A 143,432-nucleotide genomic window follows, 5' to 3' on the forward strand; every position below is an offset into this window, starting at 1 on the left:
GATTAGCTGTTGTTAGCAATGTTGGAAGTGGATTTGTGCCCTCAAAAGCTGCTCTCATTATTATTTCTATATTAACTATGACTCAAGGGCTCTTTGCAATCTGTCGCTTATCTCGCGAATCTACAGCTCATGTTTTGACCCACAGATCTGCTGTTTTTGTTCATATTGGTTTCATCAGTTCTGCGTTCAGACGCAGTGGGAAGCTGCTCTCAGTGTAAAGTTTTCATAATACATTTCCTGTGAATTTTAAGTCCTGAGCAATAGTTTAAGACCAGTTGAAAAATGGCAGAAAATCATATTTTGCATTGTTGGATCTTAACAATGTTAGTAGACAATGTTAGTGGGGGTTTTTTGCCCTTTATCCCCGTCCCTCTTCTCCACTGTTTTTCCCCCCTCTTCCTTTCTCCCTTTTCTTTTCCTCATTCAGGTCTGTCCCGTATCCAGCAAGTGAAAATAAAATAAATAAATAAATAAATAAAATAAACAATAAAAGATGAATCAAATAGACCATTATGGCAAGGCTGGGATGGTCAATTTGGTAAAGTAAATCCGTTGGGCATCTTTCCTCGCCTTTAGACAATAATTCCGATGGCAAAAGAACCAAACGGGACAGGCAAAAAAAAACCCCAAAAAAAACAATGTTAGTAGAGCTTCAACATGCAACAAGAAGAAACTGGAGTGAGACAAAACATTTTTTTGAGCATGCAATTTATTGAAAACAATGCTTAAACTGAAACAGGCTGTTTTACAGCGGATCAAAAGTTTAGGACCACATGCTTTTAAAAGGCAAAATAAAAAAAGTCAAAATAACTTTCCCCTTTTGAACGTAGTCGGGTTGGTGAACTGCATAAGCAGGGTCTCTTGTAGCGCGTCATCGTTGCTGAGACCCAGTAAGACAGTGATTTGGAATTTCTTACAACAAAAACGTCAAGTGGAAGACCCAAAAACATTTCACCAGCACTGAGCCAGAGGATCCAATTGGCCGTCCGTCAAGACACTGGACGATCCTCAATCCAAATTAAGGCCGTGATTGGTGCCGACTGCATCAGACGGCATCTGAGACTGAAGGCGTTCAAAAACAAAAATTGTCTTCAAAGGCCTCGTCTCCTTTAACAGAACTGACCGTTTGGACTTTGCAAGAGAGCACCAAACATGGGACATTGAAAGGTGGCAGAAGGTTTTATTCTCTGATGAGAAAAAATTTACCCTGGATGGTCCTGATGGTTTCCAGTGTTACCAGCATGACAAGCAGATCCCACCTGAGATGTTTTCTACGCGCCACAGTGGAGGGGGCGCCATAATGGTCTGGGGTGCTTTTTCCTTCAGTGGAACAATGGAGCTTCAAGAGATGCAGGGGCGTCAAACGGCCGCTGGCTATGTGTAGATGTTACAGAGAGCGTCTCTCATGACTGAGGGCCCTCGTTTGTGTGGTTACGACTGGGTTTTTCAACAGGAAAATGCTACAGTACACAATGCCCAGAGGACAAGGGTCTTCTTCCAGGAGAATAACATCACTCTTTTGGACCCTCCTGCATGTTCCCCTGATCTAAATTCAGCTGAGAACCTTTGGGGATTGATGGCAAAGGAAGTTTACAAAAATGGACAACAGTTCCAGACAACAACTTGTCTGGCCCCTTCGTGCGGCCGTCTTCACCACTTGGAGAAATATTCCCACTCACCTCATGGAAACACTTGTATCAAGAATGCCAACAAATTTTTGAAGTGATCAACAATAACAGTGGAGCTACTCATTACTGAGTTCATGTTTGGAACTCTGATTTCTGTTTTGGGGAAGTTTACAGGTTTTTTTGAGGCGTAGTCCTAAACTTTTGATCAGCTGTAAAACAGCCTGTTTGAGATTAACTCATTCACTGCCAATGGCTGGCAGTGAATGAGTTAATCTCAAACAGGCTGTTTTACAGCCCATTGACTCATTCACTGCCATTGACGGCTATAGACGTCAATGGCAGTGAATGAGTTAAGTGTTGTTTTCAATAAATTGCATCCTCAAAAAATGTTTTGTCTTACCCCCATTTCTTCTTTTTGCATGTTTAAGCTCTACCCGTAACCTTGTTAAGATCCAACAATACAAAATATGATTTTTTTTGCCATTTTTTCTTAGACGTTTGATCGGGACTGTATGTTCAGGTTTTCCAGGGAAAAAAATCATCAGATTAAGAATATTGGCTACAGTAACATATGCTCTGAAATTATCGCTGTACATAACTTGCTGCATGCAACTTAAGGTGCCACTGAAAAATCAGTAACGGCTCTGGTATATTTTCTTAAGCTGATACTTTTGTCAGGCTATAAAAATGCAGTGCTTATTATCAACCATACTACAGTGGGGGCCGGTACCACTGGATACTCAAGTTCTAAAACAAAACAAAACTATAGAAAGAAAACATAAATAAATAAAGGGAAAAAATGGTGATGGACTGTGGAAATAACATCCATGCATCAAATCATATTTCTGGTCAGCTATGAATTTCAGACTGGCTGTTCAATATAGCAGCTATGGAGCCAAACATGACCTTAACCCAGCCACGGTGTACAGCACCAGTCCCAAGGTTGCATCAAGAACGGCCTCTGGTATAAAATCTCTCCCAAAATCAAACATGCAGATTGTTAATAAGATTTCTTTGTGACAGATGGATAGCAGCGACAGTGAAAGAGATGGTTTTACAAGATATGTTGGCACTGTTAAAAAGACAGGAGGCCGAGCTGAAGATGAGTGTCCAGCAGAGACGAGATTAGATATTAGTACACCAGAGGGACAGCTCAGGTCAAGTGGTGTGGAGACAAAGTTAGGGAAGCAAGGCAGAGACTTTTCGGAGGAGGGATAAGGATATTTTGGACTAAGGATGCTGAAGATGGATCTGCCAGGCAGAAGGAAAAGAGGAAGACCACAAAGAAGATTCCTGGATGTAGTGAAGGAGGACATGGAGAGGGCTGCTAGTGATAGGATGAAACAGAGTCAGATGTCATCTTTAGAAAAGATTAAAAGGAACCAGATAGGTTGAAGGTTATCATGAGACCAAAAACAGAGCCAAAAAGAGAATAAATATCATATTCACCTTCATCAGGTGACCAAACGCACAACTCTATATGAACATTGCTGCATGCCCGACAAGCATTTAAGCCATATTACCTTCAACAGTACATGCTCGCAGTAACTGGATAAACTTTACAAATAGGTCATTTTAGCTTGCTGGTAGGTGGTTGCTAGACAACGTGTTTATATCTGGGCCACATCATTCCTAATTTGGAGGATTTTATTTTACAAAGCTATATCAGTCTGGTAATAGACAACTGTCAACAATCAGTTTTTCTTAGATGATTACATTTTTGGTTGTAGAAATACAAAGCAGTACCACACCTTAATTTGTCCTTCAGGTAACACTGTCACACTTAAATGTTACCTGAAAAATTACCAACAATAATCATTCTAATTTTTTAAAGTCTTAATTGATGTTACATAGAACATCATTAAATTGTTAGCTAAAATACTGCTACAGTGCTTATCGCTGCCTGCAACCGTCTACATTTACATACTGATGAAGTAAATTGGAACTAAACACTGCCACAGCGACTCACGTAACAATATACTCGACCTTGAGAATCCCAGGTGTTTGTTTGTTTGCATTTCAAACACGTCTCTCTCTCCCATGTAAACTGGTTAAGCGCTTAATCGCTAGTTCCAGGGGAAGGGAGAGAGGAGTGGGACGGTTAAAGTGGATTATTTTGCAAGAGGGAAAAAAATTGGGGAGGCTGAGCAGCAATCGATGGTTTTTCCCCCAGAGCTCCACAGGGATTTTCGTTGAGTGATCTGAAGTGGCACCCCGCTGTGCAAACCTGAGTGCTTTGACTCCACATAAAACCATTCAATCACAGAGCACCGTGTTCTACTAAAAAGCCCCTTATGAGATCATTACCAAGGATGAACAAACAGGCACTAATGAAAAGAGGCCGAGCACTTTCCTTGTGAGAAGGATACCGAAAACAAGGGGAAAGTTGGAATCCAGCTACAGTCACAGATTACAGTTTGACTTGTGTGCTTTTCTTTTACTGACCTGAGAAGTTAGAAAGTCGTTTGTTTGGTTTTTTGAAACTAATGTCCTCCTGGGAAATATTTGAGCTAGATTTTGGTTCTTTTTTCCCCCACTTTAAGGAGTATGTCACTAGTTTTACAGTTTGCTTGAGATGTGTAAACATTTGCACATCTCCTGTGGTTTTTAGGAGCTTCTAAGAAAATAACCCTAATGATCTCATAATGATCTCATCTGGGTTGTTACAGTGTGAGTTTGAAGACTAACAATTCATTAAAGGACGTCTGGAGAGTTTGACCGCATCTGGTCTAATTCTTTTTCCAAGTTATCTTTTGGAAAGCCCCAGAATTACAGTGATGAATCAGTGGAGTGCCCCTTAATTCAGCCTGTTGTTCACAGGATAAGATAAAATTAGAAGCTGTGGTGCATGTGGGTGTTTTCTTAATGTTATTTTTCTAGAAAATTTTCAAGCCTCTTCCAGTTTTTGTTCGGGGAGGGGGGATTTGATTAGATTAGAAAGTACATATAAGGTTGAAATGGTTTTCACATGTACAGAGGGGGAATAACACATATACTAGATAAAGGATGTTGAAGATGGAGCTGCCAAGAAGGAGAAAAAGAGGAAGGCCGCAGAGGGGATTCGTGGATGTATGGCTGGGACCTTCAGAGGATTGGTGTGACAGAAGAGGATGCTAGGGATAAGGTGAAATAGAGGCAGATATCCTTAAAGGGAGTTGCTGAAAGAAGGAGAAGAAGACTTAGAAATGAGTCTTAGTTCCACTAGATATCTTTACTATACAAAATAATTTGTTCTCTGTGCCCACCTAAAATCTGGTTCAACAGAGATGAAATCTGACATCACATCTAGTGATACTAGATTAATACTCCAGAAATACTTCTTACATATAAAACTCAGGTGTGTTGCAAGCATCACAGTTTACAGCGCATTTTGCTAAAAATATTACCTTAAAAAAGTTAAATTACTGAAATGAATGATACTCGTTATACAGTAAGACCTATTTAATTATAGATGCATGGATGTGTTCATCGGGTTAATGTTCTTATAAATCTTGGAAGACTTCCCCTGTTGACAGAGTATTATTGTTTTTAAATATATGTTCTAATTTTGTTAATAAAAATCTATGAAACTTGAAACTGAATCTGTCAGATAAATGTAGTGGAGAAAAAAATACAGTTTTGATGGAATATTAATGGATTGGATTTATATAGCGCTTTTCAAGGCACCCAAAGCACTTTACAATGCCACTATTCATTCACTCTCACATTCACACACTGGTGGAGGCAAGCTACGGTTGTAGCCACAGCTGCCCTGGGGCAGACTGACAGAAGCGAGGCTGCCATATCACGCCATCGGCCCCTCTGGCCAATACCAGTAGGGTAAAGTGTCTTGCCCAAGGACACAACGACCAGGACAGAGAGCCTGGGGATCGAACCGGCGACCTTCCGGTTACAGATACGCTTCCCAACCCCCTGAGCCACGGTCGCCCCTATTATATGAGTACCTTAAATTTGAAACTGACACTTTTTCTTTTCCAGTGACCTTTAGTTCTTTTCTTCCATACACATTTATATAGTGTGAGCTGCCCAGTGTTGGAGTTTTAAGTTGTGGAAATGCTGCCTTTTCTCAAATATAATAGAACTAAATGGCCCTCGCTTTGTGGTCCTCAAAGTGCCAGAGACAGATTTGTAAAACTCAGCAGCAATCACAGCCCAACTGCTTACAGAAACTTCTGTCTGAAGGTTTTTTTCTTTCTACTCTCCACATCTGCCAGCCGAAAGAAGTGTAAAGTAGTTAACATGAGAGCTCAGCTGACGGCAGGTGCCATTTACATTGTGCCATTTACCCTTGCCATCAAGGGTAAATGCAGTTTAGCCCATGTAGTTTGGTAGAAAGAAAATATATCCTACATGAAACTGCTTATAGTGGGGTCTTTGGATTTCTTAGAGTGATTCTGCAATGATTTCTGTGTTAGATGGCACTTACTTTTAGAGCGAAAGTGAGTGCTGTCTAATTCCATCATACTCAGTAAAAGGAAGACATCTCTGTTGTAAAAATGTTGCAAAAATTAAACATTTACTATTATTCAATCATCTGGAGCTTCTAGTTCACAACTTAATATTCACCCGGCTTGATTATTGCAATTCACTTTTCACGTGCATCACTCAGTCCTCCGTGCAGAAGGCAGCAGAATGGCTGCTAACAAGAACTGACGGTTGGTCACATATCACACTTATTTTTGTATTCCTTTACTGGCTTCCAGTGAAATTCTGAATTACCTTTAAAATTCTGTAACGAACACAAAAAGATCTACATGGACAGGCTTCTGTGTATAAAGCAGATTTGTGAGACCTTATCACAGCAGCCAGACTCTCTCTTTCTCTAACCAGGGTCTCGAGCTGTCCCTCGATCTGATTTTAAAACTAGAAGTGATTGTGCTTTTGAGGTGAGTCAGGTCGTCTGACTCTATTATTTGTTTTAAACATATACTAAAAACTCACTTTTATGGGTTAGCATTCCCTTTAACTCAGTCGTATAGTTTTCAACCATTTGCGTGTGTGTGTTTGTGTATTTTGGAATGAATGTCTGACCGTATGGTTGATTATATCCTTTTATGTGTCTGTATGTTTAAGAACGTATACTGATCTTCAAGGTGTGAAAACGATATTTAAGCGTCACGTTACTAAAAGCACCAGACTAATGAAATATTACAGTTTCACTCATCAGAGCTTAAACCCAACCTTCTTGGCCAAGCTCAGTCACACAGATATTTACCACAGCTACCTGCATCGGGACACGTGCCAATCAAAGCAGCCACACCGTTCACGCCAGAGTCCACATGAAGGAATAAGAAAAGATTCTCCCCTTATAGATGAAAGGCAAACCATCCTTACAAGCCAAAATGATTTTTGTGCCAGGCTGTAAACATGCTTTTTAATACTGGACATTTTGACATGGGAGTCTGTGGGGACTGACTAACTTTAAAAACCTGCCTCAAGTGGCCACAACAGGAAGTGCAATTTTTGGCTTCATCTTTTTTTCAGCCCTGAAGGCTGCCGCTCGGTACTCTTAGGCATTTGAACAGAAGTGATTCATTTGCTTTTGGGAACCTGCCACCATTGTCAAAGTCATCACTAACAGAGACCTTGCCAAGATCAAAGAAACCAGCAGACCAACTACAAAGGAGCCTCAACAACTTTCGACCAAAACAAAAAATTTTCTTTCTTTTTTTTGGCACTTTGGGATCCTGGGAACATGAAACCCAAAACGGTCGTATTGGCAGTTCATCCTGTTAGCACACACAGACAAACAATGTCAGGATAATGATGCAATCCATCAAGCAGAAACGGCAACAAGGGGCAGCCCCTATGCAAAGTGATACTAGTGCGCTTTAAGGGCCTCAGAAAGCACCTGCTTGTTTCCACAACACAGACGAAACTCCCATTTGTGAGCCATTTCCTTTAAACACTCATTTACTGGTTTCCAAATCGTCTGGAGCCAAACTTAAGTGGACAGGAAGTTTCGCATAAATCAGAAACTCAAACACGTTTAAACTCTGGAAACATCTTAACTATCAGATTGCTACTTTTATGTTTGTTGAAATGGCTTCTGATACCCGGGATTACATGAGCAGCGCTTCTCATCTTTACCAACAACATTTTCCAACATCCAAGAATAACCCAAGAACAAACGAGAGTAATTAAATTGTTATACGTCAGCTGCCAGTTGTCATTGACAGGTGACAAAGTTTCTAAATGCTTGAACAACATTACGTGTCAAGAACACCAAAAGCAATGCATTTGTCACTAGGGGATTAAGTAGCCTTGCCATGTACAAAGTCTTTCGAGCCACATGAAACAGCCAGCAGCAGAAGCAGAAACTATATCGTAGCACTGCCAGTAAAGAGTTCTCGGTCAGTGTACAGTGTGCCCTGGTTTAGAGCCACATGCACAGATTAAAAGCCTACAAACATTAAAGGGCTTGACCACCTGTCTCAGTCCTCTCTGTCAGGCCTGAATGAGACCACAGGGAGATCCTCTTCCTCCAGCACACCACCTGCTACCACTAGCCCCCTTTAATGGTGGGCAAATCTTTAAAGATCCCTCAATGGTACTTTGTAAGGGTGCCCAGCTTAACTTGCAAAACCGCGTCACACTGTGCTGTGACTCGCCTTAAACTTCAAAGTGCATTTCCCAATTTCTTATGTGTTTTATTCTCGAAATTAACCTCAGTGGGAAATTATACCTTGTTGAAACTGTTCCTGCAAATGACAAGAAAATTATCTGTTGCACAAATGAGCATGGATTTTGTAGTTTTTCACATCGCATATCAAAGTTGTAAGAAATATTCAACTTAAGTCATGCTGTGTTTAAATACAGATTTTAAATATTTAAACCTACAATAGATTTGCACTCATGAAGGTCTAAAAATTGGATACATTTAGCTTACACAGCACACGGGTTGAAGACTGGGAGGAGACACACACCCTGCCTCGAGAGGTCATAAGTTATTGTACTAGTGCCAGTCCCAAGCCCAGATAAAAGGGAGGGTTGCATCGGGAAGGGCATCCGGTTTAAAATCTGTGCCAAATCAAACATGCAGATCCATCCACTGTGGCAACCGCGTGGGAAATAAGCTAAAGTACCCAATCTCTACTTTAGTCAGTAGCAATCTCTCTAGGCAGATATCTTCATATCAATTTAAGGAATATGTAGCAAGAATTCTGTTTACAAAATTTTGTGTATTGTGATTGGTACTAGCAGACCAGATTTGAGCATGCAGGTAAACAGTACCTGGGGACCGCTACAGAGGGAAGATCCTATATATTTGCCAAAATACTTTTCTGAAACTGCTCAATATGGTTTAAGGAAGATTTAGAGTTTCATTAGCGTGTGCAGAACTGATATCCTCTGACTATACCGGACCTCCTGTACTGTTTTCAGAGACGTAGCCAAAGGGTTCTCACCTCACCTTAGCACTGTTGGAAATGTAAGCCAAATATTACCTGTTGCTTTGGGTAAATATAATGAGATAATTAAAATACTTCCATCATGCATTATTTTATAAAAGTAATTAAATTACATTACCTTACATACGTCACTAAAATAAGGAGAAAAAAAGAAGAATATTCATTTTAAATAATTATGGTTAATAAATGTGGTCTGTTATGGACTGGTGACCTCTCCAGGTTGTCGCCTCTATCTTAGGAGGCAGCACAAATCATCTACTAATCAGAAGGTTGATGGTTTGATCCCTGGCTACTGCAATCAACATGCCAAGTTGCTCTGCAATGGATGTGTGAATGTTAGATTGAAAACACTTCACATGAGTGAATGAGGCATGTCTTATAAAGCACTTTGAGTGCTTAGGGTGGATAAGATATATAAGAACCAGTCCATTTCCCACTTACTTGACCACTGACAGAAATAGTGAGTGTACTGGAAAGGATGTTGAAAATGAAGCTGCCAGGCAAGCGGAAGGCCAAAGAGGACTGTGGATATGGTGAGGGTGGACATGCAGGTGGCCAACATGACAGAGGAATACGCAGAGTGCCGGAAGAGATGGAAACAGATGATCTGCTGTGGTGCTGTGGTTACCCACAACGGGTTCAGCAGAAAGACAGAGAAGAACACATTACTGTAACTAGTTACTTCCCAACACTGCTCCTGGGAGAAAGATTGGTCTCTTACAGCGCATAATGCTCCATTATGTCCGCTTGCCAATCACTAACTTTGTCTGTGTGAAAGGTAGCATGAACTTTAACAGACAAGAATCCTCTGGCATAATATTTTTGATCTGCTCCAAATATAAAATCATTCACCATGATTGCACATGCACCTTTTTTTTGTATGTTTGACCTCTTTTAACAACATTAACAGTAAGCTAATATGTTATGAGATTTATTTTAGCTTATGGAGGCTAAAATGTGGGTTAAAATTTCAGTAGTGCACTCTTTAGAAGTCAGCTCTGTGCTAAAAGAAGAAAGAAAAGACAAAAACTGTACGAAGGGAGGAAGCCTGTTTCATACAATGATCAGCCACTCTCTCGCTGACTCGGTCTGCCTCTCGTTGCTCAAGGCAAACCTTTTCATCCTACCCAAACAGCAACTCATGACACTTAGGAGTCCATTTAACTGCAATGGAATAATAATGACCGTGAGCAGAAGCTGATCTCTCCAGTAGAAGTAAATTACAGTAATGATGAACAGCGTAGGTTATATAAGATGTCTGATGGATCAGCATATGCACTTTGATGGAAGTTTATCAAACTGAGCACAGCACAGCACCAAAGGGAAAGAGAGAGAGAAAAAAAGAGTTTAACTCAGTGTTAAATTTAATGGTACAAGTCAGAAAGGCTGGCTTACATCAAAGCCCACTTTAAACAGTGGCCTTTTTTTCTGCTCAAATAAAAGACAAACTATCATCATCGTTAAACTTGGCCACGGATTGTTTTTCTCTCCTTTGGATCGAGACAAAAAGGTTTATTTATCCTTCATTTCTCCCACTGCCATGTAGGTCAGTGTCAGTGAATCAGATGTAGCATACATTAGGGAGAGGAAGAAGAAAAAAAGGCAGAGCAAAAGCCAGACCCAGACTGGCCATCTGGCAAATTTGGCACAAGTCTGAAGAGAGAGTCCACTTTTTAGCCATTACTTACAGATATGGTTTAATGATGATATTTGTACCAGCGTGAATATGTCAGGGCATTTCAGAGTGGACCTTTATATCATTTGACTGTGAAATCAGACAAATTACAAAGTAATTTTATTTTTATTTAAGGGAAACCTCATATCGCTGTACAGAAAAAGCATCGATCTACACACGAGGCTCATCCTTGTGGCAGGATGCTCTTACAGGTACATGCTTCTTTTAGTTGGTTAATGTAGACAATAAAGAAAAATAAAGAAAACATTTCCTGCACTAAACTGCTCACAATAAGGCCTGTCAAGTAAGAAAGTCAGAACTTTTCAAATAGAGCAATAGAGCATGGCAAACTCACCCAGCAATCACAGCAGATCAGCTGGTCTCAGTGTCCACTCACATTAGCTGAGGCTCAGCTGCCCACTGTTGGAAAACCTAATATGGTATGTGCTATTAGGCTGCTTCAGCATGTTTACAGTTGCTATTGCATCTGCAAGCCGCTTTGCAGACCCACCTGCTCATCAGTGTCACATCCGTTGACACTGATATCTGCTCTGTTCTGTGACAGTCTTTCTGCTGTTCTCACCATCGTGGAACAAAAAACCAATTTTGATCGATTTTGAATCGTGGTTGCTTCACAACTAAGATAAGAGTCAATCAATCTAGAGGGTTTATTGGCAGGCTGAGCTTCATGTATAAACTTGGTTTTGGAATCAGCTGTCTCTTAATGTAATGAACCTGATAGTGAAGGGTGACAGAGTTATATGTGTCTTAAAAAAAACTGTTAAAACTATAGGAGAAAACTCTAAACTCTAAATCCAGTAACTCTGTGACAACTTGAAACATATTTCCCTACTTTGGGAAGCAAATGTTATTGTTTATTTACATGAAATACCCACAGATGAACACTAGCACTAGATTAGTACATCAACTGAGAGGAAATCAGAACATAACCAAAGCAAATGAGCTGAGAACATAAACTATTCATTTAAAGAAAATGTAAGAATTAAGTTAAGGTGTAGGTGTGTTCTTTCTAATGGCCAACAGGAGGCAAATCCTCTGGTTGCAAAATAACAGAGGTCTTTGAGATTTTCTGATAAATGTGTGGTCCCAGTAGTTAGTTTAAAGTCTGTTTCGCTACAGAACTGTGTTCATTTTGTTAATTATGTCCCAATTTCAGTCTAATATACATTAAAGCAGGCTATACTTTAGGATGTAGCTTTGTCCTGAGACTGAGAAGTTATGTACGTGCAGCATTCTCAACCCACACTTGTAAGGTTTAGTTTTTCTAAAAAAAAAAAAAAGATGGTGACTACCAGATGGCCAAAGTCAAGACTTCAAAACTCGAGTCCATAAACCAACTATCTGTCTATAGTATGGATTAAAAGGTGGAGCTTTAAAAGCTGTGTAGATTCTGGTGATAACTCTCAGTGAATTTGTCAGTACAAGCTCCATCTTTCACATTACATTTGAACCACTTTACCAGTTAAATAATAATTAGAGCTGCTTTTAGTTTTTAGAGTTGGATGACGGGATCAATGTGTCGCTCTCAGTGGCGAGTACACCACAACTGTAACTTTGGAGTAATTTGTTGGTGTAATTTTTACCATCTTATTGGTTTCATTTAATGGTCTACCTTCTTGAATTCACTTTAATGAAAAACATAATAATTAAATCATGCATGATTATGGAAGGTTGGGTGGTTCTAAAATTTGAGGTGTGTGTTTCGGTGTGAGTGTCCCCTTAGTCCTGTGTCAGCTGTATGATTTACACCATTAGTACATTGTTATGTTTCCTCTGCTGGAGGTGTGCATGTGAACCTGCAGCCATCAAAGGAGGTACAGCCCGTTCCCATGCTTGTTCCTTGGGTCTTGCTGTTAAATATAAGAAGATCAGGTTAAGTGATCAAAGACCCTTGGTTTCTTGGGCTTAAGTGTTGCTCCATTTCATCAAAGGCCATTAGTCTTTTTAACCTCCACTACCTCAAGGTAACATAAAACTCACAGGTAATGGAGCTTTGCCTTTCCTGTAAATACTGTCCGTGCCTTTTTCAGTGGGAACCAATATGAAAGAGGATATAATGACACAAAATGGCAGCTTCTTTTCTCACATTCCTTCAACCCTGCAACAACAAAGGCACCTGTCTCTTTTATCTGAAAAAAACAATACAAGCAGACTTCAAAAGCATATCCGGCTGACACTTGGTTTTTCCTCTGACCAAAGTGTTTATCAGACAGGCATATATCAGCCCGCTCTGGGGCATTGTGTTGCCAGTAACCCACTTCCTCCAGCCCCTGGTTAATTGTCACGACATGTGTCCTTCCAAACCACAACTTGGGAGCTATTAGTATCAGCTTCCTGTTGATGACTAATATATTCTCATGGCACTTGTTTCAACCAAACAGCAGTTAAACACATTTGCGGTATTCAGCTCAGCTGCTTAATAAATCAGATAGGAACAAACAACAATCACATCTTTGATGAAAAGGATCTTTTGTAACATGATCTTCTTCTCCACAGTTTTAATAAAAGCCGACAAAGTTTTCCACAGTAAAGGAGTTCGTTTCTTACTGAGGCCACCCATGCTGCCTTTGTGAACCTGCAAGGTACTTTGAGTGAAATCATCCACAAAATGGCAAATGTTTATCATTCGCTGATTTAAAAACCTCAGGTAAACGAATGCTCTTTTTTTTCTTTACCTTCGCCAAAGGCTGTTTAATGTAAAGAAACATTGTTTTTCAAAGTCTCTGGTTTTCCATAACCATCTGCATACCAGCTAGATCTGGACCAGATGGAAAGAGAGAATGGAGGTTTTTCTCTCTTTGTCTGCCTCTCTTTTTTTCCCTGCGTGTGTGAGAGAAAAGGTCTAACAATGTGCACTGAAGACAGACAGTCTCTGAAACATAAGGCCAGCATGTGTTGGCGCGCTGTTGATCTACAGACTGCTTTGTTTCCAACTCGAGCCTCGCAAGCGTGCACAACAGCCACATCATCAGTCTGATAATGCCACTCACTACTTCAGTAACATACTAATTCACTTCTGGTGTACTGAGAGGAAGTACAAGTATCTTCACAGCCGCTGTGCATAGCTAGCTTACTGTATATTGTATGAAGCATAATACATTAAATGCATTACCAAAGATCTTGTCTCTGTAGATTCTGTATGCACATATCTAGATATCCTCCTCATAAAGATGCAAGGAACTGTGCTGAGGAGGAGAAGACAGGAGTGGGTGGAGGAAATGCTCTTAACCATTAAGTTTACATAGGCTTCAGTTCCCACCACCAACCCTTTGATTCAGTCATGCTGGCGCTTTAAGTGCTGGTGTTCTATCCTCACAGAATATTCTTTCAAATATTCATTCCCTGATGAGAGAAAACACTTTGGCACTGTAACATCTTCATGTGGAAGTCTTTTCATCTTAATTTATAATAGTGATTTGGCTGTACATTAAGCACTACTGCCACAGTTCAACCATTCATTGTTGCCATCGTTAGATATGCAGCCAGCACATCCAGTTCGCGGCTTCTGTTTTTGTCGGCTGGTAATCGTTTATGAATGCAGATGCATTTAAGATACATATGGCTGATTTATTTTTCTGAATTCATTATTTAGATACATGGACCCAAATCATGTCTAATCAATAGAACGTGGACTTCAAGCAGTAACCAGAATGCCTGCAGTGCCCAGTCATAGTCATTAAAAAAGTTATCTTGACTTAATTAAACTACGCTGCCTTTTTATTCTCTTGTTTTTGGTTTCTAGTTACAAGTTTGTTAGGTTTATGCAACAATAATACTTGATCTGTTTATTGTGGAGGTTTGGCTGAAAATCCTGAAATCAAATCTGTGCTGTGTGCTCTGTTTCCTTGAGCTGCAAGCAATGACATCACAACAACATCACTGGTCAACTGCAATGAAGTTGCTGGACCAACTCCAATACAGTAATATCACATTGCAGTGTATTACCCATCCAGCAAGACTGCTACAACTGTAATGTGCAGAATCATGATATTACGCCACTCTTGTCTCATAGGGTGGGCGTACAACTGCATAAATGTTTGTCAAACAAAATTAGCTTCTCTATTCACTCTCTTCTCTTTCAGCAAAATTAGCACCATCACACCTTTGGCCTCCTGTCAGCGCTCGAGTGCCAGCGGACATGCTTGTGTGAGTCTGAATATTTGGGGGTGCGAGTTCAATTTAGCTGCACTTTTGCTACACAATCTGGAAGGAAAATCAAAGTTGTGCGTACTGTTACGGCTCAATTGTAGCTTGGCAGACCCACTCTCCATTGAAAATAATGGGCTCACTCTGGGCAACACTGCATTTGTGCACTTGGTATGAAACGACAGTAAAGTGAGCCAACGCACTTCAAACAAATGGCTTGTCAGACTCAGATGTGGTTGGATAATAGTTTGTACAAACTGATTCATTCCAAACATGCTCTCTTCTTTAGCAAAAAACTAAACATAGTCAAGCTGTAGTGGCAACTTCATTGACCCTGTTCTCAAGGAAACAAAACAAACTGCATATTATTTATGACGATGATTAAGTGATAGATTTAGCTTTTGACAAAACAGCCGGGTGACAAATAAGAACTTTACAAATGTTTCCTCAACACTAATGAGCACCTTATTTCCCTCTGAGCATTTCGAGGCTTTAACTTAAAACACACCTCTCCCTTTCTTTTAGCTGGATCATCGTTGCTGGCCTCCTTTACACTTTCCCTGTCTGTTTCTCAGTATCTGCTGCCAGCTGGCTAGAAATCCAAGCCATGCTCCGTGTATCACTAAATATCCCATATAGCTCTTTGGTCACACATTTTTGTCAGTTCTTGGTGACTTTACAGCATTAATCAGATGTCCTTTGAAGCTCCACTGATCTCACTTTTTAGCCGACAACAAATAACATGCACTTTTATTACTTGCTAGATATTTCGTATTTCTCCTGCTAATCCTTTCAAGTTTGTCCTCAGCAGCACTCTATGTGCAATGATCTGTCTCTTACTCCCTCCCTCCGTAGCCCTCATCCCTCTCTCTTTCTATCTAATCCCAGACGAAAGGGAGTTGGACACTCTTTCCAAAAGTTGGATTTGTAAATAGCTCGAACCACATCTAAGAGAGAGGCAGAATTAGCAAGAAAACACCAACTCGGGGCAAAGAAAAGAAGAAAGAAGGAAAAATGCAATATTGTTCAATTTCAGCCCAGAAATCCTTTAAAGCAAGTCCCATTCAGGAGGTTATGGAAGACCGACAAATGAATTTTCATTAGGGGTTAGTCCAAAGTAAACCTTTGAGCCATGCACAATTTCCATCCTCACTTAACATGAAAATGTTTTTGATGTCTGTTTTTCTGAAGAAATTATCAAAGGTAACTGGATCACTTTTGGTTCCATGATGACACTACAGTAATTTCTAAAAGGTCCAGAAGTATCGAGGAGGAACATCCACTGCGGACATGCTCTGAGGTGACCTATGCTGAGCATCGCTGCACTTTCAGACTCACGACTGTCCCACTCATGTTGGTGATGTGTCTTGCCTGTTTCTCCAGGAGACGCCTGCAAGGCACCGTGGTCTGATCAGGGAGCTGCTGGCAAACAATACCAGGGCCCAGTGCCATCTCCAGCTGCTTCCTCTCCACAAAGGCCTCACTGAAGTGGATTGTACTTATTTATTCCTCTTTTAAAAAGCCGACATGAAAGCCAGAGCTGTTTATGTGTGTTTATTATGACTTGCGTCCACAATAGGAACCTTGAGGAAGACTCCCCCAGAGAATCAAAGTACGGGTGAGCGTTTGATGCAGGATACAATTGGTCTCAAATGCCAGCATCAGCTGTTACTGTGAGTTCATTAATTCAGCTGGCATTTAGGCATGATGTGGCATGACCTCAGCCTCGGTACAGCACCACTCGTGCTCTCCTTCTTCTTTTCTGCCACTAAGACTGCAAGTGGGCGTGCTGAGTTCTCACTACCTGAAAGTGACAAATGTCTCTGCCGTTGTTGCGCAGAGCACCTCGGCACTCACTCTGAAAACTTGGCCATATCCCATGCAGAGCCCTGTGGGGAATGGCAAAGCCTCACGTCTGCAGCCGATTAGGGAGAGAGATTAAGGCCTGCCAGGAGAAACCGGGCCATGGTGGAGGTGTGGGTACTGGGAGAGATGGAATGAATAAAAGACGAGTTCAAACCAAATCAGGCCTGCTGGGCTTTATCCACCATCAGCAGCAGAGTGGTTGAAGCTTCCTGATAAAGATGCAAGGAACCATGTGGAGGAGGGGGAAAAACGCTGAACCATTAAGTTTACATAGGTTTCGGCTCCCACCACCAACTGTCCACATGCTATCCAAAATCTATTCGCCCTTTTCTTCTTTTCCCTTCATCTCAGCTCCCACCCGATGCGATGGCCCCTTTGATTCAGTCATGCTGGCGCTAAGCTTTTAAAGGGAGATTTTTTTTGGTCCTTACTGTAACTTACAGTAGGAACTTTGCTGCCTGTATTTACTCCCTGTTGAGAGGAAACCATGTCATCCATTTTTAATTCAGCACAGAAACATCTTCATTTGGAAATCTTTTTATCTTTACTCATAATGACAACGTGCTTATAAATAATGTTTTGCTGTATAAAATCATTGCCATCTTTAATGGATTTTTAATAGATATTGTTTAGCACTATCAACATGGCAAGTTTAAAATAGAGAGGGGGCACAGAGGCAACTTTAGACACTTTTAAACAACTTATTTTTTATAATAAAGAGCTCAGGTTTCATCCAAAAACCAATGAAATGTTCTGTATGGGCCACCTAAGCTAATAACTAAATGCCAGGCCAGACAAACACATTTTTATCCAGTGTTGAATTGGGTACTTTTGGCTACGTTATCCTTCCGTCTTTCGATTTAAGAATGCTTGAACTTTTACTGGCTGGTACTTTAAATATGTGATGAGTAAATCTACAAAGACTTTGTGAGGTGTGTTTACCCTGGTAGTGTTGGTTAATACCGGAATGAAACTGGCCAGTTTTAATTTGTTATTATGTGGTTAAAAAAAAAATCCCCAGTTCTCTAATGTGTTCCAGTAACTCACTTCTTTTCTTTCTTCCAGTTAGTCTCTTTTTTTTGTATCAGGAGTAGCTCCACCATCTAGTGGCTGGAACAGAAACATATCAGCTTTCTCAAACATGCACCCACTTCATATACAGTCTCCAGCATGGTACATAAAATAGTACTCATGTTGCTTCTGTGGTAACACAAATAACTCCGAGCCAATCATTTGAAGTTCATCCATACTCCACTAATGATGCTAATAAGGCTAATGACAAAGAGGCTCCTCTGTTCTTCTTTCATCTCAGCCACGAACAACATCTCCCTTCCTTAGGACAGTATTGAATGGATTTTGGCTTCAGAGGGTAGCTCAATTCGCTTTGAAAATCTAGGGTTTTCTTTTTTTGTTATCATGAGAGAGAAGGCGACTGGAGCAATTGAGAGAAAACGGGAAAAGGATTGTTTGGAGTCAGAAACACATTTCAAAGGCTTCCCCCAAAAACAGCCTGCAAAATCTGAGATGAAACCGGCTAATAAAGCACCACACAGCAATAAATAATGCAACAAGAGGAAACAACATGAAAGATCTTTTCATCTTCTTATGGAGAGAAAAGGGGAAAGGAAGCAATGAGAATATGTATACGCTTAGTTCTGTAGTCAAAGTTTGTTGGACTTTGCTTTGAAACTATGGAGCATTTGGTCAAGGGGAGAAATGTATTGTATTGTATATGCAAGAAAACCATACTGCTCTTACTCCATGTAGATAAAATACAATAATTTATCTAAATTTAATGGCAGAATATGCTTCAACCCTTACTGCATCCTCCATGTTTCTTTTCTAGTTGAAATTTTCTGTGACTCAGACAATGAACAGGCTAAAAATCCCCTTGCACCCACCCAAAATAGTTCTGTCCACCAGCTGATGGCCAAGGACAGAGATCAAACAGACCACAAAGCAGGGAGTGGGGGGGTCGGTGCAAGAGCAACAAAAGAGCTTCCTCTCCTAATCTCTGTTAAATTAGAGTAGACGTGCGTGGCAGTGTGGGCTTCCTGCAGAGGATGAAGGGGATTGAGCGGTGACTGGAAGTGGACTGTGTGGTTATGATATTATTAATAAAAGCAGCATGGAGGCTGTACAAGTGCTAAATCTGCATGTGAGACCTGTGAATGTGTGTGTTAGTGGGGCAAAGTGAGAGGGAGAGAGGGGAGGAAAAAAATAGACGGTGTGGAAGCAGCAGTGCAGTTGTGTAACACTGACATCTTGTGGCCAGATGTGTAAATTGATTGTAAGATAACTGTTTCATGTGATAGTTATTACATTTGTTACATTTTTTATCTACATTACCCCCTAAAAGTTAACAGAATTCACAAAGATTATGTTATAATGACAACTTCTACATTTTACTTATAGCAAAAAAATCAAGCAAGGTTATTTAAAAAGTTATAAACACCTTGTAAAAATTATTAAAACTACAAACAGAATGTGAAAAAAATAACTGCTGTTATCTTATGTTCAAGACATTTGTATGTTGTGCTGCAGAGATATCAACTGACTCTGAAATAGGGCTGTGCTGCACTCTCATGTAATACCACTTTAAATCACAAGGTGGTGCCACGGGTCGGTGTAAGCAGTGTTGCCAACTTAGCGACTTTGTCGCTATATTTAGCGAGTTTTCAGAAAAAAAGACAACAAGCAGCGGGTGCTGTAACGCAGTCAGTTCTTCTTTTACTCTTTTACTCTTATGCTGTTTTGTGGATCACAAGATTTAAAACTACTTATAAACACACACACACAAAGTAACTCCACCAGAGTGCCTATTTCGGGTCACTTTTGCCGGTCCAAGCCCGGGTAAAGGAGCAGGGTTGGAATTGTGACATTAAAAAAAAAACAATAATTGCTAAAAGAAATTTAATTTGTAGTTCTAAATAAACTCTAAATGCATTTAGGACGTTTTTACTCACTTTAAGTCTCTTCCACGATGTTATTTCTCTCTCCAACAACAGAGGTTACAATTAGATTAGCATGACCAATTATGCAAATTAGGCGATGACGTCATTTAGCGACTTCTAGCGACTTTTAGGACAACCAATAGCGATTTTCCTTACTGAGGAGTTGGCAACACTGGGTGTAAGATCAGCATAGCAAGGCAAAGCCACACATCTGCAGCCGATTAGGGAGCGAGATTTAGACCTGCCCAGAGATGGTGGAGGTGTGGGTGCTGGGAGAGATGGAATCAATAAAAGATGAGTTCAAACCAAATCAGGCCTGCTGGGCTTTATCCACCATCAGCAGCAGAGTTTCAGGAGCTTCCTGATGAAGATGCAAGGAACCATGTGGAGGAGGGGGAAAAACGCTGAACCATTAAGTTTACATATGGTTCAATTCCCACCACTAACTGTCCACATGCTATCCAAAATCTACTTGCCCTTTTCTCCTTCTTACTTTGTCTGATCTTGCACTCGATGGCGCCTTTGATTCAGTCATGCTGGTGCGCTGGACTTCTAAAAGAGCTTTTTCTTTCTGTTCTTACTGTAATTTAAAATAGCGGGTTCTCTGCTTGTGTTTAGTACCAGCTGATAGGAAATCAATTCATCTATTTTAATTCAACACGGAAACATCTTGATTTGGAAATGTTTTTATCTTTACAACATTAGATAATATTGAAGCTATTATTACCTTTTGTACATAATTTATGCTTACTGTCATACTAATGTGTGATTTAGACTCCTGTGGGGAATCTATGCTCATGACATACATGTTAACCCTTCGCGTAACCGAACGTGCACCCCTGAGAAATATAACTACACGACGGTTATTGTATGGATGGCCGTAGCCCATACATTGAGCGGGTAACCTACTAATCAGAAGGTTGGTGGTTCAATCTGCTCCAATCTGCATGCCAGATATTCTTAGGCAAGATTCTAACCCCAAGTTGGCCTAACCTGCATTTTAAATGAGGCACAAATCTTGGTTCTGCATTTGAATTTTAAATTTTCTGTAATGTCTTGAAGCACCTCTCCACTCTGTTTCAACATTGCTCCACTCCTGATGATGATATTGTTAATCCCTGTTTGCATATTTGCACCACTACAGGATCTTCTTCTTCCTCAGGCTGCTCCCTTTAAGGGTCGCCACAGTGGAACAGCTTGCTCCACTGCATCCGATCCTTAGATCCTCTGTCATATACGTCCTCTGCATATCTTTGTCCACTACATCCATGAACCTGGATGTAGTGGATAACAATTTTTTTTAATGAGCCCATATTTTCATATGTGAAAAAAATAAAGTTTGAAAAAAGGAAATCTGTGAGAAAAGTACAAAAAGCTTGGGCTGCTGGGAGATCTTCCATGTTCCTGAATTGTTTTCCTTGATGATGCTTACACATCATGGATCTTTGCATAATCTTGTGTAGTCTGTAGTCTGTTTTTTCTCCTGTTTATTATCTTACTATGCTTCTTTTTTTATCCCTCAGCCCCATGCTGAGGTTACCCCTAACTTACTATTAAAGGAAAATCTCTTTTCTCATCACTTCGATGTACTTGCTCATAGGGGATTGTCTGATTGTAGGGTCTCTACCTTACAGAATAAAGTACCATAAGTTGATTGTTGTTGTTGTAGCGATGCTGCTCAGCATCACTATGTGCATCATCTTTCACTCCATAAAGGTGTTTGTATGTTTGAGTTCAAAATGCTGGATTCATTATGAGTGAAGAACAAAAACTGAACGCATACTTGATGCACATTTAATTGCAGATGACAACAGTCATTGCTAATTGTTGGGACCCTTATGCGCTCAAGTTTCCATCAAATAGCATTTAAATTAGCACAAAGTGGTTCTGAGTCATTGCCATTATCCTGTGATGAAATATTTCTATTCCTTTATCCATAATGTGCCGAGTGACTGGTTTGATGAAAACAAATAAATACAATTCTATGGCTTTCAGATTCAACAAACGGGAGAATTTAGATGGATTTTTTTTAACCTGTACACTCCATGGGAACCATCAAAACACACAATTATCCCCACTGTAGAGGTATGGAGTCTTCAAGAATCTATACACAGCTATACATTCGTCTTACTAGTGTATCTGTTACCAGACTTGCCTGCTACATTAAAATGCACCATAACATATTAATATTTTTTATAACATATTGATATTTTTACTTAAAGTCCCTCTAGGTTGTCCAGCTGCGAATACTGTAATTTGTAATACTGTAATTTGGACACGTGACCCACAGAGGCTGTTTATTTTTGTGGTTTTATAGCAATAGAGCTACTGCTGTTTGGGGATACTTAACAAAACAGGTGGAAATGAAAAGATTAAGTACAACATGCAAACCTAGCCTTGGATATTTCAGGAGGTGAAACACAAACGTGCAACACAAACGCCAGTAGAGGGCGAAAGGGGACAATTTAGTTATCTCCACTACTTCTTTCTTATTTTAAGCCAGCTGGTCGTGTGTCGTGTGTGGCTTCCCAGTTTAAATAAAGCACAGGAAGGTTTTTTGTTTGAACCCAGTCCCCCCGCCCTGTTTGTATATCAGTATTCGGCATATTTGTATGGCAGCACTGGATGCGCGCAAGCGGACAAAAGATACAAAGAGATGCAGGTGTGCAAACAAGAGGGAGCTCGCGCCGTACGTTTCTTTGCTGTTTGTTTTCTCGTTAATGTCGGAGTCTGACATCACTGCTGAAAGTTCCTGTGAGTGTTTCAGAGAGAGAGAGAGAGAGAGACTGGGGAGGGTGAGGTGGGGGGAGAGAGAGACTGGGGTGGGTGAGGTGGGGGGGAAGAGAGACAGAGAGGATTACCGTCGCCTAAGCTGTGCGCGCCTCACCCCATCCGCATCACACGCGCTTACCTGCGCGGGGACTTTCGTCAAACGCAACTTTTGCTTTCTGTGGGGGATTTCGAGCCTCTCGTTGCCCACACCCAGGTGATATGGATTAACTGCACTTCTTCGAGGTGCGGCGGGGTTTTTTGCGGCGCTTTTCGAAGTTGTTCCACGTACAGGACGGTCGGGACGGCCCGCCCTGCGCTCAGGAGGGGATTAGAGAGCGGAAACCCGCTACTCGGTAAGGTCTTTACACCTACAACCAACCAGGATGAACACTGAGCACACATAGAGGTGCTAGAAACATTTTCTGTGCACCGATATTACCTTTATTTCCCTTACGTGCATGAGCGCAAGCTCTCGAAGCAAATTAGACGGTGCTTTGGCTCAGTTGGCTGGACATTTGTTTTAAAAATCAAATAAGAAAAAAAACTTGCTTATTGTTAGCCTGCTAGTTTCACAGTGCAAAGAAAAGTAAAGGTTTAATTTTCAATTCATGTTCTTAATTAAAAAAGTTAATCTGCCACATTTAGAAGTCTCATTAACTTCCTCCGATCTTTCCCCTTAAAACACACGCAGCTTAAAGAGTGCAGGTGAAAGATGGCACCCATTCACAGCTTCACCTGTTTAAATCCATCTCAGTCAGATTAATGGAGGGGCGGAGGCAGGTGGATGAGGGATTTTTTTTAAAGCTTCAGCAACAATCTGAGACGTAGACTGTGTAGAAAGGGCTGGAAGGCGTCCCTAATGTTCCACAAGTTCCACTCCATTCATTAAAGAGACATTCCCAGGCTGCTTTTAAAGCACTGGGAGTCGCTCAGTTTCTGTGTTCAACTGCTGCTAAAGAATTGATGAATAAACTAATAGTGCATAGTCTGTGTGAAATGAAAATGTGTTTTACTAATGCATCACTGCAACCAGAAACACACACACACACAGCTACATGCATTTTACAGTAAGATGTGTCTCCAGATATTTTGCTGCATCATGCTTCAGCCTTCACAGAGACTGGGCTGATGCCACTGTGTTTGGCTTATAGGTGGCACAGTCTGCTGCTGCTGCTGGACTGTGAGTCCCAAAATCGATTCGTTTCGTGCAGACACACTAATACAAAGCGTGCCCTGATGCTCAGGATTGAAACTGAAGAAGACTGTGGGGCCGACTGCGTTGTGATGGCTCTCCCGGGCTTTACTAATTTATGATGTTATTTTTAGGCTTGACTACATTTTTGATGCTGCCTATTTGTCAAGTTTAATAGCGAGTGAAAACTCGGGTGTGTCCGTCAACCTCTCTGTGTGCACACGTGCCTAAACTTGATCAGGCAAAAATGGTGTGTGGGGATACTTCAAAGGCCTTTCGGCACTTTTGTTCTGTCATTGAGGTTTGGTGTGTAGTACTGTTCAAACCATTAAAAAGTGCTTAAAATGACATTTCTCACCTATACTGAGAAGAAGCACACTCTTCAACTTTAGCTCCAAATGTAATCTCCCTCAGCTCCTCCTTCACAGTCAGAGCCTTAAATCTTTACAACCAGCTAAAAAATATGAGATGGATTTTCAGCCCGAGATGGGACTTTTTGAACCCTCATTCCCAAAACTCAGCTGTCTTTCTGACTTCACATTGTGCTGTAGTTAAGCTACTTGAAACGTTGAAAGAGATAAATCCTTTCAAAAGGCTTCTCCAAACATCTGAGAATATGAAGGCGTTGGAAAATTAGAAGCAAAGAAAGCGAAAAACTCCCCAGCTTCTTACTGCAGAGAGGTGAATCTCAACCTCGGGATGGCTGCTCTAATGAGGTCTAAAAGGTTTTAGGTCAACCCTAATCTCCTCTGCCATAAAGACGGCCCTTTTAGACACGTTGGCTTCAGTGTGAAACACCTGATTAAAGAGTTTTCCAGCAACAGCAGAAGTAGTTCTCTAAGCGCTTTTACTGTATCAGAGGCTTTCCATCATTTCATACTGGATAGGGAGGATCACATGCTGACAGCTGTCTGTCTGCTGAGTTAGTAGAAATTTTTCTTACTTCAGATCTGATCTTCATTTGAGTGTTGGTGGGATTCTGGTCAGTTTAGCATAATGGGATGTGGTGTTTCAGTTGTGGGATTACACTTGAGTATATTATTACTGCTGCAAAACAAAAGATATACAGAGCGTAACATGCCATTCATTTTAAAGCACATAAACATAAAATATATGTCTCATTGTCTATTATACCTGTGTTTATGTACCTCCAGCTGGTGTATGAACAAAAAACATTATCACCTTTAGTCATTAGTCCTTGAGATTTGCATACATTTGCCTCTGACAGATATTTAATATTGGATTTTCTTCTATAAATAAATAACCAAATCTAATATTTATGATTTCTTTGTTTAATTTGTTTTTTTAGTTCTTTTAGAAGAAGATCTGATGATGTTTTAGAACCCATGTATGGAAAAATGTATTTTCCTGCAGTAGTACAATTAAATATGACATGACATTATTAATCATAAAGAGTATTTTAAGCTTTTTCTTAGGACTCACTCCATTGTCTTGTTGCCTGGAGCCGTCATACAGCTGTAGAAAATTTACATTTCAGCACTTTGTGACAGTTTACAGCACAGGCAGAGCAAGCTGACAGACATGCATATGTTTGCATGTTTGAGCTTAGAGACATAAGGTCACTCAACTTTTGGCTGAATGTCACAGTTTTGTCCAGTATATTGACACTCACCATGTCTCACACGCATACTGTGACGCACTGAAAAGCCACCAAACATCTAACAGATAGGACGAGAGTTGGGTCAGAGCAGTTTGAAATGCAACCAGTCGATTAGGACAAATTAACTTTTGACATTAGTGATGCAATTGATTGTTTTTTTTAAGTAATTGGAATACTTTGGATTACTAAATTACTATATCTCATACCAGAAAAAGAGGGACGTTCTATAGATAATAGTTTTGTTTAAACCTCTCAAAACATTTTTAGTGAAGATAATTTTTTTTATTATTGTTGTACTTTTGTTTACTCATGAATAGTATGTCTGACATTTTTTGTCGAGTTCCTTGCTTTGTGGCAGTACAAAAAAACCCTGTTGGTTATAAGCAACAACTATCAAGATCTGTGGGGTATGCAGGTCATGGAAGCAAAACTTAAAATAGCACACAAGGAACACAAGCTAACCAAAATAAAACAAAGTTTAAACACAGATACAGACTTAGACACACAAACTTGACATACACAAAATGTAAGCAAACATGGAGACATGAGCTACTACATACATGGGATGCCAGGAAGGACACACAAGACTCAGATGAACAAGAGATAACTAAGATACGAGAGTAACTAGAAACATGAAAAACGAAACTAGGAAACACTGGAAATACTGAACTAGATGACGAAACAATGAGAAACTAGAATACACTCATAATAATAACTCAGACTTGGATAAAGAACACAGAAAGTCAGAACACAAGAAAAAACTGAGGAACCGTGACAGCAGTAGTTACTCCTAAATAGTCCTCCATTTCTGCAAAAATGTGCGGCGCAGGACACCATATTTTAAAGATGTAAAGAAAATGTTATCAACTAATCCTCAGTCATGCAATTCTAATTACTAATTATATATAAAAAAATACATAATATGGCATGGGTATTTTTTTGTAATGAAACTACATTTAAACACTACGCATACTATGCAATTCTATGTATGAATGACTTGAAGGTTGCAGCTGCTGACTTAAAGTCACATTCTCCCCAGAAATGAGTTTCTTAAACATTACTTCTCTTGCAAGTTGACTACGCAAAATAAGATCTGCAGTTTGACACTTTTGAGCTTGTCAGCACAACACAGGCTTTTCTTTATTCACATAAAATCTGGAACCTATGAGCTAGAAGTGGGATGTGATGTCACTCTTATCCAGTAAAGCGTAATAATAATCTGGTAACTTGAAGCCTGATTTGCACAGCCTGTGCTTTTAAAATTAACTTAGTTGTTAGTTAGCCCTGGGTAATTAATTCAGTTTTCTGTTATTTGGCTTCCAGCAATAAAGGAATAAAGAAAAAAAGATGATTGTGCAACACTTGAGTTTTTTTTTTTTTATCGTTTTGACTCTATTTTCTGTACAGCTGTGTGCTTTCACCCCTCCGAAAAACTGAAACTTGCTCAGTTTTTGCTTCAACTGTCCCCAAGATGACTGGAAAAGAGCCTTATATCATCAAGACGTTTCTTGAAGGAGGAAAAGTGAGAACTTTTACATGGATTGATCAGCAGTGGCTCATCAGTGGTAGCTGATGTTGCACAATATTCATCTACCAGATCTTTGAGGGTCTCTCCTGCAGTTCAGTCTTAATAGTGTGCTGTAGAAGTGTATTACCGCCTACTCCCTTCCTTGGCTAGACTACCATGTAGGCGCCTTCAAGGTCTGTTGTTGCCTCGTGGTAGTGGTGTTGTGGCTGGTGAGCATAAGCAAATGCTCTTTTGAGATAGGCTTCACAGTCCAACACAATCACAACATTACATAATTATGGGAATAGACTCATTAAAAACAAAATATTATTCAAAGTGGAGTGTTTTTATACATCTGAGCTGTCTACAGGGGTCGGCACAGCAACTGTAAAGAGTAAATATTTGTTTCAAATGGATGGACCCAACCAACAAAAGTAAATACTGACAAGATCAGGTGAGCCATTTTAAAAAGCATCATCCTCATTAAAGGACTTAAGTTACCCAATGCAGCCTGCTTAAGTGGATAATCAACATAAAGTGATGTCAGGAACAGGAAGTGATGTCACTATTTGTCTCTTTCTCACAGATAATTCCTCTCAGTTTGGTGTGTTTGTCTTCCTCAGAAATATCTCTAAAATTCCTCTAAAAGAACGGCTGGTCATCTGGCCAGTTATCTTTCAAGAAGTGCAGCAGAAACAATGCATTTATTTAAATATCACAGCAAAGGTCAACATGTTCTGCTGCACATATTGGCTGTCGCACACTGGCGTTCGCTCTATTTACTTTTATGTAAGGCTAGCTCAGCAAATAATACTAGTGCATTAAATAGATGGGGAGCATAGATACTGGCTTTGTGTATAAGCCATCAGATAGCTTGTTAGCACTGGCAGCTTCGAGGCTGTCAACCTGCTAGTACACCAGCTCTGAGGCAGAACAGCAGAGCTGTGTTGCCCCAGGTACATCTCTGCACACACAATAGGTGACAAAGAAGCTTATTTAACACTTTACACTCTGTACCAGCAAGAGACGATGTCCTTAAGAGAGAATTTAACTTACTAGAAATCCTAATTCAGATACATAAGTGAAACAACATCAGCTGAACAGGTTCATTGATAGTATAACATTATCCTGGTTCTTAATTATTTCAAATTTTTGACCTAATTTTATGACAACAGTAGGTAATAAGACACATTAGTTATTTTAGCAGTTGTATTTTTGTATGGAAAAAAGAATGGCTCAAACCCTGCAGTGATGGTAAAGATGCATTACCCTAGGTAGCCTTCTATGGTAACTTTTTTAAAAAAAACCTTCATTTAACCAGAAGAAGGAAGTCTTAAGATTAAAATTCTCTTTTGTCAGACTGCCCAGATGTAGATAGCATAAACCAGCATTCCTGGAGAAAATCCACACAAGCACAAGTGGACATGCGAACTCTACATCCAATGGCCCCACTTGGGTTTGAACTCAGGTTCAGCCTTTCTTGCTTTGAGCAAACTGTGCTAACTACTTAGTCACCATGTTGTGTGCATGTGCACCAACCTGAATGTAGAACAGACATTTATTTTAAACTGCATGTCTTGTTTATTATTGTGAGGAAAATGTGGTTTGCAACAAAGTGCACAGCAACTGGGAATAAGAATTAGCACCTGTAAGCACAAGGCTTTGTATCTCAGCTGGAAAAGGAAGGATTGCCCAAGTGGCAGAGTTTTAAGTACCTTGGAGAATTTCCTTTGAGGGAGGAAGACTGGAAATTGACAGACAGATTAGCAAAGCATCCGCATTACTGCAGGCAGCTGTAGCGAAGGAAGAGCTGAGCCCAAAGGAGCAGCTGTTGCTTTAGTCTTCGATCTGTGTTCCTACTTTTAACCCTGGGCATTAGCAGTTGGTGGCAATATTAAAATTGATCAGGAGTTAGGTTTCTGGGTAGATATGAGGAGATCTGCCATTTCAGAGGGGTGCAGGGTAGACTCTCTGCTGATGTGATTTGAACATCTCACTTGGATGCACTAGGCATACCCAGCTGGAAGGAGACCCGAAGCAGACCCATAAGCTGGAGTTCATCTTTCCAGGAAGAGTTAGAAGCGGTGGTGTATGACAGGGAGATCTGGGAACCGATGTTTCTTAGATTAGTGCTGTATCTACTCTGGATGAAAAGCAGAACAAGGACAGATGGTTGGAACGTTTTCTCATGCAGCGTATGAGACACACAACCACACCTGCATGCACAATAGGGGTGGGGGGAAAAATCGATACTGTCTAGTATCGTGATATTTTGTTCATTCATTCATTCATTCATTCATTCATTTGTTCATTTTCAGGCACAACAAATACCTATATTGAACATAAAATGCACAAAACAAAAAACAAAAATTGCCTGAAAAAGGAGTGGGACGAAGAAAACTTATTAAATCCCACCCCTATGCTCACTCATCAACAAAAAAAACAATAAACTTCCCGCAGCTACGCCCATCATTGCATACAGACCCATCAACAGCCCCGGGCACATACAAGCATCTCAACGGCAGCTCGCAAACAACAATTAGAGCCTTCATAACTGAATACAGAATATATAAATTATAAATTGCATTACCACAGGTAACAGGCAGTAATAATTACAAGTAACAAACACACATACATACATACATACATACATACATATATATCTACACACACATGCACGTATATATACATACATACGCACACTCTTCTTTCTTTATTTTTTTTTATTTTTTATTTTTTTTCTCTCTTGGAATCCATACCAGCAATGGTAAGAGGACAGACATTACAGAGCACACTAAAAACCATCATTGAGTATACTGTGACCAGACCAAATGTTTGTAGAGGAATTTAAATCTATGAATATTTTTGCATTGTTTCAATTGTAAACTCAGACTGTTCCAGATTTTCACACCACATACAGACACACAATTGTTTGCTAATAATGTATCGATACAGGGACAGCAGAAATCGATATTTTGACTTCAAAATGCTCTGACTTCAGAGCATGTTGATCAGCTCCCTTTTCTGAGCAAGAATCCTGACATTCCTTCACTGTCCAAATGTGTTTAACTTTTTTTTTGGCAGCAATAAACATGACAGTTTACTTATTTTAATTTAAGACATGTTTTATTTTAATTAAGTTTAAAACTTTTTTAATTAATGTAAAATTATATTTTGTTTTAATTTACTTTCAAATTCTTCAGTTGCTGAATGGGCTGCATAGTTTTCATAAATTGCATAGTTCAGAATAGCTATAATTGTACCAGATGGTTGCATTCAGTTAAGTTGGACTAGACTGTAATACAAACCGTCCAGTTTGTCACCAATATAACTGACTGAAATGAGAGAAAGACTGAGTGTGAGACTTTGATATTAGATAAAATGAATATTGATAAAGTTTACCTTTATGTACAGAATTTGAATATCGCAAAATATTTTTGCAATAAATTGCAATAATATCGTATCGTGCGTTAAGTATTGTGATAATATCGTATCGTGAGTTGTATGGTTAATGTTTTATTTGGGAACAGAATGGTGTGTATGTGTAAGTTTGGTGATGGAGTTTTTATTATGAATGAATGATGAATTTTTATGAATTATTATGTCTACTTTTTTATGTTTAAGGACAACAGATGAAATTAGCCTTTGGCTATAATCTGGCATGTTTACATTCATATATATATATATATATATATATATACATATATAATTTTTTTTTTTTTTTTATGTTCATTAACATGCACTGTCCTAAATAAAAAAATAAAAAAATAAAATGGTGATTCCCACCTCTAATGCACAATGCTACACAGTCACCCAAAGTGTCACTTAACAATCATGGGGTTCCACACAATCCTGGTAAGTGTGTGAACTCCTAATTGCATTCTGTCCCCACTGCTACCCTTCAAGCTGTGAACATAATTCAATAATGTCAAGAGGAGAAAGGAAAGAAACAAAATTAATGAGAAAACATAAACAGGGCACCAGCTCCCTGGGTCTAACAGGCCTCCCATATGCTGTAAAGCTAATGCAGAGGCCCACGTTTGTGTCCACCCTAAGGTCGTTTTCTGTGTGTCATGCCAAGGCTCTTTTTACTCAGCTTTCCATATTTGCTCCACCATCCTATCCCAGTAAAGGCTAAAAAGCACCCTAAAGTATTAAAGCATAAAGAGGCCAGTACACCTACCGTCTATAAGAAAATATTTTGTGTTTTAACGTAGGTTGTACACTGACCGTCAAATGTAAATGCTATTAATTAGAGATCTCTAAACTTGAGCGAATTTGTTTTTGCAGCCTCTGTGAGCCAATTCTACGGTTTTACTGTGGTGAGACAAAAAGTAAAAGTCAAACTGTAACTGTCTATATGCCTGAGCAGCCAGGCAAAGGAAAGGAACACTTGGATGCTTCTTGCATAAACCCCACCCACCCTTTCTCAGAGGGCTTGAGCCCATGTGTGACATCATGGTTATAATTATCATGAAGATGCCATTTTTGTTTGTTTTTCCCAAGCAGTCAGAAAAATATCACACCTTTGTTTAAGGATTTAAAAGTATTATCTAAAGCTGCACTGTTGCCCACCCACGTGAAGGTTCTTTTTAAAAACACTCTACATTTTCTCAGTAGGGTTAGAGAGAGCCCTCCTTGTGATTATTCCCATTGCAACTAAAGACAGGATTGTTTTCTGAAGCATGAGGTGGTGTACTTGCCTACACCATATAAAAATAATTTTAATAGGGTTTTCGGATGGAGCTTCACATATCAGAACAAAGTGACAGTGACACCCTCAGGAATTCTGCAAAGACCTACCATCTCACTTCCCATATTAAAAGCTAGATCATCATTCTGCCACATTCTTGCTGATGTTTGCAGTTTTGCTTAAATGTGGCTCCCATTCAACAGCCTTCCCCAGCCATATCCATCTGGACCAATTAGTGTACACAGCATTCATCAATGAATAAAACAATATGAAATTTAGTCTTCATCACAGAAATGAGCCTGCTGCAAGTCAGCTTTGGTTATGAAGGACCGAGATGAAACATACATATGGTTTTCCTGCCTCTTGCAGAACGTTGCACTGTTTCACCCTGTTCCTCTCCAGAAACATCTTTCCTCTTACCTGTGTTTCCTGAGAATTGTGACTTTCATAATGGTGTAAAACAACTTCTCTTCAATCAAGATCGCCTGACAAGCGAACCTAAAACCAGGTTTAGAAATTATGAAAAACATAATGAAATATTCAAAATGAAGTGTTTTGTGTTTCTGAGGTATCAATTACATAATCACTGGAGCACAGAGTAGGCAAACCGGATGTTCTCCATGCCCGTCAAACCCTAACCCTCTTGATCCCTTTTATTGCTCACATTTCTCTTTCTCATCTTTCTGTTCTTTGCAGCCTCATGCGTTTTCTCTCTCTCCTCATTCTGTCTTCCTTTGTGTGCGTCGGTATGCCTGTTAGTTGTTGGTAGAGTGAAGTGGCTGCATTATCTACATACATTATTGATGCTTGCAGCACTTTAACACACACATGCACAACCACACACACGCACACACAAAATCCAGCTTACCGCTCACATAACAAAAACTTACATACAGTTATACAATCACACACACATACAGTCACAAAGAGCACACGTAGCCTCACTTTTGAATGAAAAAGTGAGTGACAGCGCACACATGTTGTCGTTTTTTTAAAACAGCTGATTCCCTGTTTTAAGAAAAAATGAGGAAATTGTGACATTCTCAGACTAAAATTAATTCACAGTCACATGCTGGGCTAATAGGTTAAGACATGAATAGAAAGTGAGAGTTATGAAAGAGAAGAGACAGAAGGATTAGAATTTGAGTAGCAGGGAGTTGGAGATGGGAATAAGGGAGGGAGGGGACAGAAGAGTTCCCAGCATCTCTTTTCCCAGGGCTTTGTGAGGGCCTCATTAAATATGGATGGTGTTTGGATCAGAGCAGGGGTAAGTGGGACTCCACAAACAGCACATGCAGCCGATGCAGGCAGCCCCATCCTGCTGTGATGGAGCTCGGTGTGGTTTTTTGCTTCATCTGTCTCTCCGTACTCCTCCTCCCTTGATTCAGTTTACTGCCCTCAACCCTTTTGTCCAGCCCCTGTCGCTGCCATCATGTGGCACTGTCTGTCAAACTCTTCTTCTTTTTCTCTGCTTGTCTGTTTTTGTCTTTTTCTTAGACTCATTTTCTGTCTTCCGCCTCAGTGCCCCCCACTCTCATTCCATCTCCAGTTTGCTTGTTTTTCCCCATGATTCACCGATCTAAAAGGAAAGCTTTCCTCCATTATTCACACCCTAATCGTAGTTTTTCAGATGAGAAGATAAAAATCATGTTTCAAATTGTCAATAATATTACAATGCTGAGAGACTCAGGCTCCAACAACCCTAACTCTTAATTCTGATTCATGCCTGTCGTCAGGAGATGAAGACACGTCACCCTGGTCTTCTTCAGTGGAGTGATGGGCGAGCAGCGAGGGCAGCGGGACTGTAACTGGCACCTTCATGGAGCCCTGATACCCAGGGCAGAGAGCAGGTGTGTGAATGTCTGTCTCTCTAATACTGAAATGAAACAGATTGTGTTTGTGTATGTGATTTGTGTGTGCACACAACAAAAGATGGCAATATTAGAGGATTTAAAGACTGTGGAATAAACACAGTGAGACAGACGCACAGTGGAGAGGTAAGTGAGCAGTAAACTAGTGTCTGTCTAGTTTAGCCAGTGTGTTACTCCAAACAGACCTGTAAGGCTAAGGTGAAGCTCAGTCTAATCTGGCTCAGCAGGAGTGACGCACAAACTCCCTGTCACAGCCTGCAGACACACTCTGTAATCCCATTTGCCTACTCTGCGCGCCTGTGTGTCTCTGTGCGTGCAGTAAGAGTGTTAGGCAAAAGTTGTAAGTAATGCATGTTTCAGAATTTACTATACTCATCGTGTATGCATAGCTAATTTAGTTAACGTTCCAAAAATACAGAGAAGTCACAGGGAGGGTGCATGGGCGGATGGATTGTTCTGTGGAGTGCCAAGACTTGAGTTTGCAGCTTTTCTCTAGACCAGGGATGTTAAACTCATTTTATGTACACAGTAACCTGTAGGCCCACCTATAATCAAGTAACCTGTACACAGGTTACTTTGATTATAGGTGGGCCAGACTGGCGAAACTTCCCTTTCTGTCAGTGTAAAGTTTAACTATACATTTAATTCCTGAGATATTTTATTAAAGGAAAAAGAAGTGAAGGAAAGAAATGTGTCAGCACAACTATTTGGGCTTAAAATGTAATAAATAAATATGTAAAACTAAAGAAGAAAGTAATAGTAGCGCATTGGGCAGTGTCCTGTAATTTTAAAAGTCCCAGAACATGTCCTTTTGAAATTTCTTTAGCCCAAAGTAAAACAACAGGAGCCTTTCAGTTATTTAGTTACTTTGGTATAGTGTGAAAAGCTGTGGGGAAGGTCTTTATCAGTAGGAAAACCTATAAAACGTATTAAAATAGGTTTAAAAGTCAAAATATTTAAGCCCTACTTAACATTTTCTAAAGCAATTTAGGGGCTAGAGTTTTCCCGGACCAGTTCTGGTCCCTGGGCCTTATGTTTGACACCCCTGCTCTGGACATTTTGAGTGAATTGTGTTTTTGGATAATATTATTTATGTCATTATATTTCTTTAAGACTACAAGTGCCATCTGACTTTACAGACAAATTATTTTTTTTAGCTCAGTTCAGTTATATTAATGTAGCACCAATTCAGAACACAACAGTTGCTTCAAGGTGCTCGGTCTATTCCCAATGCTAACATGTTTGCTGTGTCAAAGCTACAAAATGTTTAGTGGTTATTACAGTGTTTCCCACACTTTAGTTGGCGAGGCCACCCAAGTATATTATCAGACGCCTGTGTATATTTTGTGACTTATTTTGGATTATTTGTATTTTCCACTGTATTTTGAGAGTTCAGTCTCTGCTCACAGCCTTTCCTGTCAACAGCAGCCACAGTCTTTTGAGAGACAAGAGACTGTCGTGTAGGGGTGGGTAATATAGCTTCAAAATGATATTGCAATGCTTCAGTAAATTTGCAATAAATACATTTTCAGTGATAAAAAAAACATCAAACAAAATAACAAAAAATACTGCGCAACAGTTGGGGAGTGCAGATTAAAGGTAGCAGGATTTAATAGTGCAAGTATAATCAAAGACATTTTCCATCCTTTTCCAATGAGTTTTTGCGTTGTTTTCCGATGTCTAAGGAGCTTAGAAAGAAAAGTATCTGTCTTCTTTAAGTTGCTTGAAGACGTTTCACCTCTCATCCGAGAAGCTTCTTCAGTTCTAAGATCAAATGGTGGAGAGTCCCATATTTAAGCCCTATGGGAGTGTCCTCCCAGGAGCACAATGGACCCCCTAACGATCCTCTACCTAATCGCACAAGCCAAGGTGTGAAAAGGTCACAATCAGCCAAGGTTTCAGGTGAACTCATCGGCTGTATCCCAATTCAAGGTCTGCAGCCTTAAAGTACGCAGCCTCAACGATCCTCAAGGGCCGCGTACTTAAAGACCGCTAAGGCCGGAAGTGCAAGGCTTGTGAAATGGGACGGTCTAGCCTCCGTTGCACTGCCCAGGTTGCCTAGCAACCATGATACTAACAGCTGGAAACGTTTCATACAGCTTTGTTTGACAGAAATGAAGGAGAAAATCTTTTGTTCATTTGTTTGTTTGTTTCTACATGAGCTTTGATCATTCTCTGTAGGATTAAGCTCAGCTATTGAACGGCGTATATTTTAAAGTAGAGGCTTTAAAACCAAGTTAGTACAAACGTCACTAATGTCACATAACTTTGCCGACATGTGGCCAACAGTAATATTTTAATGTTCTTCGTTATTAAACATTCGCACATAAATAAGTGACATAATAGTCAGTACTTACTTAAAGTTTACTCTTCGGGCACCCCTCATTCGCCGTTTTTTTTCGGCAAAATTATCCACACCCACCGCCGCGCTATGCATTCTGGGATACATTGGGCCACGAAGTCTACACTGCCACATCCTTAAAATTCAGGGAAATGAAGGACGCATTTCAGGGCCGCATTTCGAGCAACCTTTGAATTGGGACAGCCTTCGGCGCGCTGCTGTGACGTAATCGGCCTTGAAACGCGTACTTTAAGGCTGCAGACCCTGAATTGGGATACAGCCATCGTGAAACCTAGCCCCACCCTATCATGTGATTTCCTAAGGTCAGAAGGCCCAGGATGTGAGTGGGCGTTAAGGCGTCTGGAAAGGGATCTCAAAACTGGATTATAGATGGGAGACAGTTGGTGTCATAAACCACCGCCTCTGTTTTATGAGGATCATTCACAGTGGACATAGATGGCTTCTTTCACTCCTCTTTCAAACCATCTGTCTTCTCTGTCCAAAACATTGGTGTCCTTGAAGGAATGACCTTGGTCCTTTACGATGACCTGGATGATTGAGATGTTGTTTTCTGATAATCCTGAGGTCAGAGTGTGAAGTTGCTAAACTGGTTAACACTTTAGTTTAACAATAATTAAACTTATTTAACCTTATAACAATACAGGAGCTTCACAGTAATGTCCAGAATAAAATGTTTTCTACCTGGGATGTTGTATCTGGGGTTGACCTTTTTTGCTAACTGCTTTTAGGACTTTTACGACCATTTGGTTTGGAATCCTATCCTAGACCAATCAGTATGTAACCGCATCCATGCACAGTTTGCTTTGGCTCTCAACACAGCCCCAGAGCTATGATGATGCTTGGTGGTGTCATTTATTTACTTTTTTGTTGCACATCACTGGCTACCAGTGTCTCCACCTTTACGGTTGTACCTCAAGCAGTGAAACAATTTTGTTGTTTCCAGTTTTCCCAGAACCAGTTTTGTGGTGTATTGTGACGTATTGGAGGCTGTGGAAATGTTGCTCTCAGACATGTGTTAGCTTATCTCTTTGTTTTGCTCATAAATGCGGAGCTTTTCTATGCCATTGATGATTAATAGGACATTTTTATATAACAACTAAGAATGTAGTTTTATTGTCATGGACAGTATATACACACATACATTTTTACCATGATATACATGATATTCTTACATCTAGTATTGATTTAAGCGCAATTGCCACTGAGCATCATCCCCAGAGATTAATGTCACAACCCTCTTTCACATCATGGCTATACTACGATTCCCAGCATTCACCCTAACCATATTTGACTGTTTTTTTGTGGAGGCTTGAAATTTGTACACCACACTGCTTTAAGCTGCTAGTTTTTATGATGTCAAAAATTCTTTAGACAACTTCAATGTTTAACTTGTGTGAGAGGTTGACATGGTTCACATGGAGAAGAAGATGATAGAGGGAAATTCTAATAAGCATCTATTGTGTACAATTAAACGAGGCATCTAATGAAAATAAGCTTTTAATGGCCAAAAAACAAAACCAGGAAACAAAGAGACTGTAAGAATATAAACAAAATTACACATGAGAAAATAGAACTAAACAGAGTAGGTTTAAATTGCTAGCTATGACAAACATGTGGAACATCTTCACAGAGGAAAGATCACTATAGATACAAACTCTGCAAAGACTAAGCTGCAGGTAATTATAACAGGTGAAGGACGTTAGAAAAACAGGAAACAAAATCCAGAAAATTAAATGAGAAGATCAACTCAAATCAAAGTAAATAAGAAACAACCAAAAGATAGCTATCATGGCAAAGTGAATGAATAAATGTACATGAGAAAACACAAGTGTGGGGAAGGAGAAGTGCTGCTGTAGCCCCTTTAGTCAGCTTGTGTGTGTGTGTGTGTGTGTGTGTGTGTGTGTGTGTGTGTGTGTGTGTGTGTGTGTGTTTCTCTGCAGCATTTCTTACCCTGCCCAGCTTCAGCATTAGGTAAAACTATTCTGGCAGAGATTTTTGTTTACTTCTCTAATTTTATAGCAGACACAGCTATCTGAAAAAAAAACAACCTGAGCTAATATATATGTAATTTGATTACTGTGTTAATATTGTAATGATTATAGTGTGTATTGCATATCACAGTGTTGGGGGAAAAAACAACCTTGTAATAGATTTTTAAAAAACTAGGAAATGCAAACAGCACATTTATTCATAGTTTTCAGAGGATGTGTGAGGAAAAGCTCAGCACACCGGCAGTGGCATTTTACTCATTTACAGCCTGAATCATATTTTAGTTTCTAATTAAGCATTGACCGGCTAGCTCATGGTCTTATGGCAGGAGGCAGGACTCAACAAGTGGTAAGTCTGTTGTAGGGCCATGTTTAACTCACATTTTACTACACCAAACTGTAGACATTTTGTGGCATAAATGCATTCAGGGAGTCATACGGCATTAAAAAATGACTTGACTTTTCAACTAAATTTAACCGCAAAGGTTTTCTTCAGACAGATATAAAAAAAAATGCCACTAATGATCCTGATCAATAACAACGGCACAGAGCCAACCTTTTTTAACCTTTTTTGTCTGGATGAAAGCCCACTAACCAATTTCCAGTGGAAGCAAGAGTCAGATTACTGCACAGTCAAACATTTGACAAAAGTGATATCGTGTGCAAAAGGTAAATGTTTCTGAATCGCATCTTTTATCAGAACTAAAGTACATATTACACAAGATGAAGCCTCCATGTCATTGAAAAAATGCATTAAAAATGCATATTTTACTCTAATGTGACATCAAATTTGACCACACCCTATGGATCGCTTTTGAGCTCTTCTAACTCTGTGGAAACGGACAAAATAACAAAGGCAAAAACGTCATTCAACAGGAAAATAACACCATCATGCAGTGTTAATCTAAATAATGTTTTATAAATACATACACATTTTAGCATTGGATTAGAAAATAAGCTCCACTTTGAGCTGTTGCTAGTGTGTGTGTGTGTGTGTGTGTGTGTGTGTGTGTGTGTGTGTGTGTGTGTGTGTGTGTGTGTGTGTAAGCACACTGATGAGCATCATTGTATCACAAAATGAATTAAAAATTGTACTGGACTGGATGGTACTTATCAAAAATAACATAACAAAGCAATTGTATCAGGTGTAATAGACAATTTTCTGGTTTCTTCTTTCAGCTCCATTTTTCAGTATCGTTGAGACACAGAGAAAGCAAGAAACAGATGTGAGAAATCTGATTCCTCCCACATGAGCAATAATCTAATAGAACGAGATGGAAGGGGACACATGATTGAGTGATGACATGGTCAGTAGTTGGATGGCTGCAAGACATTCATGGGTGAAAAGGAGGGAGGAACAGAGTTACATGGACAGCACATCTTAGTTCCTGGTTATTTTGTTTATCATGCTTACTCACATTGATGTCATAAATATAATGTAATTAATTGTGGGCAAGTTTAGAGGTGATTCGGTAGACCTGAAGTTATTTTTTTGTACGACGAGTACCTCATAACACCTGTCCCAGCAGCAGGGTTGCCAGATTGGCCCTGCGTTGGAACTCTGCCAGAAACGACATGCAGGTCACTGGGTAGTGCTAATACTTGGCAGTGCATGCTGTTGCTGTCAGTACAGTAGAAGTATTTGTTGTGTTGTGGACAAACCACAAAATTATACAGTGTCTTTTCAGCTCAAATTCCAAACTCTGTTTAAATTTACATTGTACATACATTATTTATTAATGTAAAAACATTTTTTATTCATTGTCCTAAGGTCAGTTCCTGACTGTGTGCATAAGTTCCATTCATAAAAGATGATGGGAATGAAACAACATGTTAAAGCAGGTTCTGAGAGTCGCTTTTGCATCTTAAGCACCTGTTACCTGTAAATCTCCTAAGGCCAGTCTTAAAATCATGGACAAAAATGTCTTTGTGGTTTCTCAACACTCTCCATTATCTGGATCATCTAAAAGTATTGCTTTGGTAATGCAAAAAACCCAACACAGATTCTGGTTGTACTTCCTGGTTTTTGTATTAAGATGATGTTTCCTAAGTAGAGGCTATTACGTGAATCAAAACAAAAACAGCAAAGTCTATCAAAGATAAAGTCACTAGATGAGAGGTGGAATTATACTTTTTAACACTATCAAATTTTAGATCATGGTCCATTATCTTAGCATTATTACTGGCTATCATTAGGCACAGTGATTCAGGTACAAATAACCTCACAATGCAACATGTGATGGACAGACAGGAATAAAAATGGGATAGATGGACACAAATATATGATATAAACATATATGTTTATATTTTACTGTAAAGTAGAGCTCATTGTATCTGGCTGATTCCAACTACACTACTGGTCAAAAGTTTTAGAACACCCCAGTTTTTCCAGATTTGATTGAAAATCATACAGTTTAATCTCTCACTGCACTCTGAAATGAAAGCATGGTACAAATAAGCAATTGGAGTTGAAAAAGAAATCATAGAATGAATATATGGACCAAAATGTATTCTAAACTTTTGGCTCATCAAAGTAGCCACCTTTGGCAGATATAACAGCTGAACACCCGTGCCATTCTTTCTACAACAGAAATCAAATATTCTTTAGAAAGCTCTTCCCATATCTGTTGCAGAAGTCCCCATAAATGTGCAGCACTTGTAGATTGCTTTGATTTAATTCTTCTGTCCAGTTTATTCCAAACCAGCTTGATTGGATTTAAGTCTGGAGACTGTGCTGGCCATTAAATGTTTTCAAGCTTACCATCTTGTTTTTCTTTCCTGGGGTAGTTTTGGAATAGCTTGAACTTGTGTTTTGTGTCATTATCTTGCTGTAAGATGAACCCCTGACCAACTAGGTGCATACCAGATGGTATTTCATGGCGCTGTAGAAAGCTGTGGTAGCCATTTTGATTCAGGCTGCCTCCTACTCTGCACAAGTCACCGACCCTGGATCCATTAAAAACAGTCCAGACCATCACCCTTGATCTCCAAGTTTGACAGTTGATGCCACACACTGTGGAACCATCCTTTCCGACTCGATGGCGTACAAAGATCCTGCGTGATAAACTGAGGATTTCAAATTTTGATTCATCAGTCCATTATACCTTCATCCAGTCTTCAGTAGTCCATTGGCAGTGTTGCATGGCCCAGGCAAGCATCTTTGTCTTATTCTGATGTCTTAGTAATGGCCTTCTTGCTGCAACTTGTCCTGTCAAACCTGCAGCATAAAGTCTTCTCTTCACAGTTAAAACTGAGACTTACAGTAGCTTGCAAAAGTATTCCCCTTGAACTTTCCCACATTTTGTCACATTACAGCCGCAAACATGAATCAATTTTATTAATTTCCACGTTAAAGACCAACACAAAGTGGTGTACACGTGAGAAGTGGAACGAAAATCATACATGATTCCAAACATTTTTTACAAATAAATAACTGAAAAGTGGGGTGTGCGTAATTATTCAGCCCCCTTTGGTCTGAGTGCAGTCAGTTGCCCATAGACATTGCCTGATGAGTGTTAATGACTAAATAGAGTGCACCTGTGTGTAATCTAATGTCAGTACAAATACAGCTGCTCTGTGACGGCATCAGAGGTTGTCTAAGAGAATACTGGGCGCGACAACACCATGAAGTCCAAAAAAAAAAAAACACACCAGACAGGTCAGGGATAAAGTTATCGAGAAATTTAAAACAGGCTTAGGCTACAAAAAGATTTCCCAAGCCTTAAACATCCCGCGGAGCACTGTTCAAGCGATCATTCAGAAATGGAAGGAGTATGGTACAACTGTAAACCTACCAAGACAACGCCGTCCACCTAAACTCACAGGCCGAACAAGGAGAGCGCTGATCAGAAATGCAACCAAGAGGCCCATGGTGACTCTGGACGAGCTGCAGAGATCTATAGCTCAGGTGGGGGAATCTGTCCATAGGACAACTATTAGTCGTGCACTGCACAAAGTTGGCCTTTATGGAAGAGTGGCAAGAAGAAAGCCATTGATAACAGAAAACCATAAGAGGTCCTGTTTGTAGTTTGCCACAAGCCAGGTGGGGGACACAGCAAACATGTGGAAGAAGGTGCTCTGGTCAGATGAGACTAAAATGGAACTTTTTGGCCAAAATGCAAAACGCCATGTGTGGAAAACGAACACTGCACATCACTCTGAACACACCATCCCCACTATCAAATATGGTGGTGGCAGCATCATGCTCTGGGGGGGCTTCTCTTCAGCAGGGACAGGGAAGCTGGTCAGAGTTGATGGGAAGATGGATGGAGCCAAATACAGGGCAATCTTGGAAGAAAACCTCTTGGAGTCTGCAAAAGACTTGAGACTGGGGCGGAGGTTCACCTTCCAGCAGGACCTCGACCCTAAACATAAAGCCAGGGCAACAATGGAATGGTTTAAAACAAAACATATCCATGTGTTAGAATGGCCCAGTCAAAGTCCAGATCTAAATCCAATCGAGAATCTGTGGCAAGATCTGAAAACTGCTGTTCACAAACACTGCCCATCTAATCTGACTGAGCTAGAGCTTTTCTGCAAAGAAGAATGGGCAAGGATTTCAATCTCTAGATCTGCAAAGCTGGTAGAGACAGACCCTAAAAGACTGGCAGCTGTAATTGCAGCAAAAGGTGGTTCTACAAAGTATTGACTCAGGGGGCTGAATAATTACGCACACCCCACTTTTCAGTTATTTATTTGTAAAAAATGTTTGGAATCATGCATGATTTTCGTTCCACTTCTCACGTGTACACCACTTTGTGTTGGTGTTTCACGTGGAATTCCAATAAAATTGATTCATATTTGTGGCTGTAATGTGACAAAATGTGGAAAGGTCCAAGGGGAATACTTTTGCAAGCCACTATACTTACTACGACCACTATTAAGCTGTTGTCCTGTGAGCCGCCTATCACGCAAGCTGTTAACTCTCAGAAACTTGTCCTCTGATTCAGTTGAGGCTTCTGTTTCTGAGCCTTTTGATGGTGAAGAAAACTGTACTCACTGACACCTTGACTTTTGATTTTGCAATTCCTCTGTAGGAAAGACCTACATTTTAAGTGTTGTGATGGTCTGTCTGTCTTCCATTGTTAATTGCCTTTTTCTCGCCATTTCTGTTACAACACACTACTTTCTGCAGTATAATACTGTTCAAATGATGGTACCAGAGTGTGTTCTAACCAAGAGGGTTGTAAGTAATCCAGAAAGGTTGGAACACCTGTAGGAATCAGTAGCACCAGCTTTCAAGGCTTGATCAACCTCCATTGCTGCAGAACAGCTTTAAATTGTTAACCCATTTTGTGTACCTTGAAAAAGGACTTTTTGTATAATTCTGAAATGTACATTACTTTAGAGTTTTAGGTAACCTTACCTTTTTTTTAACCTCTGGCAGGTCACTACTTACCTTTGTACCATTTCTAGCTATTCATTGGACTTGAACAACTTCAACTGCAATAAATAACTGGAAAAATTGGGCTGTTCTAAAACTTGTGACCGGTAGTGTACGCAAACAAGTAAGATGTCAACAAAATATCACGATATTACAAAAATCATGAATATGTGTTTTCCTTTTTTATACTGATAATGTGGTATAAAAATCACATAAAAGTGGTATAATATTTTTCCTGGGTTGTAAGGCGGTGCATGACTAAACCACACTGAAGTATCCTCTAAACACTTGCCACATGACATGCAGCAAGTAGTCACATTGCTCATAAAGCTCACAGGAAACTCACCACACATATGAGACATGCATATTATTTAAAACATTTCTAGAAGAAAAGTCACACAATACTTAGACTTAACTCAGTGATGAGAGCAGCATTTATGTCAAAGTACGGTTCAAGAAAAACTGCTGTATTTTATATTTTTCTGTTTAAATCCACGCTTAAAATGAAGTCCCTTTTTTAAATGTTATGTTATGTTCTCATTATTAATATGCACTTGCATATTAATAATCCTCATGCTAATCTATTTCTTTGTTGACTCTTTGTGACCATGTCATAAAAATAAATAAGCAACCTGCAGCAAATATCACACTGACGTATAGTGAAGTCTCCTTAAAACTCATCACATATGGAAACTTGTAAAAGATCACTCCTCATTGTGTTTAAATATACTGGGTAAGCCTAATTTTTTGAAGTGCAGGGCTGATCTTTTAGCTCAATGTTAATAAGATTATCATAGATTTAATGTGCCACCAAGTGAAAGCAGAAGTAAAAAGTGCAAAACACAGAGTTCCCAAACAGGATACAACCCGAGCTGACAGACATGTGACTTGTACCACTACGACACCAAGAGCCTCCGACTCTGTTCCTGTTTGCTGCACAATTGTGATGTATCAAGATGCCAGTGTCCCGTGCATTCTTTCACATTACCATACGCATTTGATTTCCCAAGATGAGCACATGATAAATTCACATAGTTTACTGTATTGTGTAGTAAAGTAGAGCAAAACAAACTAGATCTAAAGAACAACAATCTAGAGGTGTAGTTTCACAATTCAGCCTGAAATATTCCAATAACAGTCCATCTTATACAAATCACACGACTGAAAATGGATAAAATTCCTATTTTCTTAACTTTTCATTACGATAAACCAGGAGTTAGAGCTTTGAAACACTAACAATGGAGCTAGAATATTTATGAAAGAGATATTTGACATGTTGTATCATTGATGAGAGAGGAAAGTACAGTCTCAGTTTCCTTTGCTGCCTTGATTTCTGCCTTGAATATGTCCATTGGAAAATAGATTTTTTCCTATGTTTTACTGTAGTGAATTTAATTCCCTGGGCTTGTACTTCATCAGTATACTCAATCAAAGCTACTTAGGAAGGAAACCATGTTTATGGGATTAGAGGGGATTGGATGTAGATGAATGCTTTGTCCCAGTGTTTGTATTTTAAAATGCACAGACATTTGGCTACGATCCATCCCTGATTAATCTACTTTTAGAAGTAAGTCACTGCTCTGTAAATCCATTACTTCAGTGTCTCGGGGTCTGTACCTTTTCTTATGTAACCATTTAACTTGTGTGATCTTCGTGCTGCTGCGGTTCTTGGGTTAGTCAGTCCCTAGCAAAGCTGAGTACACTTCTGTTTTGGGTCTGTGCAACCTGAGAAGTGAGATACTGCAGATGAAGCAAATCGGTAGAGTGTGATATGGAATAGCGAGAAGTGAGGTGCCGATAGGATGAGAACAGAGGGAACAAGAGGAGGAGAGAGTTATTCACAGACAGATGGATGGATAATGTACTTATGAGTCAAGATCCCCCAGGAGCCACTGCTGTCTGCTTATGTCACTCACCACTTTCATCACTAAGCCCGCCTCCTGTCTCACCTTCTATCACACTTGCCTGTCTTCTGCCCTTTCATTTAGTTTCCTGTACTTGTCACACATTTCCTCCCGTCTCCTCTCCTCTCTAATCTTTTGTTTCCTCTATGTCCATCATTACGCCCATCTGGGGGAAATTCCTTCCTGCAGCTGCTCACTGGGAAGGCCTTGTGAGATTATTCACTCATTGATTACATCTCTGAGTCCAAACTTTATTCATTAATTCATCCATCCTTCTGCTCATCACCTTGTCACAGGGCTAACTGTGCTTTACGTCATTGTTCCATTCAGAGCATCTCCTTATCCATTCATCAACCTGTCCAGTTACTCATTGATTCTATATGAAATCATTATCATTAATACATTTCCAAAATAAATCAGTCATTCATTCATTTGTTCACTTTTTCATTCACCCCTGTATCATTCATAGTAAGTAAGGTGATTCTCCATGAATGCTTACTGTCAGAGAATCTCTTTCCCAGTCATAGTCAGTAGGTTCAGCCCGTAAGGATGTGAAGGGGGTATAAGGTATCAGCTAATGCCCAGGTCTTTGTCTGACTGCTTCAGTCATCTGGGAGGAAGGTTGTGTGTGTGTGTGTGTGTGTGTGTGTGTGTGTGTGTGTGTGGGGGGGGGGGGGGGGGGGGGTTAGGGAGTGAGGGAAGCCAGATTTATGGTCCCATGTTGGTTTCCATTTGCATAGCTCTTTGGTTGTGCAGAGAGAGGGATTGTGGGAATTCGGCCAGTGCAGAGGTAGTGGAGACTCACTTGTGTGCACTCCTCCAAAAAGCCAACAGAGCGTTGTGCATAGGTAGAATCCTGATTGGTTGAAAATTGAAACAAAAGGGGACCACAGAAGAAGAGCCATGAAATGGCACTCTATCAGCAAGAAGTTCTTCAAATATGGTGACTGTTGTCTTTTCTGTGGCAGGGGCTAACAAAGGACCAACAATGGCACAAACATGAGCACATGTAGCACAAATATACTGGTCCACATTCCACACAGTATCAACACTGCCACTGGGTGACAGCTAACAGCTACAGCATGTAGATGTGCATCTGCAAAGCTCTGCCTAGCATCTTCAGGTGCTACATTTAGGCTTTTTGAAAACCTGTTACTTTTCTTAAAAGACAATGGATACACCTTTCATCACACAATTAAGTGTGTTACATTTAATTAATTTAATTAAATGTGTTACATTTAATTGTATCAGTGGAGCCCAACCTATGGAACTGTTATTTTATGTAGGCACATGATCCATTTACACGATAAAAGCAGATCTGTAATCTGTAATGTTTCAGATGATATTTCCTACACATCCACTACAAATCTCATGTAGTTTGAGCTATTTAAGTTGTGTAGCTCGCCTCCTCTTCAGACCACTTTGTAACCCACCTTTACCTCAGCTCCTCCTGTTCATGATGTGCCTGACTTAATTGCTGTCAACACTACAGTTACTGATGACTGATCTTGTTTTTCTCACCCCGTTGCTTCACTGAATGCAACATTTCCTTTTGCTACTATCATCTGCCTGCACTGGATTTTATAGCGGCATGTAAGAGATGCATATGGTGGAGATCTGCTTTACGAACACCAAAATTGACTGGCTGCAGCATGAGTAAATGTTTTGTGACCACTTTTGTAAGGTGCAGCCATTAGGGAGACAATCCAGAACCCCTGTTTTGAGGAGACGTGTATTTTAACTTTCATTCAACTGTTACGAGGCATCAGCAGCAGAACTTGATATTCTGTGTCAGCAAAGTGATGTCATGCTGCTTTTCTTTGCTGACATGTTGCAGAGGGAATTGTCAGGAAGAAAAATGCCTTTCTTACTCTTTTTTTTTCAGCCTGCTTAACATTCTTCTTAGAACTGACTCAACTTTCGCACGGGTTTTCACACAAAACAAAAGCTAGAATGTCCAAAATTGTGGAGATTTCCCCAAGTCTGTAGGTCTTAATGAGCTCACACGTGCATGTAAGCTGATATTGTATTACCTCAAATACTGTATGGCTCCACAGAGGCCCATTAACTTAGTATTGCATCATAGGCCCGTGCATTAGTCTGACCGAGCCCCGCAGACGCCAGAGGTGTCCCATGTCCATTACATCTCTCTCACCAACCAACAATCATTTATAAGTACCACCTGTCTCACAGCAACACAACAGGGACACATTTAAGGGAAACACCATTGTTATTGGAATGATAAACTACCAATATTGATGTTTATTGAGGCACCATGCAGTAAGTGATTGGTTCATAATTTGGGCTAAGAGCCTTTTAAGTAGCATGATGCAACAAGTAACATCATTGCTGGCCTCAGTTGAAATATTAAATATCTAATACCCAGTGTGTGTGTGTGCTTGTGTGCGTGTGGGTACTGTGTCTCCACTTACTGTTTTTCCTTTATTTTTTTGCAGGGTGTTTTCATTGAATTTGTATTCTGCATACACTAATGTAATAGAGTCTGATTTGTACCCCTAACATCATCATATCACAGCACAGATTTACGCATAAGCACACAAATGCCATGTGCAGGATTGTTTGCATCTGGAGTGTAGTCTTAGTGTTGCAGCTGGGCTTTCTTTAACACGAAGCAACAAAAGCTGAAAACTGTAACTCTGATCAGCTCCCTGGAGCTCTGGCTGAAGAGGGATTGTCTCTCCTGTCATGAGAGTGATTAAGGGCTTACACTCTTACATTTCATTCTAGTCAAACATGTGCTGCAGCTTTGCCAGGTATTGCCTCTTGTGTTTGCACACTTTTGTGAACGGTGCTTGTGGTCTTAGGCTTGTTTGTCACGTTCACCTAGAGGGAAAACAACCAGGAAGCTCTCCAGCCTCCTGTTTAGATTCTTTTATGAAACATTTACATTGTACATTGCATATTTGTTTAATGTGGAGCCATTTAACTAAATCTACGACACAAATGGCTCCTTTGATCTACAACCCCTGCCAGGTAAATGGAGGTGCAGGACAGGAGCCGCTCCCCGTCTCGCAGGACCAGCCGAGTAGAGCAGGTAGTGGGACGATGGCTGAGACGGTCCAGAGACTTGGGCAGCAGATCTCACTCTCTGAGCAGGTATTATGTCTTTTTTTTGTTTTTTGTATAAATCCATTATTTTACCATTTTTACTATCTTTGATATATTTTGCCTTGAGATGCACCTGTCTACAGTCATCATCAAAGGAAGCCCATATTTGTAAAACCTTCTAAAATAGGTTCTCTCATCCAGTAACAAATAAATTAATGCTTTAATTTGTGGCTTTTCACAATTATTTCCTTGTTTTTGTTATCCCCACAAATATAAGGCTGTTCACAGTAGTACTGCTCTGTGAGAAATACAGATACTGCAGTAAGATGTCACTCCTGAATTACTCCTCCAGGGATCGGGCTGCAGCAGAAGGGAAGACAGCAGAGTCCAGTAGCTCTGACCAGAGGAATTATCCCTTCCGCTTCAATATTCAGATCCAGCGCGACCCAAACCTCAACTCTCATGGCCTCACGCTTTCCTCCCAGAACCCGATTCTGGTGGAGGAGGTCACCTCAGGTAACGTTTGCAACAGCACCGTTCTAAGGAAATAGCCGTGACACAGATTTCTGAACTTTAAATCAAATGGGTCTCTATACTAAACCTTGTTGTGTTTATAAATAGCTATTCTATGTGGTGATCTGTAGCCCTCTTGTCCCTAAATCTACTGCAGCACTTTTCACTACCTTGGGAGTAGAAGGAGTGCATTATTAGTTTGAATCAGGGCCTTTTGTTTTAAAGCTGACACTGCATGTTCACCTGAGCCCTGCTATAGGAACCTCTTCACCAGCTTAGGCTTCTTCTCCCACAGAGACTTCATCCTACCTGCCAAGAGTCAATTTCTATTGCCACAGTCTGCAGAGCTCTAGTACTTTGTCAATGTCTCCCACCTAAAATCACACCTTTATTATTCTTTCTGTAGGTGAAAACTTACGACAGCGTTAGCCACTGTACACCTCATGAGTGGAGAGTAGCAAAGAACAAGTAATTCCACAGCCACAGCATAAATTAAAGGATTTTGGTATGTAAACCTACAGAATCATCATTTAATGCACCTCTGGTTTTATTCTACTTTATGCTTGTATAAGCTGCTATTACTAATATGTTTAGGACTGATATGTTTACTCAGCTAAAAGCTTTACTGAAAACGAGGCTGTGATTGTTAGGAGGTAAAATACTGTATATACAGTTCACTCAGGAACAGAATATTGTTTGGCTCATTCTCCCTGTTGTCTCTAGAACCATGCCCTTATTTTGCATAAAGTAAATCTCCTCAGCAAATGAAGGCGTGGAGCTGTGCCAGACCCCTGCAGGCCTCTGGCCAGTGTACTGTGCAACACAAACTGACAAAAGTGAAGCCTCCAAGGCTGCAGATACTGCATACATGCACACAAAATTATATTAACAGAGGAAATGAACTGTGGTGCTTATGTGTTTGTGTGTGTGTGTTCCAAAACACATTTGGAAGGATTCAAGGAAGATGGAGTTTTTAGCCCTCGATTGAGGCTCTCAGGGAGCACATACATTCGGACGATGCACTGTCTCCAAGAATCACTTCCAGGCAAATGCCTGATATGCAATAGACGGATATGACTAAGATTAGAAGTATGGTTCGGGTTTCAAAGAGGTGGAATGTATATGCAGCTGGGGGGTGTGGTTGGAAACCTTAAATCAGTCCTCTTAACTAAATTAATTTACAGAGATGTAAGGATTTGCCAGCACATGCTGCACAAAAGGCTTCCTCAGTCAGAACCTCGTTTTTTCCCTCTGGCAATAGCCTGCTATAAATCACTTCTAAAGCAGAGGTGAAATCTCTCCTTTAATCAGTTCCTTTTTAGAAGTCTGACGTTTAATAAATGTATACAGAATTTTTTTACGCCACACTATTAATCACAAAAAATAAAAAGGAAAATTATAAATATATAACTGGATGAAAAAATTTTAATTTCAACAGCACAACAGATTTTATTTCGGTTTGATGACACCATTCAAAATTGTTTTGCATATTTAAAAAAAAAAGAAGTATTTGTGAAAGAGATTTATCATGGAATCTATACAATTTTGTGAAGTACCGAGTACACTCCATGATTCAGTAGCATGTAGAACCACTATTAGCAGGAATCTTTTTAAGTAGTTGTTGTCTGTATGACTTTATCAGTCTCTCAGATCATTGTGGAGGAGTTAGTCCACTCTTTAAAATATTTCTTAAATTAATTGAGATTTGCAGCTCTCTTAAGATCCCACCACATCAGAGTGGCTCAACCATGTTTTGTTTTTCTCAATTTGCGCCATTAGGTTGTAACTTTATTTTCACTGTATTGCATTTTTTTCAATCAATGGGCTATTGGAACACCTTTCTTCTTTTTCAGCCATTCTCTTATAGACTTGCTTTTGTGCTTTGGATCATTGGCCTGTTGGATGACCCACTTTTGTCTGAGCTTTAGCTGTCGGACGGATGGCCTCATATTTGACTCTAGAATACTTTGTTATTCAAAGGAGTTCATGATTAACTTAGTGACCTCAAAATGCTCAGATCCTGTGACTGCAAAACAAGCCCAAATCGTCACCCCTCCACCACCGTGCTGGCTGTTGGTGTAAAGTGTTTGTGCTGATTAACTGTTTGTTTTTTAGCAAACTTGTCACTGTGAATTACAGCCAAGCGTATTTGGACTCTGTCAAACAAGACATAAGTCTGTTGTTTGTTCAGCTGCAACATTGCAAATTGTGCTGCCATGTTCTTGAAGAGAACAAACAGGGTTGTCATAACATAAGCTGTGTCCCAAAACGTCGGCTGCATCCTTCGGAGGACTCGGCCTTCACGGTCTACGTGGGCCGGGTCCTTCGAAGACCAAGAAGGCCAGAAGTGCGAGGCTGTGAAATGGGACGGTCTAGCCTTCAGATTTGCATCACCACTGTGTCAGTGAAGTTTAATAAACTTGGCCATCTGCTCCTTGCTATCTAAAATATAACAGGACACTGCCATAAATTCTCGACCGTCTCACACTTCTGTTTAATCAGTTTTCTGTTTGACTTGTATTCAGCTGTGTGAAAATCCCAGAGGAACCCACCTGATGGATTAATAAAGTTGTATTTAATCTAATAATCTAATAACTTTTTCACAGCCAAACCGATTGACTCCGGAACAAATAAAACACTGAAAAAAGCCAAACAATTACATTTTTAAGTTATCCGAGTGATGTTTAACCTCAGTAGCGAAAGACAGCATGTAAACAATGAAGCTGGGAGTCCGCAGCTCTCGCCGGCTCAAGTGACCATTGAACCCCCCGGCTAGCTATTGAGCGGGTGGGTAACAGACGTCTCCGAAAACGTCGGCGCACTTTTGCAAATATGCAATGTCTTGATAAACCAAGCAGATATTTGAAGTTTACACAGCTACTTTCTCGCCTGAAAATATGTTAAAAGTTTCTGGGATATGGTGGGCCACGAAGGATACACCCGACCCATCCTTCAAAATTGGGGAAATGAACGACGCATTTGTCGGCCGCTTTTGAAGGACTCGACGAATTGGGACAGCCTTCGTCGGCTGGCTGTGACGTAATCGGCCTTCAAATGCAGCCTCCGAAGAATGCAGCCTATGTTTTGGGACACAGCTATAGAGTTTCATACTCAATACTGATACTCAGGAAAATACTGGATATACAATTTTTGATAGCGTTGGACAGATAATGGCGCCATCCTGCACCTACAGAAGAAATGGTGAAATATTCACAGATGCTCTGTGAATGGCAACAAAAACCATTACACAGAGGTTTTTAGTAGTTTCTCCAGGCTTGTGTGTCTGAAGCGTTATTCTGTGACCCAACATTGTCACAGATCTGAAATGGTAGAAAAGTTATCATCATGTGGTCAGCAGCCTGATGACTTCAAAATTTCAAGAAATAAAAACTATATGGTTTCTTTATGCATCCTAAAGTACAAAGATGGGATATCAAATACTGTAACATACAGACTCTGAAAAGAATCACTGAAATGTAACTAAACAACAGTTATTGCTATTAAAAGCATATCTGTATTATATCCTACATTTATTTCTCCTAGAAAAGCGCATGGGTCTGAATCCCCCTGAGGTCCAGGGTCAGATTACCTTCTTTCTCTTGTCCTCTTGGTCACCATCTGTTTCTGCCTGTCAGACACACACACACACACACACACACACACACACACACACACACACGCATAAAGATGCTGTTGCTCATGTCTCCAGTGGCCCCACCGAGTCTTGGCTCAATTCGTTCTCCCTGTCCGTCTGTCTGCAGCACGTGTTGCAGCATCTTGACTGTGAAATATGAATCCATTATTCGATAGGCTTTTTCAGGCCCATCAATATCGCCCAACATCTGTCTATGTTTATTTTAGTTATTTAATTGTGATAACATACTAGTATTCAATGCTTTCTCTGAATTATATGGTTACCTGATGTACAGAATAAACACATGTTGGTGGATGATATGGTTTATTAATAAGTAACAGAGATGATGGATGTCCCTCAGAATAGATTCACGTATGCTATTTGTGATCTGAGGCTCAGTTCTTTTGCTTTCCTGTTAGCAAGTCAGATCGATTGCAGTTTTATTTTTTAGCCGAAATCACAGACGGAGCTTCTGAAAACGGCTTGACTCCCATAATTTGTAAACACAGTAAACAAATTTCAAATGATTTTTTTAATCTTGTTTGCTAGTGTCTAGTTTTATGGAATATGATGTAATGTGCGTGCTGTTCCCATTAGAGTTAAAAGCGATGATAAAGCAAGGCATGCTGTGGGATGTGATTGACAAGTCACTACCCTATGAGAGTGCAGCATCTTTTGGTTTCTCATTCACATCCACCCTTTGCTTGTCACGCCTGACTTTAAAACACCAAATCTGCCGTGGGGAAAACACTGAGCTTAAAGTAGCACAGCTCTAACTGAAGTAGCTATTATATGCAGTCTATGGTGAAAAGTGTGATGTTGTAAAATGTAGTAATTTATCAGCTAACTGTATGCAACACAAAAATACAGTTTCTTTCACATCTTGTACCAGTTCAACCAGAGCATAGTTTAACATGCAGAGTTCAAAGGCACAGCAGCAGCAATAATGTGTAGTAGTTGAATATAATCTGTGCTTCTAATTATAGCTTTTGATCGCCACTGAAACACATTTACATGTTCATTCACCGAAAGGACAAAGATAACAGATGTCGTCAGTAGCGCCGACAGCAGCCAATCGTTTTTGGATTATAGAGATGATAAATAAAATATTATGTCGGTACTGAGAAGTACAGTAAATGAGGTGGAGATAGCACAGTTGTTATATGTGCCCAAAATTGGAAGCACAATGATTGGTCGTCCCAGAGTTAGATTTGGAGAGCTGTATGAAAAATTATGCACTGAGTGAGATGAAAGGAAATCACTAGAATACAAGCTACAGCCTGTCAGCAGCGCCAGTTGCAGTATGAGCGCAGGCTGATTGAACACCCTCGGGCACGACAACACAAGGACATTTTGTGTGTGCAGGTGGGCCTGCAGATGGTCGGCTCGTCCCTGGCGACCAGCTTGTGAAGATCAATAACGTCTCTGTCGATGACCTGACCCCAGAGCAAGCTACTGAGATAATCAGGTCTGCACAGACAGCTGCATTCACAAACACACATGCATATGCCTGATGATTGGTACATACTCTGCAGTTATTTAAAATTAAGCAATGCATACCATGTGTCATCTTAACACCCTCCCTTTCTGTACTTTTTTTTTTTCAGGGAGTGCCCAGATACGTTGACTATGACGGTACTCAGAACAATGCTGGTGAGTCTGCCCTATCTATCAAAGAGAAACACACTTCAAAGACATACACAGCACAAACAGACTTACAGTTAAGTGGATAATGGCTGGTCCTCTTCCAGCAGCACTTTAGATGAACTTAATGTATTTCTTGTTTCCTGTTTTCATTAGGTAGTAAAAGCGCACTCGCACAATGTGTCTACTGTGTGCACACGTGAATACATACTGTCCATATACAGTGTTTTTATGTATGGAAGCCTGTCAGCAAACTTATTCAGATACCTTGGGATCAGGCATCCTTGCTTACAACAGTCCTGTCCTCAGGGTCTCACCGCTATATCCCCATTAACTGTGACACCATAGTACACACATTCAAACTGGCAGCTCTTCTTCTGCACACACATCTTTCATCAGTCAAACTGTGCGTGTGCGCGGGCACACGTTGTGGACCTCAGCCTGTATTGGTGAAGTTGACGTATGTGTTTGCACTGAGGTGAAATAGATCAGTAAATAAATGGCTGCATCAGCACTTTGGTGATGGAAGCGCCTCTACTGTGTGTTTCATAGCTCACAGCTCCCCCAAGAAATAATTACTGAACTCTAAGGAATTAGCAGCATTTCTTAGAAAATATTCGTCTCTGTCAAATCAAGAGTTTGAACCACGATAAAAAGAGACTTTTCTGTTATAATTAGACAGTGAGATAAGAGAATTGCTTGGCAGTTTCTTTAAGTGCTTTAATCTGCCAACTGTCACTTGTTGTGCAGCAATGAAGGCAACAATGTGTTTATCTTTGTTACCACACAGCATGATTCATATTGCAGTATAAATTTATGATAAAATAATTGTATATAAAGGCTTCCACTTGTATGGATATTCCAGTTTTAACATCTACTGTATACAGTATATGATTCGATGAGCACAAGATTCACTCAAAGAGCTTGAGAATTTTTTACAAGCAGCATTTTTAAATGTTAAACACAAATCCATAATATATTGCATTAGCACCATGTATTTGTAATGGACAACCCTGCATTTTGGAGGTCATTGCCAAAACCAATATTCTTACTTGAGTCCACATTCTTTGGAGTCATGCATTAGTTTGTTTAGATTTGTAGTTAAAGACCATCACTCGTAGTTAAGTCGTAGCAATTTAGGATGAAGACATCACTCATTGTGGGGAATCTGTTTACTAGCTTGCTGATTTGAAACAGATTTTTCATTATCGCTGCGATATGATTATCTGTTTAACGAGCCATGACCCATGCATCGTTCACTGTTTATGAATGCATTTTTCTTTTTAAAAAAAAAGGTCCAACAAAAAAACAAACAAACAAGAAATCCTTGCCAGATGTAAGTTGATGGTTAATTTTGGAAAATTTATTCTCCCCTCTGCACATTAGCTTTTTAAATCCATGCATAAAGCTTCCTCAAACATTACTGGTCAAGATAACTTAGAATGCAAGACTTCAAATGAAAACCAGCTTCTGATACTAAAAAGATACTAAATTTCCTGTACATGCAAAGTTTGCTTATTCATATGCAGATATTTGTTTGATTCTGCACCACTGTAAATAAAGACACCAGAGCCATACTGGTTTATAAACTGTGGTGAAAGCTAAATTAGCAGACATCTTCCATGCAGTTTTTATAGGAGGCATATGATAACTTATGTGTAAGTAAGTAAGTAAAATTTATTTATATAGCACATTTCACAGATAAAAATTACAAAGTGCTTCACAATAAGATCAGACATACAAGTTAAAATTAATTAAAAGCCTGTTTGTATAAAAATGTCTTCAGCTGCTTTTTAAAGGAGTCAGTAGATCCCCACGTGTTTTAAACCTAGTACGTGGGACCACCAGTAGCCTCTGACCTGAACACCTAAGTGCTCGGGATGAAGCATGAGGTTTCAACAGGTCAGAGATATACTGGGAAGCTTCACCGTGCAGAGCTCTAAAAGTTACAACTAAAATTTTAAAATGAACCCTAAAATTTACTGGCAACCAATGAAGAGAAGCCAGAACTGGAGTAATGTGTGACCTTTTGTTTGTACCAGTTAAAAGTCTTGCCGCTGCATTCTGTACAGACTGAAGGCGATCCAGAGCTGATTTGTTGAGACAAGTAAAAAGACCGTTACAATAATCCAAACGAGAAGAGATAAAAGCATGAATAATCATCTCAAGTTCTGCCTTTGACACCAGTAGTCTGAGTTTAGAAACGTTTCTTAAATGATAAAAAAGTTCAGGACAAGTTGTTTAGAGTGTTTCTCAAGAGACATTGAACTGTCAAATATAACACCCAAGTTTCTGAGACTCGACTGAAATGAAGGGTCTAAAGAACTGATATTCTGCTTAATTTCTGAGAGCGTGTGATCAGGTGCAATAATCAAAGTTTCTGTTTTATCTGCATTTAACTGAAGGAAGTTGTCATTAACCATTGTTTGATTTCTGACAGACAATTATTTAAGCAAGACAATTTATAAAACTCAGAAGCTTTGAAAGAACAGTACAACTGAAAGTCATCAGCATAGAGATGATAAGATAAGGGGCAGGGATAGCTCAGTAGGTAAAGTGGTCGCCCCATGATCGGAAGGTCGGCGGTTCGAATCCACTTAACGGCTACCCTGAGGTACTCCTGAGCAAGGTACCGTCCCTACACACTGCTCCCCGGGCGCCTGCTTAGTGGGCTGCCCACTGCTTCACAGAGTGAATGGGTCAAATGCAGAGAAAAACAAGTAATTTCCCCATGGGGATCAATAAAGTATCCATTATTATTATTATTATTATTGTAACGTCTGATAATTTGGCTTTAAGGGAGTATATACAGCAAAAAGAGAATAGGACCTAAAACAGATCCTTGAGGTACCCCAGAAGGCAGAACTGATGTTTCAGACAACACATGATTCATACAGTATCCATTATATATATATATATATATATATATATATATATATATATATATATATATATATATATATGTATGTGTGTGTGTGTGTGTGTGTGTGTGTGTGTGTGTGTGTGTGTGTGTCTTATATATGAAACTCAACTCCATGTTATAAGTGCTTGTTTAAACTGCAGCTTGGAAAAACAAAAGCCAGAGAGTGTCTTATAATGTCCTTACATGTATTTATACATCTCTGCACTGCACCAAATTCAGCCCTGATTAGATTGTAAGAAAGAAAGAGAACATACGTATCCTGTGAGAAACTGCTTCACAGCTTATTGACTCGTATTTCTCACAGGGCCCAAAGTCATCATTTATCACACCGGAGAAGAGGGCCAAGCTCAGGTCCAACCCTGTGAAAGTCCACTTTGCTGAGGAGGTGGAAGTTAACGGACACACACAGGTGAGTTTGAAAATATACTATGCAGCTATTCGTAGCACTGCCAACTTTAAATCCTCTGGCTGCCTCTGTAGTGTATCATTGTGTCTCTGAGACAGCTTATGTGATTGTGGATAGATGATGTCACATTTGAAGTTTTATAGAAATGTCATGTGATGGTAATAGATCATGCTCAGCTCTCCACATTTACATCAGTGCACAGGAGTCATTAACACCCCATCTAAACCAGCTCTACACGGTCTGGGTGATCAAATCTGATGACAGCTATTTGCATTTACGTCTGTTATAAATAATTCTTCGTGTTATTTCTTTCTGCATTGTGTTCAGGATGCAAATATTATAGACTGATTTAATATAGAGAAGCATCAGTGTACTACAGTCTTGATTATGACTTGCTGAAGCACATTTTACACGACTCAGTTCACTGATTGTATTCAGTCACCTATTTTCCTGAATGGAGTCAAACTGCACAGATAATATTTAAACATGACTCTATATACATGAGGGTCTGACTGTTTTAACCAAAGGATATATCGTTACATGTTTGTCTTGCTTATGGCCAGGTTGACACTTTCAGTATTTAATTCATTATCTCCATCAAGGAGATTATGGTTTTCATAGCATCTGTCTGTAAACAAGAGAGGTCAAAATGTTGACTGTTAATTCTGATAAAACTTCATTTGGCTGTAGAGCGGGGTCATGTTAACAACTCATTAAAATTTGATCTACATCTACCAAGGTCTTCAAGGTCAGCATCATGATTTATTGGATGAATATTGACAAAAAGCCTTATAACTTAGAAACTAGATTTCTTACAAATGCGATGTGTATTGTCAACATTTAAAAAAACACTGTAACATTTGACCTTTGGCCTCACCTTCGAAGTCAGATAAGGTCAAACTTTCATGTCTTTTGTCTTTAAAACTTAAAATTCTACTGCACTTGTTTGCATTGGCATCGTTTAGGTATTCATGCTCACATATGGGGATTTTAAATATCACATTATAATCTGCATCTGAATGTCACACCACAGTTTTTATCTGTGATATCACTTTTACATTTCACATCTGCCCTTTTTTCAGGTTGGCCTCAAAATTTGTAGAAATAAAGTATTGTCATCACAAAGAGAATGAGCTGCCCAGAGTGTTGTAGTACAATAATACATAATAACCTCAAGTTATTCATGTCCAGCTATCTACAAATGAATACCTATTATCCATTATCTACTCCAAAATAATGTTTGTATACAAAATACAATGCTATTCCCTAAAAAGTAAATACTGCCCAGAGAGTGAGGGGCCTTGGCGGAGGTTTGCAGTCTCAAGAGTGCTTCTTATATTTTCGCTGTAACCTGATGTACATTTGGAATATACTGCATATACAAGTGGGCTTAGGCCACGGGCACAACACAAAATAAATCCATATAAGGCAGTACCAGAGTGCTGCATAAGCATCTCTGAACAAATTCATTGTCCAAAAATAGAAAATAATTTTATCTTTATAATCTTCACTCAGCCTTCCACTGTCAATAACGAGATATACACATGACCAGAATTTACATTAAAATACCAGATTAATGGACCTAAAAGCTCATAGTATTCTGATATATTTTTCAAAGCTTTTGAGACAAAGTCTATTTTTTCAGTTCTGAGACACTTCATGGATAATTTATTCTGACAGGTTTCCTGATTTGATGTGGGGTAGCACAACAGAGATGCCATTTAGTGAGCAGGTTCAGAGTCTGTGGTGTGCACATGCAGGCATGTAGGAGGTTGATTTAATACACAGCAAGTAAACATGGCTCTCATCAATGCTGCATTTAAAAAAATATATCATAATGTGTGTTTTTAAAAAAGGCATTCAAAGCTGTACTTAGATCTCAGTCATACACACTGTGTCGTTCTCTCAATAAGACTGAATGTAAAGCTCATTTATTTAGAAGAAAAGTACTTTAAGAGATTTTAAGTGCTTGAACCATGAAAATTTCTGACTGCTTACATTTAAGACATAATGTTGGTTTTTAGGATTTTTTGAAACTTTCTCAGATTTTTTGCACTAGTTTGCAGAACCGAAGTTTAGTTGATGCCATGTATCACAGTTCAAAACCAAAAGCTTTAATCCAGCCAGCTGTGGGTCATTAACAGTAGATCAGACAGCGAAGCAGACAATTAAAGTGAGCGGCAGGCAAAATCCAGAAACAGTCCTAGGTGTCATTCACTGTGAAAACAAAGAATAGTACAGGGACAATAAGAAACTGTAGGCAGTAGTTGGAAAAGCTCGACTGGTGTGAATATGGCACGCTTGCAACAGGAAGTATTGCACCAGGGGTATAAAAGGAAGTCTGACTGGCTAATTGGGAACAGTTGTAGCAAATCAAACACAGATAAGAACTAATAAAGGCAGGTAGTAAAATTATGCAAAGAGACCGGAGTTCTATAGAAGAAAGGGATATTAATGGTTAGTGGCCTCTGTGATGAGTTTTCAGTCACCCAAAGGTGGCTCTCTCTTTTTTATTTAGCTCGATCACCATGGTAACTAATGATGAACACATAACTCGGTTAGAGTTCAGATTTTTTTCTTTAAAATCGGCTGTAAGCAGGATCTTTCCTCAGATTCTTTTACTTACAGAATGCCTTAAGTATCATAAACATGTATTCTGTGCTATAGGAACACATTTTCGACACAACATACAATGCTAACAGCACCACTTGAAGTGGTGTGTCATATTTGTGAAGACCCAAAGAAATTTTTCATTTGGAATTTTATTGTCCTGAACAAGAAAATAGTGGAAACCGCAGACAAGCTTTAAAACGTGATTTATGGTTTCTAGATGTTCCTTTGCACTATGACGATGAGTGCTTGTCAGTAAAACCAACATTAGATTCAGCTTTACTGCAAACTCGATGCACTTTGTTCCTTTATAAATCTGCCTGTGGTTGTTCAGGGTTCCTACCCTGCAAGCGGATGTGAAATTAGCAGAACGAGGAAAACCACTGAGGCCGGAGAGCCCATTACTAAACACAGAGAAAACACAGATCAATATCCTCCCCATTCTCCGGTCCTAATGTCTGTGATTACAGGACAATAAATATCAGATTAAGGAGAAAAAAAGGGTAGAAGGAGATGGTAAAGAGACCAAGAGAGGTGGAGGGGAGGGGGCGGGATGTTTTTATCATCGTTAAAAGGAAGACAAAATATGTAACGGGGGATGGGAAGCTAGCAAGGGAGGGGTTGTCTAAAATTTGAACGCCCTCTGTTTCAACTTCAAAACATGTAGACATCAATGTTGCATTGTATCACAGTGTCAATACAGAAAAACACTTTCTTAAATCATAAAAGAAGAGGGATGTAGCGGGAAAGATGAGTCACCGCGGAGAATGAGCCGGGTAGACAGAAACAGGCCAGAGGATATGATGCGAAGAAAAATGCTCTGTGAGAAGAGCTGAAGATGAAATAACACTGCTCTCTCACTTTATGGTCTGTTATAATGTGCTAAACATATTCAGTATTCTCAGTCTGGATTGCCAGCATTTAAAAATAACAGTGGTTGTGTTCAAGCGACAAACATACGTCAGGAAAATTCAGCAAATCTGTCTCATGACCAGGACTCCCACTTGATGTGTCCCACATTTTAAAAGGCTCCGTTTTTCCCACTTTCCCCACTGGATGACAGACAAGACGAGCTTAATTCAAAGGCTGTGAAGAAATCAGGGTGACCGGGTGAAGCTGGCGGAAGGCAGTTCCTTGAGTTTTTTGCTTTTATTTTTGTAAAATTGATATATTTTACTCATAAAACATTGTTGGAGGTTTCATTCTGTTTTGGATGCCAGCGATGTGGCGGTACAGAGAACAGTGCAGTCGTCTCACAGCAAGAAAGTTCTGGAATTAAAACTTTCTGAAGAGTTTCTTCCTAAAAGACAAGCATGTTAGATGAAAAGGGTTAGGGTTAGATGCTATTGAAACAGCATTGAGTGGTGCATTTTTGGTGGGGTTCAAGATGGGTCTCTGAGGGTACACTATTTTGGTGATAGACTGTGATAGTGCTGTACCACTAATGTAACTTTCCCACCATGAATATATACCTACTGAAACCCAAAGATGATTATCAGACAGATCAGCAGCTAAAGTCAAAAGTAATGCAACATAAAATTAAACACATAAGTGTAAGAAGGTTGTTTTTTTTTTATGGAGAAGAAACTTCCAGACTACAGCTCAATGATGGCAAGACAGGAATTACAGATTCAGACATGAACAGCTGTAGGCGCCACAGATCAGCAGTCAATCCTGTTATACTCTGAAGTCTGCCTGCAGGAAGCATGCCTCGTTGGTACATTGTAGTACAGTCTCTCTACGGACAACCCTGTACCGTCATAAAAAATTAACAGGCACACGGACATTCGCTCCCAAGTGGACCCTAACAGACTCATAGACCCAGAAACTGCAACACACCTTTAAGATTTCCCACATTATTGCACACAGAAAGAGCCACCCTGCTCCCTGTCAGACTTTTACTCCTGAAACCAACTAAATTCAGACTGTTTTTATTTTCTTCACAGGGGAACTCCCTGCTCTTCCTGCCCAATGTACTGAAGGTGTACCTCGAGAACGGGCAGACCAAGGCCTTCAAATTTGAGCCCAGTACCACAGTCAAGGTACTCTGTAGCGATACTGGAGTGTGGCATTATAATGACACACACCTAGCAGCTCTAGCAGAGTTTCAGAGTTGAAGCTGAGGCTCGTGAAGCAGGAAAAAAATCTCAGATTTCCTCCTGAGACAAAAACTAAATCAAAGTTTTAAACTAGACCCTGTAGGAGTGCGTTTCTTCCTGAATGTCAATCAGTCTGACAGCAAGCTCCACATTAAACTGTAACCATATAACGTTGAATTGAATTTACCAGATACAGCTGAGTGATTTACTCACTTCCTCAGCAGTTATTAGTATTAGGCATGCATTTGTTTCCTGGATTTGACAGCTACTCTGAAACTTTCTGTTACCACTCTGACACCTTAACACCTTAACTCAGCTCACCTCAGCAAATGTGTTCCCTGATGTTATAAAATATTATCTCTGAAGGTGTAATTTTCTTTGCACATCAGGACATTGTGATGACACTGAAGGAAAAGCTTTCTCTGAGCCGCATTGAGCATTTCTCGCTAGTGCTGGAGCAGCAGCACAGCATCAGCAAATTGCTGTTGCTACATGATGAGGAGAGGATACAGCAGGTATGCACACACACACACAAATTACATTTAAACAAAAAAAAAGTATAAAATGCATTCCAAATAATATAAGCATCCGTGTTTCTGCAGGTGGTCCAGAAGAAAGAGGCCCATGACTACAGGTGTTTATTTCGTGTTTGTTTCATGCCCAAAAACCTTCAGATGCTGCTGCAGCAGGATCCCGCTGCCTTTGAGTACCTCTACCTGCAGGTAGACTGATGAATGTGCACACTGCTGGGCTTGTCAGATCACTACTCTCTTTTATTATCTGTTATAATTATTGTTTTTCTATTTAAGGATATTAATAGTTACTTTATTTATATGAAATGGCTGCTATTAATATCAATTCTGATTAATTGAGTCACTGCAAACTGACCTAAAGCATCAATAGAAAAACAGGATTCTCAACTCTGAATCAAATCAATAGGCAAAGTGTTGTAACACTTCCAAAAGTACACTTATTGCTGCAGTTGGCTCATTTCACCGTGATGCAAATCATCAGACTGAAAGGTCAGCTTGTTTGTAAGTGTGCAGTTTTTCATTAAATCCCACCTGCACCGTGATTCTCTTAAAAGAAGGAAGTTTGTGTTTGTTTTAATACCAAAGCTGACCCTGCCATTTTGGACGTTTTTCTCCAATTAGCTACAAACTGCTGCAAACAAGACAAATCAGTTGCTACACAATGATTAATTCTGATGTATGTTGTCTGTTTGTGCTAGGGGGTGAACGATGTACTGCAGGAGCGTTTTGCAGTAGAGATGAGGTGTAACACCGCCTTGCGACTTGCTGCACTACACATTATGGAGAGGCTAGCGAGCTGTGGACAGTCACCCAAAACCAACCTGAAGATGATCACGTGAGATATAGACACACCTTTATATGTGGACTGTACAGAAAAGATGGCGTAGCTAATGTGGAAGTGCTGTAAACCTGCTTTCTTTGTTTGGTCAGCAATGGCCGACAGTAGTCGCAAGAAGACATGCAGTTGTCTGTGTTAAAACCCTCAGCTGCCTGTGTCTGCGACTGTAGTAACATACTAATGTATTGTCAGAGGGCATGAAGCTGAATTTGTGAAGGTCCACCACTAATAGTTACATGTTACACTACAGCTCATGAGAAATGTTGTGTGCTGTCTATGGTGCTGAAGTTATAAGTTATAAGTTTAGTTTGAGTGTAATAAAACTTTATTAACAAAAAATTTGTTTTTTTATCTTCAAATGTTCAATAAAAACATGAATCGCTAATTCATAACGAAGAAAGCTTGGTAACTACCCTTCAAGGACCTGCAGTTCAAAAAAGCACCCTTTCAATAGCCAAACCCATCTGTTCTCTGATTGGATTGTTAAATTTGTGATTGACATGACATTGACCAATCAGATGAAAGGAAGAAAAATAGGGTCAAAATTTGTACTTGTAACTTGAAACTTGAGTGCAGTTTCACACGTATTTTTTGGCACACACAAATCTTTTTTATGCACAAACAAATTCTTTTTACACATACAACTCCTGATTTACAAGTGCAAAACTGATTTACAAGTACAAAATATTTATGACCGCAATTTGAGCCCATAGGGACCTCCAGGACAAGCTACTTTCAAAGCTACATGACCGTGACAGCTCATTATATCACAGCGGATTGCGATATAATGAGCGGTATGTATTATTGTAGAGTCTACCTTACAATATAAAGAGCCGACTGTTTTTGTGATTTGGCGCTTTATAAATAAAATTGAATTGAATTGAGTGGTAGACCTATACTGCCCTATATTGTACCATAATTATTATTTTTTTAATAATTGCGTGGAATGAGTCTTCAGTTGAATGTTTTTAACAGGCAAAAAATACTTCAATAAGTAAATGTTAAATTTTTGTCTTTTTTCTTTTTTTGCTGATCCGAAAATTGATCCGATCCGTGACTTAAAACCCTGATCCGATCCGAACCGTGAGATTTTTGATCCGTTGCACCACTAATATCAAATGCAAAAAATATGGCATGGACATCAGGCACAGGAAGTCTTAATAGCCCATTTTTCAATTTGATGTTTGGAATTTGTTTGTTCTGACCAGCACATTTACATTAATATGCTTTAAAATACGTTTTCCTTAATAAAGTTTTATTGCGCTCAAATTTAACTGTTCTAATTTCAGGACCATGGACAGGGCACACAGCTTTCTCATGAGCTGTGCTCTAACACGTTTTTTATTTCGAGCCTACACAAATTCAGCTGCGTGCACGTTGACAGTACGTGAGATGTAGATCACAGATACACACAAGACTTAAAAAACCTTCTTTTTTCTAAACAAATCACAATTAACAACCTGAGCCAGCCCTATTAGTGCATCGCCTGCAGCTAAAATCATCTCTTAGTTTGGGACCTTGTGGAGCCTCTGAGCCTCTTTTTGTTTGCAATGGTGATGAATAGTTTGACAGGCAGGAGTGTCTTTGGACTGTGATGTTTGCAGACAACATTGTGATCTGTGGTGAGATTAGTTTAAACAGCTGGCCACTACCATTTAAAGCAGAAGACAGTGCACAAGAGAGTTGAAGAGGAAAGTGCAGGCAGGTTGGAGTGGGTGGAGACGAGTGTCTCAGATAGCAGCAATAGTGAAAGGTGAAGTTTACAGGATGGTAGTGACACCTGTCATGATTTATGATTTTAAGGTGTTAAGGGTTTCATTGGGAGAGTATTAGAAATAAGTACATCAGAGGGACAGCTCATGTTGAGCGATCGGGAGACACATAGATGCAAGGCTGAGATGATTTGGACATGTGCAGAGGAGAGATAGTGGGATATACAGTATATGTTGAAGAGAAAGAAGATGTAGTGAAGGAGAGCATGCAGACGGTTGGTGTGAGGGAAGAAGATGCAATCGAGATGGAGGCAGATCATCTGCTGTGGCGACTCATAAAGCGAGCGGTCCAAAAATGAAGACGACCACAAATCTCTTTTTGCTTAAATGAGTGCCTTTCCCTGTTTAACATGCAGGTTTAACAGGCTAGTTGCTTTGTGTGTGAAAAAGTTTTAATATCCTTTTAAACAAAAACAAACCCTTTCAATCTGCATTTGTGTGTTTCCCTCAGAAAGACTTGGGGCATAGAGAACTTTGTGTCATCCACCTTGCTGAGGAACATGCGAGAAAAGGATCTGAGAAAGGCCATCGGCTACCACATAAAGAAGAGCCAATCCCTGTACGATCCCAAGCAAAAGGGCCTGTCAGTCGATCAGACACGGATCAACTATCTGGAGGAGCTGAGTGAACTCAAATCATTTGGAGGGAAATCTTTTGGTGCCACCATGATGGTAGGATTTGATCTGTATACTTTTGTTCTTGAGATTTGGTTGTATATTATAATTTGAATCATCTTCTTTCTCTGCACTTTCTCCACCTCCTCTGTGTTGTTCAGCTCCAGGACAGGGAGTCGATGGTGACCCTATTAGTGGGAGCACGGCACGGGGTGAGTCAGATCGTCAACCACAAGCTGAGCATCCTGTCCACACTCACAGAATTCACCAGCATAACACGCATCGAGCTGCTGCCTGAATCGGAAAAGGTCAGCCTGGTCAAAATATACCTGCAGGACATCAAGGTGAGACCTAAAAGGATACACACCCAAACCTAATATGCAAGAGGAACAGAATACCTCATCTGCAACACTGTAAACACTTTCCTGATGACATTTCCTGTTAGTTTTGTGAGCTATGATCAATGTTAGTCAAAATGTCACCGGATGAGGAAGCCACCTCCCACAGTTTGTCACTCACCCAGCTTGACGTTTAGGATAGCCCTTCATTAAATAATGTCTTTCTCACATTAGCTAGATATTTTATATCAATGTCTATCCACAGTCTATCCATTTTTGTCAGCTCTGGAGGTTTCTGCTTAAGCTGGAAACTAATTAGTATTATTTTTCATCTCTTTATTGGTGCATTTTGTATTTAGCACATGTTGTTTTGATCTGCATGTTTCCCCTTTTCATTAGGTGAACACGAGTAATTGTGCAGATCCTTATCAGTTTTGCAGTTTGGAAACAGAGTTTTGTTCTGTTTGGATGATTGTTAATCAGCTTTAAAAGCTCTCTTAATAAGCTGCTGACTTCCAGACCTCCTTAACTGCTTAAGCACAATATTAATTAGCATTCATCTTAACACGACCCACCTTTACTGCAGTGTTTTAATGAATTAAGATGAACAATTTCTGTTTTTCATAACCTCTTTATATTATTCTCTGCACCCCCTTGCATACAATATACAAACCTCAGCAGAAACAGTGGTTGAACTTTATGCTAAGTGCCTTTACACTGCTGAATTGTCTTTCCCCACAACCTCTCTTTTTCCATTCTCTTTCATAAAGCCCATTACTTTACTACTGGAGTCAGCTGCGGCTAAGGATATGTCCTGCTTAATAGCAGGGTACTGCCGAGTGTTTGTTGACCCTGACCTCAACGTCTTTCCCTGGATAGATGACTCCAAGAAGCACAGAATCTCTGCTGAGGAAGGTACAAAGACAACAATGCGTTCATCACACCTGTAACAATCAATAAATGTTATCTCGTTTTAATTTGGATTCATGTTCACAGGTTATGTTTCACGGTGTGGCAGTGACTCCGATGAATCCTCAGACTTAGACATGGAACCGCTGGTCAACCTGGTGTCTGACAAGAAGCCCCGCCTTCGAATCAGATCTTCATCAGATCCAGATGGACGGAACAGAAAAGACAGTCGGAGAAACAAAGATGAGAGTGAAAAGGGAGAGAAACCTGGCGAGGATAAAAGGCTAAAAGATGAAAAGGGTTCTGACACTAAAAGAGAAAAGTTTCAGCTCGATAAGAATGACGAGAATGAAAGCTCAGAGCACAGGAAGGAGGTGAAGAGAGTGCAGGATTGTGGACAAATAGAGATCCACGTAACGGACAATGATTCGGGGAGACACGCTAGACAGGAAGGGGAGATGGGATGTGACGAGGATGTGCGAGCAGCAGAGGAGGAACCGTCTGTATCAGATTCATGTCATACGGACTCTCATGTCCTCACCAGCGCCTCCAGTGACACTCTCGATGGCCTGGAGGAAGATGACTTGATGTCATGCTCCTCTTCCTCTATCCACCCCAGTGCTGCTTCACAAAGTCACACCAGTGTCCACTCTTCGTTTCACCTTCACCCTTATTCTCATGGGCATGTACAGCCTCACCTGCTTGCCCCACCACCTGCGCACTCCCATCCCCTGATTCACCTCACAACTCCTGACAGAGGAGGAGGAGGGGCCTGCAGGAGATCAGGCGATGGAGCCGATCCCCAGCTCACCTCACCCGTCTCCACTTCTTCTCAGAGCCTTGCTGATGCCCAAAGATCTTCAGGTAACCTCTGCACTGATGACAGCTCCCTGTGTTTCGCGGAGCTCTCCCGCCTCGTGGACTTCCTGCCGAGCCCTCCAGAGGCCAGCGAGGAAGACGACGACGAAGAAGAGTTGAGGAGGAGGAGGAATGCGTTAAAAGAAACAGATGGGGGAAGAGAGGGAGGAAGTGTAAGCAAGGAAGGTGGTTTTAAAGAATATTCGTCATCGCCTTCCCCGTCTTCAAACACAGACTTTGTGTTTAACTTTGACCAGAGCGACGCACGCTGCTACTACAACATCTGCTCCAACATCACCCCCGACAGTGCACGCAGCCTTTCTCATAAACAGAGAGAAGAGAGGGAGGAGGGAGAGGAGACTCAAGATGAAGACCTGGAGCCAATACCCATCCTGCACCCGCCCCCTGGCTTTGGAGACAGCAGCTCTGATGAGGAGTTCTTTGACGCCAGGGATCGTTTCACCTCACCTGAAGACCCGACATCAGGGGCTGTGCCAAGAGGTGATTTACTTTTCACTGTGAGGCTGATCTCAAGAATTTTCAAGTCTTGTATACTGATCAGCAATAAAGGTTGTAAATTCTGCTTTGTTGCCATCTAGTGGCTGAAGTGGTTACTCCCTAAAAGAGTTAGAATATTTACTGGATTACTGAAAATGTTACATAATTGCCAGAACATGTTACATAATTGCCACACCTAACAATAATGGTAGATGTGGTCTACTGATCCTGATGACACTCTTATGCAAGAAAAAAACTGCCATTTCCTTTACTGCATCAGTCCAGGTGGGATAGAAGTATAGTCTAACTGCATCTGAGGGCTTTTATGATATGCCTCAAATAAATATTTCCAAAGTCCACTACAGTACTTCATACCGTCATTCTACTACATTTAAGGGGTTATGTTCTTACCGATTACTTTCCAAAGGCAAAGAATTACAGGGGATTATTATTGGAAAAAAAGTACCAAAGTGAATATAATCTTCTATAACTGCATGTTTTCTCCACACCCCATTAATATTCGGAAGACACCATCTTATTTATCTTATAATCTTTTGGTGGATGATCCAGCTTTGACTAGCTATAAAAGTTAGATTTCACTCTATTGACTCATCTATTAATCTAATACATAATTTGGACCTATATAAACATGTCAATGGAAGAACTATTTTAAATATAATTCATGAATAATGCTTATGTACTTTTCCTTTACATTGTTTAATGTTTTTGTTCTACATTTGACATGTAATGTTATGTTTTACCTCTACTCCCATGAAGGAAAAAGCTTAAACTGCTCCAATTTATGGGATTTTTTGTTTTAATTTGATTTGATATAAAAAGCAAGCTTATTTCAGAGAGGATGAGCTGATGGGCTACTCAAGGCCCCCTCTACTCTAGTAGAGTACAATAAAAATATGACACTGGAAATGAGCTGAATATATCCCCTTTAAGTAGAGTGTCCATCTACCACCACATTAGCTACTAACAGCAAACATTGGAGCAAAACTAATACAAAAAATTGCAGACAAATAGTTTAATGGCAACTGCTGTGCAAAACGAAAAACTAACCTTAAAGGAAAAAGTGATGCAAAACCTGTAATTTTCATTGAATGTACATTTATGGCCTATTTTGTGTGTCTGTGCACTGCACACAGAAGAATATAAATTTTGTTGTGATATTTGTTCTGCTTTAAACACAAAAGCTGAAATTTTTGTGCTATCTTGCAGACATTTGCACAGAGATGAAGCTGGACTTCCTCAGCACACTGAGCCTCAGTGATATCAGAGTCTCTGTGCCGGACACAGACAAAGTTAGAGAAGCAGAAGATGATAGAAAATGGAGAGAGGAAGAAGGAGGAGGCAGAGAAACTTTGTTCCAGCTCAGGAAAAGATCGAAGAAGCGGCGTTCCTTCATGGAAACCGATTACACGTCCAGGGTGTCGTATCCAGAGCCAGATCCAGAGTCAAAGCAGGCCCTGGCTTCCAAGCGATGTCATAAAAAACATTTGGGAGAAGTCAGCGATGCCCAGATCCTCAGTTCAGATCCTGAACCTTCAGAGCAAACCAAGAATCCTAGCCCCACTGTCTCCTCACTTACTCACTCTGAAGGGGAACCTGCTCAGCTTGAGTCAAAGCCCATTCTGTTAACACTCTGCTCGCGTGCACCAGGTTTTGGTTCTCTTGATCAGCCTAGAGACCCAAAGCCTGCTCCCAAAACCAGGAAACAGGAAATGGAGATGGAACCTGACGCAATGGAGTCCAAATCGGTCACCGATCTGGTGAAATCAGTGTCTCCAACCATCACTGTTGTCCGCTGCCGTGTGGATCCAGACGGAAAGGAGAGTGCCGATCGGAGGGGTGACGGAAAGGAGGAAGGGGAGGGACAGGAGCAGGATAGGGAAGGGAAAGAGGAAGGGAAGCCGGAGTCAGCAGCTTTGACAGGGAATGGACCGTTCACTAGTCATATGTTTTTGCAAGAAATCACTAAACAGAAGATTAAAGAGGAGGAAGAGAAGAAAGAGGGAGTGGGAGCATACTCGTCTAGCTTAAAGAGACCACTTGTGGGTGTGCAGGCGCCACCAGAAATCCACATACTGTCTACATGTTTACCAGACGGGAATAAAAAGGGCAGTAACGGCCTTTTGGTGTCCAGTTTGATTGAACCAGAGATGAGAGATGCAGAGGAATACATGCTTAAAGGCCCCTCATATTCACCACCACCACCCCCACCTTCATCCCCTCTACCCTCAGTACCAGTCCTTCACAAATCCCAGAGTGGCTGTCTAGTGAAGGAGGAAGAGGGCAGCGAGTACATGGAAATCCAAAACAAAATTACAGCTTCAGATTATATGGAACACAATCCCAAGACAAGCAATGACAAAGAACAGGCACACGTAAAAGTCACAAGCGTTAACGACGATGATGCCATCGGGGCTCTGACCATAAGCGATGAAGTTACAGACAGCACCACTTCTGACAATGTTTTTGATGATGATGATGATGAAGTGAGTAATTCACTGAGTGACAGGAGAGATGACAGGACTAAAGCTACAAAGTGTAGAGCTAAATCAGCAGGTCAAAGCGAGTCACAAATCAAGTCTCGCACAAGAATTCATTCTGATTATACTCGTGCTATAAACTCAATTACAGCAAAGCTCGGAGCTGCAACAAGCGCCACGTCTCCTACTTTTAATTCAGGTGTTGGATTGAAAAGCGAGATCACATTTCTCAGTGCTTTAAATCAAACCGTGGATAAACCCAGAAGTGAAACCCAAAGTGCTGAAGATAAAGAAAGTTTAGTTAGTTCTAAGTTAGAAAAAACTAGCATGGCTACAATCACCGATCTCGCTAAACAACCTACTTCTCCGACTCATTTCCTCTTCCAAACCTGTTCCCCTGCCATCATGGGCCGATTATCTGCATCAACGCTTAGGGGGAAGATTCAACAGCTGCCTCTTTATTTATCACGATCTCAAGAGTCTCTCAGTCAACCCGGGATTGGGAACGTGGCCCAGAGTCCTGCTGAGGACAACACCAAGGAAGAAGCAGAGGTCACCATTAAAGTAACAGACGTTAATGATGTCAAACAAAATGCTGACTTAGAAGTTAGCAACACTGCGGAGTCTGTAGAGTCAGATGATTCGGATACAACGGTCACAGGATCAGAGGTGGACGGGGAGTTTTTTGTAGAGCTAACATCAGCAAAGAGTTTTAATTCAGGGACAGAGGTGAAGGAGGAGGTCAGCTCTGACCTGCCTGTTCAGACTGAGCCTAAGCCCCAACATCGAAATTTGTTGTACTCTGGATCTGATAAGGACACACCAGGACCAATAACAGAGCCCCCAGCCTCCATAGTGAGCCAACTCCAAAGAGATGCCGCAGGTTTAAAGATGGACACTCCTGGTCCCATAAAAGACTCTCCAGAACCAAACTCCAAAGTCACAAGTCCAGATGCAGACGTACCAGGTTATAAAATAACCAATCGATCACCTTCCATCCCTCCTGCAATCGTGGTGACCACAGAGAATCTAAATGGGCCCAGGCTTCCTTTTCAGCCACAGAAAATAAGAAGGACAAGTAGCGACAGGCCTTTAATGGATCTTTGTAGACCTTCAGAGAAAGTTTCAGGCTCACCAAAAACACCTCCTTCAGGCTGCAGAGTATTCACTATCTGTGAGGATCCAACAGAGACAAAGGCCCAGGCCGAGGTGGTGTCTGCTCCACCTCTGAAGTCAGAGTTTGGATGTGGTTCTGTGCTATCTTCTGGATGCGAGTCGATCGTAGAGGGGGTGCAGGTGCCACTGGATGCTTGTGGTTGCCCAGCTGTTTACACAAACTGCTTCGGCAGCGAGGACAGCTTCGATGATGAGCTGACGGTCTACGAGTTCTCCTGCCGCACACAGAGCAGCGGAGTAACGCAGACTTCTGGGGCAGGTCTTCCTCTAATGAGCTCTTCCCCTGTTCCCTCCTTTCTTTCCCCTACGTCCTCCCATTCCCCCTCTTTTCCTCGTTCCATTCTTTTCTCCTCTTCTACCTCTGAGCTCAGCCCTCTCCTCTCGCCTCTCTCCGACACCTCTGACCCTTTCACTTCTCAAACGCACAAGGACACCATGAGTCGGCTGGGTCAGCAGCGCTACCCAGAACCTCCCACGGGTTTCCAAGTACTCCGCTTAGATGTAGACCAGCTTCTTTCCATTCTAGAAAGTAGCAATGCTGACCGATCTGTAGGAGGACACAGAGCTCGTCACCCAAGAGAAACGTGCCCTGCTCACTTTACAGAGAACAAAAGGGTGCTCCAGATGGAAGCACGGCGGCTGATGTCAGGCTGCCAAAAGGTGGTGGGGATCGGACAGAGCCCAGAGGAGATGCTTCACTCTCTGGCCAACAGTTTCCGGACCCTGGTGGAGCTGGCAGGCGTGTGCCTCTGGTTTTCTGGGTGCGACAGGTGCGACCGGAGGAACGCAGAGGCCGTCGCAGGTCTGGCAGATGTGGCCCGCTCATTCAGGGACTTCTGCCTGGCAGCGGAGCGTGCCAGCAGCAAACGCAGCTGCCAGGACCTGAGCACCAAGCTGCTAGCCAAACAGTGCACAGCACTCACCGCCTCAGTCTTCTGCCTCACTCAGCTGTTCCGCACCCTAACTGCACTCTGAGGCGACCACAGCCCTTCGAGAAATTACCTTCAGCCTTGCGACCTGTGGCGTTCAACTCCACATCCGTGAGGTCACCAGTGAGCTCACAGCTGCTGTATGTGTGGATAAGTGTGACCTGGGACTCTTGGCTTGCGGTGCTGTTCCTAGGAAGCTCAAAAAACTGGGGCCGGTTAACAGTTTTTTTTTCTGGTTATCAAGGCAGAGATTGCCGAGGCGCATGTGGTGACTGACTAGCTGTGCACGTACTGTACCAAACAAACCAGATGGATAGCCAAGAGCCAGACTGTAGAGTGCTGCAAGCTTGCATTCCAATATCAAAGCTGATGTACTTGAATGTATTCTATGTTATTATCTGTTTGTTTATTTATTGATTGGTTTATTTAATGAGATACTGCAGTTTGGAAGAAAGGAATGTCAAGGAATAAATATGGAAATGTTTACAGTCATAGACAGAGGAGCAGTGGTGTGTCAAAGTAGTGGGCCTTTTTCACACATGCACAAGCACACATGTAATCGATTCAGAGTAACTCTGACTCATCCATTCATACACTGGCCTTTTATTCAACAGACTGACCATTTTAACTCTTCTGATCATCTGACTGCAGTTTACGGATTCTTATATACTGTATCTTAATAGGACGTCAGTGAAGACTTTTTCTGAATGTTAATGTTTACAAAACCAAAAACTAGTGTGGGACATGATTTGATGATTTCAAGCCTGAAGCCATTTGCTGTTTTATAAAGCTAGTAGTGGAATGCTCATGTATGCGCGTTGCAGGATTTTATGAAACGGCACATTGAGTTTTTTGTCCTTTTACACCAACATTTGATAGGATCTGTGGAAACGTCAAAGATTCTCAACATTTTCTTTCATTTATTTTCTCTTTGACTGAAACCTTCCAGTGCATGGTGACGTTACCATTACAGCTCCTTGCATTTATTTCCATATATTAATTTATTTTTGTATATTCCACAACAGTCCGCAGGCTACAGAAGATACTTATCAATAGGTATTTATGGTGTGTGACAGTTCTTGAGTTTCTGATTGCTTTCAAGATTATAAAAACCATCACACCTCTGCTTGAGTTCTGAGGATGAAGAAAAACGACTGTCCCTTATACTAAGTGCATTATTATGAATTTCCCAGTATGACTACAAGTACTACTTGACCAGTGACATAACTTGGCCACAGAATGCAGTATTGTTAGCTTTTTCAGCCTTTGACACATTATGTAGGCCGGTCAGACCCAGTGATTGGTTCACAGCCTCTTCTTAGTTTTCTTTAAAATTTGACACGAAAATTATGTAAAACGCTGATTTGTGGATAAGCTGCTGTATGGCAGCATTTTCACTGGGAATGTTTAACAGTTAAAAGGCTCGACACACAAGACCTGCATGTTCACTGCAGAAATAACCATCAAAACTCGTTTCACCACTTCAGTTCAGGGGATACAGTAAACTGCAAACGGTGTTTCTTTTTATGATAGCAGCCAAAACGCTTTTATTCACATTACTGTTTTGTTTCATTAGGTTCCAATAAGATATTTTCCTGTATTATTTTTTCCAGTTTGCAGAGAAGAATGGGTTTAGTTTTACCATTATCTCCGTGTGGACGTTTCCCTAAAAGTAATGATGGAAAACCTTTTTGTTTTTTAAGTCCTCTGTGCTCACGAAGCATGCTGTTATAATCCATAAAATGCATTGTTATCTCTTCAGGGATTTTATCTGTGAATGACGGATAGATGAAGTCTGTGCTTGCTTTGTAATGCTCAATTCCCACCATTAAAAACTATGTTATGATCTTTTCATGATTCCTTTTATTGTTCATCCAATATCATCTTTGCTGAGTCAGACAGACAATGCAACAGGGGTGCAAACTCTGAGAAGGCGAGGGTGTCCAGATCAGCTTTCTCTCTCGTCCTCCTCAATGCAATATTAGAAGGATACATTTATGATACTAACTATTAGTAATAAGCACTGGCAGCTCTTGTGGTAAGAAAACCAACTTTTGAAGATGAAAAAAGTGGACTCCCCCCTCCTGTGGGTCACAGTGGTTTGGTCCACTCTCTATATCCTTAATCAAAAAGGTGACGTTAGAACAAGGGACAGTATTTACATTCACCACTCAACAGATTAAAACGGTTATAACTATTCTGCATTTTTTTTCTTGGCTGCATTACTTCAAAGTTGAATCTTGTATATTATAGTGTGACCATATTGTTAAGATGCAGCTGCTTAATTCATGTTTCTATATCAGGAAAGAGGAACAGCTGAACATAACACAAACAAAGATAATAAAGAAGAGGGAAAAACAGAAAGTTGAACTAAACTGGGAAAATAATAAAATTAGGGAAAAATCAATCGTCATAGTTCAGTGTGCACATATGAAAGAGACTGGAGATGCTGTGGCATCTGTCACATGTGCTCAGAGTGAACCTGCTCTCATCTGTGACGACAACAAGGCGCCAGTGGCAGTCCTGCCAGTTCTGATGTTCTCTGGCGAATGTCAGTTGATCTGTACCGTGCTGGGCTGTGAGCACGTCCCTCTGAAGCAGGGATGGCAATTATATTTCCCAAGAGTCCACATGAGAAACTGGGATTGTTGTGGAGGGCCCCACGTTGAGTCCTGATTTCTCATACAGCCTCTTGGGGAAATTAATTCCCCGCCCATGCTCTGATTCCATGCTCACAGATTCTGTTTCTAACATTTCCACCAAATACATGCACATGGGTTCTCACTGGAGGTCATTCTGTGGGACCCTCGTAATCATCTTCCTCTTCCTTCTTGAACAGAGGAGTAAATACTGGGCCTGCTGCTGGACTGATGCCCTCCACACACATGTGATGGCTTATCTCTGACGCTGTGCTGGGTGCTGGGCTAGCTGAATACACCATCTCAAGCTACAAAGACACTTTAAAAAAAAGCAAATCTGAAAAAAAGACTTTAATTTTCACCACAGCAGGTAAAAATGGATCCACAGTGGTCTGACTGACATCACTGAAGTTTAACTGACTTTGTGTTATAGGATACTGTGATGATTACATGTTGTCCTAACTTCTTTTTTTAAACAGGTGTACAATATAATTGAAAGGCAAAAGACAATAAAATCATGTGACTAAAAATCTAAAGGTTTTCCAAAAGGAAGTACTGAGAGATTTCACCCTGCAGACGCTTAATTCTGTCATTTCGGTTTTCTCTGTCACATCACATTTTTCAGGCTTTGCGGTCAGCAGCGACACAGCTGGTGGCATTAAATAGTTTTAGCACTAGAGGGCGGCAGTGCCACCTGATACTGTGTCAGCGCCTCAGGCACGAAGGCATGAGCAGAAACTAAATAAGCTGCTGCGTTTCTTGAGACTTCCCTGAGATTTTTTAAACCCAAATAAACAGAAGTTTAACAATTCTACAAACCTGCTGATAGAGATCATGTGACATGATTGAAAAGACCACATCTACTGCTGTAGTCACCTTAGTCATCAGATCATATGTTGTCTTAACCAGGGGCGATTTTAGCCTATTTTTGGGGGTGCTTCAGCAGCGCCCTTGCTGCCAGAGCGATGGTGGCTGAGCGGAGGTGGAAGTGCCTGGCTTAAAACAGGACATATTAACTGCATTTAACCTTCAGTTAGACAGATTTGCCAACCTCAAGGTGACACGGTGTCTCCATTTTTCTAATCTTTTAATAATATTTTGTACATTTCAAGGACTCTTCTATTTTTGGAGTGTATTTTTATGTATCTGTATTATGTTATACATACACTTTAAAAGTGAATCTCTGTCCAAAAAATGCACTCAGTTTACTTTTTACTCACTATGAGCATCATTCATTATTCTCCCGCAGTAATTAACGTTAGGATATGTATTTTTTTTTTTAAATTCCAATACATTTTTCTTTTGCTGTAGTAGTCTTTAGCAGCATTTAAATAACCTTTATCAGATTTGATGGTTTTGTTACAGACTTTTCAAAAAAGTGTTTTGCTTTTCTTTCACAAATGTGGGGATTAAATTGTGTTAAAGTGTACAAAACAGTGATGTCATGTTTTGTGACGAGGACCCAGGCACAGAGAGACTTGATGAATTTAAGAATCTTATGATTTAATAAAGAAATTCGCAGACTTGCACAGAGAGGGTAAAATTATGATGACTGATAATGGAGATGAAGACAACAGACGATGACAGGGAGGAACAGGGGTTTAAATGCACCAAGGAGACAGTCAGAGGGAACTCGGGACAACTGGAGACATTTAAGGATGCAGGGACTGACAGAGACAGGGAAGAAGTCTCATCGTGACGAGTAAAGTTTACCTTGCCTGGACGGGCAGCTCTCTGGGTGCTCAGCACCCCCAAGCCTCTGATCCTAGAATCGCCCCTGGTCTTAACCCTATTTATCACAATGACAAAAAAAATAACCAAACACTACTTAATTTATTGATTTGATTTTCGGCAAGCTAAGCTGCTTTTTGTGCACTCAGTCATGTTGCCAGTTAACTTGTTTAGTATCACTTACTTTTCCAGCGTTTTGCGTGCCATCCCAACTTTTCGGGGGGACTTATTCTTGTCTCAAACATGTTGTCAATTCCAAAATGATCCAATATATATCATGAAATGGTAAAACATCTCAGTTTAAACAATTTTCAAACAGTTTTCTGTAAATAAAATATGAATAAAGTGAAATATTGTTTATATTTTACACAGAGTTCCAGCGTCTTTGGAACTGGGCTTTGGTCTGGATCCTTAATACAGAGGAAACTTAACTTCGAACAGAGTTTTGGATGATGTTTGGTTGCTCCTACCATGAAGAACAAATAATGTATGTAGCTCATCCTGTACCATTCAACTTATATCTGTCTTACTTCTGTGCAGACTACCTTTATGTACCAGCTGCAAGAGCAGTGTCTTTTGAAATCATTTGCTAAATGGTAAATGGCCTGTGTTTGTATAGCGCTTTACTTAGTATCTAAGGACCCCAAAGCGATTACTGTCTGCTAATGCATAGCCTCTGATGTGAAATCCAATAATAGCCCAATTGAAGTGTTTGGATCTCTGCTGATGTTTATAGTGATATGTTTGACACTTAAAATTCTGTGCTATATAAGCAACAATGAAAACGTGATTATGTATTTCTTTAAGTATTTTAAACAAAATTATCTCATTTGAATCTTTGCTGTGGCACAGCATAGAGAAGTAAACGTGCAGGGTGCAACACACATACAGGGTTCTTTCTGCATTACATCAAAAGGAAGCCAAGAGGACATTGATGGGTGTGTGTGTGTGTGTGTGTGTGTGTGTGTGTGTGTGTGTGTGTGTGTGTGTGTGTGTGTGTGTGAGAGAGAGAGAGAGAGCTGAGATCTTTAGTCAGCAGGCTGTTAAAATGACATTCACACACTTTTTCCATCAGCTTTGATACAATTGTTTTCATAGTATTCCGATTAAAATCCTTCATACGTCAATCAGCAGTTTCCCAGTTTGTTTGTTGTTGTTGTTTGTTTGTTTTTTGTCTCCATACATGTCTGCAGATATCTCCATGGAAATGGAACAGCTGTCTTTACAGTATGACAAGCCTTTTTTTTTTTTACATTCTTCAGGACCATATTCGGCATTGGTCTCGTGATTCTGCTCGTGAGCGTGACGTGGCTGCAATGAAAGCAGAGGAAGACGATGTGGAATAATCTCACAAAAAGCCTGCCCGTATTTTTTTAAAATAAACTCCAAAACATAAATCACACACTGTTGTTTTGAAGACGTTTTTGTTTTAGCTTTGTTTGTTTGTTTTTGTAATAAAACACACTCATGTTTATCGTCAACAGCGTTTCCTAGACATTTACGTCACATATCGCGTCACGTTTCAGTGGAAGCACGAGGGGATTTCAGTGGATTTCTCCGCGTGGATCAAGCTGTGGGATATCTGCTGTGCCTGACATGTGTCCGTGACTGCAGGGGACGAGGCCGTAAATGGTGTCTGGGATCCAAGTCGGTTTAGAGCGTTTCGTTTCCTGGTCATGGAAGGTCTAGAACCGGTTACCGATTATTTAAGGGAAGTGAACGGACACTTGAATGAACTTCAGAGCTCCGGTGAAGGATGCTCTCCTTGCCGTAAGAGCACCCGTTGTTTGATCCCGCCGGTGTACTGGAATGAGCTGCTACAGCTTGTTAAACTGGCAGGACCGGTGGTAAGACGCATTATTGAGGCACTGAAAAATTATTTATTCCCAACAGTAAAGATGAAATTTTAAAAACCTGCTTCATTTTAAGCTAGTTCTGACCTGAGTGCAACTCCTGTAACAGTCTCGCAAATAAGACCTTTCCAATCTGGTTATGAAATGAAAAGTCAACACTCGGACATAAAGTCTTATTTTTTATTTTTTTTGCTTACTGAATGTTAAATCTTTTATAGCCTTCTGACATTCAGGCCTGAGTTACAACATGCTGCATACTGTTTAATGCAATGATTCCACATAGCTGTATTAAAAATCAGCATTATAACTAGACTGTTGCACGTTTTACTAATTGAATGTGTTAAATCTGTTTATCAGAAAGTGGCAGGATCCTGCACGACAGAAGATAAAACACTAAAAATAGAAACTTTAACAAAATAATTTAAATTAAGTTAAATATCTCAATAAGAGACAAAGTGATGAAAATTATAAAATTCAAAAAGGTATAAAAAAAAAAATACACATGCCTGCTTATTTCCCCTTAAATGATGCCACATTTCTGGGTAGTGCCCATCAAAAACTTAACAGCTTATTCTGCTATTGACTCGTGTTTTGAGTTTCTGGTACTCTAGATGCTGACAATCGGGTGCCTGATTGAAGCCTAATTGGCAGCAGCTGTGAGGGGACAGTTGGTGTCTGCTCCAAGCCGGCCATGTTTGACTGATCTGGATAGGACCTGTGCCTTGAAGGGCAAATTCAAGCTGGTGGTCTGCAGAATCAGGTTGCAGAATTATTTAGAGTGAGCCCTAGTACCATCTCCAATATAACGGGGAATGGTATGAGAACGGTCATAGCGAAGCATTGCGACAATAAAGAAAAGATCCACTGAACACATTTCTTTGCTTTTTATGCAGTTTATTTATTGTAGTGGTTTACACATTACAGGCTAAAAGCCTAACAGGCTAAAGAGACACAAATCTGCCCTCTTTGGTGACCTGTTGTGAACAAGTTAGGAAAGTTAAAAAAAAAAAAAAAAATTAAACATCAGTCTGAAAATTGATAGTTTTTCAAGTTTCAGGCCAGCAGCATCAGCATGTTATTTTTCATATGTGAAAATGTATAACACTGTTTTAAACCACACGCTTGGTCATTTAAACACTAACCATAAACAAACACACTTGTACAGTCATACTTGCGTACTTTATTGAAGCACAGAAAGAAAATTTCATGTCACAACATTTTAACAGTTCTAAATTAAATTCTTGGCTCAAATAATCTTGGTTTGTCCTTACGTCGGTATTAAATGATGAATTTGACTTCTGGTGCCTTCCTAGAAGCCTGATCTGTGCGTTTAAAAATATATGATGTTAAAAAAGACGGCAAGAAGTTTAGAAGCGAGTATATCATGAGCTATTTCTGACTAATGAAAATTCTAATGAAACAGTTCTTCCTTATTTATTTATTTATGATCTGCTGGATAATAATGATGCGTTTGATTTTGTTTTCCCAGCTCATTTCTCAGCTGATGGTCTACATGATCAGTACAGTCAGTATGGTGTTCTGTGGTCACATGGGGAGAACTGAGCTTGCAGGAGTGTCACTAGCAGCTGCGGTAAGGAGACGCACGTGAGGCGTACATCAGCTCTTTTCTGTCGCTGCCTTCTGTAAGTCTTCATTTGGATTCTGAACACATGCTTTTAAATGAATGTATCTATTTATTTGCAGGTGGTTAACGTCAGTGGTATTTCTGTTGGCACTGGTTTATCAGCAACTTGTGATACCCTGATATCTCAGGTTGGGGCCTATGTTTTTTAAACAACTTAACAAGGAGATTGTGGTATCAAGTTTGTTTTCCTGAACTGTTACTTTGTCATGTGATCAGTAAGTCTTTGTCTGAATGTTTCATGCAGACGTATGGGAGCGGTAACTTGAAGCGAGTCGGTGTGATTCTCCAGAGGGGAGTTCTGATTCTGCTGCTGGCCTGTTTCCCCTGCTGGGCCGTCCTCATCAACACTGAGCCCCTCTTACTCGCAGTGGAACAGAGTCCGGAGGTCGCCAGGTAAGTTCAACAGGAACAGCTAGAGCAGAATTAGACAAATTCATAATTATCATCTGTAAATGCACAATATATACTTTAAGTCAAAATCTGCACTACAGTAGAAGTAAATCAGATGTGGTAGATCAAAAGATTTGCGACATTAATGTGCAGCTGACAAATCTGCAGCAACTCTGCAGGTCTTGCATGTCAAAATGTCTGAGAAATGTTTCAAGCACCTTTTTGAATTTAGGCCATAAAGAATCAAATCAGTTTTGTAGGCAAAGAGCACTTGTAATCACACCTGCATTGTAGATATGTAGTTTTTTCACACATTGTGTTTGTCTCTCTGGCCTGAAGTCTCGCCCAGATGTATGTGAAAATCTTCATGCCTGCTCTCCCGGTGAGTTTGATGCATTCAGTTTTCCCTCATGATCCTGTGTGTGAACGCACAAGCTAATGGTGGAAGCTATCAGTAAAATCAGAGAATGTCTAAAAGGGAGAACACCCACTCTGAGCACTTCCTGTTTCGTAAGGGACACTTGCGAAATCATCCAAAATGAACCGGGCCTTAGGGAGGTGAACCACAAAAATGGAACTCTATTTTTTTTAAATGAGCTGTCTCAACGATCCACACAAGATTTGCCTTACTGTTGAACCCATGACATACATGAAACAAACGTAAAATAAAATATGTCAACAATATTAGTCAAACAGAACATAAGTTGCAGTTTACTGATCTTATATCACCTCCTTGATTGTATGTATCAGTTTTAAAATTTTAATAGCTATCCAATTAAAGTTTTTAAACACATTACAAAGTAACAATATACAAAGTTCTTAGAAACAATAGTTACAATCGGCAATCATACAAGAATCAACAGATGTGTTCAAAGACAAAAAAATGTTCAAACTTTTTGTCTGTTTTCTATCTCCAGGCTGCTTTTATGTACCAACTGCTTGGGAAGTATCTACAAAATCAGGTCCAGTATCCTAACATAAGACATGTATGACATTCATGACATGTAACAAAGTTAAGTTTAAATGGAAAACGTTTTGCTCTTCGTTACAGGGAATTATGTGGCCTCAGGTTATAACTGGAGCAATTGGAAATGTCTTCAATGTTGTCATCAACTACGTCTTCCTCTATCCCCTGGAGCTGGGTGTTGCGTGAGTTTTTTTTGTTTGTTTTTTGTTTTAATCACTTTTGAATGATAAGTGGTTAGAAGGGTGCAGATATGTGTCTTTAAGTGTTTCACGGGAATGGTGTGTTAAAACTTTAAAACAAAAACAAAAAAACAATTATTTAGTGATTTAGATTTTGAACCTAAGAGTCCATCACATAGTTCCAGTGGCACATCTGGACATTTCTTAGATTAGCAAAGACAGTGAAGTATAACTGTGCTCAAAACTGTAAACCTATTGATTCTGATAGATCCCTGACTTTTACTCAGGTATACTTACAGTATAGAATCCTTCCAGTTGATCTAATCTGGCAAAACCATAAAATCATAAAAAAAAAAAATGTGCAGGAGAAGAAAAAACTCAAAGCAATTATGAAATGTTATTTTAAGACTGTCTAATTTAACTGCTTTTGTGGACGCTTTGTACATGTTTTAATCTTGATATTTTCCATTCATACTGTGTCGTTATATTTCTTAATAAGTGCCTTCTTCTATTTTTGGTCACTTCTTCTGCTCATGGTACTACTGAAGTGGATCTGCAGCAGCCAATGCCATGTCACAGTATTTGCTGGCTTTGTTCCTATGTGCTTACATCTGCTGGAAGGGTCTACACAAAGCCACATGGGGAGGTCAGTTTTCTTGACCACAGCGTGATCTTCGAGTGAATGTTTAAAAAGCTGGCCGTCTTTTAATGGTGTTTGTTTTGTTTTTTTCTTCAAACTTCTGCTGCAGGTTGGACGCTTGACTGTCTGCAAGAGTGGGGTCTCTTCATCAAGCTGGCTATTCCCAGTATGCTCATGATTTGCTTGTCCTGGTGGATATTTGAAATCGGAGGATTCCTGGCTGGTGTGATAAGTGAGGTTGAGCTGGGAGCTCAGTCCATAGCATACCAACTCTGCATTGTAGCTTATATGGTAACTTTTTTTCATTTTTACCTTTCCTGTTTTTGGAGAGACTATTTCATCCATCCATTTATTTTCTATTGTTTTCATGAAACAGTGAAATTAATAACCTTAATAACCCCATTAATAACCTTTTAAATTAATCTTAGCTATAAAAATGCTTTAAAATATCTTAATAATCCTTCATAAGAACATATTTTATAAAAAGATTATAACAAAAAAATCTTTGTATAATCTATACTTGAGAAGAAGGACTTTGATCCCTTTAAGCATGACCACCATACAACTCTGTATTCCTGATGAATAAAGGACAATGAATGTGGGATTGTAAAATCAGTGACTGTTCACCTGCTGCATGGTTTACTTCCAGTTTGTGCAGCACACTGCACATGCTCATCAATGCTCACCACTCCAAGGGAACATTGTTGGATTATATGCAATGCAGCGCTGCAGCCCAGGAAAACTACCAGCCTTATTGGCAGTTTCCTTCTGTTCTTCTAATGAAGTTGGCAGTAGTTGCTTTGGTTTCTTTGTGTGTTTCTTCATGTGTGTGTGTGTTTGTGTTGTCTTCATCCTAATGGCAGTTTTATTTGAGCTTGTGCAAGTTTACACTACAACAAATCAGACTGGCTCTAGCATCTCTTGTTGTTTTCGTCTGTTTCTAATCTTTGTGCTAAGATAACGAGCTTCTAGCTCTACTTTTGAACTTATCATACCAATGTGGTAGTGGTGCCATGTCCCTTTAAACTAACTTTAATGAGATCATTTATTTTCATGAAATTCAATACTTCACATTATCACTGTGTAAATACATATCTTTTCACAGAGCCCACTGGGATTCTCTGTTGCTGCCAGTGTGAGAGTTGGAAATGCTCTTGGTGCAGGAAATCCAAAGCAGGCCGTGCTATCGTGCAAAGTCTCTATCATCTGTGCATGTAAGAAACGAGTAATCTTAAAAAGAAATAATTGAAAGCAAACGGCTGGTTACATGTGTTATCAACACGTATGCAAACAGTCCCTGAAAACACAGGTCGTGTCTTCACCTTCTCTCTTTGAAATTTCTACATGTGAGCTGTTCTCTCACGCTGTGCATTTTACTTTGTTTGTGCACCACAGTGGCAGTTGCCTGTTTGGTTGGGGCTTTCATCATCTCTACCAAGAACGTCATTGGCTACATTTTCACCTCCGAGCAGTGAGTGCACTCACAGACACACACTCAGTTTTACTTTGTTGCAGACACGTGGATGTCTAGCTGAGTCTGTGATGTTACACAAGTCCATTCAGACTATTATACATTATCTGTGGTCATCGTCTTCATGTTGATGCACAACGGTGATCTGTGACTGTTTAATGTTTAGCAGGTAGGTCCCTTTAACAAATCCTTCAGTTTATAGTTAGTGTTCATCCTGTGAGGCACCCAGACCCAGACTTCAAATACAGTGATGTGAAAACGTTTTTGCCTCCTTCCTCATTTCCTATTCTTTTTGTATATTTGTCACACTTAAATATCTCAGCTCATCAAACAAATTTAAGTGGTAGACAAAGATAACACAAACACAAAATGCAGTTTCTAAATGATGGTGTTTATTAAGGGGGAAAAATCCAAACCTACATGGTACTAAGTGGAAAAATTAATTGCCCTCTCCTGTTATAGCATAAATTAACTGTGGTGTATCACATCTTTGGTTTAATTCCTCTAGCAACACCCAGGCCTGATTACTCTCACACCTACTCTCAATCAAGAGATCACTTAAATACGACCTGCCTGACAAAGTGGCAGATATCATGCCGCGATCTAAGGAAATTCAGGAACAAATGAGAAACAAAGCAACTGAGATCTCTGTCTGAAATAGGCTATGAAGCCATTTCTGAAGCTGTGGGACTCCAGAGAACCACAGTGAGAGCCCTTATACATAAATGGCAAAAACATGGCACATTGGTGAACCTTTCCAGGAGTGGCCGGCCAACCAAAATTATCCCAAGAGCCCAGCAAAAAGTGTGGTGGCACAAAACACTAAATCTTCCTAATGTGTGAAGCACGGTGGAGGTGCTATTATGCTTCGAGGCTTGTTCTCTCGGGGGCCAGAGACCTTTTAAACAATTCCAACTTAATTAAAAGCAGATTTATAGGAGAATGTGACAGGGGTGAAGCATGAGCTGAATATTGTAAAGATGATGGCAAGATGATGACTGAAAGCATATAGGGGTTTTTGAAAATCCAAGTCAGAGTGCTGATTTTAACCCAACTGAAGCCAATCCTGTGGCATTCCCCGAAAATGACTGTTTAATTATAACAATTATTTATAAACTGGGAGACTTGACACAGTAGCCATCCTTGCAATTGTGGAAATCCTACAAGTGGTTCAAGTAAATGTCTGTAACTAGTTTTGAGATTCTTGCTCCAAAGGGAGATTCAACAATTTACTAAATGAAAGAGATCAGTTGCTTTTATGAGCAGTGTGAGTGGTTACTCGGTATATTCAATAAACACTCGAGACTGTCTATTTTTGGTTTTTTCAAATTGCCTTTATCATTAAGTACCTGGGCTCAACCATGAATAACTGGACCTTAGACGAAGATTGGACAATTTCAAGGAATCAAGGAAGGAAAACTAACACTTAATAATAAACTATATTGCCACTTTTTTAATTATGTTTAATGTTATGGTCTTACTAAATAATTAAGTCAAGCAGCTGAAGCACGCTCAATAAACTCCGCAGTGAGGAATAACAATGTCAGGTTCAAATGCAGTTTGACTGCTGCAGTTGAACTTGTTCCTTTTATTGGTTTGCTGACTAGAGATAGATGTTACATTGAAAGCATGAATATCAATTTAAAGTATGTTTCTAAAAACCCTTTTAAAGGTCTTATTTCTATATCTTTATAGAGACATCATTCAGAGGGTTGCTGATGTCATGCTTATATTTGGATTCATGCACATCTGTGATGCCATTGCGGTGAGAAATCATGCAGAATAACCATTCACAAAGCACGTGAGACATCCGCATGACCAGTGTTTGATACTTGCAGGGCGTGGCTGCAGGTGTTCTTAGAGGTGTGGGGAAACAGCTGATTGGTGCTTTGTGTAATTTTGTTGCATTCTACTTCATTGGCTTCCCCATTGGTGTGTCCCTGATGTTCGCAGCAAACATGGGGATTGTAGGTAAAACCAAACTGTGTGTGTGTGTGTGTGTGTGTGTGTTACTCTGTCTCAGAGGATTTGTTTAGCAGCTTTCAGGAACTTTTTTTTTTTTTTTTTTTTTGATCGGTGACAGGACTTTGGACAGGACTTGTCATTTGCCTCTTACTTCAGATGATATTTTACGTCACTTTTTTGTGCAAACTTGATTGGAAAAAGGCTTCAGAAGATGTGAGTAGCTACATCAGTTGCTTTAAGTTTAAAGCTTTCTTATTTGAAGCTAAAATGTACAATCAGTGTCTTTGATGTCTGTGATCAGGCTCTTGTGAGAGCAGGGGTTCACATCACAAAGGAAAATGCAACAGCTGAGCTGGAACACTCAGGTAAGAACTAGTAATAAGAAACAGTCTTGCTTTGAGGCTCGCATGAACGTTTTGGGTTAATCTCAAATACTCTCTCTCTCTAACTGCCCCAAACCTCTAGATTCACATCAGAGTCAGGCCCAGGTCAGTGGAGCTGAGTCTGCGTGTTTGAGTGCTGAGGGAGGAAACACAGACCCAACTGTAGCCAGTTCAGGCAGTAGAGCCTTCACCACCACCACAGTGGGAGATGTTCTGTCTGTACCACAGTTGGCTGTATGGCGTGGTTTGGCATTAATAATCATGATCATCATCCTTCTTGCTGGAATAATCATCAGTCACTTTCTAATGAAGCTGTTAAAATGATGGATTTTTGAGTGTCATAGGGCTGCTCATCAGCTTGACCATACTGAGAATCTACTCCAGTCTTCAGCTCTGTGCAGCTTCCAGAAACTCTTTGATTTCCTGGTCTGCAGCCCTCTCATATTTTCTTTACTGCACACCAAAAGAGCGGATGCTAACGTCAGGCCAAATTCACATTTAGAATTTCTTGTATCAGGTATCAAAACCCAAAGACTGTATACAAAAGATGGATGATGCTTTCAGGTCTGAAATGTGATACCTAAAGTGTGATACCTAAAGTGTCTTACATGTGCATTCTCTATAACAGACAGCAGCAAGCAATTCTTCTGCTTGTTCTGCTTGCCCCAGTAAACATTTTCTCACCTGTGGCTCTGTCACAGGTGTTACATCTTATTAAATACAACATCATGTTCACTTAGGAAATTATGGTCCCATTAGCATCGCAAAGGAAAAAGGCAGTTATGCACTTCACTGTATGAGTATACAGTCTCACTTGGTTTCTTAGTGAGTCACCACTCAATCCTTCTGTCAGTTTTCAAAACACGAAGATTGCAAAGGCTAAAATGTGAAGCTCTGAGTAACTTGTTTACTATCCAACAAGGGGCATCCAGTATCCAATTTTAGTATGCAGTCTATGAGGAAATCTGCTTCGTGAGTGAGTGAGTGAGTGAGTTTACTATTAATTGTAAGCAAATGGAAAATGTGTATTTTCTGGGTGGAAACAAGGAACTTAAACGTCCACCAGTAACATTTTATGCCAGCATTTTTCACGAGAACAAACATTTCACTGCACAATGTCTTCTTATATCTTCCTTTTGCTTCAAAAGACCATACTATGGACTTTTTTTTTAAAAATAGATGTATCAGAGAGATCTTTATTTTCATGATCGGTTTAGGCTTTAAACGAATAGATGAAGGTCTGTTTAGTCAGTGTTGAGACTTTGCTGAACAAATACATTTTTGAGTGATCTGCCATTCTTTTCTATTTCCTCTGTTGTTTTGATGTTTTTGAGTTCCTTCTGTTGGAAATCTGAAAATAAAGAGTTTACTGTTTAATAGTGAAGCATTAAACAATCACAAACTTGTAGCCATACTGGGTGGCTTTTAAGTGTGAGCGTGTATGAATAAATAACTCCTGAACAAAAAGAGGCTTTTCATGAAGCAAGCTTCAAAAAGTTGGCTTATGTAGGGAAATTCCACATTAACAGCAGCTCCATAAAACCCATTTAGAAATGACTGTAGGTCATCAGTCTCATCTCTGGGACAAACAGAGGTCTCATCAATTCACAATAAAGAAACCTGATCCTGTTGATCAGTAGCAATGAGCTCAGCCACCCGTGGAAATGACTTCTGTCCCACTCAACCCCCCTCTTGGTTCAGTCATTTTCACCAGTTTCCAGATCATCTGTCATGAATGACCGTGTTCCCTTTCTGCATAATCACTGTTAAAAAGTAACTTGTTGCACAGACTGTCACGTAGTCAGGCCCAGACACATTATGTATGATTTGCATTTTGAGCTCTGTTTCATAACTATGACCATTTGTTGGAAATGTCATTTAAACATATACCATGCAGTGAAAAATTTCCCCCTTCCTGAGATCTTTTTCTTTTAATTTTTGCATATGTAAAAGGTTTAGGATTATCAAACAAATTTTAATATTGACAAAGCTCATCCAAGTAAGTACAAACTACAGTTTTTAGAAGATCTTATTTATTAAGGTGAAAAACAACTTTCCAAATATACATGGTCCTATGTCAAAAAGCGACTTTCCCCCTTTGCTAAATCATGAATTAAGTGTGACTAACTGCATTTTTTTTTTTTTTTGCAAGCTGATTTTAATTCCTCCACAGTGACGTGAATAACTCATTGCCAGTTCTTTACTACGGCGACTGTAGACCGCTGGAACAGCTGTGGCTCGCAGACACAGTGTGTGCCAAACTGCGGTTTATGTGTAACAGTTTGTGTTTGGTGAGATTTGCTGAGCAGTTTCAGACACTACATTTGAAGTTAGCTGCCCCTTGCTTACTTTGTACTTCTGTAGCACCAGCTACATGATGAAACGGCTCCATTAACTGAAGGTGCTCACTTTAACCACCAGCTGTAAAGACTATCCTTGTGGAAATGCTGTGTCAGTCCAGCAGGTACTTTTTTTTAATCATGAAGGAAAGCTCTTACTGCGGGCCACTCTAATTTAGGTGACTTTCCCATGATAAGTCTAGTTAAACCAGATTAATTTCTTAAACTAAACCTCTTACTGGTAGATAATCTTTATCAACATTATAAAACACCCTGTAATTGTATTCCTAGACTAAGACGTATTCAGGTGTAGTGAACATGAGACGTAGAAGATCGAAATGACTCACGCCGAAATAAATACATTAAAAATCTGTACATAAATTTAAAAAAAAACCTTTAATTTGACCAATATTTTACAATTAATCTACATATAGTATACTGTTAGTTTTTTTGTTTATTTACCCATTATTTAGTTATCATTTATCAATATTTCCAGTCTTTTCTCTCTATGTTAATATTTATGGAAGTCCTGCACCACTTGCATAACCTTGTTCAGAGTCATTTTCAAGAGTTAAAAACATAGATTGTATATAAAAGAGGAATGTTGTGATATTACCATCTTATAGCCACAGATACCTCCTAAGTGCTAAGTAATATACAAATAATGCACAGCCTCTTGGGCAGGCGAACAACACACTGTATTATTATTATTTATCACGCCATTCTGATAAAATTGTTTAAAAGGCACCAACAACACAAACACAGGAGTGAGGATAGGTCAGAGGGAGAAACCAGGCCACCTACAGCTATCTGTGTCTGTGCGCCTGTCAAACAAAGCAGCCATGCTGCTATGTGTAGCACCTTCCTACTCAGCTGACCCAAACACACACGTTCATATATTGCTTTTATCTATACCTAAGGACTTTCTTACAATTTCTCTCACACACACACACACACACACACACACACACACACACACACACACACACACACACACACACACACACACACACACACACACACACACACACACACAAACAAACTCGGGGGTCAGTACCCAAGGATCCTGCAAGACAACCTGCTCAACCACCTGAACCAAAGTTGCCCAGATGCAAAACAATCCAGCATCGCAAACAGACTCTGCAGACAGTCTGACCTGCAAAAACTATTAATTTTCAACATTTTTTCTGATGAAAGTATGTTAATGTATATTAGTTTGAGGACCGAACTTTATGCAAGTCAGTGTGAGGAAGACTGTTCTGTTTTTTTGCACCCATACTTCTACTGTTATGAAATTATTGTCCACCTAGATTTTTTATCTTTTTTCCAATTACTGAACTAAAATAAAAATTGTTTGTTTGGTTTCTCTTCCTTCCCCATAGATTAGACAGAGAGTGTTAAACACACACTTAGCGGGTCTGTCGCCGTGCTGTGGCACGCGCTATTTACAAGTGTAAACACTCCCAAACTTCCCAGCAGCAGTATACACATGCACGAGGACACTCCTCAACTTACAGCGCGTGTCTGGCCCCTCCTCATCGTGATCCCGTTATCAAAACATCAGCCTCTACTAGATACAGTAGCTGCTGAGAGCGAAGCAGTGACAGAAAGCAGTCCGGCTGTTTGCAGAGAACACTTGGATCTGTTCAATTATGGACGCTTCGGTAAAAACAGCAGGAAAATGCACAGAGGCAGCGAGGGGGGATTTAAAGGAAGGTGAAGTGGCACAGAGCTCCCGCGGCTGTTGCCAGAAATGTGTCCCTGGATTCATTCCGACAGTTTACCGCAATGAGCTTGTGCAACTTTTCAAACTAGCGGGACCAGTGGTAAGACTGTGTGGACACAACTGAATAGCTATATTTAACTGTAGTGGTGTTTTTATTCGGACATTATTTGGCATCCCTGTTTGTCGCTCTCTGTGTGATGTTACTGACAGGAAGAGCTGATTTACTACAGACGTTGTGCCATGTGTCAGTAAACTTGGGACTCGTTATTAAGACTGTGTTATATCTCGTCCCGTTTGTTTAAACTAAACAAACCCGGGACTGTAGGATCGAGCTGTTTATATCTGTTTAGTTGCTTAGACAGGTTTGTGTTAGGTTTTGTATTGTTGGTTGTCATTTATGCTTAGAAATATTTAACCATGTATGCTTAGAGGTGTATAATTAATTGTGTAGTGATAGGTTGTGTGATCTTTAACAGGCTGCAGAGGCTTGGTGTGTATTCCACACTAGAATGCACACCCACATCCTGGGAGCACGAGAGAGGTCGTACCTTCTCTTATTGTTTTATGGTAGGATTAACGTAGCTACGTCTGTTCTAGTCTAAGTGCTTTTTGTTTAGATGAGCTGCAGGAGTTCCTCACCGTGTTATCTAGGGTGAACCATCTAGGGTGAGGGGGGGGCTACCCTCTTCCCGTGTCAAGGATGTTTGCCTTTGTGCTTTCATGTATATGACCCTTTGATCAGCAGTACCACACACACACACACACACACACACACACACACACACACACACACACACACACACAGTATTCTTTGTTCACATGTATACCTATGTAAGATGCTATATGTTAATGACCCTATGCATATTCATGTAACCACAATAAAAGGAGTGCTATGGGGAGCCTGGCTGAGAGTCTGATGGAGGTCAAGTGGTGGGACGACACTTGGCTCTAGGCAGGTCTCCCTCATGCATGAGTAAACCAGAGAACTTTGGTGCCTTGTGTCTTGCTTTGCTGTGTAATTATATTGTCTTCAACGTTCCAGCGAATAGGTTCAAGCTACAAACCTATCAGTTTGGCATCATGTTTATTTAATTTTAGATGCATTAATTGTGTTTTTATGGCTTATTTGGATTATATGTCAAATTAGTCCAGATTTTGCTTAAAGCTCAACAACATACATTTGCTTCAATATTTCTTAAATGTTTAACATCCTTAAGTTACTAAATGTTTTAACCATATTCATTACTTATTTATTTTTCCTTTAAATGTATTTCTAAATACAACACAGAGTCAGGATCTCCTCTTCTGTACTTCAGGTCATTTCCCAGTTCATGATTTTCATGATCGGTTTTGTCAGCACGGTGTTCTGTGGTCACCTGGGGAAAACTGAACTTGCAGCTGTAGCATTATCAATTGCGGTGAGCAGACATTTCAGTGCCTTTGTTGTTGAACTGTAAATATGCATCATTTTTTACCCCACTTTATGCATGTTGTGTTTCGTTTGCAGGTAGTTAACGTCACTGGTATTTCCATTGGCACCGGTTTGTCATTAACTTGTGATACCCTCATATCTCAGGTAGGGTCCTCACCAGAGCTTTCACTTTATTTGTGTAACCAAGACAAACACAAGCAGCACAGCTGGGTTCCCAGGTTCTCCTGGAATGCCCTTTTAAACATCTCAACACTGAGCTTTTGTGTGGAGTTATTTTTCTATGATCAGTCATACCCTTGTTCTTTGGTGGGATTCTGTGTTTTCCAACTTTTCTCACCCGAGCGTCTGTCTACCTGTTTCACGCAGACGTATGGGAGCGGTAACTTGAAGCGTGTGGGTGTGATTCTCCAGAGGGGAGTTCTGATTCTGCTGCTGGCCTGTTTCCCTTGTTGGGCCATCCTCATCAACACTGAGCCTCTCCTACTTGCTGTCAAACAGAGTCCAGAGGTCGCCAGGTGAGCCGTTATTAACCAGCAATAACAGACGCATGGATGTTGTGACACTGCTGAGCATGTGTCTGTCTCACTCTTAAAGAAACACAAATTATGCAAAATGCCAAGCACTATTAGTTTGTGCAAAACAATGCAGTAATCTAAAAGCACATTATACCTGCAGTGGCAGTGAACAGTTAACTGAGCACTGGAAAATTCAGACGTTTTCCTGAACAAAGATTTTAGCTAAAGCCAAAAAGAAAAAGAACTGTGGTACCAGCTGTGTAAAAATATTTTTAAACCAGTTTTGTTCATTTGTTGAAGTATCATAGACTAGAAATGTCTGTTTAACTGCTAAATCCTCCACTTTCTTCACCACCGTTGTTCAGTTTTTAATCTGAACTGTCAGTGTGCTGGTTCTTACTGTTTACTGTTCACTGACTTTTTTCTAAACATAACACAAATATGTGAATTCAGTAATGCAAAGGCATGAATTTTTCATTCAGGAGAACAAATTATGACCTCTTCACACAGATTATGGAAATATTTAACTTTGTACTTGCAGGGCTTTAAAATTAAACTCAGGAAAACAGCAATTTGCATGTCAGCTGTTAAAGTCACTCAGCTTTCTATGCAAGTGAGTTTAGGGTTCATCATTACTAACCTGTGAGGAATAACTGGTTAGATTTGTGTGCTGGTTTACAGCCCAGCAGCGTCTCAGACTACATGCTATGTTAACATGCCAGTGACATGTCTCGACTTTTGGGTAAAGTTGCAAAAAACGTAATTGACATCACGAGACCTGAGATGCATTTTCAGTTTGTCTAAACTATTTGGGATTAGTTGGATCTGATAAGTTCAAAAATGAAGCATCATCATTGGTCACACAGGGTTTATTTTACAGCATAACACAATGAAGTCACTGTTGTTTACCAAAGTAGGAAACAGTAATGTGCAGAATGAAGTAAAAGAACAAGAAAAATACAATGTGCCCATAATTTATGTGCAGTCACCATCAACAGTGTTGCAGGCTTACTTTGTCTTTTCATTTCCACATGAAGCCTTTCCCAGCTCTATGTGAAGATCTTCATGCCTGCTCTGCCGGTGAGTTTGATTTGACAGAGTTTTGAAAGGTGTTAAATAACCAATTTCAGCACAGCTAAAAGATCTGTTAGATCTCTGTTCCAGATGCAAAGTTCTTAACAGTTTAATAGATTTACACATGGTTAGGTTTGTGCGGTCTTTCATGTTTGACGCCTGCTGATCTTGGTTGATGACGACTTTTTCTCCAGAAGCAGCTTAACGTTTTAGGTTGTTATTACAATGTATTAACATCAAACACTCATTATTCCCAGAGGATTCAGTTCAAGCCATCCGTAAATTTTCTTCCACTTGTTCAAATCAGGGTTGCAGGGGCACTGGAACCTATCCCAGCTGTCACAGGTCTAGAGGCAGGGTACAACCTGCACAGTGTATAGCAGGGCTAATGAAGAGACACGAACCATTCACGAACACATTTATATCTCCAGCCAATTTAAAAATCACCAGTTAACCTAATATGCATGTCTCTGGACTGTGGGAGGAAGCTGGAATTCCCAAAGAGGACCCACAGGCACAGGGACAACATACAAGCCTTGCCTAGATTCAAAGGACCTTAGCTAACTGTCCAAATTCTTAGCTCAGTTCATTTTTTTAGCAGCTCCAATTCACAACAGTCACATTAAGGCACTTATATTGCAGAAAATCAGAAAGCAATCCCACAAACTCTGGGACAGAGTAGACAAGGGTTAATGACATTCAGTGGAGGCATATAAATGCAATGAATCTGTAGTAACTGTAACTTATTGTCATTTGACATGTTTCTCAGCTTTGGCTGTTTATTATCTTCAGTAAAAAGTGTTAGCGTGCTGATTAACCTAAGATCCGATCATGTGCTCAAATTTGTTCTTCGCTTCTGTCAATGAGTCTCTTATCATTTAATGTTTGCTTTCTTCAGGCTGCTTTCATGTACCAGCTGCAGGGGAGGTATCTTCAAAATCAGGTGCTTGAACGTGCATATGGCCCAACATTACCTTAATAGTTGGCTGTGCATTTAAAACATTAACATGAATGTTATGTGTATTTTGTGCTTTGGTGTACAGGGAATTATATGTCCTCAAGTTATAACTGGAGCAATTGGAAATGTCTTTAACGCAATATTCAACTACGTCCTCATCCATCAGCTGGATTTGGGTGTTGCGTAAGTTTTCCTCCATCATTCCTGTGACATCATTGGTTGAATGTAACTCTAAATTCAGTCAAAGAAAACTAATGTGTTTTAAATTCTTTATTTAATGATTCAGTGAATTTAACACAGATTGCACGATAGATTAAATGACTAAAAAGTCAAATAAAACTTACATTACCTTCTAATTTTAGTTTGGGTAGCTCTGTTGATAGCGTTTCATTTGATTGTCACTTTAAATATGTGGCATTAAATGTTTATTTTTTACGGTGTTTTTGTCTTTAAGTGGATCAGCAGCAGCCAATGCCATCTCCCAGTATTTGCTGGCAGCAGTCTTATTCATTTACATGTACTTGAGAGGTCTGCATAAGGCTACATGGGCAGGTCAGTCATTTTACTTCTACAGGGAATCTTGAACTTGCTGAAATGTTTTTATTTTGCTGTGTCATTCGTGACAGTTACTATTCTTTAACAGGAGGGTTTCAATAAACTTTAAGACATCTCTGTAATAGTTAAAACGTGTGGGATTTAAATAACATTTCATGGTAAGGTCAAATATATGTAAATCCTTCATTGGTAATTGTTGATCCTAGGCCTATCATAAAATTATAATTTAAACCAATAGTTTGAAAGATGACATATAGAGTCACTCTGACCCACAGGTTGGTCCCTTGACTGTCTCCAGGAGTGGGGACCCTTTGTCCAGCTGGCTGTCCCCAGCATGCTCATGCTCTGTCTGGAGTGGTGGATGTTTGAAGTGGGAGGATTCCTGGCCGGTGTGATCAGTGAGGCCGAGTTGGGAGCTCAGTCAATAACCTACGAGCTGTCCATTCTAGCATACATGGTAACTCCACTCAGTTTTGCTTGCATGTTGACTTGGCGTTACATTTTGGAATTACACATGGACTTTTTCCATAGATTCCACTAGGGTTTGCTAGTGCTGCCAGTGTACGGGTTGGGAATGCACTTGGTGCAGGAAACATCGAGCAGGCCAAGCTGTCAAGCAAAGTCCCCATCATCTGTGCATGTAAGAACCGACGTATTATTGTCTGTGTTACATAAATGGAAAGCACTAAAAATACTGATAACTGAGCAGTAGCAGCTCTAGTTTCATTTCATATTGAGCCTCATGAATAGAAAATTTTGAATAAAATATTGTTAAATAAGCATATGAAGCATAAATGTAATAAAATATAAATCCATCCGTCCTGCCACCTCCTTAACAGCTTATCCAATACCATATTGTTGATGGGAGCTTATCCCATCATTAGCTAACCTAGCATGGATGTCTTTGGACTGTGGAAGGAAGCTGTACCGAGCTATAAACCATGCAGGAAGGTACTTCACAGCAAAACGGTCATGGGTTTAAATCCACTGGCTGCCTGTGTCCTCTTGACCCATCAGAGTAAATCAATAAAAATGTAATCTAATAAACCTGGCTGCTGTATTTAAAGTGCTTTCTGTGTTCTTGTCATCGCTTTTTCCTTCAATATTAAAATTGAATGATTTTAAAAGAGTGTAATGCATTTTATTCTGGTTTCTTTTTCTCGTTGCAGTCATAATAGCGTGCTTTGTCAGCGCTATTTTCTGTGCCTGTAAAAATGTAATTGGATACATTTTTACTTCAGAGCTGTAAGTATAATTTCTGACCTTTAACCTCTACTCTAGGACGAGTTTCTCCGTTACTTATTTTGGTATTCTTGTATAGGTCACATCAGGTTGTTTTATGTGGCTGCTTGAACTGTTGAATGTTAAGTAAGGCTTTAACTTTCATGCTGACTCACAGACACATACGGGTGCCAAATAAAAAAAAAACAGTTACGCTTGTTATTCATCCCTTTGTCCCAGGGTCCATTTCATTAACTGAAACAAGACTGGTTTACATTGTTGATTAGATAAAAACGAACACAATAATCAAATAATTTCATGTTACATGGAGCTCATTGCATTGAAGGTCGTTTTTCAAGTTTGTGTATGCTTCATGGTGTTTGACTGTATTTTAACTGCACATATTTTTTTAGTGATATTTTGCAGAGGGTTTCTGACATCATGTTGGTGTTTGGTTTCTTGCATCTTGGTGATGCAATTGCAGTAAGAAATGATTTTACAGCAGTGATCAACATTTTAGGCTAATACTGAAAAATATAAAATGTGATTCAGAGAAATCTGTGTTTGTGTTTACAGGGCGTGACTGGAGGAGTTGTCAGAGGTGTAGGAAAGCAGTCGGTTGGTGCTCTGTGTAACCTGATCGGGTACTACTTTATTGGCTTACCCACTGGCGTGTCCCTGATGTTTGCAGCCGAAATGGGAGTTGTAGGTGAGGGTGGCAGAGCAGTGAAGTCATTCCAAGTTCTTTTATTTTCCTTCACAGTAAATTAATGTGACATATTCAAGATAAGAGAAAATATTATTTGCTGTTGTTGTCATCTTTCGGTGATTATTTACAGTTTTACACAAAATCATGAAATACAAAATGCTCAGAATTACAATTACATAGAAAAATAAATACATTAGATGTAAAGAAAAAAAAGTACTAATAGGAAAAATTAAATCTTTAACCTTTTAAATGAAACATTTTAGACAGTATTCTTTATCTAATCTTACCTTAAATTGTCTTTCATTAAAATGATGCATATACTGCTGACGCTATGCGAAAGCGACAATCACCGCATGTTAAGTCTTTCAGGTTATGCTGTATTGGGAACAAATGTGTGCAGCAGTCAGAAATTAAATGTACCTCCGGCCTGACAAGCAGGCAACCCATTAAAACTCTTCTTCTTCTGTTTTTTCTGCTGTAGGATTTTGGGCAGGCCTTACGGTTTGCGTGTTCGTGCAGTCGATCTTTTTCATCACATTTTTGTGCAAACTCAATTGGAAGAAGGCTGCTGAAGAGGTGCACACCTGCATCTATTGACAGTTTATCACACTTTCACTCATCAAAGCATGTCATTGACTGTTGTGTCTGATCAGGCTGAAGTGCGAGCGGGAGTCCGCGTCAAAGAAGAAAAAGACACGATCAAGATGGGAAATAGAGGTGAGTGGGCAAACTGGCTGAAACATCCCATTATTACAGTGTCTTATTCATACTTCTCTTTCCAAACCCTAGACTCTAATCTCATCCAGACCCCAATCAGTACTATTGCATCCAGTGGTGAGAGCGCCGAGGTGGACCACGTATTGATGGAGATGCAAATACCAGAAGAGAGTCAAACCACCAACACCACTACAGTGGGAGATGTTCTGTCAGTGTCACAGCTGGTGTTACGGCGCGGCCTGGCGATACTCATCATGATCCTCATCCTCGCTGCTGGAGTCATTACCAACACCGTCCTCACTCCACTGCTGAAATGATGCAAAGTTGACAGTTGGACAAAAAGCACAAAGTTTATCTAAGTAATACAAATGCACCTTCTTTTGTGGGAGGGTTACTTACACTGTTGATTCAACAGAGGAACAGCTGTGTGCAGTCTGTGCCCCGTCTTACAGTGTCCGGCCACAGAGATGAATTCAATAAGATGAAAAGGGCGGAATATGTAGTAAACAAAGGACAGCTTTATTAAGGCCTTTAATGAAAATGTGTGTAAAATGAGGCCACTGTTTGATAATGATAATCAGTTTGATGATATTTTTACAGTCAATTTGTAACATACAGAACCTGCAAATAATTTAATGCACATTTTATGAAGCGTCCAGTCCTCTCATTTCATTTTATATTTTGCTGTAATACCATTCACACTGTAGCAGTATGTAGCAACTTTAAAGATATTGTTTGCATACAGTTAGTCACACTTCTTTTAAACATCACTGATAAACCTGTGTATCCTTGCTTGCAACTGTTGGAGCAGTCCACCTCTTTCCTTCATGTACATCTTAGGCAGGGTTAAGACAAGGAAACACAAAAGCACGCTCTCTTCACTGGGACTAGGCCTGCTCTTGTAGGCAAAAAGAAAGCACTGTGCATCTTTACACACTATATAACTTTTTTCTGCTGACCTTTGTCCAGTGTTGGTGCAGGACAGTGAGATCCAGGCCACATTTCAGTTTGAGAACAGAATATAACAGAACAAAAAACTTTTATTGTAGGGTGGAACTGGTTCCAGATTGGGCACTTGGTCTGTTTTGGTGGAAGGAAGATACTGATGTTTTAATACTAAAGTAACATTCTTTACAGTCTGTATTTTCAGAATAAAACTATGACTGTGGTATGAAAAGTGGGACGTCTTCCAGTAATGATTTATAGAAATATTGTTTAACTGTACTCGTTTTGTCAATAAAAGGTCGAAGTTACTTGACCAAAACAGAACTCCAGTGACAGTTTTGTTTGTTTTTTAGTTGAGGGTTCGTGCATGAACCTTGGGGTTATTGTTGTATATACAGTGTTGGGAAGGTTACTTTTAAAATGTATTCCATTACAGAATGCATGCCCCAAAATGTATTCTGTAACGTATTCCGTTACGTTACTCAATGACAGTAACGTATTCTGAATACTTTGGATTACTTAATATATTATCATGCTTTTTACAACTACATGAATGTACTATTGCTGTGTGATTTATTACTATTACTGAAGGTCCACGGCTCCGAACTGTAGTAAAGGGAGCTCTGACTACTACGGCGGGGTCCCTGTCGGCTCGTAGCTGAAAAATAGCTTTACTTTGTTGTGTGGGTCAACTTTTCTTGCGAGAAACAGAGAGAGGCGTTGAAAGGCTGCTTCAACGGAACTTATTGTTTTCGGAGGAAAACACGAACACAGTGTACAGTCGAGTCTTAATAGCTTACTTACAACTGGGCTCGTCAGGCACTCTTCTTGGCTGAAGTCGTTATTATTATATTTACATGCTTCCAGCTCCCGTTATTGCTCGATGACACCTCGTACTTTTCCACTCCCCTTTTTCTCCCTCCTCGCACTCACAGACACATAACGTGTATGGCAGTCCATTCTCCCTGCAGCACGGACTACAATGCCCATGATGCTACATTTTTTAGAGCTATGCTTGTAGCATTCTGCTTGTTAGCTTAGCACAACAACAACAGCAACGAAAAGGCGCTCTCTCTCACCCAGGAAACACACAGTCGCAGAGAGAGAGAGAGCGTCGCCCTGTAACCATGGCAACCGTAACGCTGCCGCCTGGAACAACAGAACGTAGCTGTCAAACAAAACCCAAACAGTCCTGACCCGCGACAAAATGAAACAGGAAAGTACCGCAGTGTAATCCATTTATTTCAACAAAGTAACTGTATTCTAAATACCACCTTTTTAAACGGTAACTGTAACGGAATACAGTTACTCATATTTTGTATTTTAAATACGTAACGGCGGTACATGTATTCCGTTACTCCCAAACACTGTGTATATATGTAGTGTTTTGTATGCACACAAAATACATTTCAATGCCTTTGCCAGCATGTCCCCAAAACACATTGAATAACTGATTTCTCTGTGTAAAAGGATACAAATACCAAAGAAGATTTATCAGAATACTTTAGTGATCCCTAGGGGAAATTCTTTTTCGTTACAGTGCTCCATTATAAACAACCATTAACAAAGACAGACAATACGCTAACTAAGAATAGCACAATATATACAGGCATATATATACATAAAGGTCACTTATTAATAAATAGCTGAAAAAGGAAGAACATGCGCAAAAAGGGTGTAGCTGTTGCCGTAAACAGTGTGTTAAGTGGATGCGTGTGTTAAGTGGATACGTAATTCTTTAATTACTTGTTATAGTCACGTAATTAAAGAATTGTTTTAATTTTGCAGTGTCTGTCTAATTATGTTTCCTTTTTCCCCCAAGAGGAATGAATTGTGAAGCTTAACTGAAGAACTATATCTGTTTGGTATCATGGCTGCAGCACACTGGATACAATCACAGTTAACAGGTGTTGCCAATAAACCGCTCCTCTACTGCATGACTCTTTCATCTTCACAACAAGACGTTATTGCCATGGTAACACCTACCTTTAGACTGGCGTGATTTCCCCTCTGGAGCTTTCGATTCCATCAGTGACCTGACTGTGCTCAAGCTTCAGTAAATTTAGGTCAGAGTAATGAGTAATAGTAACTAACTAACCACCTCCTGTTACCAGTTTAAATTCAATTATATACATTTTATATAAATAAAATGTATACAAATTTGGACATAATGTATATAAATATGTAACTTAAGATATTTGGGAGTAACTTAAAAAGGAATTTCTCTCATTACTGCAGTACTTTTATGGCCCACTTGGAGCCGCCCCACAGTGGGACTCACAGATATAGTAATGTTAGTCGACCTTTTGTTGTTTTTAGCCAGCGGTGAACACATTTACATGAAAGGATAGCGTGCTGAAATACCAGCTAACGTTTGTTAGTGAGCTGTGTGGGTACAAAACACGAGTACAGATATTGACTATTTAGAGCGACAATTCTAGACAGACTGTCCATTAAAAATGCTCAAAGCCATAATTCTAGTGACACAACAATAGAAGTCTGACTGACTCAAAATAGTGGACTTTAGGCCTTGTAGTTATCAATCGGATCAAACTACCTGCGTCCAGACAAATCAAAGCAGCCATACCTCTAACTTGAGTATCCCTGAGAATGGGGTTTCAAAAGTTCATGCAGTTGTTATCAGAGTGGAAACTATCCAGTGATGCCAGAAGCTGTGAAAATGCTTTTTAGTGCCTTAAGCTGTTCATGGGTCTCTCTGAGGACTGACACAGCCAGCCTCAAGTGGCACCAAGAGGAACTGCATTCCTGACTTAAGAAAAAAATTATGCATTTTTGTCAAACATTATAATGAGTTGACATCACTTGAAAAACACTTTGAATTTTGTGAAATGCCGGTTGCGGTTTGAGGAAGGAATCAAAGGGCAAAAGGGTAGATCTCCATTTGCTAATAAGATGTGAATGAAGTGGGGGAGAATATATAGAGCTGGAAGGGTGTGTATCGAGGTGTGGTTTCACTCCTGAAATTCAAATAAATTATCACCAAAGCAGGTCTCTTTGATGTTAGATCACAGAAATGGTGGCATTGTTCCTCCTGGTGACTGTTCAAATAAGCCAACTGACTGGCCAGTCTTCAACAAACCGTGAAGTTGCGTAATTATTCAGCCCCCTGAGTCAATACTTTGTAGAACCACCTTTTGCTGCAATTACAGCTGCCAGTCTTTTAGGGCAGCGGTCTCCAACCTTTTTTGCGTCACGGACCGGTTTATGCCCGACAATATTTTCATGGACCGGCCTTTAAGGTGTACAACAAATACAACAAAATAAAACTAGTACCGGTACCGAAAAAAAGAAAATTTATTCATAACACACGTGAAAAGACCCAGGAAAACCGAGTAAACGATAAAAACGATAACAAAATAACGCTGAAAACTGATAAAAACCCTGAAAACTATACATTTCACACCTGAGCCTCAACTCTCGCGGCCCGGTACCAAACGACTCACGGACCGGTACCGGTCTGAGGCCCGGGGGTTGGGGACCGCTGTTTTAGGGTATCTCTCTACCAGCTTTGCACATCTACAGACTGAAATCTTTTCCCATTCTTCTTTGCAAAACAGCTCCAGCTCAGTCAGATTAGATGGGCAGTGTTTGTGAACAGCAGTTTTCAGATCTTGCCACAGATTCTGGATTGGATTTAGATCTGGACTTTGACTGGGCCATTCTAACACATGGATATGTTTTGTTTTAAACCATTCCATTGTTGCCCTGGCTTTATGTTTAGGGTCGTTGTCCTGCTGGAAGGTGAACCCCGCCCCAGTCTCAAGTCTTTTGCAGACTCCAAGAGGTTTTCTTCCAAGATTGCCCTGTATTTGGCTCCATCCATCTTCCCATCAACTCTGACCAGCTTCCTGTCCCTGCTGAAGAGAAGCAGCCCCAGAGCATGATGCTGCCACCACCATATTTGACAGTGGGGATGGTGTGTTCAGAGTGATGTGCAGTGTTAGTTTTCCGCCACACATGGCGTTTTGCATTTTGGCCAAAAAGTTCCATTTTGGTCTCATCTGACCAGAGCACCTTCTTCCACATGTTTGCTGTGTCCCCCACCTGGCTTGTGGCAAACTGCAAACGGGACTTCTTATGGTTTTCTGTTACCAATGGCTTTCTTCTTGCCACTCTTCCATAAAGGCCAACTTTGTGCAGTGCACGACTAATAGTTGTCCTATGGACAGTGTAGCACCCTCAAGGATTGACGTACGCACGATGTAGTTATAGAACAGGGTTTATTCTGGTCTTGGCAACCCGTGAGAACTGCTCACGGACAAAACAATAAAACAAAACACATCAAAATGCGCTCTTGTAAGTAGTGTTAATCAATCAAAAATCCTTGATTACAGAAAATAAAACACACAAACCTCGTGAGCTGACATCCAGGAGGTGCTAAATAGTCCTTTAGGGCAAATAATTACGCACACCCCGCTTTTCAGTTATTTATTTGTAAAAAATGTTTGGAATCATGTATGATTTTCGTTCCACTTCTCACGTGTACACCACTTTGTGTTGGTCTTTCACGTGGAATTCCAATAAAATTGATTCATGTTTGTGGCTGTAATGTGACAAAATGTGGGAAAGTTCAAGGGGGGCGAATACTTTTGCAAGCCACTGTATTAGAAGATAACATGGTCACATCCGTCCGGAAGAAGAGACAGAGTTTGAATGCACAATGCAGTTTTTACTGTAAGTGTTTTTTATTTTCATTCACAAAAGGGGAGAAATCTAGGAGAAAGAACTGGGAGCAAAATCCGTGAATAGTGTGATTTATACTCTGTATCACGCTGCATCTGATGAAGCTGGACCATAGACATGATCAAGAAAACTAGTGGTGCGGGGGGCCCTCAGGCCTCTGGCCTCTGGGCCTGCGGCTTGGTTCACTCTGGCACAGCTGGCTGCCGGCAGAGCCGGCGGGCACGCCGGTGCAGCCCCCTCTAGCTTCTGCTCGGTGGCTACTGGGTGACGCCTTGTCTGGGGATCCTCAGCCCTTCCCATGAAGGTGGCACGGATGCCCCTCCGGTGGTCCTCCTTGGGCTCTCGCACTCTGGGGCCTCTGGATGTCTGGGGCCTGGATCTCCTCCATGCCTCCTTCATGCCCTGGGGGACGGGGCTATGGCTCTCTACATCCTCTTGCAGACCATTACATGTGGAAACCATTTGAATACAAGCGCGCTTAAATAATAAAGTTTAAATAATAAAAACAAAGGTCGATCAAATGGACCAATACGGCAATGCCACGTTGATCCATTTGGCAAAATAAATCCATTGGGTATCCTTGTTGGTCTTCAGACAACAATTCTGACGGCTAAAGAACCAAATGGGACAGGCAAAAAAAAAAAAAAAAAAGAAAACTAGTGGTGAAGTAACAGAGATGAAGAATACTCCATCATGGTCAGGAGTGGACCGAGGTTCCCTCTTTGTCCCCAGTGGAAAGTGGGTCCTCTTTCCCTTGATGATCCAACAATCACAAACTTCTGCTTATTCTCAGCAGCTGTTAAGTGTGACTGTGTGTATTTATATGTAATGAAACAGCTCCTCTGCAAACAGGGAGAATTTTGTAGAAATGACTGATGTCCCACTCAGCCCTCTCGTGGTTCAGATGTTTTCAGCTGTTTAGTGATTTATGAGTGTCAGTTCAAGTCCAGGATGACATTGTTTCTTTTCTCTGCATGATCACAGTTAAAAAGTAACTTCTTTGTGATACCGCCAGCAGACTGTGTTCAGGGCCAGATTTCCTTTTTTGAGTCATTTGACACCTGTTACATAACATAACATAACGTTTATTGGAAATATTGTTTAAACCTGCACATTTTTTTGTCAGTATTCAGCACTTTCAGTACAAATAGTTTTTATTCTCTGTTGTCATCTTTTGGGCCACATGGTGGAATGGTGGTTAGCACTGTTGCCTCACAAGAAGGTCCTGAGTTTGGCTCCACCCTCTGGCCACAGGTTTTCTGTGTGGAGTTCACATGTTCTCCCCATGTTGGTGCAGGTTCTGCCCAGTTTCCTCCCACAGTCTAAAGACATGCTGTTAGTGGGGTTAGGTCAATTGATGATTAAGCAGTGAATGGTTTCCTGTCGGTGTGTTAGCCCTACATCAGATTGGCAACCTGTCCAGGGTGAACCCTGCCTCTCGCCATATGGTAGCTGAGCTAGGATCCAGCCCTCCCAGCAGGAACCCTGATAAGGATAAACAGAAGAGGAAGGATCGATGGATGCACTATATATTTGTAATACTTTGTCATGTAGACAATATGGTGCTTGGAGTCATGCTGTCACAATGTAACTTAATACAGATACATTTTAATATCTAAGCTCTGTGTACTAAAAAAAAACCAAAAGAAAAAAGCACATGAACCACTCTAGCACTGAGGCATCAGTTTTTAACTTTCATTTTAACGGTCAACTGGGCAAAAAAACAAAAACTAAAAAAAATTTCATGTGCAAAAGTCAAATCTGATTTTAAAAGAAAAATGTGTAAATTTAGAGTATAAATACTTTTCTTGTGAGCTGAGTATATTAGCTCTCAGAAAACATAGCTTTAAAATCCAGATTTGTTCCAGTTTCAATCCCTCCAATTAAATCAACAATTATGAATAAAAATGATAAAATGCTGAACTAGCTTCACATGAAGCGGCAATACATTCAAGCAACTCAGAACATTCATCTTCTCTGACTCGATTATCAATAATATGCACAGTCCAAGCTTCCTGTTAACACCTTCAATAATTAACCTTAATCTTAATTAACCTTAATCTAGTCTGGGTTTCTTACTGTGTCTTCTGCTGATTGAAAAAAAATTATATATATACATAATTTGGGGTTTTTTGCTGTTAAGATCACTTTTATTAGGTCACACAGCAAACCTGGATCCTGACAACCGGTCCAAGATTCTCAGCTAATCTGGTATCTGAGCTTTATCGAGTTTTCCATTACATATCTCCTATACTACTTCCTGCCTTAAGGCCAGTATTACTCCCAAATTTCTCATTGTGAGTCTTCCATCTTCACCTAACTTCTGCTATCAATCAATGACTTTCATCAGGTTGCATACCAGATCAATTAAATACAGCCTGTTAAAAAAAACTCCCTAAATTTCACTGTGTTAAAGAATTACAGGCCATTGATTTGTAAAATCCCCAAGGAAGCTGTGGCTCATCAGCTACTTGTAATAATGATTTTTTTTTTTTAAATTAACATGAATAATCCTCACAGCAAAAATCACCCTTAAATAGAGTCATGAGTTGGAGCACAAAGTTTATCTAAGTAATAAAAATGCACCTTCTTTTGTGGGAGGGTTACTTACACTGTTGATTCAACAGAGGAACAGCTGTGTGCAGTCTGTGCCCCGTCTTACAGTGTCCGGCCACAGAGATGAATTCAATAAGATGAAAAAGGCGGAATATGTAGTAAACAAAGGACAGCTTTATTAAGGCCTTTAATGAAAATGTGTGTAAAATGAGGCCACTGTTTGATAATGATAATCAGTTTGATGATAGTTGATCTTTGTGACTCATAGAACTTAATGTACATTTTATCAACAATCCTGTATAAAGACAGTGAAAACAAGGAGATACAAAACAGAAGTATGAGAAAGCAGATGTCTTCAGGCACACTCTGTTCACTGGGACTAGACCTGCTCTTGAAGCAAAAAGAAGGCGCTGTGCATCTTTATACATTATAAAACTTTTTTCTCTTGAGCTTTTTCCAGTGTTGGTGCAGGACCATGGTGTCTGATGAGATCCAGGTCACATTTCAGTTTGAGAACAGACTATAACAGTAAAAAAAATTATGGTAAAATGCAAAGAAATCAAGGACAGAATCCCAGGCTACATTTGTGACTCATTGGTGGTTATTGTAAGGTGCAACTGGTTCCAGATTGGGCACTTGGTCTGTTTTGGTGGAAGGAATGTGATATTTAAGATGCCATATTTCAGCAGCTCAGGTTGGGTTACTGAAGACTTTACAGATTTGTTGATGCAAAGGTAACATTCTTTACAGTCTGTATTTTCAGAATAAAAATATGACTGTGATGTCACATGATGCCACAACTCAGCGGCTCAGGTTGGTTTAAAGTTTTTCAAATTGATAGCTTCGGTGCAGCTACTAAAATTCTTGGATGAGTTTGAATTTCAGTGACTTTGATCTCAAGGTCAGAGGTAACATTTTCTGAAAATGTCATGAATGCTGTAACTCAAGAACAAGAAACTTATATGTGATTACTCATGAAAGTGGCCACTTTCTCATTACTTTCATACATTGTTTTAGGAAGTATCCAAAACATACAAGTTTCATTATATAATTTTTCAAGGGATCTTATATCTGTTTTCACTCTTATATGCTTTTCATACAAGTTTCACACAAGACAGATACAAACTTTATAAGATTTATATATATCTGTTCCATATGGGAGGATTCTGAAATTGATAAAATCATGTCTCTAGTAGGATTTTTTTGTGAACTGTGGGGTATTTTTGTTGTAGCATTAAGCATAGAAACTGATTTGTCTGCCTAAAAGCTAAATCAGAAGTACCAAAGAAGATTAAGGATTTAATTAAATTTTGCCCTGTCTGTCTAATTACGTTTGACAATCATTTATGGTAAATAAGACCATATCTGCATGTCTTTGTACAATCACAATCAAACGGGTGTACAGGTGTTCCTAATAAACTGCTCCTCTAGTGTGTGACATTCTCACAACAAGGGGTTGTTACCATGGTAACACTTACCCTCAGACTGACTCAGTTTCCCATCAATGACCTGACCCTGCTCCCTGATGCTCACCTGTTCGTCTCCACTTCTCCAGAATCAAATGTAAAAATTTTGGTTTTATATTTTTATGCTGGTGATTCTACTGAATTTAAATGTCCAGGTAACTGAAACCCTCTGAGGAAGTTGCTGTGTAAAAGTATTGTCCTGATTCATAATAATGTAACAATAAAGAGTCTGCAAAGCATTGAAGCAATCACTTGATAATTTATGAATCACTGTCTTCTGGTCATACTGGGCAGCTTTAAGTGTGAATGTGTGTATTTATGTATGATTAAACAGCTCCACTGTAAAATAAATACATAAATAAGAATCTTATTGAAGCAAACGTCAAAAAGTCGTCTCTTTGAAGTCACTCAGAGCTCACTGTAAGTCATCAGTCTCATCTCAGAGACAAGCACAGAGCTCATCACTGAGCTACCTGTGGTAATGACTTCTGTCCCACTCAGCCCCATCTTGGTTCAGTCGTTTTCAGCTGTTTATTTATTTCTCATCTTCAGTTCAAGTCTGGGATGACAGTGTTTCTTTTCTCTGTTAAAAAGTAACTGTTTTGTGATGCAGCGAGCAGACTGTTACGTATTCAGGGCCAGACAAATTACCTCTAATCATTTGCATTTTCAAGCCATTTGAGGTCTGTTGCATAAAAGTCTTCAAATATTTGTGGGAAATATTGTTTAGAGATTTATATTGTTGTCAGTATCCAGCGCTTTTATTTACATGACATTTAAAAGAAGAGCCATTTTTCAGCTTTGTTTTCATTTCACTGCATCATATTTGAATATCTGCAATACTCTGTCAAGTGGAACAGACTTTTTTTATGAAATTTTGAGTCATTTTTTCACAGTGAAACTTAATAAAGATGTATTCTGGTATCTGAGCGCTGCATATTTTGATGACCCCAGGTGATGGGTGTCTCTGTTTTGTTTTTTGTGCTGTGCTTCGTTCTGCAGGAGCTGATTAAAGAAGCTTGCTGCTTGAGGTACAGCTAAGCCCAGTGAGTTTAACTATAAAAGCTCCCTCTTTCCTGCAGCAGATCCTTCCCTTGCTCTCTGGTTATCCTTTCCTCACTGCTATTGTTTGGTTTGGACACCAGCTTCCTAGACTACACTGGCTCAGCTACAACATGTGTTTTTGATTCTTACTGACCTTGTCACATGCTCATGCACGTTTTACACTACTGACTTGCTGACATACACATTCACCTTAATTATGTTCTGTAAATAAATCATCCTTTGCTACCTTTAGTTACTTTAGTTACAACCTCATCCAGTCTCACTCTGTTTCATTGGACCCTGTTTTATTTGCAGGTGGAAGGACCCAGTGCAATCGAGGAAAGGCTCTAATCCTTCTGGAAAGTGCTACTTTCCAGAAGGATTAGAGCCTTTCCTCAATTGGATTAGGGGACAATCGTGCCTCAAGAGTTGGGAGTTCGCCTTGTAATCGGAAGGTTGCCGGTTCGAGCCCCGGCTCAGACAGTCTCGGTCGTTGTGTCCTTGGGCAAGACGCTTCACCTACTGCCTACTGGTGTTGGCCAGAAGGGCCGATGGCGCAATATGGCAGCCTCGCTTCTGTCAGTCTGTCCCAGGGCAGCTGTGGCTACAACTGTAGCTTGCCTCCACCAGTGTGTGAATGTGAGAGTGGATGACTGGGTGTGTAAAGTGCTTTGGGGTCCCTAGGGGGGACTAGTAAAAGCGCTATACAAATACAGGCCATTTACCATTTACTAAGGAATATCACCAGCATCTTTTAACTGTCATTTTAATGATCAACTGTAAGTGAATGCTTTATTTGTACAAGTGTATTGAGTATTTTGCAATAGCCGAAATCACACCTAAACAGAGTCAAGAGTTGGTTGGCTGTAAGGTGAGGAGGACAGTATGTGTCTGGCCCCTCCTCAGACTCCTGCGCTGGTTATCAAACCAACAACATTTTCTTCTGCCTGAGTGACAGAAATCACCCAGAGCTGTTTGTGAAGAGGATCTGTATTTGTTCAATTATGGACTCTTCTGGGGAAAAAACAGGAAAATGCACCGAGGCAGTGAAAGAGGATTTAAAGGAAAGTGCAGCGGCTGCTTGCGCACAGAGCTCCCGAGGCTGTTGCCACATATGTGTCCCTCGGTTTATTCCGTCAGTTTACCGCAATGAGCTTGTGCAACTTTCCAAACTGGCGGGACCAGTGGTAAGACTGTGTGTAAATTTGAAGCTCATTTGAAGTTTGTCACACTCTCTGTCTGTTGTTACTGACAGGAAGAACGGATTTACTACAGAAGATGCACCATGTGTCAATAAACTGTAATTTGATTTAAACGTGGGACCTGGACCCTGGTTTAGTGTCTTATTAATAAATACATTAAATGTTATTTATGTTATTATGAAGTCCTGTTTCTGAATGGACCTCAAGCACTGTAGGACTGTACTGTGTATATCTGTTTAGTATTACAATCATTTAATTTTAAATTAAGTTACTATGTTTTTATGCATTATTTGGATTACATATCAAATTCCTCCATGTTTTCTTTAAGCCCCCAAAACATACAGTTGCTTATGTTTTTACTATTTTTACTCTTTATCGTGCTGCTGTAACACAGAAATTTCCCTTGTGGGAAGTATCCATCTATTTTAGATATTTGCTATATGTTTAACATCCTTAAGTTACTAAATGTTTTAACCATATTCATTACTTATTTATTTTTCCTTTAAATGTATTTCTAAATACAACACAGAGTCAGTATCTCCTCTTCTGTGCTTCAGGTCATTTCCCAGTTCATGATTTTCATGATCGGTTTTGTCAGCACGGTGTTCTGTGGTCACCTGGGGAAAACTGAACTTGCAGCTGTAGCATTATCAATTGCGGTGAGCAGACATTTCAGTGCCTTTGTTGTTGAACTGTAAATATGCATCATTTTTTACCCCACTTTATGCATGTTGTGTTTCGTTTGCAGGTAGTTAACGTCACTGGTATTTCCATTGGCACCGGTTTGTCGTTAACTTGTGATACCCTCATATCTCAGGTAGGGTCCTCACCAGAGCTTTCACTTTATTTGTGTAACCAAGACAAACACAAGCAGCACAGCTGGGTTCCCAGGTTCTCCTGGAATGCCCTTTTAAACATCTCAACACTGAGCTTTTGTGTGGAGTTATTTTTCTATGATCAGTCATACCCTTGTTCTTTGGTGGGATTCTGTGTTTTCCAACTTTTCTCACCCGAGCGTCTGTCTACCTGTTTCACGCAGACGTATGGGAGCGGTAACTTGAAGCGTGTGGGTGTGATTCTCCAGAGGGGAGTTCTGATTCTGCTGCTGGCCTGTTTCCCTTGTTGGGCCATCCTCATCAACACTGAGCCTCTCCTACTTGCTGTCAAACAGAGTCCAGAGGTCGCCAGGTGAGCTGTTATTAACCAGCAATAACAGACGCGTGGATGTTGTGACACTGCTGAGCATGTGTCTGTCTCACTCTTAAAGAAACACAAATTATGCAAAATGCCAAGCACTGTTAGTTTGTGCAAAAAATACAGTGGTCCCTCGCTATACTGCGGTTCACCTTCCGCTGTTTCGCGGATTTTTTTTGTGCAATTTTGCATGTTTTTTTGTTTTTGTTGTTTTTGCATTCAGCTTGTCAAATTTACATAAATCTTCGATCACTAGCAGTGTGACTCTGAAGTGCTGTACTGTATGTTTGTAAGTTTTCTCCCCAACAAAAACAACAATGTCGACGAAACGTTTTGCACCGTCAAAGGCACCTGCGGTAGCACCCAAGATACAGAGAAAGATGCTAACCATCTCACAAATGATGAACTTCTGGACATGCTAAAGGAAGGTAGAAGTTACCGTATTTTTCAGACCATGAGGCATTAGGCAAAACAAAACAGTCAGATGAGTTAAACTTTACTCAACTCATTGTTCTTGCTTCCTCTACTTCCGTACCATTGATTCATTAATGTTTAATTCTCTGGCAGCTGCTCTATTCCCATGTTCTGGACATAAAAACAGGGTTTGATCTTTGGCTTCATTCTTTAATACTGGACTTATTTTTCTACGAAGGTTTGAACTTTGAGAGTCTTTAAACAGGAGAGAAAAGTGTGAAAATGTTCATGCCTGTCAGAGAAAAGTGTATAAAGTGTGTAGTGACGGTCAAAGGAGCTTGCAAAGAAAAGCGTCTGGACTTCTTTAAGTTGCTTGAAGACGTTTCACCTCTCATCCGAGAAGCTTCTTCAGTTCTAAGGTCAAATGGTGGAGAGTCCCAGATATAAACCTAGTGGGAGTGACCCCCCACAGAGGGACAAAAGGACCCCCTGATGATCCTCTAATCGCCTGAGCCAAGGTGTGAAACTGGGTGTGGGTCCCAATCAGCCAGAGTTTCGGGTGAGTTCATTGTGAAACCTGGCCCCACCTTATCATGAGATCAGATGGCCCAGGATGTGAGTGGGCGTTAAGGCGTCTGGGAAGGATCTCAAAACTGGATTATAGATGGCAGAGAGTTGGTGTCGTAAACCCCCGCCTCTGTTCAAAGATGGTCGCTCACAGTGGACATAGATGGCTTCTTTCACTCCTCTTTCAAACCATCTGTCCTCTCTGTCCAAAATGTGAACATTGGCATCCTCGAAAGAGTGACCTTTATCCTTAAGATGCAGATGGACTGCTGAGTCTTGTCCTGTGGAGGTGGCTCTTCTACGTTGGGCCATGTGCTTGTGAAGTGGCTGTTTGGTCTCTCCAATGTAGAGGTCCGGGCATTCCTCGCTGCACTGTACAGCATACACCACGTTGTTAAGTCTGTGTTTTGGCGTTTTGTCTTTCGGGTGTAGTGACGGGTTTTACAGCCTAAAAACAACATATTTTTAGAACGTAACTCGAGATAAACGGGGCGTCACTGTAATGCAGTAATCGAAAAGCACATTATACCAAACCTCATAGTTTGACCACCTGTAGCAGCAGAAACTAGCTGTTAACTCAGCAGTGGAAATGCATGGAAATGTGTGCTGGTTCTTACTGCACACATTTCTGACCTGTGAGAAATAATTCAGTAGATCCTTGTACAGGTTTACAACCCAACACTACTTAAACTACGTGCTGTGTTTGTTTGTTTGTCACATTGTTACTGTGCCTTGACTTTTGGATAAAGCTGCCAAAAACTTTTAAAAAGATAATTAACATCCTGAGACCTGAGATGCATTTTCAGTTTGTCTAAACTATTTGGGATTAGTTGGACCCAATAAGTATAAAAAGGAAGCACCATCATTGGTGGGCTTATTTTACAGCATAACGCATTAAAGTCACCATTGTGTAACACAGCATGAAACAGTAATGAGCAGAATGAAGTAAAAGAACAAGCAAAATGGTATGTAACCTTAATTTATGTGCAGTCAAATGTCACCATCATCAGTTTCACAGGCTTACTTTGTTTTTTTCATTTCCACATGAAGCCTCTCCCAGCTCTATGTGAAGATCTTCATGCCCGCTCTGCCGGTGAGTTTGACAGGATTTGATGCAGATTTGGAAGGTGTTCAATATTTAAACAAAAGGCAGGTTGATATCCAGAACTGAGGGTCTTAACAACAGATGCAGTGCTATTTAAGGTCCAGAGAGCATCGGTCACACCTCAGCACACGGGGTGGTAGAGAAAGTCATCTACTAAGGGTTAGGGTTGGTAGTTTGACCCCTTAGCTGCTCCAGTCTGCATGCCAAATGTCCTTCAGCAAAATAGTAACCCCAAGTTACTCTCCAATGAATCCATTGGCGTGTGAATGTTAGATAAAAAGCACTTAGGCATGCTCACCTAACCCTATATGTGATCTCCTCCCTTTTGTCCCCAGATCTATGGGCGTTGGTGCTTAAGAGGTTAAGGATCGGATGGGTGAATGAGACGTGTTGTAAAAAGCACTTTGAGTGCTCTGAGAGATTAGAAAAGCACTTTATAAGAATCAGTGCATTCACCATTTATCATGTTTGACTTGGTATTCGTTTCTAAGGAGATTTACATTGTTCAACAATACTGCTCAATCTCTAACTTTGATGCCCCCCTCTCATTTATTCTTGGTTGAACTTTGAGGCATAAACTATCAGACAAAGTGGATGAGGGTTAATAACTTGCAGTGGAGGTGTATCAATGTATAGAATCTGTGATAAATTTTATTTCTTTGATTTATTACTAATTATTTGACATGTTCATTGTTTTCATTGAAAAGTGTTAGCGTGCTGATTAACCTAAGATCCGATCATGTGCTCAAATTTGTTCTTCACTTCTGTCAACGAGTCTCTTATAATTTAATGTTTGCTTTCTTCAGGCTGCTTTCATGTACCATCTGCAGGGGAGGTATCTTCAAAATCAGGTGCAGTGCTTTTGAAGCATGCATATGGCCTACATTACTTTAATAACTGGTTGTGCTTTTAAAACATTAACATGAATATTATTTGTATTTTGTGCTTTGGTGTACAGGGAATTATATGGCCTCAAGTTATAACTGGAGCAATCGGAAATGTCTTTAATGCAATATTCAACTACGTCCTCATCCATCAGCTGGATTTGGGTGTTGCGTAAGTTTTCCTCCATCATTCCTGTGACATCATTGGTTGAATGTAACCTCAATTCAGACAGTGAAAACTATATGTGTTTTAAATTCTTTATCTAAATTCATGATCCAGTGAATTTAGGTGAATTACCACAGGTTTTATGGTGTGTTGGTAAATTTGCAGACCCAAATGCAGGACACAAGGATCAAGTGTCCTGCATTTGATCCTTGTGCACTTGAAAGACGAGAATACACTGACCGTCAAAGTAAAACAGGAAACAGACTGGGCACAGAACTAAACCTAAGAACTAGACACAGAGGCACCAGAAAAAAACCCTCAAAACTAAAATACAAAAACAGAACTCAGAAGGCTAGAAGTCATATACAAAGATGAAATCATAGAATAACACCAATAATACACAAAACACTGGGTCACCGATTCAGGACCATAACATCATGAGCTTGAGCACAGTAATATTTTTAGTGTCAGTGTCAAGGTATCAGACAACATGCTTTCAAACTGTGGCAGATGTGTGCGGATATAATTTCGTAGTTGAAGATATCTTAAAAAATGGCTGCACAGTATTCCAAATCTATCTTTTAATTGTTGAAATGACATGAAGGTATCGTTTGATTACACGTCTTTTAATTTATGAATTCCCAGTTCATGCCACACGTTGAAAGCTCTGTCTGCACATGATGGAAGGAAAGAAGGGTTAGATGTAACAGGCATACACATTGATAGTGGTTTTAGTTTAAAGTGCTTAATTTGAAGCAAACAACATATATCTAATAAGAAATCAATACCAGGCTTCGGAAGACTATAAAACCCATAAGCACAAGGAAATACAAAGCGGCACTATTGAAAAAAATATATAACAAAATGTAGAACATGAATATAAATTGTTTCTCAAAAACCTCAAAGGAATAATGAACTGACAGCAAATTCGAAACCCATCCATCCATCCTCTTTCACTTGTCTTTTTACAGGGTTACAGGGGGCTGAAGCCTATCTTAGGGTGCTTGAATTGTCACCTGTAAATATGGAGCTTTAATTGTTCATTTTTTTTCCTTCTTTTAATCTCTAATGTTTTTATCTTCTAGTGGATCAGCAGCAGCCAGTGCCATCTCCCAGTATTTGTTGGCATCGGTCTTATTCATTTACATGTACTTGAGAGGTCTGCATAAGGCCACATGGGCAGGTCAGTCATTTTACTTCTACGGGGATCCTGAACTTGCTGAAATGTTTTGATTTTGCTGTGTCGTTCGCCTTATTTCCAATTCTGTCCAATAATTTCATCATGTTGCATCATTTAGCTTTTGGCCTTTCATACCTGAAGTTTTCCATTATAAATACTCAAGAGTTTAATGTTTGACAAAAATAGTCATACTCTATAACTGTGGAGTGCAGTGTGGAGGAGAGGTTATTCTTTAACACTGCGGTTCCAATAAACTTCAAGACATCTCTGTAATAGTTAAAATGTGTGGGATTTAAATATTGTTTAATAGTAATGTCTGATTTATGCAAATTCCTCATTAGTAATTGTTGATCCGAGGCCCATAATTAAATCCTAATTTAAACCAATAGTTTGAAAGATGACATATAGAGTCACTCTGACCCACACAGGTTGGTCCCTCGACTGTCTCCAGGAGTGGGGACCCTTTGCCCAGCTGGCTGTCCCCAGCATGCTCATGCTCTGTCTGGAGTGGTGGGTGGTTGAAGTGGGAGGATTCCTGGCTGGTGTGATCAGTGAGGCCGAGTTGGGAGCTCACTTGATATCCTACGAATTGACTATTACTGCATACATGGTAACTCCAGTGAACCTTTTGACTTTTGCTTATATGTTGACCTGGCATTACATTTTGGAATTACACATGGATTTTCCCACAGATTCCATTAGGGTTTGCTAGTGCTGCCAGCGTACGGGTTGGGAATGCACTTGGTGCAGGAAACATCGAGCAGGCCAAGCTGTCGTGCAAAGTCCCCATCATCTGTGCATGTAAGAACCAACACACTAAGTATTATTTTCTGTGTTAAATGAACAGAAAAAAGTAAAAATACTGCTAACTGAGCAGTAGCAGGATTAGTTTTATTTCATGCTGAGCTTCATGACATAAGAATATGAAGTAGAATACATTTCATAAAATATAAATGAACTATTCATCCATCCAGCCACCTTCCAACAGCGTAGCCAATTAATGGTAGATTAATGGTGGACTCTCGGTGCCAAGTCCATCACAGGGCCAACTCAGAGATAGACAACCATTCATATTCATGTATACAGTGACATTAGAGCCATTAACTAACCTAACATGCATTTCTTTGGTCTGGGAGGAAGCTCGAGTACCTCCACAACCCATACAGGGTCCATGGCTGTTCCGTCAACATAAGGGGTCACCACAGGGGGTAGCTTTGCATGATTGATCTGGTCAGTTTTATGCCGGATACCCATCCTGACACAGTCCCAAAGGGGATTTGTCTCCAGTTGAAATTGAACCAGTGACCTTTTGCCTATTATGGACCAGTTTGTTTACCCGACCCTGGGCAAAATAGTATGTAGTTGATATGCATTAGAACACATGTTGAATAAGCTGCAATAAATTTGTGGACTATGTATACTTCATGTAATTTTGAGCCTGCAGTTAAACTTGAACCCTTTAAATCCCAGCGTATCGTATTTGATACATGCCTTTTTGTGATCATCAGCGTGACTCCCCCCACCCCACCCCACCCCCACCCCCACCCCCAAATGATTTAAATTGCATGACACATTTTAATGACTAAATTGCAAAAATATCGCTCATGTAGCGAATGTGATTCAAGTTAAACCTCATATATGCTGATTAAAATTTGATATATATTTTGTCTAAAGGTTCAACAAACAGTCCATTATCAAAAAATGAAAGATTTCTGGCAGTTATATCATGGTTTAGGTTCTAAAGTGTTAACATAAATTCAACTTGTGCCTTGTTTTTGAACTTGTTTTTGTTGTTAAACGTGAATGCTGTACAATCGTTCCACTTTGGAAAAAGAAGAATAATGAAATTACAGTACATTTTTCACCACAACTGTATATAAACTGTAAAGTTGGCCACCTTTTGTGTTCCTTGTTTTTCTGTTTTTCCTGTGATTTTAATATTTAAATGGTTTTTCTCATTGCAGTCATAATTGCATGCTTTGTTAGTATTATTTTTGGCGTCTCAAAGGATGTCATCGGATACATTTTCACATCAGAGCCGTAAGTATCTTTGACCTTTAACCTTGATTCCAGGAAGAGTTCCTCTCTTATTTATTGCTTCTTTAATTACATGTATTATTCAAGATAATCATTTATACCTTTGTCTCAGAAACATGTTGCCCTTGTTATCTAGTTTCAGTTAACTAAAACAAGCCTATGTGAGTGCTATAATCAAATAAATTCATTGTTCATGTGTCCCATTGTATTAAAGGTCTTGTTTTCATTAAGTTTCATATGTTCTTGATGTTTGACAATATTTGTGAATGTACAGACAAATGTACTGAAGCTGAAACTGCACACTGTTTTTAGCGATATTTTGCAGAGGGTTTCTGACCTCATGTTGATATTTAGTTTCTTGCATCTTGGTGATGCAATTGCGGTAAGAAATGATTTTACAGCAGTGATCGACATTTCAGGCTAATACTGAAAAATATAAAATGTGATTCAGAGAAATCTGTGTTTGTGTTTACAGGCTGTGGCTGGAGGAGTTGTCAGAGGTGTAGGAAAACAGTCGGTTGGTGCTCTGTGTAACCTGATCGGGTACTACTTTATTGGCTTACCCACTGGTGTGTCTCTGATGTTTGCAGCCAAAATGGGGGTTGTAGGTGAGGACTGAGTGAGGGTGGCATTCCAAGCTCCTTTGTTTTCCTTCATAGCATTGGATTGATATTACATATTCAAGACAAGAGAAAATAAGATATGTCGTACTTTATTTATCCCTAATTTTATATAATAACAATTAATTTTATTATATTCATTAAATAAAACCAGACATTTTGGTAGTTTTCTAGTCGAGTATGTTATAATAATGCCAGGGAGGAAAGACATCAGCAGTGACTTTGGGGAAGCATTTGTTGCTGTCCATGAAGGTTTGACAGAAGAAAGTCTCTTCTGTCCAAAAGGAACATTGCAGCATGGATTAGGTTTGCAATATTGCATCTGATGGAACAATGTTCTTTGGACAGACAAGAATAAAGAGGAGATGTTGGGCCATGCAAACTTCAATGCACACCACAATCATCATCCCAAGCAAAGCACCTCGCTTTTGCGTTTTTTGCTTAGTTTTTGCTAAAGACGTATCATAATATGCCATATGCTGCTATTCATCTACACATCTACATCTCTATATATAACCAGTGTATGTTGTGTCTTTCAGGTTACAGGTGGATTGTGACAAATGCGTGCTGCGGTCAGAAATTAAATGTACTTCCTGCTTGTCAGAAAAACTATTAAAACTCTTCTTCTTCTGTTTTTTCTGCTGTAGGATTTTGGACAGGCCTTATGGTTTGCGTGTTCGTGCAGTCGATCTTTTTCATCACATTTTTGTGCAAACTCGATTGGAAGAAGGCTGCTGAAGAGGTGCGCACCTGCATCTATTGACAGTTTATCACACTTTCATTCATCAAAGCATGTCATTAACTGTTGTGTCTGATCAGGCTGAAGTGCGAGCGGGAGTCCGCATCAAAGAAGAAAAAGACACGATCAAGATGGAAAATAGAGGTGAGTGGGCAAACTGGCTGAAACATCCCATTATTACAGTGTCTTATTCATGCTTCTCTTTCCAAACCCTAGACTCTAATCACATCCAGACCCCAATCAGTACTATTGGATCCAGTGGTGAGAGCGCCGGGGTGGACCACGTATACATGGAGGTGCAAATACCAGAAGAGAGTCAAACCACCAACACCACTACAGTGGGAGATGTTCTGTCAGTGTCACAGCTGGTGTTACGGCGCGGCCTGGCGATACTCATCATGATCCTCATCCTCGCTGCTGGAGTCATTACCAACACCGTCCTCACCCCGCTGCTCAAATGATGTAATGGGTTAAATGTATTGTTGTGTATATACATACACGCTTAGTATATTTAGTGTGCACACAAAAAATACCACTTTTTATTTTATTTGCCTTAATCAACATATCACAAAAAGATATCAGAAATACCAAAAGAAAATTAAAGAATTTAATTTAATTTAGCTATCTCTTCTGTCTAATTATGTGTCTTTTACAGAAACTATGTATGAAATAGCATATTTATTTATAGCTAATAGCTAATAATAGTTGTATTTCTGATTTCATATAAGGTTTTTTTTAGTGTTTATTAATGTTTGCTAATTATATGTTTTAAATAAAGATTAGATTCACATTCAGATACATATCAGCCCATGCAATAAATGACATCTTCTCAGACAGTTTCATCAAACAACCAGTACTGTTAATTATCAATGTCCATAATAGCAAATCTAGCACAGTTCGACTCTGAAGTCAGGTTTTTTACCCATCTAATCTTGGTGGCTGTTTCTGTGCCTCCCTCTGCTAACCCCACATGTGACATTATCCACTCTGTCATAGCCAATTCAATTCAAATTCTTTATTGTCCCACAGGGTGAAATTAGTTTAGCAGGCAAAATAAAAGTAAACAAAACAATAATATAAAATAATAATGACAATAATAGTAATAGAAAGTCACAGGATGGTCATTTGCCACTAAGGAGATGGGATGCAGTAGGGATAAAAGAAACCTGGAGTCTTGGTCTTCCTCAAAGGTACTCAAAAACGGCGCCCAGAAGGCAACAACTCAAACTCACTGTGAAGTGGATGGTTCAAACAATTAACAATAGAATGAGCCTTCCTAAGCACATTTTTGTTGTAAATAGCCAAAAGTCCATCTTGCCAGCGCCCTGAAATTTTGCTAGTAGTTTTTACCAGAAGTCCCAATTTATTCTTATTCTTCACCGTCAGGTTACCAAACCAGGCAGCGAAAAGACATCATTCAATAAAACTACAAAACAAAGACAACATCTCAGATGAGACATTAAAGGATCTCATTTTCCTTAAAAAGAACAGTCTTTGTTGGACTTTTTTAGTAGTGGCATCAGATTGAAATGCAGCTGGATGCCTCTCTTGTGTCCTGGATTGTTGACTTCCGCCACTGCACAGAGACCTGTCATCTTCAGAGGTTTTCTGATGACTCTGCAGTGGTTGGATGGATCAGTGTGGGTGTTGAGAGAGAGTACCGGGCTGTGGTTGACTCCTTTGTCAATGCGGTGCGAGCACAATCATCTTGATTGTGGACTTTAGGACGAGCAGGAAACCTGCGTCCCCTGCTTCAATCCATTGCCACATACCTAGTTTCAGGGACTAAGATGCACGGAGAGGAATGGAGAATTTGCAATTTGAGAAATGAGACCCAATAAAAACTAAATGTGGAAGACGATAACAAATCACAGCACAGTGTGGTGCATGACCTTAATCATGTGATTTAGCATGTTTTGGTTTTCTTGTTAGCTCACAAAATTTGTGGCATTGTTCCTCCTGATGACTGTTCAAATAAGCCAACTGACCTGACATAACTCATTTCCAAGACAAGCGGCTTGTCCACTCGAGGGCTGGCAGCAGGAGTCAGCCAACATCCTGTTATACAAGAGGCATATAAGAGGTCAATAGAGTCACATCCTGAGCTGAGGTCCAGAAAGACAGTGGGAGTTTGAGTGCATAATACAGTTTTTACTATAAGTTTTTTGTGTTCACAGAAGGAAAGAAATCCAGGGAAGCCTTGAAATATTGTCATTTACCCTCTCTAACACTCTGTTTCTGATGAAGCTGGACGATAGAGATGATCAAGAAAACTAGTGGTGAAGCAACAAAGACAAGTGATACACCCTTGTGGTTAGGAGCGGAGCAAGATCCCCTTTCCCCTTAGTGGGGTGGGTCACCTTCTCCACAGAGCCTGATTCCACCCAGTAATTCTTCCTCCCAGAGGAAGCATTTGCTTTGCAGGACCTCACGGTCACTGAACAGAAAGACTCCCAATTAGGAGTTTTCAGAGCAGAGACACTGTAAACGCCCCTAGAGAGTTATTGCATGTTTGGTTGTGTAATTAGTTATAGCAATGACAAATGACTAGAAAACAAAACATTTAGTTTTATAGACTTTATGACACTTTTTGCTGCCACTGAAGATGGAAAAATAAAAACCTAATTCAAGCAAAAAAAAGTGCTCTTACTCAAGTACAGCAGACTGAGGAGGAACACCACCTGGTGAGTAAAACAGCTGTGATCTGTCCTTTTTGAAATTCAGTTTTGGGTAGGAAGTCAGTCACAATGTGGATTAATCTGCTGTTTACCACCCGTCTGTCTGTTAAAGATTATTTAAGATAATTTTATAGTTTGAATAAGCTTTGTAGCAGTACTCTGTTTATGTTATTCACTGCTTTCTCGTCTGTCCAGATAAACCAATATCTGACACTAGAGTACAGTCTGATCTATATACTTACCCAAACATCACCATTTATCTTTGCAAAACCATATTCACTGTTTACTGACACCATACAATAAGCATTGGTGCTTTAGAACACCCTGCTGGTTATATGTGGTTATGTCACTTGTTCTGTGGTTTTACAGTTGAAGTAATGGAACGTTTTCTGGGTTATTACTTAATTAAGGAATAATTAAACCTGACAGGCAGTTTAAGGCGAATACTGTCAAGCATCCACTCCTTGCACCCACCACATCATCCCTGCTCTAACGTTTTTTTCTCCCTCATGCTTGTCATACTTGCAGATGTCAGTAAAGTTGTATCGGCTACATGTGTCAGCATCTAGCTACAGAAGCACAGCTGGTAACTTTTTTTGAAGTTTCGAGTAATTTTGGATACAGTGTTTCAAACACTGTATCCAAACACAAGAGAAAAGTCACACATGAAGTTTGTTACACAAAATGCATATCGTACTCCAGCACCAGAGTAAAGGGTGTGAGAGCACTGGCTTGAAATAGAGGAAATAGGTGAATTAAAACTGAAAGTTTTATCTGTCATGTTTTAGAGAGTAAAAATGGACTGAAATGCAGAGACATTGGAAGCAGAGTATAATGAGCCATTTATTTTGGCTGATTAAATAGAGTTAGCAATGTGGTGCACAAAGTTCAGGATTTCAGAGGGAGGGTATGCACTTTTCATGCTTGCAGTTTCTGCATCTGAGCCTGAATCAAGATTTTTACCAATGACAGACCTCTCAGCTGGAGTCAAGGAGCAGTACTTCAGCATTACTACAGCTGTCTTGGCTCTCTGCACAGACTCACTGTGTCCTTTTTAAATATAATGGCATGCCACTGTGGTCGAGGTTCTGCAGCAGGTAATCTGAGATCATTGTACATCAAGTGCATCATTTAAAAGCAGTAAGGCTGCAGCTTCATGGATTATTGCAGTTCACTAATTTTCTTGTTATTGCTAATCTGGTTAATGCAGATTAATGGCTTCACAAGTTAACACACATAGCAAACAAGGTGATTGTTGCAAGCATCAGTTTATGCTGCCTCCAAAGACTTAGCCGGCTTTCCTAGACTGAAAGAGAGAGGGCTGTTCAGAGACTCCGTATTAATTACGATAGTGCCAGTGATCCATGCAGATGTTGTTACTGTCTGTATATGGTTTCCTCATGCATTCAGCAGACTAAACTTTGCCCTCAGTAATATTTGGACAACTACAGTGGGATGCAAAAGTTTGGGCAACCTTGTTAATAGTCATTGTTTCCCTGTATAAATCGTTGGCTGTTACAATAAAAAATGTCAGTTAAATGTATAGGAGACACACACAGTGATATTTGAGAAGTGAAATGAAGTTTATTGGGTTTACAGAAAGTGTGCAATAATTGTTCAAACAAAATCAGGCAGGTGCATAAATTTGGGCACTACAAAAAATAAATGAAATCAATATTTAGTAGATCCACCTTTAGCAGAAATAACAGCCTCTAAACGCTTCCTGTAGGTTCCAATGAGAGTCTGGATTGTGGTTGAAGGCATTTTGGACCATTCCTCTTTACAAAACATCTCTAGTTCATTCAGGTTTGATGGCTTCAGAGCATGGACAGCTCTCTTTAACTCACACCACAGATTTTCAATAATATTCAGGTCTGGGGACTGAGATGGCCATGTTGTACTTGTTCCTCTGCATGAATGCCTTAGTGGATTTTTTGATTTTGTTGTCTTGTTGAAAGATCCAGCCCCGGTGCAGCTTCCGCTTTGCACAGTGACTCCATCAGCTGGAAGATGATGTTGTAGGTCTTTGGTGCCGGTCTGTGGGTTGACTGACTGTTCTCACCATTCGTCGCTTCTGTCTATCCGAGATTTTTCTTGGCCTGACACTTCGAACCTTAACTTGAACTGAGCCTGTGGTCTCCCATTTTCTCAACATGTTCCTAACTGTGGAAACAGACAGCTGAAATCTCTGAGACAGCTTTCTGTATCCTTCCCCTAAACCAGACCTTCCCAAAGTGTGGGGCCCGCCCCCTAGGGGGGGCGTAGAGCCATTGCAGGGGGGGGGGGCGCAGTATGAAAAGGGGGAAAAAAAAACAATGCTTCGACACTGCTAGCACGGGCACCCACACAAATGCAAAGCAGGAGATGAAGCATAGCTGAATATGTTTCCAAACCAACTTCATTCTAAGCCAAAGACTAGAAAATATGGTGAGGCATATCTTCCCTTTGGCTTCACCTGCACAAGTGCTGAGGTAGGTCTCCCCTGCAGAATTGGTTTTCCCTTCGTCAGGAGCAACGCTGGGCTGTTTAAATTACGGACAGTATCCCACATTCTTGATTTTTAGTTCACAAACACTTCTTGTAATGACTAACTACTCCTGACATTTTGGAGATGTTAGATCTTTAATATACAGTAAAGTTACAGTGGGACACAAATAATATCAGGCTGATCCTGCCACGATTTGTTTCCCCGGTTCAAATCATGGACAAACAGTATCCCACAGCTGTTTATTTTTTAAAACCCATTTTGCACAGAGAGGCATTTTTTGAAAAATGTATTGATAGCAATGTTGAATATTATTAAACAGGAGAAAAAAAACAACTACATGTAAAATAATTACACCGTGACGCCTCTGCCTTTGTAAATGGAGGGACAGTAACTGCATGTTTATATGTAAGCATGTAAAACCTGCAGATAGATTAACAGTATTTTGTCTCTGACTATCTGCCATTCTGCAATTCATCTCATGTAAACAATAACGTGGCGCACAGCGTGACATGAAAAAAGGCACATACCTTTGACGTTGCGTGATGAACTCTGTATTCCTGTCCACACATAAACGCAAAAAAGGAGTTTTAAAAAATCTCCATTTTCGGTGATTCAAAACGCCGTTTACGTGTGGACGAAACAGCTGCGTGTTCAAAAATACCCGTGTAGGTGCGGACGTAGCGTAAAAGAGTTAGTAGTTTATTTTCTTACTACCTGTAATTTATTGCAGATTACTTCTATTTGCTTAATTGGTTACTAAATGTTTGAGGTGTGAAATAAACCGCAATGGAGCAAAATATGGGCGTGTGTGGTTGGAGGATGTGTTTGTGCATGCGTGTGCGCGGGGGGGGATTTTTCTTGGGGGGCCTAGCAAAAACAGTTTGGGAACCACTGCCCTAAACCATGATGGTGAACAATCTTTGTCTTCAGGTCATTTGAGAGTTGTTTTGAGACCCCCATGTCGCTACTCTTCAGAGGAAATTAAAAAAGGAGGGAAACTTACAATTGACCTCCTTAAATACTCTTCCTCATTATTGGATTCACCTGTGTATGTAGGTCAGGCAAGGGTGTGGATTTGGTTTTGGCATTGGTGGGGACGGATGATTCAACCACCGAACTCTGCCCTGTTTCTTTTTTTTCCTTTTCGTTTTTGCTTCTTAATAAAAAGAGGAGAAATATACTTGCCTACATATGCTATTCTACATGCTTTTAAACCATTTAAAATCACAATTCATAGTTTTATATGTGAATTACATAATGTTAAATTACTATTAAACAAATGACTGACTAAGTATTTTAGGCTTTAGTTTACTTCAGCCATAATCCATATAAACCAGGTATCATACAAAAATATAAATAGCTTCAAATACAGTCATGACAATAAAAGAATATGACTTTAAGGACTTAACAACATTACTTCAGTTATAGTACACTGAAGTAATGTGTACTATAACTATACTGCCCCGATCAGATCAGTGAGCTGAGATTTTCTATTCTAAACATGAACTACTGTTACAGCTACTGGTGCCCCACACAACAACTCAATGTCCACTATGTGAAGGAGCCAAACACATGCCTGCTCCTCTCGTTAACTGAGATAAACTGCTGGCATATTTGTTTTACATCTATACCGTCCAGTCTCTCCTGGTGGACATACAGCAGCATTGTTTAAACTCATTTGAGTCATTGTTAACCTTACCTATCTTTGTAGTCTTCTGAGAGCACTGACACTTCTTTCAGCCTCAGTGCATGCGTTTTATCCTCAGATTAAAATTATTATTCTGTGCTTGATGTGCCTCACCTTTGGCCCTGGCTCTTCCCCTCTGACTGCACTAGGACATATTGCCACCTGATAAAATAACACATGGATTCGTGCCATATAAAAAGTGAGACGTGTCAATTCAGATTCTTTGTCAAATATACACTAATGAATCAATTTACATCAGCAGCCTAACAACTGTCATGATAATAAATACTAGTTAATCTATAGCACCAAATCATCAGTCAGTCACCAGTGACCTTGCCTCTTCACCTCTGTCCGAGCTACAACATGGCAGAGCTGCCTCTGTCACCTGATGAATAACAGTGAGACATTCCACATACATGTAGTCACACATGTGCTTCAAATACAGTAATGAACCATCAAGTCATCATCCAATTTCACCTGTGATCTTGTGTCACCATTACTCTCTGAGCTTTGTGTTGGTTCTTCTGTCACCTGACAAATAGGACATACATGACAATAAGAATAAAATGTGGAGCTGCTTCAGTGTTTCTGTCAATTTGTGCAGATCTTGACTCATCAGTGATGGGTGAGTGCATTTTTAAAACAATTTGTGCAAACTGCACTACAAGGTGGAATATTTGCAAAATCATCACTACCTCGTGACATTTTGTCTAAAAAATTAACCCTATGAATATGTCAGTACCATTAGGATGAAATTATTGTGTCACCAACATTTTAATGTTAGACATATAATTTTAACAGCCTCTGTAACCCAATATCCGGGCTTGCTCGAGGCTGCAGTTTTCTCTGACAGTTTCAATCAAAAATAGAAATGCTGCTCTGAGACTGAGAGAACTAATAGTGTAATAGTTGTGCAGTTAGTTTCCAAAACACATTATTCGTGGTTACATACAATTTGGTGGTTGTTGAAATTTTGTGAGGTTTCACCAGAGATTCTGGCATTTCGGGCAAAAAAATTTATATTAAAAAATCGATTCAGGATTTTAATGAATCGATTTCACGTTATCCAAGCCAGAATCGATTTTAATCAATAAATCGATTATAAAAACCCACCCCTAACTAACAGGGCCAAAGCCTACATAGCCTGTAACGTTATTATGACGGACACATTTTATGAGTTAATTTGGCTTTAAGTGACTTGCAAGTTTCTATGAAAAATACTGATATCCAGGTTCTTCCTTTTTGCTGCCATCCTCCTCTCCTCCTCGCAGCGCAGGTTTGCCGCTGCTAAAACTAAACAGAGCTCCCTGAAAGGCACAGCCAATCACATTGGCCGTATTTGTCACATGAGGTAGCACTCCAGTAGAGAACGTAATTTAACTCTTTCTGCACCGCTGGGTGAATGAGACGTTGACAGCTCGTTTTTTTTTTCTTTCTATCGGGTTTGATTTTCTTTACTCGAATAGATCAAATTATTGGTGGGGACAACTCAATAATCGCTGAATATTGGTGGGGACATGTCCCTTCCGTCCATGCCAAATCTACGCCCTTGAGGTCAGGGGTCACTGAGCTTACCAAGCCAATTTGAGTTCCAATAATTAGTTCTAAAGGTTTTGGAATCAATAAAATGACAACAGTGCCCAAATTTATGCACCTGCCTGATTTTGTTTAAACAATTATTGCACACTTTCTGTAAATCCAATAAACTTCATTTCACTTCTCAAATATCACTGTGTGTGTGTATCCTATATGATATATTTAACTGACACTTTTTATTGTAACAAACAACGATTTATACAGGGAAACAATGACTATTAACAAGGTTGCCCAAACTTTTGCATCCCACTGTATATGCTCACACTTGCGACTGTGCTCGTCTTGCACAAGAACCCACACTACTATAAACTTGTGTTTTTGTCCTCCTTTTGCAGCTACGTGGGTCAGAGGAGGATTTATCCTGGGTGTGGCCGAGGGTGTACACTCCCAACATGGGTTTAATATGGGCTCTCATGCCTTTACAGTATTCAGTGTCCTTCATATTAGGTAAGACCACTCATGTGCCATTGTGATGCGCACTTCCTAATCATATCAGACATGTCAGCACATTGTTTCTGTGTAGCTTAGCGTAATCCAAATCACATAGTTCAAACAGTATCTCATCCACTAAGGCGGTCTTTTCATTGCCAAACCATTGAGGGAGAGAAAATACATCACTATGATGGACCCGTTCCAGATAAAGTATAGAAAATTACTGAGCGGTGCTCTTGTAGTGCCATGTCTGCTGGTCGACGTCCTGTGGGTGTCGTGTACTCTGCTTGGCTTAGGTAAACATGCATGCTTAGCATCTAACAAACTATTTAGCTTAGCCTTATGCAACATTTAAAAGATTGTGCTTATTGTTTTTTTCTAACAGGTGCAACTATGAGCGTGATACTGGACTTACCTTATGGCTACTCTATTTGGATCTCTGCAGCTGTGGCCACACTTTGTTGGGAGGCCTTTATTCAGTGGCCTACACCGACATCATCCAGCTGTCTGTGGCTTTCCTCAGTTTAGTGAGTTGCAGTGCTACCAAAGATGTCCTTTATTTGCTATAATTCTGCCATCTGCACTACAATATAATTTTTTCAGGCCTTAGGTGTGATCATGTCAATCTGTTTGCAGTGGTGTGTCCCCTTTGCGCTCCTTAATACAACATCCGTAAACATCGCTGAGACGGCTTTCAACCACACCTTCCAGGAGCCTTAGGTTGGCACTCTGAATAAGGACAATATCTGGAAGTGGATTGATGACTTCTTAATGCTGGCAAGCTGAGCATCCATCAGTTTGATTCCTCTTTGTGCAGAGGAAGTTGGGTATGTAATGGTACACCTACAGTAAGGAATGAGATTCTTCTACAGGCACTGTTACTTAATTTTTTGATTGGACCTTGTATGTTCTTTTATATATGTTAATTCACTGCAGTCATTTTCACTGTAAAGAACGGCTTTTCTGTCTGCAGGGTGGCAGCAGAGTTTCGTTATACTGAGTGTATCTCACAGAATTTCATCCACATAAATCATACAGTTTTAACACTGGGTATGTGAATTTGGTTTACATTATAGCTTTAGTTTTTACCTTTCCGTGGGTGGAAATGTCTAGTAATGTGAACCACTTAACACTAATCTATGAATCATTCAAGCATAAAAAGGCAACTTAACTCAAGTGATGAACCAGTGTTGCGTCTACACATGAGACAATTTAGAAAAGGACCAATGTTGAACTGCATCTTAAGGCACTTTTTTACTAGAAGCCTGTCACAAAAACACATCATTTGTTCCCAGTGTGAACACTAGCACTACTGTACTTCTTGTCAGCTGCTTCTTTTGCCCTGTTTAAAATTGTTTAATGGAAATTAGCAAGTTCACTGCCTCTAGACATTAAGACTGGATGGCTAACGGCCTCTTTACAAATAGGCACTTCAAGGCATTTTGCATGTATGCAGTATTGTGCAGAGGTCTTTATTCCTCCTCATTTCTTTATAGGTCATTGCCAAGGTGCCAGACTTTCTTGTATTTTTTAAAGTGGTCTTCAGTCCAGTCCTTGTACCAGACCATTTCCAGAGAAATTATTTTTCTTATTTTTTTAAAGCCACTAAATACTGACCTATAAGTAATTCGAGCATAAAGATGTCAAACATAACACAGTTTGACAGGTATAATATAGTATTTTTTTTTTCAACAAAAAGGTAATTCCCAAAGAGCTATTAACCGAAAACTTGTCTTGGCATGATGTACAGCATGTCCTTAAAAATGAAACTGGACAAGTGGAGGACACTAGAAGAACTGGCAGGTCTGAAAAAGTATCTGCAGAGAAGGAACAGAATCTTAAAGTCAAGTCCTTCGGTTGGAACAAAATACAATAAAGAGCTGACAAAGGACCCTGAACTCAACATTAATGAAGTAGTATTGGATATCTTGACAGACATGCACAAAATACAGCCCACATCCAAAGAAGAGCTTCAAAAAGCCTGGAGAACTGTTTCTGAAGAATACTTAAAGAAATCACAAGAAAACTGCTAAGAATAAAGGAGGAAATACAAAATAAATGATAACATGAGACTTTCAAGCTCATTAGAATTGCACAAACTCTGTTTTTGCCTTATACACTTTATTTCCATGTATGTTTTCCACATTTCAATTAATTGCTGCACATATTTCCAATTTTCTTAGCAAAATATGAAGAAATGAATGCTGGTTCAAGACTTTTGCACACTAGTGTACATTTCAAAAAAGAAAGGGAAGCAGGGAAAGTATTTCTGACACAATCAAAGCATTATTCAGCATTCACTTCAGATACACACCCATTTTACATGAAAATTTCTACTTACTGTTTTCCCTACTTTGTCACTAATATTTGCCTCATTATTGTCAAAAAACTATTAAATTAAAAATTATACCGAAACCACAGACAAGTAGCAGAGTGAAGTTTGTAAAAGCTGGCAAACTCCCAGTTTTCAAACAAAACCAAAGCCAATGCAGGCAGATGATAAAGGTTAAACAGTTGATAAGAGGCCATAAGCAGATTTAGGCAGATAGAAGTCGATGGAGATGGGAAATGTTGGGCAACACTGAGCTGGCTGAAGTTTGCTCTGGGACCGGATTATAACAGCTTGGTTTGTGGTGACTCATTGCTTCATTATCAAGTAATCTATTAGAATAAATACAGTGCTGTGCAAAAGTCTTGATCCACTGCTCACGTTTTTTACCCCCCATAAAAGGCTGATGGTGTACTGCTGTCGCCCCCTCTGAGCTGATGAGCAACATGGATACCCAAGTTTGTGAATGCGATAACTAATTATCAGATTGATAGCATAGGTGTTTCAACTAATAATCTCAGATTAGTTTGAATGTCTATGGCATAGAATGACTCTCATCTGCTGTAGTTTTTCAGGTCTGACTTTATAACTGTCAGACTGTTTTATTTTTGGCAGTTTTCATCCATTCAACTAAATAAATGGGAACAAATTATGTTTTTGTGACAGGCAGCTAGTAACACAATACCTAAAAATACAGTTTAAAATTGTTTCTTTGCCAAGTTGTCTGTTATATGCAGACAAAACATTGGTTCATCCCATGAGTTAGGTGCCTTTTTTTATACTTAAATTATTCATAGAGTGTTAAGTTGCATACAAGAGAGGATTTCCGCATAAGCTTGAATGAAAATGTCCTTTTTTGTTTGTCTTGTATTTCCTTGCCTCACTCATTTTCTTGCACTTTCCTCCCATATCCTGCTATTTTTCTCCCAGGGTCTCGGCAGTCTCTCATTTCAGAGTTTCCACCAGAGGACGCTGTCTGCCTCCTCATCACAAACAGCCCAGTTAACCTGTTATGCTGCTGCCATTGTCATTGCCATACTGGGAATCCCTCCTGCCCTCATCAGGGCTGTTGCTGCTTCCACAGGTGGGATTTCCTGACACTGTATGTAACATGTAAAGTGCAGGTAACACATTTTCATCTTAAGGTTTCACAAAGCTGTTTTTTACACTGAGTATTTATGGTATATGTCCAGCTGAAGTCAGATGCTGATAATGACAAATACTGTCGATAAGTACATGCTATGGGGATCAAACTATAACACTATGAGTGATTGTGAAATGTTTTCACAATGGAGCGTTTTGATTTGGTTTAATCCCATTCACTCTAAAAAAAAAAAAAAAATCTGTGACAAACTTACTGCACTGTACCTGCCAGGCAGCTGGAGCTGGAGGGAGATCAATTTAAACCTTAGCTGCATGCAAACACATGCTGCCACAGACCACCAAGATAAACAGGCCGAGCACACTTCCATAATGGAAATCGCACTGCAGAACACAGCACTGGTCTCCAGTCTTCCCAGAATCCAATCCAATAGTTTGTTAACAAGTGCGACATTTCAGACCTATACTTTTTTAGGCAGCTGCTTTTAATATTGTGGTTCAAGAATGTATGTAATGTAGACAAGGCCACGCTAACTACATCATCACTGCCACTACCAGAGTTGCCACTCAAGAAAAACCCACATAGTACCAGGTTCTTTTTTAAAGTTATGCTTTATACTGCCTAATTACTTTAATATGTTACTTACTGCATTACTTTGCATTGCTAACTGGTGTGTAACATTGCATCTCAGGCCATGCTATGGAGTAATGTAAAACTTCAACTTACAGTCCCACACCAACACAACTGACTCACGAGATGTTTATTTGGGGGATTTAAGTCATTACCACAAAGCCGAAAGCAAAGCTGGCAAAAGCCAGCCTGAAGAGGACAGAAAATCGATTCTGCAGTAGAAATAGGTACAGATAGAAATGGAGGCAACAAAGGCTGACTGTGCATCTCTGCTTTTGTTTCCTGCCAGGCTCTGGCTGCTCAGCTGGGGTCAGCCTGCACTCAGCTTGTAACGTGCGGTGGAGATGAAGCCAGCCGCGGAGGTGTGCAGGTGGATAGCGAATGAGCAACAGCTTCTGACTTTCCAAAAAGTACTCATTTATTTACAATATCAAAAATAAGTGCTACCTCTACCACACATTACTGAAGAGCACACTAGTCCGCGTACACACGGGAGCATCCATTACAGGAGGAGTGCGAAGAAGAACAAAAAGGGGGTGACACCAGTCGTGAGACAGGAGGCGCCGCCATGTGGTGATACACTGCATTACGATAGCAACTGTTACATAGCCCCCCCTGGTGAGAAAAAGGCTGTCCTCAGCCGTACACAGCTGAAAAAACACACACCACACCTAACAGTACCCTATACATAGAGGTTACAGCTAAGATTGGTGCACACACACAGGGCAAAAGACCATTTAAAAATGAAATTGGTGAAAATAAGACGAATATGTACAGTGGAAAATCAGTCTTCTTAGTTTTTTCACTTTTTCCTTTTTTTTGTTTTTAAAGTAAATGCCAAGAATGAACCTTAACGCACTAAAGAGCCATAAAACTGGATTAAGTAGAGCAAACAGAAACATCTACATATCGTGACTCAAAGTAGCAATGCAACAAGACAGCATCAAACAGGTTTAACCAGAACATTTCACTTCAGATCAAGCCTGGTTGTGTGAAAATCATTAGTCCATCTTTTGTTGCTCCAGCCAGACGTAACTCTGGGGCAACGTCTGGGCCTGAGATTGTAATGTCCACCAGCAGCTGGGTGCTGGACAGATCTGGGTGAAACACTCTCTGGAACAGCGCCCACACCAGAAGAAGAGTCAATGTCCGGTAAATCAAAGGGGAATGGCTCAGAGCCAATGTCAGTGTCTGCAGGGGGGCCAGGGTGGGCCTGAGAGTCAGAGTTCAGACCCTCTGCGGTCTCTCTCTCGGCAGGCGATGAAACAGAATGTTCTTTGGAAGTGAGAGAGTCCCAGGTATGGAACGGTTGCATGTTCACAACATGATAAACACCTGCATCCACACCGGAGTCCACCCAAGTGAGCCTGTAATTAACATCACTGAGTCTCTGAGATACACACAATGGTCCCTGAAACAGTGGTGCAAGTTTAGCAGTAAAGTTAGACTGAGCATCTGACCTGGGGTGTGTCTTAACTCTCACAAGGTCACCAACACGAAACGTGGCATGTCGATGTCTCAAGTCATAGTAATGTTTTTGTCTGTCATGGCTATAGTCCAAAGCTGCTTTGGCGTGGTCGTGAGCTTCCTGCAGGGAGGCTCTCAGAGTCTCAGGGTAAGGCACACCCGGTTCATCAACACCTGCTGTAGAAGGCTGAGTGATAAGGTCAAGCGGGGTGTCTAACTCACGACCATAAAGCATCATGGCAGGAGTCAAACCTGTACTGCCATGAGGGGCGGTGCGCAGAGCAAAGCAAATCTGAGGGAGAAACTTGTCCCATGATGTGTGCTTATCACCTACATAAGCGCGGATTGCAGTTTTCAGAGTCCGGTTGACGCGTTCAGTAGCATTTGTCTGAGGGTGATATGCCGTAGTGAGTCTGTGCACCGAGCCTAATGCAGAAACAACATGTTCAAAAAGCTCACTCACAAAAGGAGACCCTCTGTCAGAAATCAGGTAAGTGGGTGTACCATGTCTAGCAAAAATGTCAGTGACGAATTTACCAGCTGCTACCTGAGATGTAGCTTCTTTGACAGCACTGGCTTCAACCCATTTAGTCAAATAGTCAACAAACACGATCAAATAAGCATTACCAGTGGGGGTGCGGGGAAGTGGCCCAACAAAATCCACACCCACATACTCCCAGGGTTTCTGGGGGACAATGGGAACCATAAGACCGGCTGCTTTTTTCTGACTTGGCTTGGTGAGTTGGCACACTGAGCATGAAATCACATAGCGTTTCACATCAGCTGCCATTTTGGGCCAGAAAAACCTAAAACGCAGTCTAGCCAATGTCTTAGAAACACCCAAGTGACCTGCTGTGGGGTGGTCATGGTAATAGTCCAGCAAGGTGCCTCTCATGGAAGTAGGGGCAAACAGTTTCAGCTCTTTCAAAGGGTGCAAAGCACATGTGGACTTGGGTTCCCTGTGATACAAAAGAGAGTCATACACAACATACTGTAACAAGGTGGCATTGTCCGAGCTGTTCAGAGAGTCTGCTTCAATGTCTCTGAGGAGTGGACCTGTGACGTGATCGTCTAACTGCAGCTGTCTCAATTGTGAACGGTCAGCCAGAATGACGGGGGGCAGAGTACGAATGTCCAGGCTGCCCATAACAGCATGATCTGGTAAAAGATCAGTCGGCCTGTCACAGGTCAGAGGCAAAGGGTTGCGTGACAGTGCGTCGGGAACTTTGTTTTGTGCACCAGGTTTGTGCACTATTGTGAAATCAAAGTCCTGCAAACGAAGTGACCAGCGGGCGAGTCGGCCCGTTGGGTTTTGACGAGACATGAGCCACCTGAGACTGTTGTGGTCAGTGAAGATAGTAACATGAACACCTTCAACATACGGGCGGAAGTGTTCCAGAGCCCATATCACAGCGAGGCACTCCTTCTCTGAAGTGCAATAGGGGAGTTCAGCTTTGTGAAGGGAGCGACTAGCAAAAGCCACAACGTACTCACGACCCTTGTCATCCTTTTGCATCAACACTGCCCCAAGACCAATGTCACATGCATCGGCGTGAATGGAAAAGGGACGGTTGAAGTCTGGAAATGACAGGATCGGGGCTGATGTGACATGATCCTTCAAAGTGTCCATGGCCCTTCGACAGCTGTCGTCCCAGTGGAAAGCATTGTCCTTTCTGGTGATGGCGTGAAGAGGTTCGGCATGGCGGGCATAATTCTGAATGAAGCGTCGATAATAGCCAGTCAAGCCAAGGAACTGACGGACGTGTTTCACTGAGGTTGGGGTATCAAACTCCTTAACCGCCTTTACTTTGTCTGGATCGGGCTTAACACCTGATGATGTGATGCGGTACCCGAGAAAGGTGAATTCATCGAGGCAGAATTGGCACTTTTTGAGCTTCAATGACAAGCCAGCAGCCTGGAGTCTGCCCAGCACCTCCTCAAGATCCACTAAGTGCTGTTCAAAGGTAGGTGAGGCGATAACAATGTCATCCAGGTAGACTGCGCACGTTTTGTAAATGAGGCCAGCAAGCACAGAGTTCATGAGTCTCTGAAAAGTTGCAGGTGCGTTGCAGAGCCCAAAGGGCAGCACCCGAAACTGGAAGAGACCGCAGTGAGAGATGAAGGCAGTTTTAGGCTTCGAGTCCTCTGCTACAGCAACCTGCCAATAGCCTCGCGCTAAGTCCAATGTCGAGACAAACTTTCCTCTTGCCAGAAAGTCCAAAGACTCATCTACACGAGGCAGGGGATAAGAGTCTTTTCGGGTAACTTGGTTGAGCCCTCGAAAGTCCACACAAAACCTTGGTTCCGTGGCCGCTCTATTTACAATGACTACAGGAGCTGCCCAAGGGCTTGTGGAAGGTTCAATGATGTTGTCCTTCAACATTTGTTGTACTTGTTCTTCAATCACACGTTTCTTAGCAGGTGACGTGCGATAGGGTGGGAGATTGACAGGTGTTGCATTGCCAGTCTCTATGGCGTGCTCAGTGAGAGCCGTTCGACCAAGTTGACCATCAAACAAGGAGCTAAACTTGCTGAGCAGATTGAGTAAAGCATCCTTGTTGTTCTCTGAGAGACTTGCTTCAGACAGTTTGGCTGTTAAGTCTGAGCGAACCAAGTCCAAAGACATCAGTGTTCCAGGTGAATGTGAGTAATCATTTTGAAGGTCCTCTTCATCGTCTGCGAGTGGGCAGGGGATGTCCTCAATGTAGACGGTTCTAGTGGGAATGTGAATAGAAACAGAAGCTCTTGCCATAAAATCCATTCCCAGAATGAAAGGAGAGGACAAATCTGGTATTATTGCAAAACGCTGGTAAAAGTTCTTGTTCATGAATCCAATATTGAGCCAAATAACACCGTCAGGGATACAGGGAGCATTATTGGCAAGGTTAACTGCAGGACCATTCCACTCACTTGTGTTTCTAGGGTGAGAGTCATTTACTTGAATGAGATCTGTTCGTACAGCTGAGAGGGAAGCACCCGTGTCGAGGGTAGCATCCACAGATGAAGCATTGAAGTTCACTTTCGTTCTTAGTGGGGTATTCCAGTGGACTTGTGAAAAATTGTCTTCCAAGTGTCCAAGACTGTGTCCACCCTGTAGTGAATCGGGCGTGTGAGGCTCCGTTAGTAACTGGGGGAAGGTTGGCCTCTGTGAAATGTCCTCCCCCCCCTGTAGTTTCCCGACTGCCTGTATTGTGGCTGGGATGTGGTGCTGCTTAATTCCACCTTTTCATGGCCAGGGTCAGAGGGGCCAGGTGCCGGCAATGGCTGGACTGGGCCATGCCTAGCGGTGTTCGAGGCTCGTTGTGGCAAATGAGGTTGGGTGTTACAGTTTGGGCAGGTGCGTGTGGTGAACCCTGGCTGAGAGCATTTGAAGCAGTAAGGTTCAGGCTTATAGTTGTCTTTGCTACATAAAGCAGGCTGTGGTCTTTGTGGTCCAAGCACTGAGTGAAGCTCATGAGCACGTAGCAGCAGGTCCATTACAGAAGTGACATTAGCGCCATACAGGGCAACTCTGTATTTTTCAAGAGCATGTTTACTAATTAGGTCGATTCTGTCTTTTTCAGGTGGAGGACTCTTCAGTTTGTCAAACTCACTCAACATGTGGGCAACAAAGGTTGGGAGTGGTTCGTCCTGAGCCTGAACACGATCTAAAATTCCTCTCAGGATGCGTTCTTGGTTGTCGGAGGGGAGAAAAACTGTCTTAAACAGTTGACAGAATTGAGCCCATGATGTGATGTGGGAGCTCAATGCCTTGAACCATTTCCCGGGCTCTTTTGCAAGAAAGTGTGGCAGTTCGTTTAGCAATTGCCCATCGGTTAGGTTCAATGAGGCTTTGTATGTGCCAACTGCATTTAACCAGTCCTCAGGTTGCACTTTGCCGTCCCCAGCATACACAGGAGGCTCCAGTTTTGCGTGATGTAAAGCTGCCGCAATCACTCTGGAAGTGCTGCTGAGCTCAAGTGAGTGAGATGGGAGAAAAGGATTTGTAGGTTGAAATGGGTTGCTGGGCAGGAACGGATTGGTACTGTTGGTGGGTTCAGTTTTGTCTCTCGCAGGAACATGAGGTGTCGATGTGGCCATTGGGAAAACAGGAGACTGTGGGACTGCAGGAGGGGGAGAGCTCCCCATTGTGAGTTGGTCCCACTGCCTTAGTAAACTCTGCTGTATGTTCAGTGAGTCACGTAAACAATCACTAAGCTTATTCACCTCAGTTCTTAACTCCACCACTTGTTGGCTAAGGCTAGGAGTCACATTTTCAACTATCTGGCACATAGGTAACGAGGTAAGTTCCATGTCTGAGTCAGAGTCGTCTGGGCAGTGTGCCATTGTGATTTCAAAAAAATTAAGCCGCTCCAGGGCACAGTGTAGTTATTGATATAGTAGTAAAAGAGTCAGATCAGACTAGAAAGACAAAAATGCAAAGATTAATTTTAAATCGTTTCGTTATACTGAGCCGAAGACCAGCACCAACGGTTGTAGTCGGCCAAGTTCTCACTTACATGTGCTACAGTCAGTCTCAGCAGAGGGAAAGGGGAATGGAAAGCCAGCAGAAATGTTCATGTCCAGGCTCTCCACAGAAGAATTAATCCTTAGAAGACGAAACCAACAGCACGTCCAAATAACAAATCCACGGAGTCCATTCGCGTCGCGGAGTCAGCTTCTCTCTTTTTCTTTCTCCCAAGCAGAGCAGCGGCACACCGCGGTATCCAGAAATTAGTCGGGTCCCACCTGAGCTGAGGCTGCGGCCATGGCTGGAGAAAACGTCCGAGCGTCCGCAAAACTTGGGGGATTTCCGAGACAGTTCACGTGCTAGAAGAGAAGAATCCTCGGCGGGATGCAAAAATCGTCTGAAGTCCAAGGGGAAAAGGTTCGGGCGCCAGTTGTAACGTGCGGTGGAGATGAAGCCAGCCGCGGAGGTGTGCAGGTGGATAGCGAATGAGCAACAGCTTCTGACTTTCCAAAAAGTACTCATTTATTTACAATATCAAAAATAAGTGCTACCTCTACCACACATTACTGAAGAGCACACTAGTCCGCGTACACACGGGAGCATCCATTACAGGAGGAGTGCGAAGAAGAACAAAAAGGGGGTGACACCAGTCGTGAGACAGGAGGCGCCGCCATGTGGTGATACACTGCATTACGATAGCAACTGTTACAAGCTTCATCATCACTCTAGGTTGTTCACTAGCTTTGTGTTTGCAAGCATCTGCACACACCTACATGCTAAAAAATGAAAAATAAAATAATATTCATGTCTCCTCCCCGCAAAAGTTTTAGACCACTCCAATTTCCTCCTTCCTGCACACGAACTGAAATCAGCTGATTATAGAGTGAGTGCACAGAAAGAAAAAGACATATTCAGGGTTTTTTCATGCACCCATCATCAACATAATCATACACAAGTAACAACATAATTCCAAGTGATTACTAAACAGAGGAGAGTAACTCAATACCTTGCTCCATTACAGGAAATTGTAGTGTTATTACTAGTAATGGGTACATCTGAGATAGGCTGTAGAATATGTCAGATGTCATAAAATGAAAGTGCACATCCTGGACAGGTGGCCAGTCACAGATGTAGAGAGACATTTATGCTGTTTATATCCACAGTCAATCTTTGGACTGTGGGAGGAAGCTCGAGTACCCAGAGAGAACCCACAGAAAGGCCCCTTTTCGGGATTCATAAATATGCAAACTGCCTTGAGCAATTTTTGTTTGGCTCTACATGTGACGTGATTTGGTGCTATATGAATAAAACTCAACTGAAAATTGTATTGAATTGCATTTAGCCGTGTAATACAGCTTGAAAAAAGACTATCAGACAGGTAAAGTTCAACCAGACTGCTAGAATTTTAACAAAAAATAGGAAGAGAGAGCATATCACTTCTCAACTCCTTATACTGGCTTCAGTAAAATGCAGATTTAAATTTACCGTATTTTTCGGACCATAAGGCACACAGGATTATAAGGTGCATTAAAAGTGAGACATTTTAAATGAGAATAAGAAAGAAAAGTGTTTCTTTGTGCCCCCCTTTCCCTGTTAATGCCCTACCTGGCCCCCTGGCAAAACTTTGCTAGATCCGCCCCTGCACAGTTACCAGCTGTCAGCTACATAGAAAAGGATCCTGGTGTTATTTGTCTCTCAGAAACAGTTCATAACTTCCCTTCAACTCATTCATGTCACCTAAAAGGTAAACCTGTTTCTCCATCACCTGTTCAGCTCTGATGATTCAGTAAGGACATCTCCTGGTTTCATCTTCATGTTTCCCTCTCACCACATAACCAAACCGATATTATGACCAGCAGCTTTACAGCTGTGGCTCCAGCAAACATCAGCTGATACTAATTCTAACAACAGCTGATCAAGCTTAAACGTGCCGCTGTTGTTTAGTGCGACATCCTGCGGTTTCCTCTTTCTGGCAAAGTGGGAGATAAACAAACAAGATAGACGGGACTTGCGTCAGAAAAGCCGATCAGCTGATCATTGATCCTTTCATGATTGAAGTAGCAACAGGAGAGAGAGGGGGAGAGAACGAGAGAAGAAGAAACAGCTGTGCAGCCTAAACAAACGGAATAAATCCAGTTTTGTGTCTTTTTTTCATTCTAGCTGAAGTCCGAGACAAACTGTGTTCATTTTCAGCTCAATATGAAACGCGTGATATTTTCTCTGAATGCGGGACGATTCCGTTTTTTACGGGACGGTTGGCAATTCTACTAAGTAACCTTATGAATAAAATAACGTTCACTATCAGTAACATCATAGCACCCACCCAGCAGTATATAAACTCCGTCATGCTAGCTAGTACGCAGCACGAGTTATTGTAACTGACTGTAAAAAGTCACAACGAAACAAAATAAAACAACGTAAATAAACTACACCTAAACTTGGTTTATATCTGACCCAGATAGACTGCAGATCATAACTTCTTACCCGAAGTTCAGTTCACCTGACACTCAGACCGGCAGCCACACCGGGTCTCTCCTCCTCCTGCCTCCCCTTTCCCTCATCCACCTGCTGGCCTCTGTGGAAGCTCCGCCATAGCCACCACCAAACAACTGAGTTATTTTTACACATCGGCCAGCATCTGGCCAATCCACCACCTTTCATTGTTTATACCGTTACAACAACAACAACAACAACAAAAAAACATGTGTCCATAAAAACGAAAAATCACCATCAGGCAAACCGGGCCAGTCCAGCTTGCCATCAGTTAACCCTTTGCGTGCCAGCTGTGGCACGCATGCCCAGGGCTGCCGACCCCTGCAAGCAGCATTTTTACACATGCAAACACACATATCTGCTAATTTAGCTAAATAACACACTAGACAAATAGATGAATTTCACCCACTAAAATTACAGCAAACACTTCTTGGATGGGTTTTGCCACACAGCAGGTCACGTGATGAAAATTCTTCAAAAGGCATCAACGATACAGAGTCAACTAAACCCACTGGACACAGTGTCCGCACCCCTAAACCCCCAAATCTAGCAGGTGCACCACAATGACCGCTGACCTTTTTAGAGCTCCAGTTTCCATCAATGTTTCTAAAACCTCTTACCTAAAGATTTTTAAGCCAACCAGCTATGAGGTGAATCATGTCCATAAAAAGACTCGACTTGGATCAAAAAAATAAAATAAAACAAATATAAAGGCTAAGATACAAGATTACTTACTTTTAACATTGAACACTAACCCCATAACCCAGTCCAGAGCCTAGATTTAACAACAAGGACTTTCCCTCTTGAATTTAATCCTTTTAATTATTGTACTGTTGTATTATAATAATAGTTTTGAATAGTTTGTGTTGTGTGTGGCTGGTACAGCCTATTTATCAGTACAGTAGAGTGCTTTGTTCCTGCAAAAACTTTGTTGACTGCAATCACCGCTCTCGTGGTTTCTGATGTTTTGCGCTCACGCCTGTTTAAACATTTCCGTGTTAACATGAGCTTCCACCCATCAGCGTTTTGGTTTAGGACTGGGGGTAAAGTAGTTGTTTTCTGTAGCATCATGAATGAAAAAACGTATTCTTATAGGAGGTTGAGATCATAGAAACTTGTCGTTTCTGCAGAAGAAAATGCCATCTCATGTCTCTCCATGTTAATCCAATAAAACCAATGAAACCATACGTGTCATATCCGAGACAGGTTCCTGTCTACGCCAGTTTGGGCAGCAGCTTCATGAATTTTGTGCCATACTTGGCACTGGAACACAAAACTTGTAACCAGTCCACATGGATGAGCTGAGCCTTACAACACAATACCTTTTACTTCACCAGAAATGACCAGCAGAAGAATAACAGCAATGCACCTACCTGACTGTGTGCTGCATTTATTTTAATAGCACCAAGCTAAATGGGCACATTAAGAATTGTAATTTTAAGCTGGACCTGTGTTAGGCAACATAACTGAGTCACACACAAGCATGTTTACGGATTTACTCACAATTCACATTTCTCTTCTGCTTATTCCAAAGGCCAGACTGGATTGCAGATATGCCGTTCAGTGTTTGGTTTAATCATATACAAATCATTTCAAGGCCAGTAACAATAACAAGTGATTATCTTTTTACTGAAGACAACATAACTGATAATAATAATAGTGTTAATAATAACATCCTATGAAGTTGATCTGGTACAAAAAAACAACTTAGGTATCATCTGGGTTACTGAATATCTTAAGAAAAGCTTTCTAATTTTCTGAAATATTACCTTTCAAAACCACTTGGTATCAGCATGTGTACCAAAGTCTGCATGACAAGTGTTTCCTCTCACCACTTTTTTTCATATCTATGTGTGGTAACACCATGGCACACTTTTTCTTTTAATTTATTCAAGTGCTCACACTCCCTGGCTTTCATAGTGCAGCAGATTGTCTATTTCTGAATAAACATAATGTGACATAAAAGAGAAAAGTCTCTCATGCGACAGAGACATCATGGAAAAACACTGAGCCAGCACTCTTGTGAGGTAGCAGAGAGAGCCAGCTAGTACGTTGTGTGTGCACTGCTCACAGAGATGTTGGTGCAAACAGGCGGGGAAAGCATGTATAACAAAAGCAAGTTGTTGGATGGAAGGATGTGTTTTTGCTTTTACCTTTGAGCAGAGCGTGCACAAAATGCCACGGGTTACAGTGAAGACACTGATGACTGTATGAATAAAGGCTTATCACATCTCCATCACTGAAAACCAGGCCTGCCCTGCATCTGCACATAGAAACAGGTTTCAAATACAGAGCTTTTTGCCCTTGCCATCAAAATGTCCGGTAGCTTGCAACCTCTAAATGAACTAAAATGTATAAAAACAGGACTCTACTGCTGAGTGTGCATGTGATGTCAAGTTGAGGTTAACGCATTTCAATGATATTACAGCCTTTTCAAAGCACACACTGTTGATTGGCACCAAAACAACATTTTACGAGCAGTATGTGGGTGTGTCACCATCACTGAAGTGAAACGCTGCCGGCATGGTACACCTTGTAAGCACACAGGAGCATTCTGATCATGTTGTGCGATTTGAGCTGCACATATTTTGTATCCGAACAGTGTTCCTCAAATAAAGCAAAGTTTTTAATATCGCTTGTTTTACCCCATCTCTTTTTACCACCATGCAGCTGAGTCACTACATGTATAACCAGAAAGGAGACTTTGGTTGTTAGTCTTTGCAAAGTCCACTCAATCCTTCTATATCCAGGGAAGAATGATGCATAAAATTAACACTGACAAAGGCAGGATTTACATTTTAGAGGCAAACGTTCAGTGTCGCACCACTATAGGAAATCATCTCAAAAGCAGCCTAGTTGTAGTTTTTGCAAATGGTTATAATCTACAACTCAAAGCTCTGACTTAGATATAAACACTGTTAGACTTTAAGGATTAAAGTCTAACAGTTTAATTAAGACTTAACAATTAAGTCTTAATTAATTTTAAACTCCTATATTATATATATATGGCAGTTGTATGCAGTTTATGTGATTCCATGTGCGTTAATGAGACTGTAAGTGTTATAACCTTTGACAGGTTAACTGGTATGATAATAGTTATAGTTGTTTGTGTATGTTTAAGCTAAAGTTATGCCTCAGTACACTGCTACCTTGTTAGTAGATTTATTTAATTAATTAGCACTAAGTTAATACCAGTGGCCAGAATCTCCCCCAATGACTATATCCCGCAGTTAAAGGATTTTTCTGTTGTTTATTGTTTGGTTTAGCTGTTGTTAGCTTGCCACATGCTTGCCTT

The 143,432-nt window shown here is 40.4% G+C and overlaps 4 protein-coding genes across 6 annotated transcripts; all 4 read left to right on the forward strand.

Annotated features, from left to right (window-relative positions):
- Positions 1-22,562: 22,562 nt before the first annotated feature.
- frmpd1a (FERM and PDZ domain containing 1a) lies at positions 22,563-74,704 on the forward strand. Its single transcript, XM_004538824.4, has 16 exons — positions 22,563-22,824; positions 33,221-33,334; positions 47,987-48,109; positions 48,414-48,577; positions 53,574-53,676; positions 53,816-53,861; positions 57,080-57,184; positions 61,738-61,833; positions 62,280-62,405; positions 62,493-62,612; positions 63,122-63,258; positions 65,485-65,704; positions 65,809-65,991; positions 66,756-66,900; positions 66,982-68,253; positions 69,478-74,704. Exons 3-16 carry the CDS (start codon positions 47,991-47,993, stop codon positions 72,897-72,899), a joined length of 6,258 nt encoding a protein of 2,085 aa, XP_004538881.2. The 5' UTR covers positions 22,563-22,824; positions 33,221-33,334; positions 47,987-47,990; the 3' UTR covers positions 72,900-74,704.
- Positions 74,705-78,730: 4,026 nt separating this feature from the next.
- LOC101484164 (multidrug and toxin extrusion protein 1) lies at positions 78,731-88,093 on the forward strand. Of its 2 annotated transcripts, none has more exons than XR_001167484.2 (16): positions 78,731-79,070; positions 80,566-80,667; positions 80,781-80,849; positions 80,966-81,114; positions 81,451-81,493; positions 82,029-82,073; positions 82,163-82,260; positions 82,806-82,903; positions 83,007-83,188; positions 84,003-84,111; positions 84,293-84,368; positions 86,064-86,133; positions 86,207-86,335; positions 86,452-86,546; positions 86,635-86,698; positions 86,799-86,874. XR_001167484.2 is itself a non-coding variant. In XM_004538823.6 (16 exons), exons 1-16 carry the CDS (start codon positions 78,900-78,902, stop codon positions 87,038-87,040), a joined length of 1,746 nt encoding a protein of 581 aa, XP_004538880.1. In that variant the 5' UTR covers positions 78,734-78,899; the 3' UTR covers positions 87,041-88,093. The 2 variants fall into 2 exon arrangements, 1 of the variants encoding a protein (XP_004538880.1); XM_004538823.6 differs by having other exon boundaries at positions 78,734-79,070; positions 86,207-86,339; positions 86,799-88,093.
- A 2,251-nt stretch (positions 88,094-90,344) lies between these two features.
- LOC101483717 (multidrug and toxin extrusion protein 1) lies at positions 90,345-99,231 on the forward strand. Its single transcript, XM_004538822.6, has 16 exons — positions 90,345-90,881; positions 92,098-92,199; positions 92,289-92,357; positions 92,580-92,728; positions 93,766-93,808; positions 94,701-94,745; positions 94,846-94,943; positions 95,215-95,312; positions 95,591-95,772; positions 95,847-95,955; positions 96,485-96,560; positions 96,950-97,019; positions 97,113-97,245; positions 97,727-97,821; positions 97,899-97,962; positions 98,035-99,231. The coding sequence occupies exons 1-16, from the start codon at positions 90,708-90,710 to the stop codon at positions 98,277-98,279; spliced, it is 1,752 nt and encodes a 583-aa protein (XP_004538879.1). The 5' UTR covers positions 90,345-90,707; the 3' UTR covers positions 98,280-99,231.
- A 9,808-nt stretch (positions 99,232-109,039) lies between these two features.
- Positions 109,040-121,681, forward strand: LOC101471308 (multidrug and toxin extrusion protein 1). 2 transcript variants are annotated; one of them, XM_014411970.3, is made up of 16 exons: positions 109,043-109,864; positions 110,437-110,538; positions 110,628-110,696; positions 110,919-111,067; positions 113,105-113,147; positions 113,966-114,010; positions 114,118-114,215; positions 115,295-115,392; positions 115,818-115,999; positions 116,082-116,190; positions 117,354-117,429; positions 117,739-117,808; positions 117,902-118,034; positions 118,694-118,788; positions 118,866-118,929; positions 119,002-121,681. In XM_014411970.3, the coding sequence occupies exons 1-16, from the start codon at positions 109,682-109,684 to the stop codon at positions 119,244-119,246; spliced, it is 1,761 nt and encodes a 586-aa protein (XP_014267456.3). In that variant the 5' UTR covers positions 109,043-109,681; the 3' UTR covers positions 119,247-121,681. The 2 variants fall into 2 exon arrangements, with proteins under 2 accessions (XP_023010199.3, XP_014267456.3); XM_023154431.3 differs by having other exon boundaries at positions 109,040-109,864; positions 118,866-121,681.
- The last annotated feature ends 21,751 nt before the right edge of the window (positions 121,682-143,432 follow it).

The sequence above is a fragment of the Maylandia zebra genome, linkage group LG6 (assembly GCF_041146795.1).
Source record: "Maylandia zebra isolate NMK-2024a linkage group LG6, Mzebra_GT3a, whole genome shotgun sequence".
In the NCBI taxonomy this organism is placed as follows: domain Eukaryota; kingdom Metazoa; phylum Chordata; class Actinopteri; order Cichliformes; family Cichlidae; genus Maylandia; species Maylandia zebra.

Coding starts and splice junctions, on each gene's coding strand:
- LOC101484164 (XM_004538823.6), top strand. CDS start 78,900: ATGGAAGGTCTAGAACCGGTTACCGATTATTTAAGGGAAGTGAACGGA. Junction 80,668..80,780: donor GAGTGTCACTAGCAGCTGCG/GTAAGGAGACGC, acceptor ATTTATTTGCAG/GTGGTTAACGTCAGTGGTAT. Junction 82,074..82,162: donor GGAAGTATCTACAAAATCAG/GTCCAGTATCCT, acceptor TCTTCGTTACAG/GGAATTATGTGGCCTCAGGT.
- frmpd1a (XM_004538824.4), top strand. CDS start 47,991: ATGGAGGTGCAGGACAGGAGCCGCTCCCCGTCTCGCAGGACCAGCCGA. Junction 48,578..53,573: donor GGTGGAGGAGGTCACCTCAG/GTAACGTTTGCA, acceptor TTGTGTGTGCAG/GTGGGCCTGCAGATGGTCGG. Junction 53,862..57,079: donor CGGTACTCAGAACAATGCTG/GTGAGTCTGCCC, acceptor TATTTCTCACAG/GGCCCAAAGTCATCATTTAT.
- LOC101483717 (XM_004538822.6), top strand. CDS start 90,708: ATGGACGCTTCGGTAAAAACAGCAGGAAAATGCACAGAGGCAGCGAGG. Junction 94,746..94,845: donor GGAGGTATCTTCAAAATCAG/GTGCTTGAACGT, acceptor TTTGGTGTACAG/GGAATTATATGTCCTCAAGT. Junction 95,313..95,590: donor GCATAAGGCTACATGGGCAG/GTCAGTCATTTT, acceptor TCTGACCCACAG/GTTGGTCCCTTGACTGTCTC.
- LOC101471308 (XM_023154431.3), top strand. CDS start 109,682: ATGGACTCTTCTGGGGAAAAAACAGGAAAATGCACCGAGGCAGTGAAA. Junction 114,011..114,117: donor GGAGGTATCTTCAAAATCAG/GTGCAGTGCTTT, acceptor TTTGGTGTACAG/GGAATTATATGGCCTCAAGT. Junction 116,191..117,353: donor AGTCCCCATCATCTGTGCAT/GTAAGAACCAAC, acceptor TTCTCATTGCAG/TCATAATTGCATGCTTTGTT.